The sequence below is a fragment of the Saccostrea cucullata genome, unplaced genomic scaffold (assembly GCF_032062105.1).
Source record: "Saccostrea cucullata isolate Sc308-1 unplaced genomic scaffold, CSIRO_AGI_Scuc_v1 ctg566, whole genome shotgun sequence".
Taxonomy (NCBI): domain Eukaryota; kingdom Metazoa; phylum Mollusca; class Bivalvia; order Ostreida; family Ostreidae; genus Saccostrea; species Saccostrea cuccullata.
In genome coordinates this window covers 1-144,179 of record NW_026930495.1, presented here as the reverse complement: position 1 = coordinate 144,179, position 144,179 = coordinate 1, and the positions used below count along the sequence as shown (strand labels likewise).

General features: G+C 33.9%; 11 protein-coding genes across 12 annotated transcripts; 3 read left to right on the top strand and 8 right to left on the bottom strand.

The window, feature by feature from the left end:
* Positions 1 to 5,725: 5,725 nt before the first annotated feature.
* On the bottom strand, positions 5,726 to 8,784 carry LOC134228799 (papilin-like). Its single transcript, XM_062710492.1, has 4 exons — positions 8,690 to 8,784; positions 8,158 to 8,385; positions 7,278 to 7,393; positions 5,726 to 6,444 (listed from the first exon to the last, which is right to left on the bottom strand). Exons 1-4 carry the CDS (start codon positions 8,769 to 8,771, stop codon positions 5,785 to 5,787), a joined length of 1,086 nt encoding a protein of 361 aa, XP_062566476.1. The 5' UTR covers positions 8,772 to 8,784; the 3' UTR covers positions 5,726 to 5,784.
* Positions 8,785 to 17,752: 8,968 nt separating this feature from the next.
* LOC134228813 (uncharacterized) lies at positions 17,753 to 40,875 on the top strand. 2 transcript variants are annotated; one of them, XM_062710507.1, is made up of 24 exons: positions 17,753 to 17,803; positions 20,441 to 20,547; positions 21,165 to 21,231; positions 21,806 to 22,108; positions 22,746 to 22,901; positions 23,688 to 23,804; positions 24,182 to 24,308; positions 24,698 to 24,832; positions 25,294 to 25,476; positions 25,764 to 25,871; positions 26,148 to 26,415; positions 27,875 to 27,940; positions 28,136 to 28,212; positions 28,466 to 28,540; positions 30,089 to 30,238; positions 30,340 to 30,380; positions 35,682 to 35,850; positions 36,449 to 36,520; positions 37,545 to 37,626; positions 39,071 to 39,132; positions 39,305 to 39,376; positions 39,711 to 39,750; positions 39,860 to 39,951; positions 40,426 to 40,875. In XM_062710507.1, the coding sequence occupies exons 1-24, from the start codon at positions 17,786 to 17,788 to the stop codon at positions 40,581 to 40,583; spliced, it is 2,745 nt and encodes a 914-aa protein (XP_062566491.1). In that variant the 5' UTR covers positions 17,753 to 17,785; the 3' UTR covers positions 40,584 to 40,875. The 2 variants fall into 2 exon arrangements, 1 of the variants encoding a protein (XP_062566491.1); XR_009984075.1 differs by lacking the exons at positions 39,711 to 39,750; positions 39,860 to 39,951; positions 40,426 to 40,875 and having other exon boundaries at positions 37,545 to 37,630.
* Positions 40,876 to 41,907: 1,032 nt separating this feature from the next.
* Positions 41,908 to 54,770, bottom strand: LOC134228812 (elongator complex protein 2-like). The gene is made up of 20 exons (XM_062710506.1): positions 54,629 to 54,770; positions 54,312 to 54,402; positions 53,659 to 53,751; positions 51,751 to 51,891; positions 51,319 to 51,399; positions 50,862 to 50,938; positions 50,478 to 50,547; positions 49,893 to 50,060; positions 49,418 to 49,614; positions 48,699 to 48,737; positions 48,533 to 48,607; positions 47,805 to 47,957; positions 47,198 to 47,389; positions 46,500 to 46,656; positions 46,145 to 46,275; positions 45,534 to 45,726; positions 44,836 to 44,957; positions 43,057 to 43,184; positions 42,556 to 42,657; positions 41,908 to 42,061 (listed from the first exon to the last, which is right to left on the bottom strand). Exons 1-20 carry the CDS (start codon positions 54,755 to 54,757, stop codon positions 41,929 to 41,931), a joined length of 2,472 nt encoding a protein of 823 aa, XP_062566490.1. The 5' UTR covers positions 54,758 to 54,770; the 3' UTR covers positions 41,908 to 41,928.
* A 275-nt stretch (positions 54,771 to 55,045) lies between these two features.
* On the top strand, positions 55,046 to 59,518 carry LOC134228798 (dnaJ homolog subfamily C member 28-like). The gene is made up of 6 exons (XM_062710491.1): positions 55,046 to 55,162; positions 55,406 to 55,664; positions 56,004 to 56,117; positions 56,512 to 56,678; positions 57,001 to 57,207; positions 58,927 to 59,518. Exons 2-6 carry the CDS (start codon positions 55,407 to 55,409, stop codon positions 59,369 to 59,371), a joined length of 1,191 nt encoding a protein of 396 aa, XP_062566475.1. The 5' UTR covers positions 55,046 to 55,162; position 55,406; the 3' UTR covers positions 59,372 to 59,518.
* Positions 59,519 to 62,240: 2,722 nt separating this feature from the next.
* Positions 62,241 to 63,828, bottom strand: LOC134228796 (galactosylceramide sulfotransferase-like). Its single transcript, XM_062710490.1, has 2 exons — positions 63,612 to 63,828; positions 62,241 to 63,430 (listed from the first exon to the last, which is right to left on the bottom strand). Exons 1-2 carry the CDS (start codon positions 63,629 to 63,631, stop codon positions 62,293 to 62,295), a joined length of 1,158 nt encoding a protein of 385 aa, XP_062566474.1. The 5' UTR covers positions 63,632 to 63,828; the 3' UTR covers positions 62,241 to 62,292.
* Positions 63,829 to 66,362: 2,534 nt separating this feature from the next.
* Positions 66,363 to 68,932, bottom strand: LOC134228806 (uncharacterized). Its single transcript, XM_062710499.1, has 3 exons — positions 68,842 to 68,932; positions 66,846 to 67,010; positions 66,363 to 66,610 (listed from the first exon to the last, which is right to left on the bottom strand). The coding sequence occupies exons 1-3, from the start codon at positions 68,930 to 68,932 to the stop codon at positions 66,363 to 66,365; spliced, it is 504 nt and encodes a 167-aa protein (XP_062566483.1).
* A 2,255-nt stretch (positions 68,933 to 71,187) lies between these two features.
* LOC134228795 (uncharacterized) lies at positions 71,188 to 74,676 on the bottom strand. The gene is made up of 3 exons (XM_062710489.1): positions 74,419 to 74,676; positions 73,605 to 73,769; positions 71,188 to 71,648 (listed from the first exon to the last, which is right to left on the bottom strand). The coding sequence occupies exons 1-3, from the start codon at positions 74,450 to 74,452 to the stop codon at positions 71,401 to 71,403; spliced, it is 447 nt and encodes a 148-aa protein (XP_062566473.1). The 5' UTR covers positions 74,453 to 74,676; the 3' UTR covers positions 71,188 to 71,400.
* A 2,991-nt stretch (positions 74,677 to 77,667) lies between these two features.
* On the top strand, positions 77,668 to 82,529 carry LOC134228811 (hydroxyacylglutathione hydrolase, mitochondrial-like). The gene is given in 10 exon segments (XM_062710505.1): positions 77,668 to 77,746; positions 78,392 to 78,570; positions 78,795 to 78,859; positions 78,992 to 79,049; positions 79,051 to 79,116; positions 79,959 to 80,064; positions 80,505 to 80,608; positions 80,993 to 81,094; positions 81,414 to 81,493; positions 81,961 to 82,529. Coding segments are annotated over 10 exon segments (909 nt in total). The 5' UTR covers positions 77,668 to 77,688; the 3' UTR covers positions 82,052 to 82,529.
* A 398-nt stretch (positions 82,530 to 82,927) lies between these two features.
* Positions 82,928 to 143,717, bottom strand: LOC134228821 (ATP-binding cassette sub-family B member 6-like; the record flags this gene model as incomplete). The annotated part of the gene is made up of 4 exons (XM_062710527.1): positions 82,928 to 84,963; positions 142,445 to 142,732; positions 143,190 to 143,353; positions 143,605 to 143,717. Coding segments are annotated over 3 exons (419 nt in total), but the record flags the coding sequence as incomplete, so codon positions are not given.
* Positions 85,048 to 109,512, bottom strand: LOC134228810 (ATP-binding cassette sub-family B member 6-like). The gene is made up of 9 exons (XM_062710504.1): positions 109,481 to 109,512; positions 92,163 to 92,226; positions 91,663 to 91,748; positions 91,274 to 91,331; positions 90,322 to 90,426; positions 89,947 to 90,121; positions 88,162 to 88,274; positions 85,633 to 85,796; positions 85,048 to 85,199 (listed from the first exon to the last, which is right to left on the bottom strand). The coding sequence occupies exons 1-9, from the start codon at positions 109,489 to 109,491 to the stop codon at positions 85,058 to 85,060; spliced, it is 918 nt and encodes a 305-aa protein (XP_062566488.1). The 5' UTR covers positions 109,492 to 109,512; the 3' UTR covers positions 85,048 to 85,057.
* On the bottom strand, positions 114,920 to 136,940 carry LOC134228805 (ATP-binding cassette sub-family B member 6-like). Its single transcript, XM_062710498.1, has 9 exons — positions 136,907 to 136,940; positions 125,262 to 125,325; positions 121,627 to 121,712; positions 121,243 to 121,300; positions 120,295 to 120,399; positions 119,929 to 120,103; positions 119,169 to 119,281; positions 115,439 to 115,602; positions 114,920 to 114,980 (listed from the first exon to the last, which is right to left on the bottom strand). Exons 2-9 carry the CDS (start codon positions 125,322 to 125,324, stop codon positions 114,920 to 114,922), a joined length of 825 nt encoding a protein of 274 aa, XP_062566482.1. The 5' UTR covers position 125,325; positions 136,907 to 136,940.
* Positions 143,718 to 144,179: the final 462 nt, after the last annotated feature.

Below are 144,179 nucleotides of genomic sequence, written 5' to 3'. Positions count from 1 at the left end.
GTGGAAAATCTTGATTTTCGTATGTTAGGAAATACATTGTTTACATTTTGTATTGCTCTGTTTTTCATTGCTATGGAGAAGAAAAACTTTAAGGTTAAGGGAATCTTTTGTCACCTTTGTAATCGGAAAACGTCCAATGAGCCCAAGGAGAGAAAAGAAGCATCATAAAGGATTGACGCCTTTTCCAGTCGCTAAAATTACAGTTAATATATGACTCTTTGAACAAGTATATTTTCAAAATTCGTTTTGTTTATTTCTATTTAAAATATAATTATTTATGTATTACAATATTGTATAGTATTATATAACAACAATCATGTCAATGAATCAACATTGTCTCATACTCCTGTCAAATTGTATCATATATAAAACTATTTTTGTGCTTTTCAATAATTTTTTTTATTAATCATACCGGTATATAAAACTATTTTTTGCTTTTTTCAATAATTTTTTTAATTAAATTCCATCACACATTTGCATAACGAAAAAAATTACTTCAAATACACAAACGACCAATATTTAACGGTAACGTAAGATTGATGCTTCATTTAAACATTGAATTCATATTTTTGGATGTCGTTGGTCTTATAACTGTTTAACATAAATAGCCGAGCCGACAAATTTGTCGGCACGGCCAGTGCTTATATTTACATTATCTAATTTCGTCATAATTGTTTAATTTGTTAATCTCTTATGTTCATTTAGCACCCTTCAAAACTGAGGTGCCTATTAGATGTCAGGACCGTTTTAGACGTTGCAAAGTTCAATGACGCAAAGATAAACGAACATTACGAGGGAAAAAAGTTACAAATTAATTTTAAATGCATATTTGTTGTATATTTAAGTTTTAGAGTTATAGCTTTTCATTGAATTGAAATAAAACATTGTACATTTTGGTGCTCCTAGAGTATTGAAAATACATATTATGTATTCTTACACGCGGTGAAAAGGTTTTGCGTCTATTATAGACAGTTGAATGTCGTGGGTTTGTAATAAATTTTATAAGGAAATTGACACTGTAAAAATTTAATCACATGTATATTTAGAAGCCCATTTAGGACCTATCAAAAAATATTTTTGAATTCGATATAACGAATTGTTGAATTTGTTATAATGAATTTAATTAGTTATAACAGTTTCTTTGAAATTGTTATAATGAATTAAATCTGTTATAACAAATTTATTGAATTCGTTCAAACAAATTCAAAAATTTGTTAATAATAATTAAACTTGTTTTAACGAATTCTAAAATTTGTTATAACGAATTGAATTCGTTTAAATGAATTCTTTAATTTGTTATAACAAATTAAATTCGTAAAACGAATTCGACAAATCGTTATATCGAATTCATATATATTTCTCTATAGACCTTGATTGTTGAATTTGATTAAACGAATTTAATTCGTTATAACAAATTTAAGAACTTGTTTAAACGAATTTAATTTGTTATAACAAACTTTAGAATTTGTTATCACGAACTTAATTTGTTTTAACAAATTTTTTAATTCGTAGAAACGAATTAACCACCAAATTTGTTATAACAGATTAAATTCATTATAACAAATTGAAAGAAACTGTTATAACGAATTAAATTCGTTATAACAAATTTACAATTCGTTATATCGAATTCAAAAAATATTTTTGATAGGTCCTACATGGTAAATGGGCTTCCGTAATACGTTTATTTTACCTGTGTAAACAAATGTCAAATATATATTTTTGTCCTTATTTTAAATTTTTTTTTTTTTTACTTATTTTATTATTATATAATTTAATTCGGTTGTAACGCTGTATTTGATTGGATAAAAAATTTACTTTATATCGTATAAAATGGGTTGCCTACGTCACAATGACTAGCGTCAAAAACGTATCAATCCGCCTGACGTTACATTCAAATTTTGTACAAATTGAAGTAATTTTGTTTGTACAATAATCGTTTTTTCTTACATTAAATGAATTAAAATTAAATTATAAGCATATATAATTATTTTATACTGTGTGTATAAACTGGGTCAAAAAGTTTACGCTTTTTTATAAACCGCTTCGCGGTTTATAAAACTTTTTAATAGTTTATACCTATAAAATGTTTGTTATTCCTTAAGTACTGAATCAAATATGTCTGTGTAAGTAACTGTGAATATTAACGTTGTTCATAATATGGATCGTAATTAAAATATATTTCGATAGAATGAATTTTTATTAAAATAATTTAAGGAAAGAATTTTTATGACATCTAACTGCCAAAAGCATTAAGCACGGTGAAATGATTCCGAAATGACAGTTTCTTAATATGACTAAATTAATGCTCTTCTTAGGAAAGAAGACTAGTAAATCTATTTTTATATAACTTTTGAAAAAAGAAAAATGTGATGGGTACTTTATTTCAAATTAATTTTCAAAACAAAATGAATGTTATCCTGATTCAAATTTTACTACACTTAAGTTCTTAGATTTTAAGTCTCGGTATTGACGAAAAACATCTATCAATCAAGAATGAGATCCGACAATATTTCCATTTCTATTTATTTCTCTGTGATAATTCTTTTGAAAGTTAGATTATTTGATTTCTTGATCATTCTTCTGGTATGTAAATTCCGTCAAGTGATACGTCAGGAGCATATAAATTCTTGTACATGTGCGTTTGTCTTTATGTCTGACGTCAGTGGGCGGGGACGATTGAAATGGGTGGCCTCGTGTAATTTTCATCTATTAGTGTACATTCTAATAATCTAAATCTACAATTTTATTTCATCATGAAATGGAAATATAATGAATCAAAGAACGGAAAGGATTTGCACATTCAGCAGTTTTTACTAGCTAGTGTTTAGCGCTTCCTTATTAAATTTTTCGATAATTGTTATGCGAGAATTGGAATAGTTTACGCACATCCCCTTGTACCTATTAGTAGTATACATGTATTGTGTATATTCAAGAGGAGAAAGTATTAACTCTGATGCAAGCGTTTCGGAGTTTATTTGCAGAGTTTATTAATTACTATAAATACATGTATAGATTTTCTTTCGTGGCCATAATTGCACAACTTAAAGTAGAAATTGTAAACTGTCTTTCAAATTTTTAAGGAAATCTACTTTTGATGAGGTGTGGGTGTGTGATAATATTTCCTTTTATGTTTCTCAAAAGTAATACAGATTAATGAATGCAACATTTTTTAGAAATAAAAAGCTTGAAGAGAATGTGAATTAGCTAGAATTTATAACAATGTATTAATGTAATAAATTCTAATATATAAATATAATTATATAAAATATTATTTTTAAATGGGAAAATAATTCTAGGCATCGAACTTTTAGTTGAAATGAGAACCGAACTGGGGGTATAAAAAAAAGTGGTAAAGCAATAGATGAGTATGAATAATGTATGTATCTATTATATTGAAAGTAAATGTAAAAAGAATGGAGGCGTACAAGGCGAGGACTATCCCCCGCTCTGAGAAAAGACATTTCGCAATCCAAAAAGTTCATGAAAGCATTTTTTTATTATATGATTTATATCATCTTTTACACATTTAATTCTGTATTTCATTGTTTTAATATTTTTATTGATAATTTATTTTTTCACTCATGTTTTTATGATATGTGAAAACAAAAAAAAAAAACAAAAAGCTTCACGTATGATTTGAACTCTCTCCATAGCGCAGGGTTTGGTCCAAAACTGACCGCTTTAACCACTACGCTACGAATTACATGCATTAATTACTATAATACAATATAATATGAGTACATGTATAGATTTTCTTTCATGGCCATAATTGCACAACTTAAAGTAGAAAATGTAAACTGTCTTTCAAATTTCTAAGAAAATCTATTTTTGACGAGTGTGGGTGTGTGATAATATCTCCTTTTATGTTTCTCAAAATTAATACAGTTTAATCAATTCGACATTTTTCAGAAAGAAAAAGAGAATATGAATAAGCTACAATTTATAACAAAGTATTAATGTATTAAATTCTAATATATAAATATATATAAAATATTATTTTAAATGGGAAAATAATTCTAGGCATCGAACTTTAACTTGAAACGAGCCGGGGGCATAAAAAAAGTTGTAATGCAATAGATGACTACGAGTAATGTATGTATCTATATTTTTAAAGTAAATGTAAAAATTTACGACTGAAAGCTACGGAAGCGTATTAGTGCCACTTGGACACTCTATTTTTTTATTTCTACACTTTAATCTGTAAATTTTACACTTAAATCTGTAAATTTCACACTTTAATCTGTAAATGTTACACTTAATTCTGTAAATGTGACACTTTAATCTGTAAAATTTACACTTTAATCTGTAAAATTTACACTTAAATCTGTAAAATTTACACTTTTATCTGTAAAATTTACACTTGAATCTGTAAAATTTATACTTTAATCTGTAAATTTTTCACTTTGATCTGTAAAATTTACACTTTAATCTGTAAAATGTATACTTTAATCTGTAAAATTTACACATTAGTCTGCAACCGCTAAATCAAGTACAACGCTAAATCTTGCACGTATACACATAAATAAGAAGATGAAAAAATGCGCTAAATCAAATCTACGCTAACTTATTCAAAAGTCAATTTCCGCCAAATATCGTACACGATAATACATTTACAGTATATGATAAATAAGGATAGGTGATTTCCACATGGGCCTCGTAATTTTTCCCAGCAAAATACCGGGTATCGTAAATATGCTTTCAATCCAGTATATTTCTTTAGTTGTACTATATAGTGTAACGACCAGTAAAAATATACATCTCAAAGATTTTTTTTTCTTTTTTGCAGTTCAGATTGATATTGCAAGTTTATGGGTCTATGAATATGATGATATAAAATATAACAATAAAATTACAGTGACCGTCATTTTTGAACGTGGCAATAAAGAAACGTCATTGAATCAAAGGATAAAAATTTCTTTACTGTTCCAAAATTAATATTTACTCATAAATATTAATATAAACTCATATACATTAATTATTTTTATATGTTTATGCTTTACTAATTAATATATTATTTGGTTATTTAAAAGAAATCAATTTAACAAGTAATTCAGTTCTTGCCGGTTATACATATGTAATACAATTAATGCTTTCTATAATTGGGCTGCTGAACTAGCGTATTTAACGACTTAGCGTATGATGATATCAATATTATATTCGTTGTGAATATATGCATGTGTGTTTGATTTGCTCTTCACTATTATTCTAAGAAAGTCTTACTTGTATCAGTCATACTAATTTGCTTATTATTTGCATTTATTGTTAAAATAAAAAAAACAGAATTAAATTTTGTCGTGCATGATTCATGGTTTGTTGGCTTTAAATATGTTACTTATGATTATGAAGCTGCAAAATTGACTATTTGAATTAATTAGATGTGTAAATTTTACTCTTAACGGTGTCAATTGTACTCTTGAATATGTAATTTTTTAATTTTACAATATAAAGTGTAAATTTTACGGATGAAAGTCTACATTTTACAGATTAATGTGTATATGTTACAGATGAATTTGTACAATTTCCTGATAATGTGCAAACGTTACAGATTAACATGTAAAATTTAAGATTAAAGTGTAAATTTTACATTTACATTTTTCTTCTGTAGAACGCATCATGTCAACGAACTCAAAGAACATTTTTTTAATGACTATGGTAATTTCTTTAAATAAACAATAAATCCCTCTATATTGAAAAGAGTATATCCGTAATTTTGAATTTCTTTGTACAGTCAAAATTCCTCTTTAAAATAATTTATTTTTAAAATTAAAATTTGGTTACTAACCACTATCGATTTACTCGTTTTCCCTTTTTGTACATATTTGTACCTTTTGGATTATTCTTTTCAAAAATGGCTTTAGTACATCTAAGTGCATCAAAACAAAGAAGTATTGCTGCAATTATACATAGTATTACAATTCCAATGAGACCAACGTTTTTAGCACTAGGCCTGAGATCTTCAGCACATGTTTTCTTTCTTACGGCAGAAGACAGAGTAGATGTCTCCAATCGTAATTTTGACACAATATTCTCAATTTTTTCTTCCAAAGTTAGATTTGTTTCAGTACACACACATACACAAGAAGAAAAGTTGTATACATATCCATTACTCATTGAAGTATTTGACTGAAGAGCATTTGTTGTTGTTTCTGATGTTAAGTCAGTTGTCTGTGCACCATCTTCTGTTGTTGATTCTGATGTTGAGTCGCTCGTCTGTTCACCATCTATTGTTGTTGATTCTGATGTTGAGTCACTTGTTTGTGCACCATTTTCTGTTGTTGTTTCTGATGTTGAGTCACTTGTCTGTGCACCATCTTCTGTTGTTGATTCTGATGTTGAGTCACTTGTCTGTGCACCATCTTCTGTTGTTGTTTCTGATGTTGAGTCACTTGTCTGTGCACCGTCTTCTGTTGTTTTCTCCGTTGTTGTTGGATTTATCGTTTCTGTCTACAAAAACACCATTCACTATGCTTTTTAAGCTCATCAAAAGAGTATTTATGTTAATGACTGACAGTACCGTTCGTGGTTTTTCCATTTTTAAATTCATTTCCAGACAGTCCACAAATATTATCAATTTTTTCTACAAAGCATCTTTTCAAGCAAGAAGATTTAATGCAATTAAATTCCTGTATTACAAATTGATTAGAAGATTACTTCCCCCTTCCAAAAATATTATAAAGAAAAAGGAGGGAAAAAGAGTCAAAGAAAAATAAAGATGAAGATAATTTACTGTGATCAATTTAAAACAATATACAAACAATATAAATCTTTGAGCAGGATATAAAACATGGACAACAAAAGTTCAAGCAAAAGGGATCAAGTTTCTTGAATGAGTAAGCATCCCAATGTTGACTGGCCACATCCGCTATGACCAAGAAGACTGAACATTCAAAGGCCTTTACAACTGATATATATGAAATACGTCAGCTAACAAAAAAGATCGGAAAGGAACAGGGTACAGTTTCAATACAAATAAAGCCCTGTATTTTTCAAAAATATGAAAGTGATATAAGAAATCAAAATTCATTCTTTCTGATTCATAGGAATTCCATGAAGTTAGAATACACAAATCGTTTGTCTCACAGGGCAAAACCAATATATTTTGAAATACCCAGTCAAAATTTATGGGCAAGGTTAAACTTTTTGTAGAAAATGGATAGACAGACGGATGAACAGGGCAAAAACAATATAACATCGATTACGGGGGCATAAAAACTCTTCTTCAATTAAAGAATAATTGGCCATATATTACAAATGTGATTTAGATTTTGTTAACTTACCGTTGTCTCCCCAGCAATGGTTGTAGTTATTATAGGTGAGCCAATAGGTAGGCTACACAACTCCTCCTCACTTAAACCTGGTATGAATCCGTAGTAATGGGAATGGTAAATATACTCTGAAATAGCATACCAAAGAAAAATTAACTTTCTTTCAGACTGTGATTCGTACATGATTATAACTAAAATATTGTAAAATTAATGTAATATGCATTATGACTTGCATTGTAGGCTTTAGAATATACGTAATTTGAATAATTTATTCCTGACTGAAAGTCCATGGTATGCCAGAAAAATAATTTTGCTTTTAATTGTCAAATAAAGATATCATACAGTTTGAAATATATGCCATCGAGAAATGATTTTGCTAATGACAATTGATCATATGAAGATATTCACAGATATATACACTTTTCGTTATATAAATACATGTTTCATATTGGGATATTAGTACTTTACTGGGGAAAATGTAGTTGTAATCTGACGACAAAGCATTTTGATATAGGTGATGACTTTCGCTTTTCTATCGTCAACTTCATTTGCTTAGATATATACACTTTTCTCCTACATATATAGTTTTGTCTCCAAGGGCATGCTCTACGTATGAAAATTTCTTTAAAGAGACAAGCTATAACAACAATTTCTCTTGAAGTCGTCATTTTGCAAGCTCTATGGTCTATACAATGACCTTGTTAGCAAATACAATCCGTCATTTAGTCGCCCGCGTGGCGCAATGGTTAGAGCGTCTGCTCCGGAGTGGAGAAGTAAGGAGCTGATCCTTACGTCGCGGATTTAAATGCCTGGAGACCGGTCCTTCGGATGAGACCCGTATGAACCGAGGTCCCGTGTCGCGGGATCAATTATTATTTGAACGTTTACTTACTTCGATGATATATGTAGGTTGAGTTAAAAATGCTGCCTGGTAAAATACTTGGCATATCGGTGTCGTATATCAACGTAGTACAAGATGTCTCCAACGAAATGTAAATTCCCGCGCAATCGTCTTCTGATAAACAGGAAGAGGCACAATCACTTGATGTTGCTGATTCAGCACTCTCATACCCCATACTCTGCAGGGGCACCGACATCTTTGTAAAACATGAATCGGACCCTATATAATGTTATACATGTATTTACTTTTTGAATTAAAATATAATAATTTACATTTAGGATATAAATTTATACAACCTGAAAGCCATGTAACTATAGATACTTATTCTGAATAATCAATCATACATGATATAAAATACTTTGTTTAGTGTATTCACTTGAAAACTTTTTTCGATATTAATTTAACATTTAAGTTAAAAATAACTACAAGGACATTAAATTACCTTCAATAAATGCATGTCTTTTTTATTTTGTGATCAAATAGGTACAAATTTTTCTTTAATCAGAGGGTAACATTATCTTACTGGCAGGGTGCTCGCACACAAATCCCATGGTGTTTACATCTGAACACTGAGTTAACTCGATGTCTTCCTCCGTTAAATCCATGTATCCACATCCTTGTGCCCCAGTATAAGAACTCAGGCTCTGAAATGTGTCAGTAGCGGAAGGGTCCGGCACGCAGTCTCCCCACTGATACTCAGGCACTAAGCCACTCTGTGATTCCATGCGTAAACCGACCCAGTATGACCTAAATATGTAAAATTACATTGTAAACCAACCTAGCATGACCTAAAAATGTAAAATTACATCGTAAACTAACCCAGTATGACCTAAATTGTGTAAAATTACATCGTAAACCACCTAGTATGACCTATATATGTACAATTACACCGTAAACCGACCCAGTATGTCCTAAATATGTAAATTACATCGTAAACCAAGCTAGTATGTCCTAAAAAAGTAAAATTGTAAAATTACATCGTAATCCAACCTAGTATCACCTATAAATGTAAAATTACATCGTAAACCGACCTAGTATCAGCTACATATGTAAAATAACATCGTAAGCCAACCTAGTATGACCTAAATATGTAAAATTACATCGTAAACCGACCTAATAAGACCTAACAAGATACCCATGGGCCACATCGCTCACCTGAGGAGCTTTTACCATGCTGTTCTTTACCAGATTTCCCCCTTGTAATACCTAATGTGACCCCACCCTACCCCAAGGGTCATAATTTGGACATTTTAAAATCTACACTACGATGCTTCCACATACGTTTCAGCTTTTCTGGTCCAGTGGTTCTTGAGAAGAAGATTTTCAAAGATTTTTCCTATATATTTCTATGTAAAACTTTGATTCCCTATTGTGACCCCGCCCTACGCCCTTTGAACAATTTAGAATCTACACTAAATCAGGATGCTTCCACATAATTTTCAGCTTTTCTGGCCCAGTGGTTCTTGAGAAGAAGATTTTTAAAGATTTTTCCTATATATTGCAATGTAAAACTTTGATTCCCTATTGTGGCCCTGCCCTACCCCCAGGGATGATCATTTTAACAATTTAAAATCTACACTACCCCAAGATGCTTCCAAATAAGGTTCAGCTTTTCTGGCCCAGTGGTTCTTGAGAAGAGGATTTTTGAAGATTTTTCCTATATATTTCTATGTAAAACTTTGATTCCCTATTGTGGCCCTGTCCTACCCCCTGGGGTCATGATTTGAACAATTTAGTATCTACACTACCCCAGGATGATTCCACATTAGTTTCAGCTTTTCTGGCCCAGTGGTTCTTGAGAAGAAAATATTTAAAGATTTTCTTATACACTGCATCTTTCTATGTAAAACTTGGATTCCCCATTGTGGCCCCGCCAACCCCCAGAGGTCATGATTTGAACAATTTAGAATCTACTCTATTCCTGGATGCTGTCACATAAGTTTCAGTTTTTCTGGCCCAGTGGTTCTTGAGAAGCAGATTTTTTAATGACCCCACCCTATTTTGTCTTTTCTTGATTATATCCTCTTCTGTAGGGACTTGGCCCTTTATTTTAACAATTTAAATTTCCCTTTACCTAAGAATGCTTTGTACCAAGTCTGATCAAAATTGGTCCAGTGGTTCTAAAAACATTCTGATTGTACACACAAGTACTTTGAAGTTGACATGAAAATGATGCTTGAATTTCTAATTGACAATATCTATCTTGTTTTTGGAGACAAGGTTTTCCAACAACCTGTTTGAATTTCCATGGGTACCAATAGTGCCCCGTTATTAGACCTTTTTGTATTCATATGAGGCAGCATATTTGCAAAATCTTATTCATGAAAAGAAGAAAATACTTGCTGTGGCCTTCAACTCGACATTTAGATACCGGTATATCGACGACGTATTGTCAATGGACAGTGGTAATTTCCATTTTTAAGTTTATACGATATATCCTGTTGAACTTGAAATAAAAGATACCAAGTCTAATATATATGTTTCATATTTGGATCTTTTAATTGAAAAGGGCATTAATGATAATATAACAACTAACAATCTATTAAAAAGGTGATGACTTTAACTTTTCTATCGTCAACTCCCCTTACTTATGCATTAATATACCTTCATTACCTGCATACGGAGTTTATATATCTCAGCTGATTTGATATGCAAGACCATACTCTACGTATGAACAATTTCTAAAACGAGGTAAATTATTGACAAATAAGTTGATGAAACAAGAATATCAGTAGTCTCGTTTAAAGTCATCATTTCGTAAGTTCTAAGGTCGATACAATGGCCTTGTCAGCAAGAACAATTTATCATTGAGTCAAATGCTGACTAACGTTTTTCATACTAATTGTTGTCCATTATTTATACACTAAATTAACGACGGATTTTTCCGTTGTTTCCCGACCATGACTATAGGAGCACACAGCGGGTATGACCTGTTGGCAGGTGATGCTTACTCCTCCATGCCACTTGATTCCACCTCTGATGTTTTGGAGGTCCGCGTTTGTTCTGTTCCTATTTTGTATTGTTTTATGGACTTCTGATTTTGAATACTGTTCGTTTTTTCCATATGTTTTATAATAATTTTAAACCAACCCAGTTTGACTTAGAATAATATCGTCAAATAATCCAGTTAGACCTAAAACGATATCGTAAACTAACCTAGTAAGACCTTAATTCAAAGGATATCTTTAATCAAACCATAAAGCCTGAAATGATATCTTAAACCAACCCTTTAAAATCTTAAATGAAGTATTGTTGCAAATACATGTATAACAATAATTTATAAGACAAATAATCAGTTAAGGAATAATACAATACATTTCACACACTTTATAAACAAACATTGATTTATCAGAATGGATTATTGCTTCACTGGAAAAAATATTGACTAAATCTCAATAGTTTGTCACTGAGGATCCAGATTTAATTATTGCATTTTTTAAGAGCTCAACCTATCCACTAGCAACCTATACTCAGTATACAGTAATATTTTTGAATTACACTTTTTTCAACGTTGAGACCAACTGTACATGCTGTAATTGTGCATGTACACGTATAAATCCAAAATATCGATTTGTTTTCCAAAAGCATGCATGCCATATGTGGTAACTTGATTTAAGGAATAACTGTCTTATCTTTCGATTTCATGAAGTGATCAATCGATTGGCTTGCGTGATAATTTGCATAAACGCCGAAGGCGTTTATGCATAAAATTATCACACAAGCCAATCGATTGATCATCGTCATGAAACTGAAAAATTTACAGGCTTTGATTCCGCCAATCCACATGCTCCAAGCCCTGCTTCTGTCTAGCTGTTTGTCCCACCCTGCACGTGTTTTTTTTGGAACCGCGCCAATACATTGATGGGGAAATAAAGTACATTTACAATTGGTAATTTTATCTCGGACAAAGACATTGGAAATGTAAATATTTAGGTATAAATATAAAACCTCACAAAGATTTGATTACTTGGAAGATCTATGAGGTCTATGCATTAACAAAATAACAAATAAATTGAAAGAAATATTTAAAAGAAATTGAAATTGGGATAAGAAATGGTCCAGTTGGAGAAATGAGAACCAAACACACTCTAAGGAGATAGCGATTGATTTCGATTAAAATAAATATTGGCTATTTTTGTAGATGAGTGTTTGTGAAAAAGCGTGAGAAAACGCCATATGTGTACAAGAAAAACAATTGTTTAAGCGGTTAAAAATGGACTTTGTCGGTTCATATTGTTTATCTTCACGAAATATCGCAAATTCTAGATTTGTTATTAGAGCATAAAAATTCTACAGAAAAATTTAGCATGATTAAGATTCTTAACATCATTTAAAATTAAGATTTGATGCAAAGATTACAAGCGAACCGCCCAACCAACCCCCAGACTATCATGACAAGTACTCCTCTGTCGAAGGAAGGGGAAAAAATAACTATATACCGGTATTTTCAACGATATTCTACTGCATATAAATTTACAGATATACATGTACCCTTGTGTTAGCTCGCTCATTTTATGAATGTTTGCAGCTCTTTCAACAAATGTGAACATCGATGATTCGTCTGTCTCATCAGCTAGACTCATCAGGGTGAGCCCACGCTGTTTACACGCCTGGTACGCCTTATCCCATGGGAGCTTGCTCGTATGAAGCTCAAACCGGCACGACTCTGCTACGACTGAAGAAAAAGAACATTCTCTTGTATTTAAAATAAAACAAGATGTGTTTGTGAAACACTGATGTCCCCGTATGGCAACATAGCAAAGATTAAAATTATATTGGTACCAAAAGTAGGGTATTCTTACTGGAAATACAATAATTTTGAAATATGAAAGTAGGCCAAGGTAGTTTTTTTCATAAGAACGGAAATCTTCAATGTCAAAGTCATCAATATCCAGTAAAAGGTCTTACCAGAGATAAAATACATATGTAAAGTATGGAAGCCCAAGCCCTTACTTTTCTGAAGTTATGGCCAAGGTTAAAAATTTTAAAAGGTAGGTCAAACTCCAAGGTCAAGGTTCAATGTCTTGCTATAATATGAAAGGTCTTGTCACAGGGATTAAATATGTAAAGTATGAAAGCATTAGCCCTATAATTTATAATATATACATTTGTGGTATCTCTGTTATATCACGTGACCGACCCACTTCAATTCCCATTGAAGTTTATAAACTTGTTATTTATTTCTTAATTGAAGTTATCAAATCGGCCATAGCTGATTTAAACGAAGTAGTTAAAATCTTTGTAGCATCAACTTATCTGTCAGTACTCTGCCTCATAAAAATTAAAGTGTCTTGTAGAGTACTCTTTTTATGTGATTAAATATGAATAAATAGCCATGGAAGAGGGATTTAGTCATAAGAAGGGATAAGGTCTATGTACATGTACTGGGAGGTTAGTACAGAAATTCACAGTTCATAAACTCATGAACGCGTTTATGTAGGAAAAATAACATTTTATGTCTAAAAATTAATTTCTGTAGACTTTTAAGCTATTAATATAAATCTCAGACACACTTCATGTGTGAAATGTCCCAGAATACATTTTAATATATGTACTACTGGTTCTAAATAACACTCTATTTAGTACTTACTTCCTAATATTTCACTATCCGCCGAATCTACCTTTCCAAAGAATATCGTTTGTAAAGTCATGAACGGTAAAATGAATAAGGAGAAATGTTTATAGCATCCAGAAAACATTACACTATATACTGAGAAAATTAATAACAATACTGAGATCTGCAAATTTGAGGCAATACTTTAGATAACTGTCCCAATACTTCTTGCCTTGAGTTTTTTATTGGAAAACGCTAGTATCCAAAGTCAAATTTATTTACTGGTGTTTAATGTTTGGCTGGTGTGCACAAAAACATATGCTGAAATTTAAATGAAGTTAAAAGAAAGTTTTGATCAAGAAACGCAAATTAAAACAGGAAAGATCAATTCCCCGCGGTGCTAACGCCTAATTAAACTAAGGTATACAGTTTTGTATTTATATAACCTGAATGCACCATTCGACTGAATTGAAATCATACAAATATCTTGACTTCGTTTTAACGTGTTTGTGGGACATTGTACAATCCCACCTCAGTAATATAAGAGGCTTTTGAATAATTAATATTATTTGGATTTGGATTTTTTAAATTATAAGTCAGAACTGAAGAAAAGAGTGCCAGTGCATGTGCATTCACTGTGCAACACTTACAGTACAATAAAATCGAACTAGTACTTTTACACTGAGTTACTTTTTGTACCCAGCTGAAATTGAGTGATATTAATTTCTGTCTAGATATCTACCTGTCTGTCTGTTCCTCTAACTGCTTAGTTGCATAGGCGTCGAAACCGAGGGTGGCTGGGGGGGGGGGGGGGATAACCCCGTTTTTTGTTGCAAAGATAGACATAATGTTAGGATTGAACATTTTCAATGACAACTCTCTAGCCTAATGAAGATTTCTATCGATTATGAGGATAAAAGGTCAAACGTCAAGGTCATAAGTTCATATATTGTGTGTGTGAAACATTCATTTCTAAGAAAGCCTATAGGATCAATCTAAAGAGAAAAAAATTTAAAAGGTGACAGGCGTTATAACGCGAACAAGCTAATTCAGAGAATTCGTGTCCCCCGCTTAGGGAAAAAGTCGGCTCCCCCTGACTGAATTTGTAGAATTATTAAATGTATACATGTATACTGAAGGAAATAAAATACATGTATGTCAATATGCATATAAAGATTTGATTGCTTATTCTTTATTATGTGTATAGAAGATTTTTTCATATGGAATATTTATCACACTGTAATGATGATTTTATAACCTCATAAATTTTTCATTTCACATGCTGAATACTATCATTTAGTAAAAAAAAAAGTATTTAAAAAAAAGAAAAAAAGAACGATCCAATCGAGATTCGATCCCGAGACCTCTCACATTTGAAGCGAGAGACATAACCACTAGACCACGGACTCTCTTTACATGGAGTGAAGTGTATGCAGAACTGAAGTCACATACATGTATATCTATATTCGTGTTTTCATGTTCGGTATTCTCAAAATTTTACACAATCCATGGTGTTTGATTTATTTAGCCTTTATTAAACAGTTCTAATAGATGTAATAAGAACATAAAGTCCGCCGAGAACCTGTTTTATACGCAATAACTCTCCTCATGCCCCTGCGCTAAAAATAGCGACATGTAATACTATAAATACTAATAAAACAAACGGGGCGGGGCACTTTGAGAGGGGCGAGAGACGTCCTAGGGAGTTTTGGTATAAAATTACATTGCATCAGCTCAAAATCTTCTTGAAATATCGCCCGGAAATGATAGTGTTACACACAGACAGAATGTATAAATTTACGACCTTGAACTTTGACCTTTTGACCTCAAGATCAATAGGGGTCTTCTTTAGGCCACAGGGAGTTGTTATTATAAAATTTCATTGCAATAGCTCAAATGGTTCTAGAGATATCGTGTGGAAACGAAAGTGTTTTAACAGACAGAATTTGCTTATTTATGACCTTGACCATTGACCTTTTGACCTCAAAATCTATAGGGGTCTTCTTTAGTCCATAGGGAGTTGCTATGCTAAATTTCATTGCAAAAGCTCAAAGGGTTCTCGAGATATCGTGTGGAAACGAAAGCGTTACAGACAGACAGAAAGACGGACGGACGGAAAGGGACGGACGGACGGACGGACAAACCCAAATTAATATCCCCCACTTTTCAAGCGGGGGACAAAAAATACATTATAACGCCTAATGAAAAGCCGTTATTACGCCTTTCTATTCCAAAAGGCGTTATTACACCTTTCTATTCCAAAAGGCGTATAACGCCTTTCTAAAAGTTGTCTAAAAGGCGTTATTACGCCTCTTAAAATGGCGTTTTTACACCTTTCTAGAAGGCGTTATTACGCCTTTTGAAAAGGATATTCCGATTTTTGAATATCAAGTATTCTGCATTTAACAGCCCCGTGCTTTTGATACCCCCCCCCCCCCTCTTCAACTGGCCAAACAAAGCAGGGACTTCTCGGTAAAACTTCATTTAACTTTATTTACTTAAATGCAATAATTTGCCACAGTTTTACCATACTGCAACAAATTGAACTAAGCAACCAATAGATTATTTATAATTTTTAAACTATAGCAAGATTTTGTTCCCAAAAAGCGTGTTTGGAGGGGGAGGGTTACCACATTCTCACTCGTAATACCGGCCTGTTTGAAAAGAAAAATGGAAATTATGATTAGGTGTTATTTTATGTTAATTAAAATATGAAAGATTGAATCAAAACCTTCTTTATTTATATGCAATTCTTTTTTTCTTTTAAAAAATATGCAAACTGCTTAAAATATTTTTTTTAAAAAAGGATGTACGAATTGCAAAAAAATATTTATGGGACAAAATTATACGAACTGTTGTTTTAGTAATTTGTATGTGGTCTTTTTCTTAATGAAAAAAAAAATATTTTTACACGCCGGCGGTAGGGACGGGGCTGTAAGTTTATGGTTCAGAGAGAGAGATAGAGAGAGAGAGAGAGAGAGAGAATTTTGAAAAAGTTTATTGAAAAGTCGGTTGCAATTGCCTGGAGCCACTCTACATTCACTTTTTATTGCAGTATAGTCAAATAAGGGTAGTGTACAAGTGTATGAATAAAATTTTGTACTGAAAGAAGTCCATGGACCATATCACTCACCTGAGTAACTTTGGAGATGCCGTTTATCACCAGAACCCCCCCCCCCCCCTTATAATATCCTTATAACCCACCCCCCACCCCCCCCCCCCCACACACACACACACACACACACACACACACACACACACAGCTGTCAGGGCTGTATATATCTATTTGATGTTCAATGTTAACTGTTTACAACTTGAATGTTCAACTGTTAAATTATCATTGTACTACCCGTGGAGTAAAAAGGTCTCGTCTTGAAAGAGAGAGAGAGAGTAAATCATGTAAATGAGGTTAAATGTGCTTAAGTATTATTTTTCAACTTTAATTATTCAATTTAACGAGATTGGATCTTGATATTTAAATTCATAGTTTTTTTTTCAAGTATATTCTTATTTTCGACACACAACGCTTAAAAAAATCTCAGCAAGAAATTGGGGGTCAGTATGCTTCTTTTTGCGATACAGTACCATTCTCTATCCATAGTTGTCGTTCCCGCATGTATGTGCAGTGAAACTGTCTATTTAATCCGTCATGCACTGGGAGACGAATTCTGCGTCGGAATAGAAAGTGTGCAGGATTGAAAAGTGTAAAATAACATCAAAATTAGTAAAATGGGAAAGAAATTTTATGTCGGAATTTAAAGTGTGATAGATAACACGGGTGCCGGATTAAAGAGTTTTCACTGTATTTCACTTCAAATGACAAATCCTATTTTTGTGAAAATTTGAATAAAAATTTAAAAACTACGCGGTGAAACTTATTCATTTTACTCATTAAAGCATGACCCAATTTTTTTTTCATTTTTTTTTTACAATAGTTTGTTTGTATCATCTGTCCTTAAAAAAATACAAACATAGCAGAATATTTAAAATACCTACGACTCGAACGTACACATGTACGAACTACCAAATTCTGTAAACCGGAAGTGACACACAAAAGCAAAAAAAATGGAAACACAAACACAGGTACCTTAGAACTTATGAACTTACTGTCCAGTTTGCAATTCTTTGACAACATACACACTTTATGTGTGAAAAAGAATAATGTTTGTTCAAATCACGCCGGGATTTTCATGAAATTGCAAGCACTTAGTCCTGGGAACGTGCTGTACGTAACAAGTCAGTTCGGTCCTGTTTGACAGATCGCTCCTCGCTGACTGGCTAAAACATTTTGTCATATCTGCCAAATTTTAAAAACATACTTAATATGTTTTACGGTGTGACCGTTGGGGCGAGCGCAGTTCATTTACTATCATAAACCTACACATGTACTGTCTATCATTCAAGAAAAAGAAAGCAAAAAGAATAAAACAATGCAATAAAAAGAAATCATTTCCCAAGCATCGGGATCGAGATTCCAAACTTCTCGGAAGTTTCCGACAAAATCGGAAATACCCGAACCGTTGAAATGACGAAAGTATGACGTCAGATAAAAAGTTCTGTTGACTTAGGACGCAAACGCTGGTTTTATGGAAAAGAGATTGCATTAAATCGTTCTTCTCAAGTAAGTTGTTGCTATGTTTTAGCCACCATGTTGCTATGCACCGCAACATGTTTTCCGAGTTTCACGGAAGGAACCGACATAACTTCGTCAAAATTCGTAAGTTTCGGGTGACGTCATTTGTATCATTTCGGAAGGGCAAGGTGAAGGCCGGTGTTGTGGCATGGGGTATTTTTTTGAATAAGGTAAGGCAAAATCATTTCGTTGAGATTTCGGTAAGAAACAATGTTCCTTTAATTTTTTTACTATTTTTGATTTATTCGCGCAAAGGACATTGGGTAGTGCAGGAATTCTGGGAATGTTGCACAGAGAAATTTGGCTGACGTATGTACAGATTTCAATCCGAATTTCCTCTGTTCATACACGTTAGTCTATTGAGCTCGCTTCGCGAGCGTCGCTTCGCGACGCTCGCTGCGCTCGCTATAAGTTCGAGACATATTAGTGAAAAACAAGAATTCTTAATTTTTTATTGAATGAATTTGCGTAGTCTTAGAGCCTCTAGAGGTGCCTTATCTGCTTATTCATATACATGAGGAGGTTATATTAAATTATAACATGTGGGTTGTATTTTAGACGTAAAAGCTCTAAATTTAAAAGTATTTAGGGACTTTGTACCCTAGACCTCGCCAACATTTGGCCATTGCTTGTCCCATTGGGGACCCAATGTCTCCAGGGCTTAATCCACCCTTTATTGGTACAGGGCAGTGCTCCAAGTTGCGACTAAAATGGTTGCATTTGCAACCAAAAAATTGATTTTGCAACTAAAAAGGAAAACACACTCGCATTTTTGCGACTGAGAAAATTTGGGCTGGAAACATCCATTTTTAAGATCGGGATCGAAATTTCATTTGTAAAGATTCTCTATCAGAAAATGTTTGATGACATATACTTAAATACACTTTACAAAGCGTCACATAGACTTGGATCTTGTAATGTTAAGGCAGCATGCTGTACAAAGTTTGATAGAACCAGAGACGTGTAAAAATAATGTTCCTGATAGAATGGCATCCAAACTTCGTAAACTTTCTAAGATCTGACCTTGTTATTGAAGCATTTGGTCAATTGCTTGCATATCACAATGAATCATGCTAATAAAGAGTGTTTTGGCGGCATTTATAATGACTGTGTAATGGGTTAGGTACGTAGTAGTAAGTAAACATGACAAACAGCAGGCAAAGTCCTGTCTCAACAGCTGTCAAGCTTGTATTTTCATTTGACAAAATTTTATTTCTGTAATCAGATTACTTGTCTTCTTCTGTACAACCATAAAGGTACATGTATTCAATAAAAATATTTCATTCAACCTAGCAAATTTTTATAGTAACAGTAATATGTAATCTTTGATATAATAAAGACTTAATACATATCCTTATTTGAATTATCAAGTTTTAATCACAAAATGAATTGTATATTTTTTTATGGCGAGTGAAATATTTGATTATGGCGACCAGAAATTCTGAAATGGCGACCAAAAAAATTTTAAGTCGCCATTTTGCGACCTAAGAGGAAGTGTGACTTGGAGCACTGCAGGGTCCTGTACCCTTTCAATTGGGAATAAATAATTAAAAAAAAAAAGATATCAGATAGCTCATATTAAATTTAAATGTTGAATGAAGAATTACTCTGAAGATTTATTCCTTATTCACATCTTCATTATTCATTAAAATTTCAAAATTCAATGTATTTTAATTTTTTACTTGTATATTTGGGGAAAAGGAGTAAATTTTCAATTGGGACAGGGTCCTTTACAGGACTTGGGTGCAAGTTATTTTATGTAAACCCTTATCTGACACAGAGAAATTAATGTATTTCATGTCCAGTACTTGGAAATCCCTAGTTCCACACCTGGTTTTAACTTAAGAAAACTTTTATTGTATAATACATTTGTAGAACTGCAACCACAGGCACTTGTTTCGGATATTTTTTAACCCATAATATAATAATAACACTTGTTATTATTATACTATGGATTAAAATATATTTTGGAAATAAGTGCCTGTGAATGTGATAATGCAACATAATAAACAAAGAAATGGAAAGAAGTTATGATGCATGAAACAACAGATAATAATTAAATTTTTTTTTTTGTTTTTTTTTTGTAGAGTGTTGATGACATGCTTGTTTGTCTAATGTCAATGGGATTCACTTTTGAAGACGGCCAGGCAGCGGTTCAGAACGGACACCTGTCAGTGGAGAGAGCGGTGGAGTGGTAAGATGATGAACAGATCTGTAGCCTGCATACATGCCAACTTTTGAGAATTCCCATGGGGGATTTAGCGTGTGATGACAATTTTCAAAGCTTTAAATTCGCGACATTTTGTCATGAAATTAAATGATTATATGAAATGATCTTTTTTAGATTTATAATATTGATATCAATTATCAATACAACTTAGGAATTAATTTAACACAAAAAATAATGTTTTCTTTTCAAAATTGAAATATTTTTGCTAAAATAGGTGCCTCTCTCACTAAAGAAGGGGTATTTAGTTACTTACGTAAACATTTTTTTTTCTACCAGGACACATAATTTAGTGAAAAATTGAAAATTGTACAAATTTTAAATCATTTTTTTTTCCAAAGGCTAAAAAAAATATATGAGGTTTTGATACTGTAAAGTCCTGTTTATGGAAACGTTTTGAGATTTTTTATTTATATTTCAATTAATTGAATGAAATCAACAAGTTTACTATTCATAATTTTCCCTTGTAAAAGGTACTTATAAAATCTGTGTCTAACCTGAATGTATATTTTTCAATCAAGGTTCAGTTTTGATCCTTAAGTAACAGAACCCAATCTACCAATCTAAGATAACTTTACTTTCAGGATCCTGGCTGGAAAACCTGGTCAGACAGTATCAAATTCAGGGCCAAGACTTCAGTTACGCCAATCGGTATGTTTGTGTAATCAGTATTTAAAGGAAGTCACAACTGGCAATGAGTTGAAAACGACTAGAAAATCTAATTTAAAATGAATACTCAAAGATGCATAAAAGATTCTTTAGGTGGAAAAATATCTCTTTATGTGATTGAAAATGCACTCATTGTTTGAGTGCTTTAGAGCCTAAAGTCTAGATGAGCTTTTCTGATCGCCATGCATCTGTTTTTGTGTCTGTCCATCTTTCTTTAAACTTATCACATTTTTATCTTACTAAATCAGTTATCAAGAGCAACTGGACCAATTTTAACTGAAATTAACACAAGCCTGTTTTGGGTAAAAGGAATTTTACTTGCAAATTTATGTAGTGAAGGGCAACCCTGCTTCCAAGGGGAGATAATTGAGAAAAGGCAAAATATGAAGGGTGGAATAAAAAGAATCTTATATGGAATCTTTCCTAATGAAGGATACTGACTATGTACTTTTCTTTTCTATTTAAGAAACACAATAGAACCATTTATATACATAATTACACTGTATGATAACAATTTTATAATGTACCTTTTCAAATTTATTTTTTTTCCTTTTAGTCAGAACGCCCAACCAATCCCTTTGTTAACCCAGCAGTTCCCAGACAAACAAGTCAACCTTCCACATCAACAAATCAAACTGCAGTAACAGACCAATCAAAATCCTCCAATCAAAACTCTGAGGAAAGCAGCCAATCAAAGCCTGTCAAAGCACACCCAGAATCAGAAGACAACCAATCAGAGACAGTCATTAGTAGGTTACATTTGAGTGATGACCAGAAGAGAGTGAGAGCTGATTTTGAAGCCAAGCAAAGAAAAGAGGCCAGAGAGGATGCTTGGAAGGAAAAACAGAGGCGTAAAAGAGTAAGTTTTCTATCATATGTAGATTGTTTGAGATACAGAGAGTAAAATGTTTTTGGGAGACAAGCTTACTTTATTACCATGTAGCTTGTGACACAAGCTTTGATTGGAAAAAAAGTCCGACTGGTTTAAATATCTGTGCACCTGACTTGAGCCTGGGGTAAATAAAACTGACGTCACAATGCACAGTTTCTCTATGATAAATAGCAAATAACATGATGTCACAAAATCTTAGCGTAAGTTTGATATACAGTTGATTTGTCTTATGTTTTTAAAAAAAATTATTTAAAAATAAATTGTTTTCTAGGTTCGATCAAGGGTGTACAGAGATTTACCCAAGGTTGTATTCCATACACCCTTCGGCCTCAGGGTGTATGGAATAAAATCCAGGTTATATCCCTGTACACCCTTGATACCCAGGATAACTAATAATAACAAGCATTCTGAGAGTAAAAAAGTGCGGAAAACGAAGTAGGACAGACAGTCGGACGGACAGACGTAGAGGAAACCTGTAGTCCTCTCCGGTTTCACAGATGTCACCATATACATTAATGAGCATAGATTATTTCTGGGTTATTTTTTGGTAACATTCATGGCTAAAACATGCCACTGACCTGTGTGTTTGTGCTTTTTGATTCAGGATCATGAGAGAGTGTTAAAGGAGATAGCAGAGGATAGAGAGAAGAAGAAAATGACCAGCCTCCACAGTAAGACTGAGGCAGCTAAAACAGGCACAAAGGAGGCACCCCCAGCCCCCTCCCCCTCCAAACCCGTGCCTGACAGGTGTCAGCTACAGGTAAGGACTAAGGAGGCACCCCCAGCCCCACTCACCTCCAAGCCCTCCCCAGATAGATGCCAACTCCAGGTAAAAATTCAAGTGATTGGTCCATACAATTGCATGATTAGAATGACAGTCAACATCTCCACTATGTTAATTACTGCTTTATGTTTGCATGGAAACACACATCGATTTCACAAAGCTTATCACATAAAAAATTACTGTATTTATTTATGTTTAATTTTTTATCCTTAAATTTTAATAGAGAATTATTCACTGTATACAGGGAAATTTTCTCCCCCATTTTATTTTCACCCTTTCGCCCTCTCCTCCTTTGGGCGAATTTAGAATAGGGCAGATTTAAAGAATACAGTATAAATTCTTAAACAGAACTATGACTGAGCGAATTTAAAACGGGACAAAATTGTTTTCAAGTGTGAAGGGGCGAAAATAACGGTGCAAAAATAACCCTGTATGCAGTATTCGTGTAATTTCTTTTTCCCCATATATAGCAACTTAGGTATTTGCCCAACTCTTAACAAACTGTATGGGAATTTACTTTAATGTGCATTCTTTTAATAATTTCACTCAAAAATCAATATTTTGTAAATTCTGTAATTTTTTAGTAAAGTTATGGATATTAATAGGACAATTTTCAAACAGATTTTTGACAACTGTTGGGAAATGTCCATGTTTGAAAAGTAGCCAGTATACATGTATAGGTGAAGCTTGATTCTCTCCAATGTGGATGGTGTAAGTTTATGATTTAATCTTAGCTAATGTCTACAAACCTTGTGTTTTCAGTTACGTTTGTTAGCGGGGGATGTGGTCAAACAAACCTACCCTGCTTCAGAATCCTTTCAGTCAGTGTGGAAGTTTGTCACCGAGAAATGTGGCTCCTCAGAAATTGTCTTAATTCAGGTATACTAGCTATAATACAGGTATCCATATTATCAATTTAATACACAAGTTTGGAGATTGTAACTCTCCTACAAAAGTGGTGCAAAAAGTATCCATATCAGCATGGAAATGGGACAGGTTGTTTGTTTATACAAACATCCAAAATTAAAACGATGTCTATGGCGTTTGAAATTCATTTAGAAAGTTAATAGTGTTAAGCAGTGATGCTTGTGATGATTTTATCAGGCTCAGCCATGCATATTTAAAGTATCAGTGTCTAGTTAGTGGAGTATGCCAGGTCATCAATGATATTTGGAAACATGGGATAATTTGCATAAAAAGGTGAAGCAATGTGATGTAAATGTTTGACATTGATAATGATGTTGTCAATCTTGTAGCCATTTCCTCACCGGGAATTCTCTGGTGCTGACGTCCAGTCCTCCTTACAAGATCTCCAGCTGACCCCCTCAGCCTCCCTAATGGTGAAGAGGAAAGACACCCAGAAACCTAACCCAGAACATACAGGTACGGCATCTCTTAGCGTATTGGGGGTTTTGTATTCATTGTCTTTCAATTTCAAATTTAGGTTTAAGGATTGAAGTTAATATGTGACTATATATATTTTGATAGAGTTCTACTTTAAAAAAAAGAAAAGAAAATTATAAATATTTCAAAAGAAATCTGAATATTTCTTGAAACTAATTTTGAAAAGTTAAGGATTGAGAACATTAAATATACCGTAATATGCACATGCAAGACTTTAAATTCAATTGAAGCTGAAGGATTCATGTATATACATGTATTATAGACTGAGACTTAATAAAAAAAAATTTGTGTAGATAAAAGAAGAAAGGGGGTAATTATAAAAATATCAACCAATAAAGGTTAAAAGGAATGTTTCATATTTTTTCCAGAGAGTAAGCAGATAGCTACAGATGAAGCATCAAGTTTGTCAGGTCAAGGTCAAAGTTCAGCAGGTCAAGGTAATCTAAGGTTCCAGGCACCGTGGATCATTAACCAGCAAGCTGGGGCTGAGGAGGAAAGGCAAGGTGAGGGTCATTGTCATTTCTGTCAGATTTACATACCCACATATTTCATCCAAAGGCTGATTAGTTATATTCAAGATACAAGGGGATTTAACTTTTATGTTATATTTGAGGTATGAAGTGACCACAAATCCAGGTCTTCTTTGAAAGATAAAAAATTCAAAACTATGAAAGATGGATATTTCAAACTAAAGTAATAATTTTCATCTTGAACTTTGAAAATCAAATCCTCAAAACCCAATATTTTTTTCTTACAACCACATAAATTTTACCCATTCAAAAAGTGATTTTGAGTATTTTAATATGGCATTGTTGTTTTATAACAATTGTATTTTATTAGCATATTTTTTATTTACGTTATCCATTGTGTATATAATTATATACATAATTTCATATTTATAAATATCTACAAAGCACTACACAAGGAGTTTTGAGATTAATTTAACCTTATTATACTGTTCTAGATGAGGAAGAGGAAATGGAGGAAAATGAGGAAGCTGATCAGGATGAGGTTGAGGATTATCCTGTCCACCATGGAATGCCCCCGGGGTTCCCTGCAGGATTTGGGGGACTGGGTGGTGGGGGGCCACTAGGTGGTGCAGGGCTAGGTGGTTTACCAATACTGCAAGGAATGGGCCTAGGTGGAGGTAAGGAATTAGATCTGTTAATGACATGTAAATGATGAGGGTGTGAGTGACACAGTTTGTCTCTCTATATTGTTCCATTAGACTAAGTGATGATTCCATGGAAGGGGGGGGGGGGGACTTGAATCACAAATGTTTAAAAACAGCATTTACATGTATGTCTATTATAAACTTAGCAAAATTAATGTATTCATGCAATCCTTATTCATTACATCATAGAGTTTATGCATACTGTAATTATATAATTAATTTAAAAGTAAGGTATTGTATACAGTTAACATGTGTTGTAGGTGGAGGCAATCAAGCAGCATTTGAAGGGGTAGGACAGAGATTGGTTCCCGTGGGATATCCCGGGGCAGAGGAGGAGCACCACAACATCCCAGCAGCTCGTCTAGCGGGTACGTACCACACAATACATTGACTCACCTATCAGGTAAGTGGCTGTTTTTTTTCAATTAAGAACTATTTGGACTTTTCTTTTTCCCAATTGTGTAAGCTGTAATAAAAAGTACAGTGGATATATTTTAACATTCATACTCTGAGAAAAAGCATATCTTTTTGTCCAGCACCAAGCTCCATATTTTCACATGTGAAAAATTAAAGTGATTATAATAGCTACAAATGTTTCTTTGGTATAGTATACTCAATCATGTACATTACTTCATAAATTTCAGCGGAGAAAGCCAGGGAAAGATATGCAAATCCACCCCGAGTAGCTCCGAATCAGCCCGAGGTTTCCATGCCCTCAGCCTTGACCTACGATGTCAGTCACTTGACACATTTATGCATGAACCATATCGCTCAACGCTTGACCCAGCATGACCCCCGTCACCCCCTGTTGTCATTATCAGGCGTGTCAGAAGAGGTCGCTCAGAATATCCTATCTTACCTGCTGAAGGAGAAACTGCTAAAGCCCAGAGTCCTCAATGCTTTTATTCCATGGTAAAATATATATAAAAATGAACATATTTAAATCATAGTTGCTTAGATGGTGTTTCTGAGTTTAAGTTACATAAATAAAGATTACAAATTAAGTTTTTCTGAAGGTAAATTTATTTAATTGCTTGTTGATATGAACACTTTGTATATTACATTTAATCAGTAGTTCAGATGGTAGATTAATATAGGATCTCCCAGGATTTGTAGTTGGATATGATTTTAATCCAGTGAGTTGGGTGTTTTTATCCCTGAACCTTGGCGACTTGTAGGCTAAAAATCATATCCAACCATAAATAATGGCTTTCATGGATTTGATTTAGTGTCATTTTCACATTTTCTCTTCTTCTCAATGTTGGCACAAAGTCTTGAAGGGATATCAAGTTTGTTCAAATGAAGTATGCCCTTTTCAAAGGGGAGATAATTATGAATTAGAGAAAAATTAATGGCATTTTTAAAAAATCTTCTTCTCAAGAACCACTGGGAAAGGTTATTTGGAATCATCCTCAGGTGTGTAGATTCAAGTTTGTTCAAATTATAACCCCTGGGGCAAGGGTGGGGCCAAAATGGCCGACCCAAGTTTTACATAGGAATATATAGGAAAAATCTTTAAAAATCTTCTTTCAGCCAAAAAGATGAAACTCATGTGGAATCATTCTCAGGTAGAATTCAAGTTTGTTCAGCCAAATATAATACGTTTACAGTAAGTTTTTCTGAAGGTAATATTTATTCAATTGCTTGTTAATATGAGCACTTTTTACATAGTATATTCTTTACATTTAATCAGGTAGTGTTGATTCAAGTTTGTTCAAATCATGACCCCAGGGGCAAGGGTGGGGCCAAAATGGCCGACACAAGTTTTTCATAGGAATATATAGGAAAAATCTTCTTCTCAAGAACCACTGGGCCAGGAAAGATGAAATTTATGTTGAATCATCCTCAGGTAGTGTTGATTCAAGTTTGTTCAAATCATGACCCAGGATTGGGGCCAAAATGTAGTTTTTCATAGGAATATATAGATTTTAATGGGCCAGGAAAGATGAAATTTATGTTGAATCATCCTCAGGTAGTTTTTTTGTTCATCCCCCTGAACCTTTTACATAGGGATATTGAGGGAAACCTTTTAAAATCTTCTTTTCAAACACTTCAAAGTTACATTAGTGTTATTTATATAGAATCCAAGGTAGTGTAGATTTTGTTCAATGGCTTTAAGGATTCTCAGGTGAGCGCTTGGCCCCTGTTTGTTTCTGTTTCTACATGTAACACAGCTATCTTTTATATGAATCTATTGTATTTGGCATAACTTTCACATGAAAACTACAGTGACTGTAAAATGCTGTAATGTCATTACTATTGATATTAAAGCAATATCCTAATCCCAATATCCAGTGTATAGGAATAAGTGTTAAAAAATGACTATATTGACCACTTTACATACCTCTGAAAGGTATTTTTAATTTTTCAGCTTTTTGAGAAAGATGATCCTAGATTGTTATCCCTATGCAACCAACGAACTGCTTCATGCTGTCAGGTGAATATAAACTTTATCATATATAATAATTTTGACTGAGGTTTCCATTCAATTAGTGTTGTGTTCGATTTATCAAAACATGGTCATATAATGTAAAAGATCTTAGATATCAAACTGCCCTGGACATTACCTTTCTTAATGTGAAAAAAACAGGTATCAAACAAGTTAAAAACTTTTTTGTTGTTATATTTTTAGATATCACTGCCAATTACAGACACTTAGTTTAAAATCGTGTCCATTGATTACGGACGCGGGACTGCTAGAACTCAACAGTAAGTGTTGGTTTGGACTTTGTGTGATTCATTTTACAGCTTCAGGTTAATGACAAAGATACTTTTATTTACATTATCAGTGGAAAATTATTGAAAACATACCAGACATCAAAAAATATTTGAACAAGCCCCTCAGAGAAAGAAGATAACCATATATATTTTAGGTCATGGTGAAGGGAGGGGATGGGGTTGCAGTTGATACATGTATTAGGGGTGAATAACTTTATTTACATGTACTTGATTCTTTTTTCAGCTTTAAAAAAACTGAAGCACTTGAACCTCAGTGGATGTAGACAGCTCACAGATAAATGTTTAGAAATAATTAAAGGTTTGTCAAATGTTTATTCCTTATAGTACACTGTAAAAGATTAAATTATATCTTTATATGCTTTCTTTGAAAATAAATGTTAGTTCAGTGTAAGTATTGTTATCCTAATAAATACAGTTGATTTTCGCTATCTCCAACGTCAAGATCTCAAATATTATGGATGTGATTTAAAAGTCCTGGCCTTGATATGACTTGCATTTTACTTTCATTGACAGATATGTCTTGTGTAGTACTATTTTGTTGGCCTAGATGTAACTTGTATTTTACTTTTCTTCCTTTATTGATAAATATTTCTTGTAAAGTACTAGTTTGTTTGCCTTGATTTGTCTCGTATTTCACTTTTTTCCTTTATTGACAGATATGCCATGCCTAATACTATTGTGATGGCCCTGGTATATTTGTGATTTCTTTTGACAGATATGCCTTGCCTAGTATTATTGTGATGGCCCTGGTGTATTTGTGATTTCTTTTGACAGACACGCCTAGTATTTCTTTGATGGCCTTGGTATATTTGTAATTTCTTACTTTTGACAGACATGCCTTGCCAATTAATAGTTTAATGGCCCTTGTGTATTAGTGATTTCTTTCTTTTGACAGATAATTGCCTTGTGAAGTATTATTGTGATGGTCCTGGTGTATTTGTGATTTCTTACTTTTTTAGCTCACCTGAGCTGAAGGCTCAAGTGAGCTTTTCTGATCACATTTTGTCCGTCGTCCATCCACTGGGCCAATTTTGACCAAACTTGGTACAAAGCATCCTTAGGTGAAGGCGAATTTAAATTGTTAAAATGTCCCCTCACAAGATTTCTTAAAAAATCTTCTTCTTAAGAACCACTCGGCCAGAAAAGCTGAAACTTTTATGAAAGCATCCTAGGGTAGTTTAGATTCTAAATTATTAAAATCATGATGGCCTTGGAATTTTATATAAAAATATATAGGAAAAATATTTAAAAATCTTCTTCTCAAGAACCACTTGGCCAGAAAACTGAAACTTATGTGGAAGCATCCTTGGGTAGTGTAGATTCTAAAATGTTCAAGTCATGACCTTGCCACAATGGGGAATCAAAGTTTTACATAGAAATATATGAAAATCTTTAAAAATCTTCTTCTCCCAGAAAAGCTGTGTATTAGTGATTTGTTAAAATCTTGACCCTTGGGGGTTGGGCAGGGCCACAATGGAGAATCAAAGTTTTACATAGAAATATAAAGGAAAAATCTTTGAAAATCTTCTTCTCAAGAACCACTTGTGAAACTATGTGGAAGCATCCTATAGTGTGATGTTCTAACCATGACCCCCGGGGTAAGGTGGCCACAATATTTTTTGGTAGACAATGTATTGCAAGGGGGAAATGTGGTAAAGAACGGAATGGTCAAAGCTTCTCAGGTGAGCGATGTGGCCCATGGGCCTCTTGTTACAGAGTAATAGTTTGATGGCCCTGGTGTATTAGTGATTTCTTATATTTGACAGATATGCCTGGCCTAGTACATGTAATAGTTTGATGGCCTTGGTGTATTTGTGACATGACTATTTCGTTCCTTTATTGACAGATATGCCTTGCCTACTCTCCCTTAACTTGGACGGTACAGGGGTCACTGAGCCGGGTTTAACAGGAATCATCCCTAGTCTTCCTACCTGTCTACAGGCCCTCAACCTTAACAGGACCAGCGTCACAGAAAAAATACTGCCTCATTTAAAAGGTATGCATAGAGACAGTTGTTAAATTTTTATCTTGTTTTTGACTTCTTAAATTATTGATATTATTTTTCAAATTTTTTTAAAATTGTATGTTTAATTTCAGAATTGGAAAATTTAAAAGTTTTGTCCCTAGAACATACCAAGGTAGGAAAGTGTTTTGAAATGGAACAAGATACAATATTAAATTATATTGTTTTATCAAGATTACTGGGGTAGTAACTCTTTCTTCATTAAAAAAAAAATTAAATCCCGATTCTGTTCATGAATGAATTTTTATGTGATCTTCTATGAAAAAAGCTAAATGATGTTAGTTTCATAGAGGATCATCATAAAAAAGACTGGTAAAAGAAATAGTAAAAGAATAGTGAAATATTTTATAGAGTTCCCTCCTCGGTTTGAAAAGTAAAGTTTGAACAATAACTCTTTATATGTGTGAGTAAGCACTTTGGTTTTGAACAGTAAAATCTGTATGAGTTACATCTCTTGTTTTCAACAGTAATCTTATGTATTGAGCATCCTGTCAGGTATCAGCATTCCTAACTGTTTCTGATATGTTTATCTTTAATTTGCTGAATGAACTGATCGTGAGAATCTGGCCACACAGACAGTTTCACAGGATGCATTTGTTTATGCAGCTGTACATTAAGCCCGCATGTTAATACTCATTATACTGTATATCACTGTAGCACTAGGGAAATTAATCAGTTGTAGTTTCGACCGTCACTGTAGACACATGCTTTAATAAATATATATATCAAAACGTGGAACTTCTTATTTATTATATTCAGTGGAAGAATATTACATTTGGCGACGAGGATAAACTTTTATATTTGCTATTAACTCTTTGAAATTGATAAGTGACTTTCACCATGCCTACTTACGGAAAATTAACCTCATATGATGACAGTGAAGACTGGATTCAATACATAGAGAGACTAGAAAGTTATTTTAATGCCAACGATATAACGGACGCAGGCAAACAAAGGGATATTTTACTTAGTGTTATGGGAAAAAATACTTACAAACTGGTAAGAGATTTATTAGCGCCAACCAAACCTAGTGAAAAGGGGTATTTGGACATAGTGAAAATGATCAAGGATCATAAACACCCTGACCCATCAGAAATTATTTCACGCTTTAAGTTCAATAGTCGTGTGAGGAAACAGGACGAGTCGGTCAGAGAATATGTAGCAGAACTCAGGAGCTTGTCCGAGCATTGTAAGTTCGGGGAAACACTGGAGACAATGCTGCGAGACAGACTGGTGGTTGGGATCAACGACGACAGGATCCAGAGGCGGCTGTTAAGCGAAACCAAGCTTAATTTCAAGGAAGCCCTGGAGATCGCCACAGCTATGGAAACGGCTGTTCGAAACGCCAAGGATATCCAAGCTAGTGCCCCTGCGTCAGCCATCAACAAAGTCGGAAAACATGCCCGGAAATTCCCTGTTCCGGAGAACAAGGACTGCTATCGTTGCGGCGAGAGCCATGCACCATCTCAGTGTAGATTTAAGGATTCCAAGTGTCATAAGTGCAAGAAAAAAGGCCACATTGCGAGAAAGTGTAGGTCACACAGTGATTCTGGGAGGAAATTCACAGCAAAACAAAAAAGCGGTAAGACACATTTCGTTGACCAGCAGGCCGAATCAAGCAGCGATTCCGACAGTGATTGCGCATATGACATGTTTCATATGGAAAACAAAACGAGTATCAAGCCGTACAGAGTGACTGTGAAAATTAATGGATGCACGACACACATGGAAATAGATACCGGAGCCTCGGTGTCTATCATAAGTGAGGAGACGTACAAAGCTATTGGGAAGCCAGATTTACAGGAATCGAAGGCGAAGCTGAAAACTTACACTGGAGATGAGATTCCGATATTAGGGACTTGCAAAGTTAAGGTAGAGTACAAGTCAAAATCAGTAAACATACCAATCACGGTAGTTAGAAACCGGGGACCGAGTCTTATGGGACGTGACTGGTTGGGAGAGTTTCAACTGGATTGGAGCGAGATATTTACTATATCGGAATTCAACAAAAACAAGGGACTCAAGAAAACACTAGACAAATTTGAGGATGTTTTCCGAGACGAATTAGGAGCAGTTAAAGGAATGAAGGCTAAAATCTACGTTGATCAAGCAGCACAGCCTAGATACTACAAAGCCAGACCGGTACCATACGCAATTAAGGAAAAAGTTGAGCAGGAACTGGACCGTTTACATAAGAGCGGCATAATAGAGCCAGTGAAATTTTCGGAATGGGCGGCTCCCATAGTTCCAGTAGTGAAGGGAGATGGTTCCATACGAATCTGTGGAGATTACAAAGTTACCGTTAATGCCGTGTCAAAACTGGATAACTATCCGATTCCAAAAACGGAGGATTTATATGCAACCTTAGGAGGTGGCGAGGAATTTACCAAGCTTGACATGAATCAAGCATATAATCAGCTTCTCCTGGAAGATGAATCTAAGAAATATGTGACAGTGAACACCCATAAAGGATTATATCAGTATAATCGCCTTCCATATGGAGTGTCATCAAGTCCAGGGATTTTCCAGCGGACACTGGAGAATCTGCTTCAAGGAATTCCGAATGTGTTGATACGTGTCGATGACATACTAGTCACAGGTCGCACAGCTAAGGAACATTTGGAAAATCTGGAGGAAGTTCTGAAACGAATTCAGGATGCAGGAGTTCGACTCAAGCGACGTAAGTGCGTATTCATGGCACCTGAAGTTGTGTATCTTGGGTACAAGATAAACAAGCAAGGAATCTACCCCGTTGCGGAGAAGGTGACAGCAATCAAGAATGCACCACATCCGACTAAAGTTACCGAGCTGAAAGCGTATCTCGGAATGCTCAACTACTACAATCGGTTTCTACCCGATTTAGCGACAACGTTGAATCCTTTGCACAAATTGTTGCAGAAAAATCAAAAGTGGATGTGGGGTAAGGAGCAAGAGGATGCATTTCAAAACTCAAAGGATTTACTGCAATCCGACAAAGTGTTAGTGCATTATGATCCATGCTAAAAATGATACTTGCATGAGATGCATCGCCATACGGAATAGGAGCAGTCCTATCACATCAAATGGAAGCGAGCGTCCCATTTCCTATGCGTCACGTACCTTGACAGTGGCAGAGAGAAATTATTCTCAATTGGAGAAGGAAAGTTTGTCAATCATATTTGGCATAAAGAAATTCCATCAGTATTTGTTTGGGCGACCGGTGACAATCGTGACAGATCACAAACCGCTCATTGGGTTGTTTAGTGAGGACAAGCAAATACCATCAATGGCTGCTTCAAGAATTCAACGCTGGGCTTTAACATTAGCAGCTTATGAATACCGTATTGTGTACAAAGAAGGACGAAATCATGGAAATGCCGATGGATTGAGCCGACTTCCCTTAAAAACCAAGGAAACAGACACCCCTATGCCGTTGGACACAAGCATGATCCTAAATCACATTGATGAGCTACCCGTGACGTGTAAGGACATAAGACTATGGACACGGAGGGACCATGTACTATCAAAGGTACTTCATTTCATTCTCAACGGCTGGCCTGATAAATGTCCGGAAGAAGAATGTAAACCTTATTTTGAACGTCGGACTGAATTGAGCAGCAACGACGGTTGCATATTATGGGGCAATAGAGTGGTCGTTCCGAGTCCAGGCAGAAAATGCATGATAGATGAATTACATGAGGGACATCCTGGAATTACCAGAATGAAAAGTTTGGCCAGGAGCTACTTGTGGTGGCCTAACATGGACAGTGAATTAGAACGCTGTGTTAGGGAATGTGAGGACTGTCAAGTCAACATGAAAAACCCCGCTCTAGCACCATTACATCCTTGGGAATATCCGAGTAAGCCTTGGTCAAGGCTACACATAGATTTTGCAGGACCATTTATGGATAATATGTATTTTGTTATAATGGATGCGTACTCAAAGTGGCTCGAGGTCATCGTGATGAAAAACATCACTACCCGCACAACAATAGACAAATTGCGGAGCGTATTTGCAACTCATGGATTACCCGAAGTTATCGTTTCCGACAACGGACCATCATTTACAAGTAAAGAATTTGAACAGTTCATTGCCAAAAATGGAATTCGGCACATTAAAACATCACCTTATCACCCCTCAAGCAATGGATGTGCAGAACGGGCAGTTCAGACCTTTAAGACCGCCATCAAGAAGATTACAGGAGGAACCATCCAGGAGAGAGTTCATAAATTTCTGTTTAACTACCGAATTACACCACAGTCAACGACAGGGCTAACACCATCCGAAATGCTTATGAACAGAAAATTACGATCGAGATTAAATTTAGTAATGCCAGACATAGCAAGCAAAGTTCAAGAAAAACAAATCAAGCAGAAAAACTATCATGATATGCATACCAAACAAAGAAAATTCGAGATCAATGAAAAAGTTTTTGTAAAAAACTTCCGCAAAGGCGATCCTTGGATACAGGGCAGCGTAGTTGAAATCACAGGACCGTTATCCTACAGAATCAAACTCAACAACGACTGTATTGTTCGGAGACACATAGATCATATCCGAAAAAGAGAAACTAAGGACATCTCTGAGACCGAGCTCGAGATATTCTTACCAAAAATCAAGGCACAGCCAGAGGTCACACCTGAAATTGGACCAAATGACACCCTACAAGCTAAAGAACGCGAGCCGAACGTAACTCAAAACGCAGAAATTCAAGAGCGCCGATATCCGATTAGATCCAGGAATAAACCTGCATATCTGAAAGACTTTCAGTGCTAATTGTGTTATAAGTGTAAAGAGGCATAATAATCCTCTAAAATTAAAAAGTATTGTACAATTGATGGTGACAATTTGATATTTTAGACATTATAATTAAAAAAAAAAAAAAAACAATATCTGCATTCAACAGTTCAGTTAAAAGTTCTGAGTAATGATAATAATTGTTCTTGATAGTTGTTTATCTAAGAGGGGAGGTGTCAGGTATCAGCATTCCTAACTGTTTCTGATATGTTTATCTTTAATTTGCTGAATGAACTGATCGTGAGAATCTGGCCACACAGACAGTTTCACAGGATGCATTTGTTTATGCAGCTGTACATTAAGCCCGCATGTTAATACTCATTATACTGTATATCACTGTAGCACTAGGGAAATTAATCAGTTGTAGTTTCGACCGTCACTGTAGACACATGCATTAATAAATTATATCAAAACGTGGAACTTCTTATTTATTATATTCAGTGGAAGAATATTACACATCCCTAGGTTTGAACAGTAAATCTTATGAGTTACACCCCTTGGTTTGAACAGCTAATTTTGTATGTATGAGTTACACCCCTTGGTTTGAACAGTTAATTCTGTATGTATGAGATACACCCCTTGGTTTGAACAGTTAATTCTGTATGAATGAATTACACCCCTTGGTTTGTTATTCCCTAGGTCTGTGGACTGTCTGGTGTAGATAAGCTACTGAAGCTAGAGGCTCTAGATGTGTCACAGACAGACATCGTGACGGAATCCTTACTGTGTCTGGGAGACAGTATCACGTGTCTGGGGATCTCTAACACGGAGAGAGTAAATGGGGACCAGGCTCTACAGTACATACAGAGTAAGTTAGAGGCATCACAATACACACAGAGTAAGTTATAGGCATCACAATACATGCATGTTCAAATAATGAATCCTTGGGCAATATATTTTAATAAAGTAATATGATAGGAATAATTGCTCATGAAGTGCAGCAGTGCCATTGAAACTCTGGCAAATATTATGACTCAGGCCTAAAATAAAATATTGTTTGTTTGCAGTTGCCGACCGACCTACTGAAAATGCACCCGACCCAAACTTTTTTTTAGCCATTTTGTAATATTATTTTTTTTCTCAAATTTTTCAGGATATTAAAACTGTTTCATTTTCAGTTTTTGTCTTCATCAATCATTAGTTTATACAAAGAGTGCAGCTTATTCATGTATAGTAGGCCTATGAAAAACTCTATTTTATGTTATCTATAAAAAATCTGGAACAATTTTTTTTTTCAAAAAAAAAAAAAAAAAAATTCCCTACCTACCTACCCAGACTAAAAATTATAGGTCGGCAACTGCAAACAAAGAATTATTTAAGCTTGGCCTCATGTGTCTCTTGATAAAACTTTTCCATAATTGAAAAAAATAGTTAAACTGATAAGTTCTTCTTTCTCCCTTTATAAGGGTTGGCCCTAAGGAGTTTAAGTTTACCTAGCCGATTAACCACAACAGATATTGGTCTACAGTTTATCAGTGGTAAGTACAGATTTATAAATTTTATGTTTTTAGCCGGGCTTATTGCTCAAAGAGCAATTGCCGGCTTATGTGATCCTGTTCAAGGCAGGATGTTGACCCCATAGTCGCCATTTTAAAGTTACGTGCAAAAATATAGTTCTTACTCTCAACCGCTTTTGAGATAATACGAACGCTAAATAAAGCAACAAAACTAAAACAAAGATTTATCTATATAAAATAAACATTAGCAGTAATGACTTTGAAAACTTCATAAGTCAAAGAACATAGTTCATTAGCGTAAGGATTTTTGATAATCAGTGTTACCGTAGTTCTCTACACATACACAGTAAAGCAGGAGAGGGAACCAGACTGGCCTGTTTGTTTACATTCAGCTGCGGTACCAGATTAATTCTGATTCTGACAAAAAACATTCTGATTCGGACCGTGGTATTAGGATTGAAAAACTCACTGTCAGTGTCTTATCATTTATATTGATAGTTTTAAAATAATTTTTTCATCAGAATATAAAAGTGATTCATGTAAGAAATCCATTCTACTCTGTAAATAAGCCCGGCTCTCTGTACTTCTGAGTACTTTGATTATATTCTGAATACTTGATTAATCTGAATGATTTGATTTGGAAAACAAGTGTCTGGCTTAACAAGGATTGAATGTACATGTGCAAATGTACTAGCCCATTCTTTCTTCTTCCTTATTATATTATTATGACAATTAAATGTTGCGTCCTTCTGTCCTTACTGAAACTATAGACAGGATGACAAAGTCTTTTCTGTGTGTAACTTCTTCCTTCTGTGTCTTCTGTTATCATTTAAAAGGTGAAGATCATGAACGGTGATTGATGATAAATCCAATATAAAATTATGTAAATCCTGAACAGTCATTTTTTAAAACCGTATGTGACTTAAAAAAACTTATTATCTCTAAACATACAGTTAACATAGTAAATGATGAAATCCTTTGACTGTGAAAAGGAGTAAGTTAGAAATGAATGGTCTTAAAGTAAGCTAATGATTGTACATTTCAGAGATGCCCTTAACAGAGTTGGACCTTACAAACTATATCAATGTGGGCGACGAAGGAATGGTTCACGTGGGCAAGATTAAAACGTAGGTATGATGAAAGATTGTAGTCAGAAAGATTAAATCGTAGGTATGATGAAAGATTGTAGTAAGACAGATTAAAACGTAGCTATGATGAAAGATTACAGTAAGACAGATTAAAACGTAGGTATGATGAAAGATTGTAGTGAGAAAGATTAAAACGTAGGTATGATGAAAGATTACAGTAAGACAGATTAAAACGTAGGTATGATGAAAGATTACAGTAAGACAGATTAAATCGTAGATATGATGAAAGATTACAGTAAGACATTAAAACGTAGGTATGATGAAAGATTGTAGTAAGAAAGATTAAAACGTAGGTATGATGAAAGATTGTAGTGTCGAGAGAAAGATTAAAACGTAGGTATGATGAAAGATTGTAGTGAGAAAGATTAAAACGTAGGTATGATGAAAGATTGTAGTGTCAAGAGAAAGATTAAAACGTAGGTATTGTGAAAGATTGTAGTGTCGAGAGAAAGATTAAAACGTAGGTATGATGAAAGATTGTAGTGTCGAGAGAAAGATTGTATTGAGAAAGATTAAAACGTAGGCATGATGAAAGATTGTAGTGTCGAGAGAAAGATTAAAACGTAGGTATTGTGAAAGATTGTAGTGTTGAGAGAAAGATTAAAACGTAGGTATGATGAAAGATTGTAGTGTCGAGAGAAAGATTAAAACGTAGGTATGATGAAAGATTGTAGTGTCGAGAGAAAGATTAAAACGTAGGTATGATGAAAGATTGTAGTGAGAAAGATTAAAACGTAGGTATGATGAAAGATTGTAATGAGAAAGATTAAAACGTAGGTATGATGAAAGATTACAGTAAGACAGATTAAAACGTAGGTATGATGAAAGATTGTAGTGAGAAAGATTAAAACGTAGGTATGATGAAAGATTGTAGTAAGAAAGATTGAAATGTAGGTATTGTGGAAAGACTACAGTAAGACATTATGTTCAAGGTAATACTTTAAATCACTTAATTTACACCAGTATCACAAAATGACTCAGGCATCAAATCTTGTAAATATATAACGGAGAGCTGGTGGTTGATCAGTAGAATTTAAATACAGTAAAATAACAGCAAACTGCCAGGGACTGCAATTTTGATTCATTGTATTAATATTATTAATGCATTAATATAAATTTAATTTGTTATATCTGTTAAGATAACAATAAGTTTTAAAACCACAAAGATTGAAAATCACTTTGCTATATGAGTGAGTTCCTTTATATAACCATGTTCGCAAGAACAGTGTTTTACAGTAGTTTTTAGCAACAAGTAAAAGCAAGTATCAGTAATTTTATTTTGCAAGTGGTGCTTATTGTGAAATTATGCAATAATTAATACCTGTTATACTAAAATGATGTATCAAGTTTACACTTTTTTTGCTTTATATTTTCTGTACAGTTAAAGTGTATAACACAGTTTTATTTTGTTTTTTTTCTGTAGATTGAAGAAACTCCTCCTCAGTAATACTAAAGTAACTGACCTGGGGATGGTCCATTTAAAAAGTATTAATTTTCTGTAAATTGGAAGCAGTTTGATTTATGCAAATAAAATACATTAAAAGATAATAAAATTTTCACAATTATCGCACTGAATTTGCATTCATTGAAAGAAATGGAACTTTTTAAAAGTAATGCCTGTATTGCTTATAAAATTGTTCTCTGGTTTTTTTTTCAGATTTGAAAGAACTACAGATATTATACTTGGACAGAACATTAGTTTCAGATGTGTGTTCAGAAGTTGTGAAGTGTATGTAAACATTCAAAAAATATTACTTATTTGTGGCAGTAAAGAACCTTTTCTATTAACAAAATTATTTGAAGGAGTGTTAGCTATATGTTAGCAGTAACAACATTCGATACCTACAAATGTACTTTGTATATAAAAATTCAGTGATTTAATATTGTGCCCATATTCAGAGCTCTTAACGAAATGATTGCATGAAATAGTTGTATTTCATTCAGCCTTTGATATTACTGTTCTGCTTCATTGTGTGCAGTCATAAAATACTTGAAATGTAAAGATAAAGGGCCTCTTCCATAGAAAATAATGGATTAAAACAGTACATCATCTCTCATTTCAGGCTTCCAAGGACTCGTAGAACTAAGTCTGGCAAGCACAAGGTAAAAAATTCTTATAAGATTAATGCAAATATATGTACTCGGAATGTATAGTGCTGAAAGTATAGAGTCGGTAGTTAATGTATACAGCAGTATTCCTCTTCTTTTACAGCATAACCAGCAGATTTCTGTGTAATGGTGCTCTGGGTGAATGTCAGGATTTGAGTAAACTTAACCTTTGTAGAACATCTGTGTCAAATAAAGGTAATTAGAACCCAGTATAAGTCTTCTAAAATTAATATTTTTGAGAGGGGAAAGGGGTTTTAAATTGATGGGACAACCGTAGATTGTAGTCAAAAGAACTGCACTCATTAATTTGGAAAGTTGAGTAGAGAACTATCTGCAAGTAACAAATACTGTATGTGTACTTAAAAAAGCCGGTTTCATACATGTATTTTAGCGGCATTGGCATGGACAAGGATGCACTCTTGAATACTGTTAAAATCTATTTATATATATATATACGGTGCAGAAATGTCATACTAATTGAATATGTTAAAACTATATATACACAGTGTTTGTGCTAAATTTTGAATACGCCATTTTATGTACACAAAAAGATATACAGTATTTGGCAGTCAGTCAGTATCTCATGAGCATTAATTAATTAAGTAAAGCTATATCTTGGATATGTGTACATTGCTTTGTTGAGGAAAACTGTAATCTGTTTTATTTCAGGTGTTTCCTGCTTAAAATCTGAGACCCTTTCCTTAATCAATTTAGATGGGACACGAGTGAAACCCAGCATCGTAGAAATTCTCCATCTTCAGTGTCCGAATATCAAAAGAGTGACAGTCGCAAATCTTAATCCCGCTAATTCTGATGAGGAAGATTAAAAGCACATCAGTTGTGAAAGACATTTATAGGATTTTGAAATTTTAAAGGATTAGATACACATAACACACATAAGTATTAATGGCTGGAAAGACTTTTGCAGTGACCAAAATGATGAATATATATTTAAAATTATTTCACATGAATAGAAAATATAAAAAAATAAAAATGATATTTTAAGATTTTCAAATAATCTTTAAAATGTCCCTTTATTCTGTATTAATGTGTATCTTAAAGCATGATAAGATGCATTCTTTTGCATAGAAAATGCACTTTTAAAGCTCTTCAACGAATTATTCAAATTTTATACACGTTAATTCATCTTTACTCTATTTTGTATGCTCAATGGTTTCTATAAATATAAATGTGAAAGTATGATGATTTTAATGTTAATTTATGTGCATGTATTACAAAAGTTTAAAAAAAAAAAAGATTTTTCAAAATTACCTGTTTTGTTTATGATTATACACTTCGTATGTTGTATTTTTCTACTTTATTAAATTCTAACAAGACATTTATGTCAAATCATTGAAAATATCAACCTAGATTCTTTTTATTTCAAAAAAAGAGAAAACCTATGTGACAAAGAAGAGATGAGAAAGGAGAGAAACAAAGATATTGTGCATCCAAAGATGCATCATACATGTACATGCAAGATAGGTCGAGGTACTTGTAGAGCTTATAAATCTGTATACAGAGTTATTTTTGCCCCCTGTTATTTTCGCCCTTCCACACTTGCAAACGATTTTGCCCCATTTAAATTTCGCCCAGTCACAGCTTAGTTAAAGGAATTATATTGTGCCCATCTGTGAGTAAGGTTTGCGGTGCGAAAATAAAACGGGCAAAAACCCTGTATACAGTAACTTGGAAATAAGACCAGTTCCCAAAACTTTAATACATTCCAGCATTCTTTAACTGAAAATACATCATCTAAAACCTGACAGATGACCAGGCAACAGGGAAATATACATGGCATAGATGTACATGAAAATGAATTTGCTTCAGAATAACAAGATTACCTCAGGGTATCAATGGCATTACTGAAAATGTGGCTTTCTCTGATTTTTATTTTATCTGAAGAACTAGAGAATATTATGACACACAGCTTATGCCCATTGTCAATGTAAAAATTTTATAAATGAAAGTCAAACTCCAAGGTTAAGAGGTCAAAAATGTTGGAAATGAAATCTTTTGCATCAGTCATTCACAAATTATGGTGAAGGTTTAAGTTTTAACTTTAATATGTTTTAATATAAATGTATGTCAACATTGTACCCATCTCTCTTTTATTTTGAAACAAGATTCAAGAATCTAATTCTTCTGCAGTGTGACCTTTACACTATTTATTTACAATTTAGTCCGGTCTATTCTGTATATTTTTACACAATGATCTAAACTGCAGCTAGCAAACTGCTGAATGTTATTGTCTTTCAGATCTGGAGAAAACTGTATCCTCTTCACTGTCAAATGGTGTGAAATTCTGTGAAAAAGAATTTTAGAAAAATTAATCCAAAAAAAATCTTTAAGAGACTTTTTGGTAAATAGATATTTCTCTTTTTATCTATTGGGGAATGAAAGAACAGAAAATTTTAAAATAAAAACATTTCTCTTTAAGAAAACACCTGACAAACATTTCTAAATTTCAACAAATTGGACAGCTAGGAGTACATGTAATGATTATGAGTCAAAATCTACTATGTTTAGAATTGTCTGAAATCATGCTTGCAGCATATGAAACATCTCTCTCATGTCAAACATTGATAATTTTTAAAAAATTGGACAGCTATAGGTTATTTAAAATACATGTTGTTCTAATTATGCTTATCTTTCTGCTTAATGTATTTCCCTGGTATCCATTCAGATTCAACAAACCCTTATGAATTACTGCATGTGTGCTTGTCACTGTGTTGCCTACATGCGTAAATTTTATGAAAGTATAATTATAATAAATTTATTAAGATTTAGGAGTCTTACGCTTGATCCAGTTCTGTGATGAGCTGCCAGCTGTCTGATGGAGCCTGTCTCCACATGTAAAGACAGATTCTACCATTATCCAGACCTGCTGCCAACAGATGTCTGAAAAGTATTGACGGTGGGGTAAAGATTTGTAAAAATTCCACACACTAAAATAATTTTAAAAGAAGTAAACTGAAAAAAAAACTTTCTTCACTTACAGCTGGTCATAATTCTACTGAATCATAATTTCTGATGAAGAAAACTACAATGATTATTTAAAATGCCATTCTATATACAGTGTACATGAATTCAATGCACTTAGGTATGCTAAGACAAATTGTCTAGAAAAATTTGAGACCACGTTCATGGCACTAATTAATTAAATATACAGAGAAATGTGTGTGAAAAGATTATGAAAATTGTCCTACAAACAAAATCACAGAACTGCTTTCTACCAAAAATACAGATATATGAAAATAAGTCGATCACAGAAATACTGGGAATTAATCAGACGTGTACCTATTATCAGACAGGGTATGTCTTGAGACATCTACTGCTGTGACTGAGTCCGACAAAGTGACCGAGTCCACAGGCTGAAGCGCAGAGCTGGGGTCCTCACAAAGGCCTGGATTCTGCCACACAATTATCTACAAAGCCATACAAATACAATGAAAGAAAAAGTGAGTAAGCTCACAAACCCCACACTCCCCCAAAACTCAAAGTGCTGGATTTCAAAAAATAAAGAATCTAATTTCCCGGTAATATGCATATAAAAAAATTGTGTCCTAAATATCTGCAAAGTTTGATGAAATTCTGTGCACCTTTAATAGGAGTTGCGCTGACAAACTGTTCACCACTATATTCAAGATATCAAATATCTAAGTTGTAAAGTGCCATTCTTTAAAAATAAAGGAATAATTTCCTGGTAAAATGCACATCTATGCATTGTGTCCTAAATATCTGCAAAGTCTGAAGAAATTATGTGCAGCGGTTTATGAGGGGTAAGTGACAAAATGTTCATCTGTATATTCAAGGTATGGCCAAAAATGTGTAGCTGAAAAGTGTGGAAATTCTAGAAAAAATAAAGAAATGTTTATTTATGGTAATATGCACATCTACACATTGTGTCCTAAATATCTGCAAAGTTTGACGAAATTCTGTGCAGTGGTTTATGAAGTTGCGCTGACAAACTATTTCTCTATATAAAAGGTATGACCAAAACCTTTAATGTTTTTGTAGCGGATGTCAAAAAAATTGTCAATCCTGAATTTCCTGGTAATATGCACATCTACATATTGTGTCCTAATATATCTGCAAAGTTTGATGAAATTCTACATTTTGCATTATTAAATATATATCTCTATATTCAAGGTATGGCCAATGCCAAAGTTATTGTAGAATAAAAAAATAAGTGGAAAATGCTCTACAAACTGTATATATATATTTTAAAGGTATTGCCAAATGCCTAAGTTAAAAATGTAATGTTTTTTTTTTTTTTTAGAAAAAATAAAAAGAATTTCCTGGTAATATGCACATCTACACATTGTGTCCTAAATACCTGCAAAGTTTGACGAAATTCTGTGCAGCGGTTTATGAATTTTTACCAAAACAAAGGACAATTGACTAAAGGTGAAATATTAAAAGCAATCTACTTTTTGCAAAAACATTATTTCCTCATGCAACTATTTTTAATGATATTTACATAAAGAAAAAGATGCATGGATTTCATGACTATTCTAACTTTATCTGCATATAAAAAATATTGATTGATAAATTCTGTCACCTTGCACCTTTAATACATTACAAAATTCCAGATTTTTTCAAAATCAATTTACTTGTTTTCCATGCTTTATAAAAATAATTGTCCCTAAGATTATCATGTGACCTTTTTATCTCAAGATGCTGTGAAGAAATGTGAATTGTATGATAAGTGATCTTTTTATTTCAGGATGCCAAGAAAAAATGTGTACTGAATAATTATGTGACCTTTTTTTCTCAATACATTGTGCAGAAATGTTTACTGTATTATAAGAGACCTTTTTATCTGAAGATGCCATGAAGAAGAGGTGGTGAAGAAATTTTACTGTATTAAAAGTGACCTTTTTATCTCGAGATGCTGTGAAGAAAAGTTTACTGTATTATGTGACCTTTTTATATCGAGATGCCGTGAAGAAATGCTTACAGTATCATAAGTGACCTTTTTATCTTGAGATGCCATGAAGAAATGATTACCGTACGATAAGTGACTTTTTTTATCTCAAGATGCCATGAGAAAATGTTTACTATATGATATGTGACCTTTTTATCTCGAGATGCTGTGAAGAAACGTTTACTGTCAGGACTCCAGGCACACGACCAGATAATCCTTGAATGTACCGCCGACTTCTTGTCTGTTCCTAACAACTTGGTGAAAAGAGGATCTGAAAAAATAAATTTAATCAGATCTTATATCAATAGGAAATTAAAAAATCACAATATATACAACTGAGAAATATATCTCTTTAAATGAAACCTGCTGTTCCAGTTGCTAAAATAGCAATGTTCTACTATGGAAAAGCCCAAAAACATGTATGTGTCAAATTGAAGAAATTTAAGTAGGTGGTCACAATGGTACTAACTAATGAAGTTTTTGAGCAAGTCTCTAATTTTATTCAGTGTTCTAGGAGAACTTGTGGAAAAAGATGAGTATACTGTAAAAGTAATACATTTAGCTGTATATTCTTTTTATTGCCCTTCATGGAAAGTAACTTCAGTCTGTTAATTCAAGTACAACACTAAATGTCTTGCACGTGTAGACATACTGTAAATAAAAACTTAAGGAAATGTGCTAAATCAAATCTTCGCTAACTTGCTCAAAAATCAATCTCCACTAAATGTTATAAATTTTCAGTAACCCCACGCATAATGGACATATTGATGAATGGAAATATACATAGACACCTTCATCACTACATACTCATATTTCTGCTTCTCAAGACAGATGGTTATAAACCTACCAGACTCGGGCTGATCATGTGACTTTTTGCTGTACACTGCCCAGGTTCTGTCCCTTGATACAGACAGCAGGAAGTTACCACAAGGTGAGAACGCCATCTGTGTGACAGTCAGGGTGTGACCACTCAGGGTACATAACTGTGTCCAGCTAGTCGTATCCCAAAGAATGATCCCTGCAAACTCTGCTTTGGCTGCCTATGATTTATCAGAAGCATATACATGAATTGACATGCATAATTGACATGCATAATAATATTGATAAGATACACTGAAGTAAAGGAGTACAGTTACCGTATCTACTTACCTATAAGTTGGTTTACCCGAAGTTAGTGTTATTTCTTTAATTTTGGAGGAAATTACCATTGATCTGCTTATATGTTGGTACATTTTTGGGGGTCAGAATATGTTCACAATTTTACATTTATATTCTTTTGACTTTTACCTGTGTTTCAAACTCGGGGTATAAAATCAACATTTGATCTCTTATAAAACAATGAGTAACTTTAAAGAAAACTATAACACAAGACTCTATGGATGAGCCCTACGGCATGATAACAGATTTTGCTGAACATTTTGGAGATTAAAGCATCTTTAGATGTATAAATGTACATACCTTACAGGAAGATGCTAAGATTTTACCGGCAGGATCGCTGGCGAGAGAGAAGATCTCATAACCGTGTCCATACAGTTTCTGAGTCTCGGGCCACAGTGTGTTCTGTAGAAGCTGTTCTTCTGTAGGAGGCTCTATAATTATAAAACATTCAAGTTAATCTCTCTCCATGAATATTCTGTGCATTTAATTTTTTTTCCCTATAAATATAAATTGCAATCAATTTCAAGGACTCAATTCCCGTCTCTTCTTCAACATGTTCAAGGGGGATAACTTTAACAGAAATCCCAAGAAAGCTGACACAGAAGCTCAAAACTCTGAGTTAATGAGTAACACCTGTACTGCCTCGTTTTGTCACCTGTGAGTGTCATGGGTGAGAAGTACACCTCTGGGTACTGATCATTAGGGTGGGGCTGCATCTCCCTGTCATCAGAAATCTTCTCCCCCCCAAATACGGCCTTATTGGACAGCCCCAGGGCAGGGACACTTGCTCCCTCCGGACGATTCTGAGCCTCCTGTGAAGGTCAAACACAGAGGGATAGTAAGCAGGGTTAAGAAAGACAAGGTACTTTTGAAATATATTGTACTGAAGCATAAAGCAATTATATCTACAAAGTCAATCTGATAAGAAATCAAGATCTTTGTTACATCCCAAAATTCTGGTGGTCACTATTTTGGAGCATAAGCATAACAAAGATCTGATATTTACGAGATTGCAAACAAAGTGCGTACATGTACTGGTATTTTTAATGGCACAATAAGACATCAATGAATGCTTGCTAATGTACTTTACCATTATTTCAACTTCAAAAAAGTTTTCACAAAAATCTGTTCTAAGGAATTGTAATCATAAATACAATATTTAAACACAAAATAATTCTCTGGCAAAAACCAAAAATTAGGTAATGCATGAAAGATCAATTCCTATTAAGCCTGCTTGTACAACTTCACTATAAAAATTTAATTGAAATAAACTTAATTATATTCATGCAGCTTTATTCTTAATGATCACATGTATTACTATGCAAGGACTCCACTGTATACATTTATATTTACCTCTTTCTGCAGTTCTTTTGTCAAGTCTTTACCACAGAGTGTACAGAAATTCTCAATAAAATTTCTCGGAGCTTCAAATGCCCGTATCACTTTTTCATCAGCACCCGAGGCAAACTTGTACCGATTGATGATAGCCAAGCATTGGAGGTCATAGCCATGGACTTGTGGACGTGCAATCTCATACCAAATCTCCTGAAAATAGAATGTATTCAATAAAAATTACATTAATAATTTCAATTTAAACTAAATTTTAACTGCATGCATTTGGTACAAAAAGACTGAAAAAATTAAATGTTATTTGTTCCTTTGAAATCGATTATTCTCTTCAACTTAAAATAGACAAAAGGTGAATTTCATTATTCATTTTTTTCTTTCATTTTTTCATACAACAAGCAATTTTCAAAAAAGAATGTGTAACTCTTCTAATCTTACATACTGATACATGTGGTCAAGTCAATGGAAAAGATTCCATACAATATGAACAGATTTCCCTTTGACAACTAGTATGTAGCCAATCAACTTTCTGTAACTCAGACATTTGTAGTCAGTAAAGACAAACCTTTCCTTGTTGGTAAATTGTTGGTGCGTGAAGTCAGTAAATACAAACCTTTCCTTGTTGGTAAATCGTTGGTGCGTGAAGTCTCGTGGTCTGGTCCTTGGACACGGTCATCACAAACTGACCCCCCGTGTCCCATCCCAGGTCCTCTACTTCATCAAAATGACCACTCCCTGTCACCACCGGGCGCCACTGGTTACTTGTCTGTGGGGAAAAACAGTAAGGTTTACTTGATAATAGATCTGGAGGAGTTTTCTTGCAATAAAGACCTCATATTTGGTATGCATACTTCACAAATCAAGTTCTTTCAAATCACACCAAGATCAATGACCTTGTGACCTTGACTGTGACCTTTATGCTAAAAAAAATTTTTTTTTAACTTTGTTGCCGCCGGGCGCATAGTGTTTCACAAACACATCTTGTTTCAAATGAAGGAACTTCTAACAGAAGTACTAATTTAGAATACCTGCTACATCTGTAAGCCTTTATTGTACGTAAATGCAGTTGCATTAATTTTTTTCTGTGATCACTTATGCAATGTAAAGAAGCAAAAAAACAAGTTTATTTATATTATACATGTAAGATATACTTCAGGTGATAGCTTTAGTTGATAGAAAAAGTAAATTTTGTAATTGTTAAATACAAATTCAAAACAATCCTTAAAGGAAATACATTGAACTGGTAAACATATAGAATAAAAGAATAGTGATATGCTTATATTACTGTTAACTGAAAATACATATACTATAACATACATGTATTTACAGTATTGCCCTCACCTCGTTATACGACCACTGATGGAAGGCCCCCTGGTAACCATGGGCGATGATGGACCTGCCAATTACAAACAGTGCCTACAGTACATATAACACACCCTATAATGTACCCTCCCACCTCACCCACTCGTACCTGTCAATTACAAACAGTGCCTACAGTACATATAACACACCCTATAATGTACCCTCCCACCTCTCCCACTCGTACCTGTCAATTACAAACAGTACCTACAGTACATAAAACACAACCGAAAATGTACCCTCCCACCTCTCCCACTCGTACCTAACAATTACAAACAGTGCCTACAGTACGTAAAACACACCCTAAAATGTACCCTTCCACCTCTCCCACTCGTACCTGTCAATTACAAACAGTGCCTACGGTACATAAAACACACCCTAAAATGTACCCTCCCACCTCTCCCACTCATACCTGTCAATTACTGATACAAACAATTCCTACAGTACATGTAACACACACACACCACCCCCCATACTAGTGTTCCTGCCCTCAACCCTCTTCTTTCAACCATCAAATATAACAAATTAGGGAGAGGGCTAAAATAGGCTTTGCCTGCTGCCCAATCCCATTCACTTTTGTGAATAAAATTTTGTATAAATAAAAAAAAAAATAAAAATAACAAGTCCTAAAATTCATGTATCATGATGCCATTATCAATTAAAATAGCATCACAGTATTACATGTACATGTATATACTGCATTGCAAAAATAATTTCAAATTAATTCAAAAATTGGGAACAAAACTTGAAATGCTACAAATGTATTAACATTATAAATGATGTTTGCAATACCCTATTTGAGCACAATTTTATTCACCTGTTCAACCCAGAATTTTAATCACCTGTTCAACTCAGAATTTTATTCACCTGTTCAATCCATACTCCTGATTCTGGGTCAGGCATCCAGATAATCATAGTCTTATCCATGGAAGCAGAGAGTAATTTCATTGGTTGGTGACTGGAGGTTTCCATGACTACAGGGGGCTGCCATCGAATGCTGTAAATCCAGTTCTCATGACCGCTTAACACAGATTCCAGACTCACTGCAAATGTCTGCTTCTTTTCTGTTTTAAAATAAAGAAATAAAATACTTTAGATATTGGTAAGAAATCAACATTTGAACCTGACTATATGTATGCATAGTTGCCTTATATAATAAAATGAGCAGTTTTAAAAAGACCTTCCACATGCTCTTGGGAGGTAGTGGTTCATTTGAATTTTTTTGGTCAAATTCACAAAAGCATGAATGATTCTGAATTGTGCAATAAAATTTTCCAGAAAACTTTTTTTCCCATCATTTAAATGAAAATGCTGCATACTTATTAACAAAGAAAATCTTTACTTTTATATGTAAATGAGAACGTATTTTCCCTCATTTTGATCTCGTCATCTATGGACAACTCTTGCACTGATTTGTTCACTTCATCACTGCCCGCATCTCGTCGAGATAATCTCCAGATTCTGATGAGATAATCCTGTCCAGCGCTCGCCAGCATTACATCTCCACTATCTGTCAAAAATTCATACATTTAGTCAGTTTTCTGGTGTTAGTCTCCAAAGAGAAGATAACTCTTACCATCTCTTTGACATAGAGCATTATTTATACCACTGTATGTGTGCTTTTAAAAGCAGCTGGCTTCATATTGTAGCAGTTTTGATGCAGATAACAATGTGTTAATACACAATTATTGTAAATAAATTGTAACTGAATATGTGTGCTTTTAAAAGCAGCTGGCTTCATATTGTAGCAGTTTTGATGCAGATAACAATGTGTTAATACACAATTATTGTAAATAAATTGTAACTGAATACAATGCAGGGCACAAAAATCTGTAGTGCTAACTTATGGCTACAGCAAGCCATAACACTGAATTTTGAGTTAACATTTATTTATGTACAAATATGTCAGGTGTTTTATTTTCCCTACCCTCCACACAGAAGTCCACAGCTCTCACCCAGTCTTCATGTCCTTGGAGGGAAATCACCTTGTTAAAAAGCTTAAATAAATATAGGAATATTGTGTTACATTATGTATTAATTCTTGAGCATTTTAAAAATGTCTATACAAGTTCATTTGTTATTATATTTCTAGTACATGTTCACAATGTTATGTTTGTCTTGACAATTTTATAAGGTATCTACCTGGTATTGCTTTTTACAATAGAAGAAAAAAAATTACATGTAATCTCTTTTCAGGTTTACATTTATTTAAATTCTTGTGTATAAATTTTAAGTATTGTCTAATCCAGCTAATATCCGTAGAACCATTGGTGTCTAGAATGATCAAGTTTGTCTGTACTACATGTAGTACCTGGAATAATTTACAGTCGTCCTGTAAGCTGTATAAATGAATTTTATGGTCATCACATCCACACGCCAAGAGAGGAACTACAGAATAATACCAGTACATGTACAGAAATTATACATTAATTACAAATTTGTTGAACATGTTGGAATGCAAACCAAATATATCATGATCACAAAAAAAAATGTTTTATTTCATTTTTAATTTCTTTTTTTTTCATAAAATTTTTGAGTTATTTCAACACATTTTTTATTTTTATCAATTAAAGGAAAATTTCTTCATAGAATTTTTAAATTATTTCTGCATAAGCTGATTGGATTTCGTTTCCTCAATATGATGAAAATTTGTTTTATAGAAAAAAAATAGCAGGTTACATATGTACATGCATGAAAGAGAAAATGGTCATCTTGATTTTATATAAAATCTCTGTAAGTCTTGCTGAGTTACTAATTTATATACTTACTCCCTGTAGTTGGTAGACAGATGAGAGAGACATCTAGAACGAAACCTGTCCCAAAACTGAGGCTCTGTAACGGAGTGAAATCTAAGGGGGAGAAAAAGAGATTGTTATTTTATGTCACTTCTTACAACTGACACTTGGACATAAAAAAAAAAACCTGACTGTGGAAATTTTGATAATGTGATGACAATGGTATGAGAGAGAAAAAAAATACAAGTATGTTATCAGAGTTGGAGATAATATTTCACTTACTGTTTCAAAAGAAAAACAAACATACTTTAATTGAAAAGTCTTAGTTATACCAGGGTAATTTAATTATCTTATGAATATTTTATTTTTACAGTTCACTTTAAATGTTTTAAAAATGCAAACATTTCATTATTAATTCACAGCATGTACAGAATCTTCTATATATATATATACACATGTACTTACCATTTGATCCTGAATCTTTCCATATCATAAGCTGAGAATCTGTTGAACCTGTGACGATGTATGTCTCATTTTGATTGGTTGTTTCTATACCATTCACTGTTGTGATTGTAAAAAAATACAGGTATTTTATCAGAGTTGTTACTTTGCAAATATTTCACTTTGATATTTTTGTTGCAGTGCAGTTAAGGTTACAAAACAAACATACTTTAATTGAAAACTTGACTATGACATCATACACAATATATTTAATTTCTTTGAATATTTTATTTTTTAACAGTTCACTTTAAATGTTAAAAACTTTCAAACATGTTGTTTTGTCGTTAGTTAATTCACATAACAAGTTATAAACAATTCACTGATCGCAATACATATATATACACATTTCTTACCATTTGTATGCAGTGAGAGACAGATCAAGTAATATTTTCTCAACAAAATATGTGTTCTCTAATTAAATAAAATATTATTTAAAGATTTTCTATGGACCAATAACTTGAATTTAATGTCTTCTTCACTATTTTATTAACATATTTTTTGTACATTACGTATTTAATTGACACTGCCGTATATTTGTATGCAAGTACATCGGAGGGTAATGTGGGGTGTCTTAATAAATCGATCTAGTGCAAGGGCATACACTGTATGGATCAAAGTAAGTTTTTACATTTCAACTATAGAACTATTAAGGTATCTGAAAAGTGCTGCGATCCTGAGAATGAAATCTTAAAAACAATTTAATTATATCAATATTTCATGCCGCTGACCAGCAAAATATATAGCATTCGGTCATACACAATTTGCAAACAGAGAGAAAAAGTCTTTTTATTTATGTACTAAACTTGGAAATTTAACTTGGTTATGCCCTTGCACTAGTGATATTTATATGTAACATCAATTTTTCAAGTCAATGTGCGAAAATCGCGTGACTGCCGCATCACGTGACTAGTCTAAATATAAAATATAATCGCCCTCGATATGTAGTTATTAATCATAATTACAATTATCCGATATAAATAATGTACTAAAAATAATCGCCATCCCGATTACGAATACGTTTTTAAATACAAAATTTAGTCGATATTTCCATTGCGCACATTAACTGTACTGCGTGGTTACCCATGGGTGATCTTGTCTTTTACTTAAATAAAATGCAAAATTTGATAAGGATTTATGTCAGGAGGAAACCTAATACAGAAAATTAAGTGTAATCTGAGATTCTAAAATGATGCTCTAAAATGTAAAGAAATGTACTTCTAACATGTAAAATGATAATTTTTTCACCAGGCAGTCTTGGGAATAATCTGTGTGTAGAATCTACACAATGTGTTGTGTAATATAATATTTTTATGCGCCCGAATTTTTTCGGGGGGCATATTGTTTTTGTCCTGTCTGTTTGTTTGTCTGTCTGTTTGTCTGTTTATCTGTTTGTCTGTTTGTCTATCTGTTGTCAACTTGAACTTTCGCCATAACTTTTGAACTGTAAGAGGTAGAGACTTCATATTTGGTATGCATACTCCACTAATTAAACACTTTCAACTGACACCAAGGTCAATGACCTTGTGACCTTGACTGTGACCTTTATGCTAAAAATACCTTTTTTGAACTTTCCCCATAACTTTTGAACAGTGAGAGATAGAGACTTCATATTTGGTATGCATACTCCACTAATTAAACACTTTCAACTGACACCAAGGTCAATGACCTTGTGAGAGACCTTTATGCTAAAAATACCTTTTTTGACTTTCATATTTGGTATGCATATGCCACTAATTAAGCACTTTCAACTGACAAAGAGGACAACATGCGACCTTGCCTGAGACCCATTTGCTAAAAATAGCTTTTTGGAACTTTATTGCCACCTGGCGCATAGTGTTTCACAAACACATCTTGTTTTTTAATAAGATAGACAAAAGCACCCTACCTGATCCACACCAGATTTTTTCCAGACAATTGCTGTTTTATCAACAGAGCCTGACACAAAACGTTCATCTGATGCTTGGGCTATGGTAAAAAAAAATATCAGGACTTTATCAGCAGTTACATAGTTAGAAAAAAATAATAATAAAGTTGTATATTGTAGATCACTCAATTTTCATGACATTTTATTTTCGCGAGAAAGTCATTGACTCTTGATAAGCCAGACAAAATTTTCACAAATTGTGGTTAATGATCTATATAATCTTAAGTAATATGTGAGAATTAAATTTCCAAGGCATAAATAGACCCATGAATGTACACCCACCATGAAATTTAAAATTCCATAAGCATTACATGTACTACTCAAAATTTTTCAACCATGAAATCAAGTCCCAACAAACCAATATTTTTTCCTAAAACCTCGAAAATTTGACCCCACAAAAAAATGTGATTTTAGGAAATGTTTTTGTAATATTTCAGAGCATATTGAACCTGAACCAATATTCCCCAAAAATATCTTGATGCATATTGTGTAGAATGAAATTGGGATGCACCAGTTAACCGATAATATCGCACTGCACTACTGTTGAAGGGGGGGGGGTTTACACCATCCATTCATCAGTTGCCTGAGTTCTTATTCTCACCCTTTGTATTCCGAATCCATTTAACACAGTTCACTCGACCAGTATGTTTGACCAGGGTATGAGAGATAGAACCATGTCCATTTGCATATCCCTAAAATAAAATTCTTTCCTTTAAAAATTATTAAATGAAGATGTATACATGTGTTAAGTGGAATAAAAAATAATGCAAGTTTTATATTTAAAAAAATAAACAGTTTTTTTTAATTCCATTGAAGGCAATTTAAAACTTAAAGAATATATTGCACAACACATGCAAAGAACTGTTTAAATAATTTTTATAGTGAATAACGATTAAAATGGATGGACTTTTTCCTTACTTCTGGGTGATAAATCGCCACAGCATGACAGGCCCCATAGCAGACAGTCCCTGACGTTGACCAATCTACACACTGGGGAGTCCTGTTACACCCACAGCTGATATAAATAGGCTTCACATCTCCCATCATCAGTCAATATTTTGTCATGCTGGTAATTTTCAATACTGGATGTAAGCACAAGCAAAGTAAAGACAAAGTAAACAGTAACGGATTTCCGGATTAATACATGCTTGTATGAAAACAAAAACTCTAGTATGCATGTACATTTAATAAATTAAATCATGTTGAAAATAAATATAGAAATACATGCAATGCAATATTTTACATGATAAAAATCAATGTGTTTTCAGTTTGAGAACGTCTTTGTAATTATTCGGGGAAAAGAATGTCGCACATAAAAAACTTGAAGTCTACACAGTTCCCACCTACTTCTTGTGTGTGTTTTCGGTTTATGAAACTCAATCAAATATTTCATGTGATCGTTTTTAAACTGTTATCTGTTGGTAACTGAGGGTTGTTGAAAATGTAGAAAAGGTAATCAATGAAACAATACAGTGTACACGCTAAGTCAGTAAAAAATCTTATCTAAGAATGTACGAGGATAAGTTATAAAAATAAAAATAAAACAGCATATGATGCCAGATGTGTAAGACATTTTACATGTAGCTTTGATCCCTAAGTACTTAATAGAAAACTGGCTGTAGTTTTGATGCAAAATTAATAATTGATAATTTAGTAGACACTTAAGCAGTGTATATGATCTTGTTAATTTTTTAGGATGATTCCCAGGTCTCAGAGTGCCCTTCTCCTCTCCTGGCACCGATTCCAGAATTTAAGCCATCGATTGATTGGTTACCAGCTGAGGAGCAATATACGAGACTGCTACAGTGTTCTGAATGTGACTAACGACAGTTCTGATGATGAAGTGAAGGAAGCGTACCTCAGACTGGCCAAGATCTATCACCCTGATTCCGGGACTTCTTCGGCCGACCCTCGCAAATTTAATCAGATTAAAGAGGCATACGTAGCTATTAAGGTATAAAAATACTTGGTTAAATATTGCCTCTTTCATGTCACTTTGAGCAAGGAAATTTTATCATTCTTGAGTTGTTTTGAAAAATGAAATGTTTTAATTGCAAGAAATCGAATTAAATCTGTCAAGAAAACATCTATAGAATTTCTGAATCATTGATTTTAATGATGATTTTCAGTTTGTTAGTTATTTGAAAAAGAAGAAAATGCCTACATAAATAAAAATATTACCTGACTTTAATAGAGTACATTAAACAAGTATTTTTTTAAATGATGGTCTTGGGTTCATTACATCTTAAATTAACTGTGAATATTAACACATTTTTTTTACTTTAATGTTTAGAGTCATAGAAGTGAGCGAAGTACCCATACAGACACAGACCATTCCATAGAAGATGACCTTGACTTTGATATAAAACACACGGTTCCTCAGCATCGGCAGTATCTCAGCTATGATGTATGTAGTACACATCATTTCTGTTGGCTTCAAAGCAACACATCATTGTAAGAATGTTCATTATCATGGTTTTGAAATTCAGTAAACCTTTGGTCCATTTCTTAGGAGGAAAATATCTGAGTTTGCTGTCTTAATTTAAGAGATTTTATTTGTGTTACCATTAGAATTTTAATTCTTCCATGACATCTATATATTTTTTTAAAATTGATTAAATCTTTAGGAGGTATTTTCTACATACATGTAATGCCCTGTTCACAGCCTTGTACTGTATGTAGTGTTTATGAGATCAATCACTGTTCATTATCTTCATTTTTTCCATTCACACCATGATCATGAATGTAAAATAATTTTTTCCTATAGATTTCATATGGACTAATTTTTATCACATCTACAGGGCGTGGGATTTGGCACTCCACAACAGAGACAAAAACAATATGCCCAACACAGAGTAAGAAAAGTCTCAGAGGATTTATTTGAGCACAAGAAGGCTAGATGGATGAAGCCATCAGAGACGGCTTTGGTGAATAAAACCAAGTCAATCGCTCGCAGAAACAAAATGAGGTATAATTTTTCATAATCTAATGCAAATTGTAAGTTATACCTGCTGGGATTTTTAAAAAGAAAGCTTGGGTTATCCATATCCAACAATCTACCTATTCCTACACATTTCCTTTTAAGTTTTTAATTTTTTGTATGATACATGTAGTGTTTTTTGTTTTACATACAATTCAAAACTATGCTATATTTTAAATGCATTAAAGCCTTTTGCATGCATGTACAATGAACCGTTGCATGTTGATATACATGTGTAAGTAAATATTTTGCTATCTCATGCTGTAGTTTAACAAAATGCCCTTAAAGCAGTGATTGCTCTCATTTCCAGTAAAACCATTGACCGCGTGGTTGAGGATTTGATTCAAGAGTCCATGCAGAGGGGGGACTTTGACAACCTTGCGGGTTACGGTAAACCTATCCAGTACAAAGACAGGGACAGGAACCCGCTAGTAGACGCCACCACGTATAAAATTAACCAGATGCTGAAAGAAGAAGGATTTGCTCCGGACTGGATCATGCTAGAGAAAGACATAAGGTACATTGCAAACCAGTCAATAAAAGAGTAATTCATTAATCCCCCAACTACTCTTGCAACTCTTAACATTGGCTGTTTCTGTTTCACCACTATTGAATGAGGACTTTTTACTTGTGATGTACGCATAGCATTGACATCGTGGTTTAACAATTGTTATGTTGGACTGGTCAATAATGAAACTGTTAGACCAATGCAAAAACTATTTAATTGATGGACATTTTACAGGTAATAAATATATAAAGAAATATATAAGGGTATTACAAATTTTTATAATTGTAATTTGTTGCAAATTTTCTGATATCTGCATTTATATGTTGAATTCATACTAAGAACGATCTTTTATTATTCTTTATTCTCACATTTTCGACTTCTCAAGAACCACTGGGCCAATTTTGACCAAACTTGGTACAAAGCATCCTTGGGTAAAGGGGAATTTAAATTGTTAAAATGAAGGGACATATCCCCTCGCAAGGGGAGATAATCAAGAAAAGACAAAAATAGGGTTGGGTCATTAAAAAATCGTCTTCTCAAGAACCACTGGGCTCTAAAGCTGAAAAGATGTGGAAGCATCCTGGGGTGTGTAAAAGTTCAAATTGTTCAACATTTCCCTGATCAATGACAATGTCAAGAAATTTTATATAGTCCCTATATAGGAAAAATCTCAAAATCTTACAGCTACGACACTGGGAACTAGAGAAATTTATGTGACAAGCACACAGAGTAGTGTAGACTGCTGTTCCTTCATGACGGGGGAAGCTTGGCATCAGAGGCGATAAAGTTTTATATAGAAATATATAAAAAAATCATTATAATGGCTCCTTTAGGAATCACTGGGCAGAAAAGCTGAAATTTATGATAAGTGATCTGTGGTATAATGTAGAAACAAATCACATCATGTTTTCCTGGAAAAAATCAAACACTTCTTGATGGGTATATCGAAATTTGCATTAATTTAAATTTCTGATTGATAAATAATTTATCTCAAATTAGTTTTTTTTTAATAATAACTTTTGATTGATTGTGTATTAAAGTTTTAAGATAACATATCTGTGATAATATTGATTTTGTTGACCATGTTATGTCTTTGATAATGTTAAATACATGCATGTATTTGTTAAAGTACTGATTGCAGTAAATTGTTTTAAAAAATATGTTACAGCAAGTAATTTAAAATGTTCAAATAAGAAACTTGGATGTAAAGGCTTTTCACTTGGGGAATACCATTGTATATAGAAATATATAGGTACATTTATTGTCTGTATGGACACTGGGCCATGTTGTTGACATGGCTGCTATGGCCTATAATTAATCAAAATGGATTTCCAAGTTAGTGTGGTTCAAAATTTTACATAGAAATATATACAAAAATCTTTATTTAAATCCTTTCATGGCACCACTGTTTCCATGCATTTTTTTCCCATGGAAGGACTGGGGTAAATATTGTGTATCAAAATGTCTAAATTATGATTTTGATGCAGATGTCAAAACCAAAAAGCTAATTCAGAACAGAAAGGTCAAAGCTTCTCATGTGAGCGATGTGGCCCATGGGCCTCTTGTTATAATTGTAATTTGTTGCAAATTTTCTGATATCTGCATTTATATGTTGAATTCATACTAAGAACGATCTTTTATTATTCTTTATTCTACTACAGTTATTGTCGAGCTAATGAAATGCTGCATTCATTATTCTCCAGTAACATCGAAGTTTTCTCTGTGTAGGGATGGTATATCTGAATCCAGACATAACCTTGCCAGAGTACTAGAAAGAATAGGACATCCCCCATTTCCATCCTCTCATCTGGAAAAGATTTGGAAGTATGAATGTGAAAAGTTCAAAGCCAACATTTCCCTGATCAATGACAATGTCAAGAAATTCAACCTGATTGTCCCTGTAATGAAGAAGCAGCTCATACCTTACAGCTACGACAGGGAACTAGAGAAAGTCGTGACAAGCCACACAGAGTACCTAACTGCTGCTCCTTCTAAAAGCTTGGCATCAGAGGCGTATAGTATTTTAGGAGATAGAGATAAAATAAATCATTATGATGGCTCCTTTAGGAATCAAGACTCAGACTCTAATTCTTATGATAACGTGATTCTGTGGGGAGAAGTATGGAAACAAATCAAACTGATGTTTTCCTGGAAAAAATCTAAATCTTCATGACGGGTATATGAAAAACTACCTTAATTTTAATTCCTGATTGATAAATAATTTATCTCAAATTGTTGTTTTTTTAATAATAACTTTTGATTGATTGTGTATTAAAGTTTTAAGATAACATATCTGTGATAATATTGATTTTGTTGACCATGTTATGTCTTTGATAATGTTAAATACATGCATGTATTTGTTAAAGTACTGATTGCAGTAAATTGTTTTAAAAAATATGTTACAGCAAGTAATTTAAAATAAAACAGAAACTTGGATGTAAAGGCTTTTCACTTGAGCACATACCATTGTGTATGAAAATAATATTTGTACGTTTATTGTCTGTATGGACATTCACATGTTGTTGACATGGCTGCTATGGCCTATAATTAATCAAAATGGATTTCCAAGTTAGTGTGGTTCTAAAATTTAGATGAGAATATACACAAATGAAGTATTCCTTTATTTATGAATCCTTTCATGGCACCTGTTTCATGCATTTTTTTCACAAAGAAAACTCTAAATATTGTGTATCACTTGTAAGCTACTGATTTTGATGCAGATGTCAAAACCAAAAAGTGAGGTTATGGTAATTTTAATCATACAAATAAAACTTGTTCAACTAACTTTGTCAGACAATAGATTAGAGTTGCAATTACAAGTACTGTATATGAGTGCAGCAGATACCTATACATGCAGACTTTTAAAACATTTAAATAAACTGTATTTTTAGCTCTTCTGAGCCAAAGGCTCAAAGAGCTAATGCTATGGCCATTTGTGCGGTGTGCGTCGTGCGGTGTGCGTTAACTTTATAGAATATTGGCCATAACTCAAGAACCCCTTGGCCAATTATTGTCAAATTTGTCACAGGGTGTCCTTGGCCCAAGGGCTACCATTTATACTAAAACTAGGGATGGGACCCTAAAACAAGGGGAGATAATCACAAAAATAAAACCAAAAGTACTGGTTGCTAAAAAATCTTCTTCTCCAGAACCACCAGGCAGATTTTCACCAAACTTACATACAAGGGTTGGAATATGTTGAAGATTAAAAATTGTTCAAGGCATGACCCTGGGGCAAAGGGTGTGGTCTCAAGGTCACTTCAAAGTTGACCAAAATTTACACTTATTAAAAACATTGATATTTTGCTTACTATAAAGACTAGGATCATCAAATCTTGTAAGTTGATGCATCTCAGGACTTGACATCATGTTAATACAAAAGTAGGTCACGGTGACCTACTTTTTAAATTTTACGGGCTTTTGTTTTCAAATTGATTTTGAGGCATATTTTGGACACTTTAAGGCCTATGATCATGAAACTTTGTCAGTTGGTGCATCTTGGGTCCACAAACAACATCAATGTAAAAGTAGGTCATCGTGACCTACTTTTTGAATTTGATACCTAATCTTTTCTAAAACATTTAATCCCATTATTTCAGACACCGAGAGGTTTAGAATCACCAAATCTTGTAAGTTGATGCATCTTGGGGCCTTAAAACATATTTATTAAAAAGTAGGTCACTGTGACCTACTTTTTAAACTTTGCTGGCATTTGTTTTCAAATTGTTTAAAAGGCATATTTTGAATACTATTAGACCTATGATCATCAAATTTTGTCAGTTGATGCATCTCTGGTCTTCAGAAAATGTCGACCAAAAAGTAGGTCACTGTGACCTACTTTCGACATTATATGGCTAGATTTAAGTATCTCGGGTACTTATTGGCTTAGAATCATCAAAATTTGTGAGTTGATGCATCTTGGGTTTTTGGAGATTAACGACCAAAAAGTAGGTCACGGTGACCTACTTTTGACATTTTATGGCTATATTTAAGTATCTCAGATACTTATTGGCGTAGAATCATCAAATTTTGTCAGTAGATGCATCTTGGGTTTTCGGAGAATGTCAACCAAAAAGTAGGTCACAGTGACCTACTTTTGACATTTTATGGAAATTTTTATGTATCTCAGTTACTATTTGGTATTTAGAATCATCAAACTTTGTCATCTGATGCATCATTGGTTTCCGGAGCATGTTGACCAGAAAGTTGGTCACTGTGACTTACTTTTGACATTTTATGGAAATTTTTATGTATCTCAGTTACTATTTGGTTTAGAGTCATCAAACTTTGTCATCTGATGCATATTGGGTTTTCGGAGAATGTCAACCAAAAAGTAGGTCACAGTGACCTACTTTTGACATTTTATGGAAATTTTTATGTATCTCAGTTACTATTTGGTTTAGAATCATTTTGTCATCTGATGCTATATTTAAAAAAGTTGGTCACTGTGACTTACTTTTGAATATCTCGGGTACTGATTGACTTAGAATCATCAAACTTTGTCAGTAGATGCATCTTGGGTTTTCGGAAAATGTCGACCAAAAAGTAGGTCACTGTACATGTGACCTATTTCTGACATTTTATGGCTATATTTAAGTATTCTAGGGTACTTATTGGCTTAGAATTGTCAAACTTTGTCAGTTGATGCACCTTGGGTTTTCGGAGAATGTTGACCAATAAGTAGGTCACTGTGACCCACTTTTGAATATCTCAAGTACTTATTGGCTTAAAATCATCAATCTTTGTCAATTAATGCATCTTGTGTTCTAAGAAAATTTCAAAAAGTAGGTCACCATGACCTACTTATAGTATTTTATAGTTACATTTGAATATCTTCAGCCCTAACTGGCTAAGAATCATCAAACTTTGTCAGCTGTTGTATCTTAGGTCTTAGGATAGATTGTATAATTTATCAGAAGAGCAATTCAAGGCCCTTGGGCCTCTTGTTAATACCATTTTTAAAAACTCAGAAACCATTCTTTTGGAAAAAAGGAAAAGAAAATGAAAAGAAATTGACTCTCTCTTTAATATCATAACATGCTTTAATTTTTCATTCAAAGAAAGAGGTAAAATGTTATTTAAAACAATTTTGGCTTAATTGATTTCACTGGGTAAAACTCCATATTGTTGGTACCGTATTTCCTTAACAAAGTATGACTCTCTTAATATCATCTGGGAGCACATCAGCGAATCCACAACAAATCTGTCGTTCCACACTGATGCCTTAACAGTTAGAGTCACGTTCCTATACGGCCTGCTTTGCTTCAAGCAAAACTCCTCAACTTTCTTCCGAATGAACTTGAAATACGCAACTTCATCGTGGAAGTCTGCGTTTTGGCTTTGAATTTGGCGTTCTAGTTTTTCGACAGCAAATTTATATAAAATGTAGTCCAGAGTTGCCCATTTTTCAAACTTTTGTTTTGCACCTTTTTGGAGGTAAAATTTTTCTTTGAGCTTTGACTTTGTCTTATTGTCTAACTCCTCGAATTTATTTTTAGGTAGATAAAGAACGTCTTGTAGTTCCCAATGTAAAAGTCTTCTAAGTAAAACAATGGACTCCTCTAATCTTTCTACGACTAAAATTAAATCCATTTCTTTATCCAGCTTTTTTAGATACACGTTAATTCCAGTCAGGTTTTTTGAATGGAACAAATGAAGTGGGAAGCCTAACTCAAATGCCATTCTGTTATTCGTCAAAGAATTTTTCACCTCCGGTTCATATTTTCCTGGGTTTGTTAAGTACATAGATATTGGATCTGATGCATTAGTATTGAATATATATGGTGGGCGAAAATAATGCAGTGTTGATATGAAAACAGTAAAGGGTTCTCGAACAGATGCCAAATAGATTGTATCACGTGGCATTATGGCGCGAAAAGAATCGCGATTATATATCACATGACTACACAAAATGTCGAATGTTCTGTTTTTTGGAGGGGGCTCTATGTTGTAATTTGTGATAGACTCTGTAATACTGATGACGTTGGGGTACATGTTAGCATTACGGCCAAGGACAAAGGTCAAATTCCTCAGGTACCCGTATCTCAATAGAATATTTTGAATAGTTGAGCTTGCAGCCTTATGAACTTTGATATAGGCAATGTGGTGTCGAGGAGTGTTCGAATTGAGGGTGAAATGCGTTTCTTTAGGAATGCAGAATATGTTTGTTGTAAGAAGAAATACTAGGGTTAAGGGCAGTATCAGATACAGCAAGCGTCTATATTTCCAGTATCTGCAAAATATAAAAAAATATCATTGTGATGTTTTACTTGTCAGAAGATGTCAGAGCTAGAGCTCTACATGTATAATGTAGTAAATGTACATGTACGAGTTCTTAAAATGTTTTTTTTTTTAAATACATGTATACATTTTTTTTAGTAATAACTATACTTTAAATATTTTCATTCACTTACCTGATTCGAAAGTATGCCATTTCCTTCACAAACTATGACAAATGTCATCAGCTTGAAATTAGTTTCTTACTTAACTGATGATTATGCAAATCATTTAATGAAATTTTTCTTCCTGCATATCTCAATATTTAATCTGGAGAAATAATTTCCAACAAAAGTTTGTTTTGGAAAACAAACCGCAATTACCATGTCAAGGTACGCTCTCTATAAGGAATACACATAAAACGATAGGTAAAATGATGTACAGAGGAAGAATCAAAGTGTATGGATTAATGGAGTATCGGGTCCCTGTATTCATGATTATAACAATAGGGCTATTAAATTTGGAAACATATGGACAGCATCTCGTGGTCGATAGAAAGATGAGACCTTGAATAAGAGGATAAAGGCATGCTACATATACAGTATTCGGTCGAATTTTTTTTTTCTACATGAAGATAAAAAAAAATATTTTCAATTTTACGCCTTTATGCTTAACAAAACACGAGAGAGAGAGAGAGAGAGATGTGGATTTTATATTAGCGATCTATAACAAAATTCTTTGAATTGACATTTTAATTGTCGAAATCGGCATATGTAACATTAAGAGATTTAAATTTTGCAACCTTATTATTAAAAATCTTTATTCAGACTTCCGTCTTTTGTCATCTCATGTTATGTGGTGTTTTGTAAAAGTGCCGTTTTGTAGATCAAGAACAGATAATAAAATCTTTCAAAAATTATTTAAATAACAAATTAAATTATGTCTTTATATAAGTCAAATGCAATGAATACATGTTTACCTGCAAAGATTTTGTTTTTAATTCAGATTTTTTTTATACTCCATATTTTAAAAAAATATTATTGGCGTCATTAACAACCAATCAATTTTTTTCTATAATATACTCGTATACATTACACCAATCCATACATTCATATCCGGGGGAGGGGGGGGGGTCGTCTGTTCTTAAACGAATGTGTGCGACTTGGCTGCCTCTTCTTTAAAAAGCCGAGAAATTGGATAATTCAGACAGGGATTATCTTGTCCTTAAAAAAGGAAGAAAAAAAGAAAACTTCAACTTAAATTTATTAAGAACATTTATTTATCTATTTATTCATATAAATTAATACAAAACTTGTTCCTTCTGTAAAAAAACAAAGAAATATTTATTTATATTTATGGTCATTAAAAAAACTAGGGAAAAAATTCCAAAAACACAAAGAAAAGTCAGAATACATTTATTTAACAAAATACAAATGACAAAGACATTGTTGAACATTCACGAAGTATTAAGAGTAATCGATGTAAATTACCACGGTGTGTTCGTTCTCCTTCTTGACAAATATGTACTAGCTTCACTTAATTTAAGATTAGAAAATAAAGTAGTAAATACATAAAAATACAGAACTTTCAGAAATTTAAAATCATCACATTTTTCCAGTCAAAATATTTTCTCTACACTTTATGCGTAAACAACCATTCTTTGCATCAAATTAAAATCAAGGCTTCTTTGTGATATCAAAGACAAATGCCATTCCAATAAAAAAGGAAAGTGTGAAGTTTTCTTATCTTGTCGTTATTCAAAAAAACTTTGTTAAAATTCACTCTGATTTTACACAAAGCTACCCTAAAGCTGATATTAAGCTTCGGAGACCAACTCTTCTAACATGATAGAATTTCAATGGACACTAATTGTGCTCCTTTATTATATGACATGTTTTTAAATTCATATGCAGCAGAATGTTTTTAAAAAACTTCTACACGACGAGAAGAAAACATTTTCTGTTGCATTCGATTTGAAAGATACAATGACGATGTTTTATCAATAAAGAATTAGGCTCAGTTACTATGTCGACTCCATATTCTTGTAAAGTTGAAATAAAAGGCCACAGAATCTGTTACATCTGTTTTATATTTGGATGTTTGGATAACACCATTAGACGATAAGTGCTAACAACTTCATTATATGACAGACGAGATGAGTTTAACATGTCCATCAATTTTCCTTATATATGAAGTAATATTCCGCTATCGCCTTGCATGTACACGTAGTGCTTTTGTCTTCGAACTAAGTTGCATAGTCATGTTAATGCTCTAGAAACGGTCATTTTTTTTTAAACTAAGCTACTGACAGATAAGTTGACGTTATAGGATACCAACAAACTCAATTTAAGCCAGCCTTTTATAAATTCTATATGGTCGTTATATTGATTTGGTAAACAAATACATCCAGTGTGACATATGTTGACAAGGATATTTCGTCCTCCATGGCACCTGATCCCACCTTTGATGTTTTAGAGATCCGTGTCTGCTCGGCTCCCGATTAGTGTGTTTCTTCATATATATTTCTTATTCTATCATACGACTGTATTAAGGCTGCGTTGCTTCACACCAATTGTTAGGCCTTTGTTTTAAAATATATTTTCTTTTTACCTAATCAGCATAATTATTTAATTCACCCTCTCTAATACTAAAATTTCTTAATTATTTAGTATCTGAGAGGGGGGATTTTTTTGTATGAATAAGTTTTTATAGGCTATATCTTGAATTTTAAGTTGTACAATTCTTTGTGAATGTGTCATAGAAAAAAACTTTTTTTTTTAACCTGTCAAAGAACCCCTTGGGGTACGGAGCACGGGGGGGGGGGGGTGTTCCAAGCACATGTACATGTACCCAAAGGGCGTGGTTTATGCATAAACAGTATCTGAATAACATCCCTTTTTATAATCAAATATCTCAACCAAACAGTCTGAATTTATTATATAAACAACTCAAACTATATCGTACGCGCAAAATATTGGTCTCGCCAAGTTCCCATTGTTGATTGCAATCTTGTGACCTTTGGGATAAAAACTAAGACGGTCGCCGTACTGTAGTTTACTGAGATCTGTGTTAGTTGTCCACTGCATGCTGTGTTCCATTGCCTTGCCGTCATCCAGTACCCAGTGAGTGCCGTTCCAGCGACCTTGGATGTATGCTTTGTTTGCATTCGACTTATTGTCATCGTCAAATAAAGAACCTGGAATGAAATTATAATTTTTAACTTTTTATGAAAAGGATATTGGATGTTTGATGTTTTGTCTGAGTGATTGTACATTTGTAGTAAGAATCTCATTTAACCGTTGACCCAATTTAACATTAAAAATGACTTTTTTCTTGCATGATTTTGATAAAACTTATTATAGGTTGACTTTACTAAAGGATAAAGGTTAACATTAGCCTTCACCATCATCAACATTATCACTAAACATTACACATTAGCGTTTCCAGAAGGTCCTCCTCTACATCTGACCTAATGTTGATGAGCTCGGAGTTTAGTTGTGAACATTCTTTATGGCCGTCAAACACACTGTAAATACCAGTAAAGTAGACACAAACTTTTATCGACCTGGCATCGCTGAATCCACTTTGACATCTACCTATTTCAGAAATCAATATATTTTTTTAACTAAATGCACATATTCATCATGTTCATAATACTTTATATTATTCATGTTCATGCAATTATGATAACTTCATTCTGGGTTTAAGATTAAAAGACTTCATTGTAATAATTTCAAAATTTTGTCACGAATTTAAAGATATCATCAATTTGTAAAAATAAGAAAAAACATCATTATGTAACTACAAAAGTGAAATATTTCCAAATGTAAAGTAGGCACGGTAACATCTTTTATGATATTTTTTTTCTTCAATAAAATATATTTTAAAATTGTTTCATTTGATAAAATGAAGGAACCATATCGATCTTTAACATTCTTAAATTCATATTTATCTTTTTGACATGAGGATACAGAAGGTATTTTATATACTAGTATATAGTTATGATACAAAAAATCCCTTAATCGATGTCCTTCAATTTAAATATTTGATAAAAGTTTGGAATATTTCTAACCTCCAGTCCGAATAAAGTAATTCCATCCCGGCACGCTTACAGCTTTTAATGTGCTGTAATGTATTGTTCTGAACAAGACGCATTCGTTTGTGTTAGATGCATGTTGTAAGGAGAGACAGGCCTTTGTAATTTCACACTGAACTGCACAATCTTCTAAACTACCAGAGGAAGATTCCAAAGTTAGTTCATTATCAAACTTATAATTTGAAAGATTGTCAATTCTCACAAATTGCAGTTGTTGGTCGCAAAGAATAAGTGTAACCAGAAAGAGAATTATGTTTCCCACGACGTGCACAGAGATTCTAAAGTCCATGTCTGATTCTGACCGCTACATGCCCTGTAGATTATAAATGGGGTATACAATTTCTGTGAAACAATATATGGCGTTTAGATAAATATATTTTTTGAAATCTTACACACGACCTTACTAACTTAAAGTAAACAAATGCATGTTAGTTTTCCCAGAAAGGCAATTAGCTTTTAAGCATTAAAATGTTATAACACTTAAACCGAGTAAAATGGACACTGGAACATTGCACTCGGTAAAAACATGGTGTATTTCAAAGTGACCATAAAATCATTACAAGTTCATTAACCCACTTGTGTGTATTTAAACAATAAAATGCTTTCTTTGTTTGTTATAACTGGAATTAACGGAAGCAGCTGTTGCAGAAAAAATACATAACCTGCATAAGCAGGTTAGGTAATTTTTTTCTGCAATAGCTGCGACCGTTAATTCCATTAATAACAAACAAAGAAAGACATTTTATTGTTTATATTTATATTTGTTTAAATAATCATTTAAAGTAGGATTAAAAAGATTTATTATTGTATTAATAATGCGAACGTTTTTATACGTTTCATTGATGGAACAGCCACTGATCAAGAAATCTGTACAGGCGACATGCCAATTGTAGTTCATGCAGTGATTAACGCAATGGGTTTTCTTAAGAAATAAAGCAGAAAATATTCAGCGGATGTAAATATATTCCTGTAAAAGCAGAATTCATTTTTTTTTAATTTGGATAGTGAAAAGATAAGGAAAGATGACTTACTAATCGACATTGAGACATAAACCTACTGACAATGTTTTATCCATTGGCAAGAATTACTTCCGTTCTCATGTCGACTTGGTATGTCCCAGGAAACTGTAATAAAAGGCACCACAAGGTCTGCCACATCTGTACTAAAAGGTGGATATTTACCGACAAAAATTAAAGACGATATAAAGGACAAACTTACTGTAAATTGTATGGCAAATGAGATGAATGAAGCATGGTGATAATAAACAGTATTCAAACTCAAAACCGTCGATGAAACAATACAAAATACTGAAATAGGAGTAGAGCAAATACGGGCCTCTAAAACGTCAGAGGTGGGATCAGATGCCATGGAAGAGTGATCGTCCCCTGTTGACTGGTCACACCACCGTGCGTTCTCTGCCATGATCGGGAAAAAACGGAAAAATCCGTCGTCAATTTAGTGTTAATAATGGACTAACAATAAGTATGAAAAACGTCAGTCATCATTTGACTCAATGATAAATTGTATTTGCTGACAAGGTCATTGTATCGAGCATAGAACTTACGAAATGATTACTTTAAACGAGACTCCTGGTATTCTTGTTTCATCAACTTGTTTGTCAATAATTTACCTCGTTTTAGAAATTGTTAATACGTGGAGCATGCTCTTGTGTATCGAATCAACTGAGAGATATAAACTTAGTATATGCAGGTGATATAACTTTATCATCGTTGGATTTTAAATCCAAGTATAGTCGAGAGAGAGAGAGAGAGAGAGTTACGTTTTCACTTATATATTTATAAAAAAAAAAATTCCTCATTTGTACTTTTTAATCTCCATTCCTTTAATCTCCATTCCTTTAATTTAACCTTCAGATATTTTTTCATAAGTAAAAGGTATAGATAATATATAAAAAACAGTTACCGATCTAAAAAAAAAATCCATAAATAATACAATATCTACAATGATGTTTTTTAAACATGTGCATCTGTCTTTTTCGAATGGACATTTCAAATTAAGGTGGGTCACCTAGTACGATTACTCTGATGACTATTTAAGAATTGGACAATTTTACACTTTTTAAATGTGCACTTTTGAGTGGAATATTGAAAAATAAATAATATGATTAAGCTACTCATACTTGAATATATAATTCTAACAAGAGGCCCATGGGCCACATCGCTCACCTGAGCACTTTGGTCGGCCATTGTGGCCCCGCCCTACCCCCGGGGGTCATGATTTGAACAAACTTGAATCTACACTACCTGAGGATGCTTCCATATAAATATGATCAATAATGGCCTTGCTATTCTTGAGAAGAAGATTTATAAAGAATTTTCCTATATTTCTATGTTAAACTTTGGTCGGCCATTTTACCCCCGGGGGTCATGATTTGAACAAATTTGAATCTACACTACCTGAAGATGTTTCCCCATAAGTTTCCTATATATTTCAATGTAAAACTTTGGTCGGCCATTGTGGCCCTGCCCTACCCCCAGGGGTCATGATTTGAACAAACTTGAATCTACACTACCTGGGGATGCTTCCATATAAATATGATCAATTATGGCTAGGCTATTCTTGAGAAGAAGATTTTTAAAGAATTTTCCTATATTTCTATGTTAAACTTTGGTCGGCCATTGTGGCCCCGCCCTACCCCCGGGGGTCATGATTTGAACAAATTTGAATCTACACTACCTGAAGATGTTTCCCCATAAGTTTCATCTTTCCTGGCACAGTGGTTCTTGAGAAGAAGATTTTTAAAACATACCACCAAATTTTCATTAATTCCCAATTATCTCCCCTTGAATGAGGGCGTGGCCCTTCATTTGAACAAACTTGAATCCCCTTCACCAAAGGATGCTTTGTGGCAAGTTTGGTTGAAACTGGCCCAGGGGTTCTTGAGAAGAAGTCGAAAATGTGAAAAGTTTACAGACAGACGGACAGACGGACAGATAGACGGACGGACAGCTAGACGGACGCCGGACAAAATGTGATCAGAAAAGCTCACTTGAGCCTTCGGCTCAGGTGAGCTAAAAAGCGGATATTGATGAAACATGAAATCATGATCTTATACCCCAAGTGTTTTAAAAGCAGAGTAAACAAATCTTTTTTGTATTCTATTTCAAGATAAAAGCCTTTAATGAAAGTTCTCTCTAAAATGATTGAAAAAAAATATGTGGGTGTTATTTAATGTTAAAAAACGCTTAGAGGTTTTTGTTTTGTGGGCCTGTATTGTTCAGTACTTCCATATTTTTAACTTCCGGACCATTTAGTGTTAAGAGATAAGTCTAGCTCGTAATTGCACTTGCCTTCATCTTTTTTCAATGTTTTAAGTATAGATTTTTCTTTAATATAAAATTCATTTTTTTTGTAGAAAGTGTCAAAAATAAGGTACAAATCAGGAGCAGGGCAAATAAGAACCTCTAAAACACCGGAGTCGGATCAGGTGCGATAGAGGAGTTAACATGCTTTGTCGACCGGTTACAACCGCCGTGTGTTTCTTTTCATGATGACCCGCAGACAATCTTAATAATGCTTAATTTTTATTGGACTAACAATTAGTATAAGAAAAGTCATCATTCGACTAAATGAGAGTTAAATTGGCATACTACATTACAATCAAGCAATCTTGTTTTAAATTTCAGTGATGTTTATTTTCCTCTCAAGCTTCCTTACCAAATTACACGTCATTAATAGAGCCTTTCTGAGTAAAATCTTTTTTCTCTTCGTCAAATCAATTTTTTTTACCATTATAAATCCACAATAGTCAATAGATCTAAGTTAATTAACATAGGAAACGTACTTTTTAAATCACAATCACTACAAAACAATATACTATTAATTAAATATAAAATGTAAACTCCTGCTTCGATGTTTTCAAAATAAAGTCATACAATGTCATACGCACAAAATATTGGTCTTGAAAGTACACCACTGCAAAATCCAATCTTGTCACGTGATGGAAAATATCGCAGGTTATCGTTATACATCACGTGACTGAGATCTGTTCTCGGTATCCATTGTATAGTGTATTCTAGTGGTTTACCATCATCTAGAACCCAGTCTGACCCATTCCAGTGTCCTTGGATGTAAGGTTTATTCTGAGGTGACTTCGAACTGCTTTCAAACAAAGAAACTGAAAAAATAATTGACATATTTCTTTAAAATATACATACAACTGTACATACAATATGAAGCAATATGAAATTTTCATCATGATTGAAAAGATCTTTTGCAGAATAAGTCAATCACATAGAAGGGTCATACACGACGAATGTAACTATTTGGGTCAATTTTAAATGTTTTTTCCCCGCATCGAAAAAAATTTAGATTTTTAAAGATTATATATGAAAATCACTGCATAAAGACATACACTCGCATGCCATGTAAATTGCAAGTTTTATACTTCTTATACTGACTATGGTATACTTGTTCAACATATATAGTAAAAAGAGGCAAAAAAAGTATAAGTTATATTTACAGTACTTTCTTTCGTTTGTAAGGAATTTATTGTACAGAGAGGCGTGGCAGTCGAAGCGTCTCTGTATAATAAATTCCTTATAAACGAAAGAAAGTGTCTGTAAATGCCTTGTGTCATGGTCATTTGCATAGCCACTCCCTCGACATCAAACTGCACGCGACATTACGTCACGGGCCTAGGTCCATCGTAGACGGGTCAAACAAATCAGAAAGTACGAAGGAGATGGCTGCATTGGAAAGTCAAGCGATGTTAAAAGAGTGTGCAATTGTATTTGATGGATTAATTTAAGCAGTATGAATATTTCAAAAAACCATAAGGTACTGGAAACCTGGATCCGTCCGCAAAATGATCCGCTTCATTACTGTTACTACGGATATGGTTGCATGTCCGGAGGAAATCCGAATGGAGTACGGTAGCCACAGGTGTCAAAATTATGGAATGCATTGTAAAAAAGTCCGAATGCATACTTGTATATTATACGAACATGTATCAGTGTGCATGTAACTCAGTTAAGGAACCCAGGAAACAGGTACTTAAGAAAAATATCGAACTGCGCGTGTTTTCAATATTGTCAGATTTAAATTATCTTGTTTTTATTGAATATACGTTTTTTTCTTGAAATTCTGTGTATTGTTTTTATTTTTTGTTTAAAGCAGTTAACTGATGAGTTTACATGTATTTCTCTTGAAAATGGTTTTCACGTAATTCAGGGATGGAGTCGATTACATTAAAAAGTAATTAATCAAATTACAATTACTTTGACTTTCTCTTCAATTAAATTACAGCTAGGGTTTATAAATCATGTAATTGCTTTATAATTACTTTACAAAAACTGTAATTAATTAATTACAGTCAAGTATAGTTACTTTTTTGTTCAATTACCCCATCCCTGTCACGTATGCATTTATAGAGTGAAGGGGGGGGGGTTAGATTCTGTGAGATTTCTCATGTTTCCTCTAGAAATTGTGTATAAGCTTACATAAATTGACAAAAAATATTCAAAAACCATCGAATTCTGTCGGAAGTTATTGTACGGCTAAGCTCCGCCCCCTTGAAGTTATAGTACGTTGGAATTCAGCCAAAGGTTTTCTATCTGATTTAAAGTATGGCCAATATCAAAAGAAAAAGTACCGCACCATGACACAATAATCGTTATTTTGCCTGTAAAGTTAATTTTAAAACGAAAGAAGGAGTGCGTTAAAATTATATCATATATGAATGTAAAACCTAGTGGACTTCTCAAAAATCATCGAAATAAAAATTACAAATGAAATTACAACCTGCTACTTTCTTATTTTTCACTTGTCTAACATTATGTTATTTTATTTTTTTAAACAACTAGGTAGTAACAAATTGCCTGAGACGGACGATTTTGTATCGTTATAAGCGTTATATTCGTTATATCCGTTAAGTTTTTAAAAATCGTAAATTAAACAAAATTTTTCATTAAAGTCGATGGGAATGAAACCAACTTCTTTGTAACCTTACATTCATTATAAGCGTGTTCGCTATAAACGTGTTTCACTGTATTTCCTTTTAAAATTCATTTTCCTTAACAATGAAGAATATGAATAAATATACACTGTACATGTATTCAAAAATCGGTCTTACACATCAGTCTTTCCAGCAGGTCCCTTTCCTCGTCTGAGCGGATAGCTATAATACTGGATTTCCTACTGGAACACTCTTTACGCCCCTTTAATAAGTTGTGATAACCGACAAATCTAAAGCAAATATCCACAGTCCTGGCATCACTAAATCCTTCTCGACATCTACCTTTCAAAAAATAAAGGGCAATTTCAATTTGCTTTCTTAACACTTTCACGTAGGTTTGCAACTATGCTTCTATGGGAAAGAAAATTTGGACAGATGCCAGAAGGTCTTTACCATTGTAAAATCCTTACTTTTTACATCGAAGCTTTTTGTCTTATAATTTATATATTAGTACCATGATGACGGAAACCATACTTATATAAAAAAAAATTATATAAAAAAATAAGTTTTTTCTCGGTTTAGCGTCCACCCAAAAAACCTAGCTTTGTCAAAAAAATAAAACACATATTTCATAGTAATAAGAATTAATTCAAAAGATATGATTTCATACACATATAAAAGAACGTTATTTTCTTCAGTAAAATCAAGGTATTAAATACTGAAATTATTCCAATATTGAAATATTATACTCCAGTACAAATATATATAGATATTGCCGGAAATCACAAAATTTGACCTTAATAATTAATTTTTGGACTCCTGATTCTGTTTGTTTTTTCTGACATGGGTGTCAAAAACCAGGGCGCACGCGGACGCTAAACATAGAAAAAACTTGGAATGGCCTTATATGACAAACCCGGCAATGTATTTTGATGGCAGAGAGATCTAATCTAAATGGACTTATCTTCTATGATTTTCAGAAACCTCCTACCTCCAGTCCTAACAAAGTAATTCCATCCAGCCATTTAAACAGCTTTCAAGCTACTGAAATGTACAGTTTTAAACAGCACACATTCATTTGTGCTGGAAATACTTTGTAAGGAGAGACAAGTGCTTGTACTTTCACATTGCACAGCACACTCTTCTAGATCGCCGGGCAAGGATTCGAGCGTAATGTTAATCATATCAAACTGAAGATTCGAAAGGTTATTCTTCCTCACAAAAAGAAGTTGCTGGTTGCATATTCCCAGGGTCACTGCGAGGAGGCTTTGGACTGTGAACACAGAAATACGAAGCAGCATATTGAACTCTTGAGCAAACGTATTTTATTTTCACATTGACTGCACTATAATTTTGTGTTCCATAAGTAAACTGCATCTGGTTTTATACCATACTAAAATTATCTGTTCATCAATAATTGCAGGCAGGATCCTGCAGCTCAATTCTATATATTTTTTTTTAATATGTAGTTTTATTCGCACTTTCTATACAAAGTTCGGATTAATTGATGCCAGTCTGGGTTTTATTAACCAGGCTTTTCCTATAATTGTTGTTATTCCTTTAAAGAATTATTCAGCAATCCAGAATATTAAAAATTATTTATTACGGGTGTGCAACAAGGTTTTCATTTTTATCCTGGCATGGTGACCAAAATGGACCTACAAAATCCTGGTTCCCAACACTCCTCTAACAGTTTAGAAAGAAAGCCTTTTTTCAAGTTAACTGGTGGTGCCCTGAAAATGTTGTGTAAATAAATGTGCTTTTGTTTTTCTCCAAAATCCATACGCTGGGTTGTAATTGGGTGTCAATAAATGACTTTTTTTTCTACAGAAACATTATTACAAGACCTCCTCTGGCATTTAAGACAGGAGCCAAATCATCTAATGGAGGTTAGCTTTTATGGGTGATCACATTTTTTCATGTAAATACATGTATATAGGAAAATCTCTGCTAATGAAGAAGAGCCAGTTACTCAGGTGAGTATTGTGGCCCATGGGCCTCGCTTTATTTTATCCAGACTGATTTTCAATGTCATTGAGAAAAAAGAACAAAAAACTGAAATTTAAAAAAAAAAAAGATCAAAATGGTGAAAAGATATTCATATATACCTATCTTTAAAATTCTTTGTGGGGATATTGGATTTACAAAGACAATTAACTGCATAATGATGTCGGGAAGGAAACAAATGGCAGGAAAACACTATTAGTAAAAACTCATGAATTTTTCGAAACCCTGCGTACGGCAAAAAAAGCAGATTATCCAGAAAAAGGGTCAACACCATCACGGGGTCACACATCAAATTTTCCACCATTGTGAAACAGAGTCAGTAGCGGGTAAAACCCCCTCAGTTGGCCAGACAAACTCGGATTCGACATACTCCTAATGAGATTTGGAGAAGGTTATTCCATTCCTGTTGCAGTGAAGTGATGCAGCAAGTTCTTGGACACTGGCATTATGTTGAACATTGATGTTGGCGTGCCGGTGTCCAAACATCCAGGGCATGCATCCCAGGCATGCTCGATGAGGAGTGATCCGGGCTGAGTGCGCGCCATGTTAATAAATATGGTGATATTCTGTTGTTGGAGATAATCTTCATTCTGTAACAATCCTGGCCTTATGATATCTGGCATTGTCATCTTGAAAAATGAAACGCTGGCCATCATGGCATATATCGACACGCAAACGGCACAGCATGGGGCGCAAAGATGTTCCGATAGTACTACCCTGTGACATGTCCAGCAACGGTATGCAAGTCTGTTATGCTGGCAAGTCTTTTTCAACAGTCAATTTTAACAGTTCCTGAACCGACAGTCCGAGAAAGCATTCGAACTGTTGGACTTTATTATATATAGGGACTTTTTAGTAGAGGTACCGGGTATATAGGCATTGAAAATTGGAATTTACCTTTTTTTGTTGTTTAGCCCCCCCCCCCCCCCACTTTCGATTAGCCCCCCCTCCCTCCTTTCAGTTTGCTTCCGACTCCCATGTAGCAAGTCCACAGAGAACCTCGACTCATCTAAGGACATTACGTGGTTCAATCGGCGATTACTAGCATCCCAACATTGATGGTGAAGACACCATCAGAGTTGGGTCCTGATGTGACGATATATATCTCCCTAAACAGGGAATGACACGATGCAGTCGATACCTGATGGTATAGCCACTTACTACCAAGCCAGTATCCCTTTGATGTTAAGATCTAATTTGCTGTTAACAGACGATTGAATATGCAGGTGATGAGGTTATACATTGCTACATAACGGTAAGAGAAGGTGGCGATAGAAAAATTGAATTAAAATGTCACCACATTCAGAATTATACTCCAGTATCACAATTAAAATTTTGTTGCAAGGTCACCATGAACGTGTTTTTCGAGCAAAATATTCGAATAAGAAACAGATTGCTACACAGTAAAAGTATATAAAGAGGTCTACTTGTCAATCAGAAACTTTTTAGTATCAGCATACTATTATATAACATCTTGTCATTTTTATACCTTAAAAATGTGTCCTATATAATTCTATACCAAAAAAGTTTAACAATTCTAATGTTTTTGAGCGGGCATAGACAATCGTTGTTTGACCGCATAGTGAGATGTTGGATCTGTCGATGAGATGTTGGACCTCTTACGTCACAGAATGGGCGGAGTCAGCTATATCAGTGGAGTTCGACTGAACTGTTGTGCAGGTAAATGGAATTAAGTAAAAGGTACATTTGTATAACAACCAAACTGTTTGGCAGACCCAGAAAAAATTAAACTTACATGAAAAATAAGTGGTCTATGGGAGTGCATGTTCCAAATTCTTTAAGTACCAATTTTTTGACTCAAAAACTACATTACCCTTAACCTCATTTGACAATGCTGCAACCAAAAGTGGGGGCCATGCAAACGGCTTTCAATGAACATTTTCTTTAAAAAGAAATTTTGTCTGGAGAGAACCCCCCTCCCCGATACTACGTAGGGGTCTATATATGGCAAGTATATTTAAATAGATAAATATATAGAATACAATAGAAAACAAAGCTACTTAGCTATATGCTTATATGTACCCTAAATAAATGCCCTCCCTCCCCTCCCACCACCAAATTGTCTTCCTACGGGCCTGGCAAAAGTTGTAAAAAAAATCAAGAAGAGCATTTGGTGCAAATTTTATCGCTCATATCATGCACTTCTAAACTTCCAATAATTATGAAAACTAACATATTTTAAGTACGTTGCTAGTTCTTCGCGAATAAACTATGTTTGACTTACTTTTCATAAATGTTTGCGCGAATTTCCTCTAACTTCGCATTTATTGCGAAGGCTACATTTTCTCGAGGTAATTTAGCTGTCATGCACTTAAATTGATTTAATCTTGCAAAAATTAACTTCTGATAATGATTTCTATAAGTAAATTTATAATTCAGAGGTTAATTAGGCGTAAATTAACGTTGAAGGGACAGATAATCTCGGTTGAGTTTCGGCTTGGCTTTTTGGACTGCTACGCTGAGATTCGGCTTGGCTGGATATTAATTTGGACTGAAATCTTTACCAATGAAGGGGTTAGTCTGAGCTGAATACTAACCGAGAATTATAAGGGACATACTGATTTCTTCTGCGTATTCTACCGATATACACAACTCATCAACAGATCAATATTAGCAGATAGATAACTATTAACAGAATTTTTCATTAAGCATGATCAGCAATCCTCCCGTCTTTATATAGGCTAGAAAGGTGTATTTGTTACCATTTAGATATTACAACTTACTTAATAAGAGTTAAATCTGACACATTGAATAGATTTTTGTGTAAATATTTTCACTATGGGTTATATAATCTAGTAAAAAGACTTTGTTCTGAATTCTGAACTTTCCTTTTAAAGAATACAAATGATCAAGGTAAAACAGTAAAAATAAGTGAATTTAAAACTCGAATTAAATTTTAAACACAATACATTTAATTATTTACTGTTTGCTAACAGCTGGTTCAGTGGCATTATTGACTTCAACATCAAAGCAGTTTCATTCCAAACCAATCACTGTGTCCCAGCCAGACATGAAGATCAGGCTAGTCCCTGCGTTGGAGGATAATTATATGTACCTCCTGGTGGATGAAGAGACACGACAGTGTGCTGCAGTAGACCCGGTGGAACCAGAGAAGGTTGTTGTTTATTGGGGGGGGGGGGCACAGAGGGACCTTTGTTTGTCTGTCCACCTGTAATCTGCTGGATGACTATTGCATGCTACAAACAAGTGGTGGTAAATAACTGTTGAAAAAAGCACATTTTTATGCAAAGGAACATTTACGCAAAGATAAAATAGAGTATGCATTTACCATCTTTACTTGAAGATATTGTTCAAAATCCATTTAATTTACTTTTACAGATAATAGAAGCTGTTAAAGAAGAGAAGTGTACCCTAACAACAATTCTAACAACGCATCATCACTGGTAACTGCATAAACAAATCAGAGCACAAATTTTAAAACAATATCACTCCAATATGTATTAAATATATTGTAATTTTTTTAAGTAATGTGTAGCTTTGCAGTATTTGAAAATGGAAAAATGGAATTTTTTCAGGGATCATGCCAATGGAAATGATAAATTAGTGAAACTAGTTCCCGGACCAAAAGATCACCGTCTGTGGAGGTGATGAGAGAGTGCCGGCTCTAAATAAAAAAGTGGGGCACGGAGACCAGTTTAAGGTAAAGTTCTTAATTGTTCATGCACATGAAAGAAAATGACTACTATCTATGGGGTGCCATTTTGGTATTTACAGCCAAAAAGTGATATCACCTACTCAAATTATTTATGAAATAACAACAGCTCCCAAGACTATAGGTCCGTAAATCTTATTTACTTTCACTTTCGTTTTATAACTCATCATTCTAGGAGACAATAGATTACATTTAATCAACCCCAATAGAAATTTTAGTTTGTTTTGCTCACAAATTAATTTATTTCACTTATCTATCATGTAAACTTTAAGAAAAATTGGAAAAACGCATGAAAACTGGGTAGTCCGAATTTTCTTGATTCCAGTGGTAATCTGTATATTATAGGGAGCATTCATTATTTAATGTTATAAGAAATTTAAATAGGTGATATCACCAACTCAAATTGATTAGGTGATATCACCTATTCAAATAGGTGATATATCACTTATTCGAATAGGTGATATCACCTTTTCAGCATGAATAGGTGATATCACTTATTCGAATAGTGATATCACCTATTCATTTCCAATAGGTGACATCACCAATTCGAATAGGTGATATCACATTTTGCCAGTAAATACCATAACGGCACCTCATACTTCTATCTATAAAAACTTTGTAAACAAAATCATGATTTGTAGATGTTTATCTTATACATAGGGCCCTTTAATTACTCAATCATACCCATTATCTTAAAGAATGTAACTTAAAGGTAATGTAGAAAGACAAAAAATCGGTCATGAAATGTATTAGAGATGACTAATTTTAAATACTATTCATTTTAAGGACCATCAGAGTAATTGTACATGTAAGATAATATTTTTCTCTAGGTAGGAAATCTGGATGTGAAGTGTTTGTTTACTCCCTGTCACACAACAGGTCATATCTGTTACTTTGTTACCAGCCCCACAGGAGAGCAGCCAGTAGTGTTTACAGGTAAGATTCACAAAAAAAATGTTTACAGATATAAAGTTCACAGAGGGACATCAGTGTTTACAGGTAAGGTTCACAGAAACATCAATGTTTACAAGTAAGGTTCACAGAAAAATTGATGTTTACAAGTAAGGTTCACAGAGACATCAATGTTTATAAGGTTCACAGAGATATCAATGTTTACAGGTAAGGTTCACAGAGATATCAATATTTACAGGTAAGGTTCACAGAGACATTAATGTTTACAGGTAAGGTTTACAGAGATATCAATGTTTCTAGGTAAGGTATGCAAAAACATCAATGCTACAGACACCTTATTTTAATGTACAGTTTTTTGTTTCAGAGGTCACCTTTGTTTTAGTATACATGAATATAAATATATCTTTTATCTTTTACTTGTTTTAGAAGAAACCTTGTTGTAGTTTGTATTTTCTGTGTTTAAGGGGACACCTTATTTGTGGGAGGTTGTGGAAAGTTTTTTGAGGGAACGGCAGACATGATGTATTCAGCCCTGGTCACAATTTTATCCAAGCTGCCTGGAAATACAGTTTAGTATTAAATTGTAAACGTATATGTATGAACATAAAGTTATTAGAATGTTATTTCACTATTTTAATATGAAGTTCATATGAGATTGAAAATGAAATATTAAACTCAACATTTACATATAATACATGTACATACATTTATTTTTCACATTGTCCAGAATTACTTTTGTCATAAGTGTATAGTGGGGCTTTAAAGGGAACGCTTCTCAGTTCATGGTGGCATTTTATCATTTGATGAAAACTGAACTTTTTCTATGAGCATAGATATAAATATTGGTAATGAGTAATTGAAAGGTATTTTGGAATATGATAAACTTGTTAATTAACACCAAAATTTTCAAACCGTCTTACAACTTGTCATATTTTTTTTGCTCTCAATATAGCGTGTGTTTTGTGGACATGAGTACACAGTGAACAATCTAAAATATGCCCTCCATGTGGAACCAGAGAATCAAACTATAAAGGAGAAATTTGCCTGGGCCAAGGTAAATGTTACTATGACACACATCTGTATTCCTCATGTGTTGCCTTATATTTTTCATTGTTAAGTTTGTTCTACGAATCAATTAATTATTTCTTTAATGTACCATTTGATACAAAATTTCAATGAATGAAAGTTGATCATATAAATTGAAAATACATCCAACTTATGCCAACATACCATTTGCTAAAACGATGCATATGTTTGACTTTTCTTTATTACAGGTATCAGGGCACTACCCTCACATCAACACAAGGGATTCTATATATGTAGTATATGTGTCTGACTTTTATGACTAAATTTTACAAGTTATGTCTTTGCAGGACCAGAGAGCTAAGAATTGTCCAACAATCCCATCAACAATTGAAGAAGAACTCAAATTCAACCCATTTATGAGAGTTGAGTAAGTAGGAAACTTGTTACACATTTAATTATATGACTGTGTTATTTGCAGCTTAAAGGTGCATTGTCCCCTCTGATGTGGGCGATAACTCATTGACAAGTTAAAAAGGTGATTTTTGTGGAAATCTGCAATCCAAAGTATGCTGATATTGTATGCATTTCAGTTGTAATCAAGGTTTTTTTTTATAAATTAATTGCTGAGGAAAGAAATTCAACCTAATATTTAGAATTAAATCGATTTCTCCTGCAAAAATCTTTGATAGTTCAGCAAATTCTGGATGTAGAAAAATGCTCTTGAACAAATTCAAAAAATACCTTTTGTAATATTTTATATTTATGCAAATTGTCATATTTCTTTAAAGTAAAAATTTGATAAATATAATGTGATTGTAAATTTTATTGCAGGATAAATAAAACTGATACACTTAATTCACGTAAATGGAATCAATACTATTGCTCATTTTTCAGAGATGCTCATGTGCAGAAACACTGTGGGAAGAGTGACCCTGTATCGACCATGGGATTCTTACGAGATGAGAAGAACAACTTCCGAGGCTAGATAAAAACCTTTTTATGTTTGAGGAGATGATAAGAAATTAGAATGCAGAATTAGGTATAGAGACTCTTTTGGGATGATTGAAGATGAAGAATCCAGGAAGGGAAACATGATGCAATATATTCAGGATTTAATGAAGAAATTGACTTTAATTTCTCCACATGCATAAATATACATTTGCTCAAATTATTTCAAAAGGGGAAAAAATAAAATATGTGATCTTTGTTACATTAATACATGTAAGAAGAGTGCAAGATGACTTCACTATTAACAAATGTTTGTTAGCAGATCGAGTTTGGGTCACTTATCTTTATCATATATGCATATATATCAACTGTGTTTACTTCTTACAATATCAGTGCTTGACTGTTAATCACCACTTAAATAATTGAAAAATAAAGAGGTGCATGGAGAGAATTAACAAACAAATCTTGCTATACAGTTAAGAAATCTTTATTGCAAAATAAATTAATAACAAAGATTTACTACTGGTAAATTTAATACATATAACAGATTAGATATATTCAATGTGTACATGAATGTGGACATACAGTCATGTAAATAAAATGTAACTTATTGTAAAGCTTAAATACATAATTATGCTACACTTCTGGTTTGGTAATAATATTTTTAGTTATCATTTCTGATCAAATTTTTTATTCCATTGGAAATTAGTAAATAAGTGAATGAATAGTTACATCTTAAGGCCATGCAAAGTTAATTCCTTGGTGCTCAGGCCTTTCATTTTCCAAGAAATATGATGAGAGAGGCATCTTTTAAAAAAACTTTTTCATTGCCTCCATAACATGATGAGGCAGCTTTTTACATTGTACAAAACCTCAATAAATAATAATAATAATAATAATCACCTCAATTAGATTTTTTGTTTTTATTTCACTAATAGCAATAAGAAGGGTCAATGAGACACCCTTGGAAGAGATGAGGGAGGGCCTGAGAACCAAGAAATTAGTTTTTTTATGGCCCTATAGAAATATTTTATTACATAAGCACCAAGTAATATAGCTCATTGACACCTTTTCAGAAAAGTGAGACAAAGTTTAGTGATACAGTTTCTTAAAAGATATTGTGATTTTTACACAAATTTTTACACAAACAAAAAGACTGTAAATAATTTTAAGAAGAAGCCAAAACAGGTAAATTTAAAATAAAATTAAAAATTACAGTAAAATGTATATCCCTTTTGCTTTTATTGGTAAACTTTCATTAATTAAAGGCTTAAAATATATGCATGCACCTTGATGCATGTGGGCAAATTTACAATATGGGGTGAGAAGATATTCTTTTTTAAATCATCTGTGCTAGCCTGAGTAAACTTACAAAGGGAGCAAAACCTCACATATATGCAAGTGTGATGGGGAAAAAGTGAGCAAAAATACCCAAACTCTGTATAATACTTATACATGTACTACAGTAAATAAAACTTTAAACAACCTATCACAGACAACTATTATGAATTTTGTAGTTTATTTTAAAAAAATATGTTGATAACAAGGTGAAGTGTGAAAGAAAATGCCATAGTTTAAATAATTAAAAATTTTCTACATGAATTTAAAGCACTAATATTTAATTGTAGAGTTTTAAGTTGACAGATCTCTCTGATCATTCAAGGTTTACAATATCATACATGTATGGCACATTTTAAAATGCTAGTATAATATCTACGTTTCTGACCGTTTTCTCCCTGACAACTCTTTGAAAATTCAGTGCTAATATCTATTTCACAACTGGATATGGATTTCATCAATCTAAAGATTTAATGTCTACTGTGCACATCAATATCCCGGACGATCGTGTTAGTATTACAGCTGGGACTATAGAAATATAAATATAGAATACCTTGTGTATTTCAATCCCATTCAACAGCACTTTTATTGCTATTCTTTACATTTTTTATAGCACACATATTATAAATGTAAACACTGTAATGTACTTTTTCAACACAGTAATAATTCTATGGAATCACTGTTTAATGCAAGGTTAGAAAATTATGGCTTCAAGGTACATAGAGTAAATTATATTTCCAAAGAAAAATTGTGACTATGTACATAGTGTTAATTTATCCAATATATGATAGGGAAAAAAGTACATCATCCCTGTGTCATTTGCTGGGTACATCCAGGAACTTGTTTTAAATGCTAGCATATTGCCCAACAAACTACACACTGATCTCTAATCTTCACAATACATGTATATGTATTATTTACACTACTAACAAGTAACTAAAGGAGAACTCAGCATCCCTGGGACATGAAAATCTACAGATAAATAGCTAATATTTAAAATTTAAGATAAGAAATGCATCAGTTTTCTATCATGTGTTATGTGACAGTGGACATAATGGAATCCCAATAATTAGAACTATAATAGTGGTGAAGAGATAAATGTATGGCATCAGAAATCATCACAGACTACCACTTTTAATATTAATAAACCTCTTTTTACAATAGGCTTAGAGACAGACACTTTAATTAAATTGAAATTTTTACCCTAATATCTAAATGAAACTTGAAATGTTATTTATTATGCATACTTCACCAAAACTATAATTAAGCACATTTTATAGCTTTCCGGGTCCCGATCTTTCTACTCTTTTGAGGTTTAAATGAGACAACACATTAAGGAGTAAATGAAATAGTTCAAAGCCAAAGATTATGTGAGAAGTTGTGCAGATATATAAACAAGATTTAAATGGTAAAGCTATATATATGGCTTACAAAACATGCAAATTTGAATAGAGGTATAAACATGTACATGTAATTCAGTATCCCTAAAATCAGATCCTTTGTATGATTAAAAAAATGGCAAAAAATGAGCTTTGAATAAGACAAGTGATTATCACAAAATATTTCATAAACAAATAGTGCCATAAACAAGATACAAGTATTACCAAACACCTGGTATAGAATTGAAATATTCCTTCTAACATGAAGTAACATTTTTTCAGTTAAAATCTGACCCTGAAAGACAGAATAAATCCCCACTCCTGGATTAGGAGGCGTCAGCGTCATTATTTATACTTCCTGCGTCCTCTGTTCCATTGTGTTTATCATTGCCGGCTTCCTCTTTCTTCGTGAGCTGTTGATGCCACATGTCCGCATAGAAACCATTCACTTGTAGAAGTTGGTCATGACTGGAAAGAGAAATGTTTGATAAAGGCAAGGTTTATAGGAGTGTACAGCACTAATAGGTTAAAACTTGTTTTACATGCTATTTTTTTCACCAGAATACAACAATTTGTACATATAGTGAAGTGTAACATATCCCTGATTTAATCAACCTGCTGAAAATCACAGTTTCTTTTTTTAAAACAAAAATCTGTCATAGCAAAAGTTAGAAAGTTTGAAAATAACCATTTATGCATTAAATTGATCCCTTTTTCTAAACACTTAATTATGTTCCCCTTTTGACAACAATCCTTTCTTTAATTCATGTTCTATAATCTGTGAGCTTGTGCATGATAACATGATAATCCTTCCTCTTTCTACATATACTTATGTTCCTTTCTCTACAATGACGCCCTCTTTCATCACCAGTATCTGATGAGCGTGTATGCTTATACTTACGTTCCCCTTTCTACAATGACGCCCTCTTTCATCACCAGTATCTGATGAGCGTGTATGATGGTAGAGAGTCGGTGGGCCACTATGATGGTAGTTCTGTTCTCACACACTCTCTCTAGAGAGGTCTGTATGTTACGTTCAGTCTTAGTGTCCAACGCGGAGGTTGCCTACAAAACCAAATAAAAACAAAGATCGCACAGAAACATTAACAAATTTTCTTTTCCATTAGTAGCCATGATGGTGGCTTCAATTTGTGAAAACAAAATTTCCTATGTCAGCTTAAGGTTCACATGCTGGTTTGTTTGGTAAAATCCACCTGTGACATCATTCTTTTGTTTGAGTGCTCCATTACTTTTAAGGAGTGGAGAGTTGCAAATTTCATTGAAAACGGAATTTCTTATGGTCTTATTCTCCTTTACATGCCTCTACCAAGGAAAGAACTTTAAGAACATTTTAGAGAAAAGTTTTAGAAAATGTTAGAGTTGATTTTCACATTATGAAAATTTTATTGCTCATGGTAAGAAACGAACCCGGTACTCTCTGCATTGTAGTCGGGTACTCATTTCACTGAGCTATCGAAACTGTTCAGAAACATTGGATTAGAATAACTTTAGTACACTTTTTTTTGCCTTACTTTCTATAGTATACAAAAAATAAATACTATTAATATATAAGGTCTATTTACAGAGTATCATATAAATATTCTTTTTTTAATAATAAAAAACAATTATAATAAAAGCATAAACAAGAGGCCCATGGGCCACATCGCTCACCTAAGCACTGTGGCTAGGCAAAGTATAAATTGGTTTATTATTGAAAAGGTAAAATCCAAAAGTAATCCCATGAACAATCATGGATTTTCTATCTTAGAAAAGAAGATTTTAAAAGAATTTTCCTATATATTTCTATGTAAAACTTTGGTCGGCCATTTTGGCCCCGCCCTACCCCCGGGGGTCATGATTTGAACAAACTTGAATCTACACTACCTGAGGATGCTTCCATATAAATATGATGAATTATGGCTTGGTCATTCTTGAGAAGAAGATTTTTAAAGAATTTTCCTATATATTTCTATGTAAAACTTTGGATGGCCATTTTGGCCCCGCCCTACCCCCGGGGGTCATGATTTGAACAAACTTGAATCTACACTACCTGAGGATGCTTCCATATAAATATGATGAATTATGGCTTGGTCATTCTTGAGAAGAAGATTTTTAAAGAATTTTCCTACATATTTCTATGTAAAACTTTGGATGGCCATTTTGGCCCCGCCCTACCCCCGGGGGTCATGATTTGAACAAACTTGAATCTACACTACCTGAGGATGCTTCCATATAAATATGATGAATTATGGCTTGGTCATTCTTGAGAAGAAGATTTTTAAAGAATTTTCCTATATATTTCTATGTAAAACTTTGGATGGCCATTTTGGCCCCGCCCTACCCCCGGGGGTCATGATTTGAACAAACTTGAATCTACACTACCTGAGGATGCTTCCATATAAATATGATGAATTATGGCTTGGTCATTCTTGAGAAGAAGATTTTTAAAGAATTTTCCTACATATTTCTATGTAAAACTTTGGATGGCCATTTTGGCCCCGCCCTACCCCCGGGGGTCATGATTTGAACAAACTTGAATCTACACTACCTGAGGATGCTTCCATATAAATATGATGAATTATGGCTTGGTCATTCTTGAGAAGATTTTTAAAGAATTTTCCTACATATTTCTATGTAAAACTTTGGTCGGCCATCTTGGCCCCGCCCTACCCCCGGGGGTCATGATTTGAACAAACTTGAATCTACACTACCCGAGGATGCTTCCATATAAATATGATGAATTATGGCTTGGTCATTCTTAAGAAGAAGATTTTTAAAGAATTTTCCTATATATTTCTATGTAAAACTTTGGATGGCCATTTTGGCCCCGCCCTACCCCCGGGGGTCATGATTTGAACAAACTTGAATCTACACTACCTGAGGATGATTCCCCATAATTTTCATCTTTCCTGGCACAGTGGTTCTTGAGAAGAAGATTTTTAAAACATGCCACCAAATTTTCATTAATTGCCAATTATCTCCCCTTGAATGAGGGCGTGGTCCTTCATTTGAACAAACTTGAATCCCCTTCACCCAAGGATGCTTTGTGGCAAGTTTGGTTGAAATTGCCCAGCGGTTCTTGAGAAGAAGTTGAAAATGTGAAAAGTTTACAGAAAGACAGACGGACAGCTAGACGGACAGACGGACGCCGGACAAAATGTGATCAGAAAAGCTCACTTGAGCCTTCGGCTCAGGGGAGCTAAAAAGGCAGATTTTACGCTGGTTAATATACTCGTAGCGCTACATTCCGTAAAAGTAATGGGCCTCGGCCCATTCGGTGCATTGGCTCCATTACTTTTAAGGAATGGAGCACTACTTGTACATTAACCCTTACGTAATTTTTGTGTTATACAATGTAAAGATAGGTCTCCAATATTTCTTCACCAACAAAAGAGTCCATTTAGGAAAATCAGACAAAAATAATACTGACCTCATCTAACAGTACAATCTGAGGGTTCTTCAGTATAGTCCTGGCTATGGCCACCCTCTGTTTCTCTCCCCCACTCAGTTTCAGTCCTCGTTCCCCCACCACTGTGTTGTAGCCTGTAGAAAAGGTGAAGAATAATATAGGCAGCCTCACAATTTATATCACTTTGGCTTAAAAATCTTATTAAATTCTGTTTGAAATGAAACTGACTAAGAGAGCATAATACATGTACATTCCACAGGGGCCTGTAACATACTGTATTTGATTTTACGTACCGATAATCACTATATGTATACAAAAGTCCTTTTTAGCTCACCTGAGCTGAAGGCTCAAGTGAGCTTTTCTGATCACATTTTGTCCGGCGTCCGTCTGTCTGTCCGTCTGTCTGTAAACTTTTCACATTTTCAATTTCTTCTCAAGAACCGCTGGGCCAATTTCAACCAAACTTGCCACAAAGCATCCTTGGGTGAAGGGGATTCAAGTTTGTTCAAATGAAGGGCGACGCCTTCATTCAAGGGGAGATAATTAGTGAAAATTTGGTGGTATGTTTTAAAAATCTTCTTCTCAAGAACCACTGTGCCAGGAAAGATGAAACTTATGGAGAAACATCCTCAGGTAGTGTAGATTTAAGTTTGAACAAATCATGTCCCCCGGGGGAAGGGCGGGGCCACAATGGCCGACCAAAGTTTTATATAGAAATTTATAGGAAAATTCTTTAAAAATCTTCTTCTCAAGAACAACAAACCCATAATTGCTCAAATTACTACAGAAGCATCCCCAGGTAGTGTAGATTCAAGTTTGTTCAAATCATGACCCCCGGGGGTAGGGCGGGGCCACAATGGCCGACCAAAGTTTTATATAGAAATTTATAGGAAAATTCTTTAAAAATCTTCTTCTCAAGAACAACAAACCCATAATTGCTCATATTTATATAGAAGCATCCCCAGGTAGTGTAGATTCAAATTTGTTCAAATCATGTCCCCAGGGGGTTGGGCGTGGCCACAATGGCCGACCAAACTTTTATATAGAAATATATAGGAAAATTCTTTAAAAATCTTCTTCTCAAGAACAACAAACCCATAATTGCTCATATTTATATGGATGCATCCTCAGGTAGTATATATTCAAGTTTGTTCAAATCATGACCCCAGGGGGTATGGCGGGGCAAACTTTTGGATTTAAACTTTTCAATAGTAAACCAATTTCTACTTTTTCCTAGCCACAATGCTCGGGTGAGCGATGTGGCCCATGGGCCTCTTGTTTGTATATATATATATATATAGTGATTACGTTAAATCAAATACAGTATGTTACTGGCCCCTGTGGTACATTCTTGGTAATTTTGGCAGGGAGCTGAGGTAGGTGTTAAAGACTTGCATATTCATCAAGATGTTTCAGGTAATGTATAATGGCTATTATGCATGTATTTATCATAATTTAACTTATTTTTCATGTATTTTAAATGCTGAAAAACTAAGTTTGAAACCAATAATATACACATCACTAATCAAAATGAGAGGGTAGGATAATGTTAATTTAAACTGAAACATACGGAGCATTAATGTACATATATATATACATTAAGAAATAAAGGTTTAGTGATATAGGACGTACATAAGAAATATTTATTGCTGCAGAGCACTTGCTATGAGGAAACCCATAAGCCCCCCTATTGTCTTATAAGAATATCCCAAAAGTGTATTCAGCATATTGGTGAATTACTTCAATACACCGATACATTGTCAGGTTGTTCTTGCAATAATCTTAATGTCTGGAATCAATTCTCACCATCAGGAAAAGACAGAATTCTCTCGTGTATATCCGCGTTATCTGCCGCTTCCTCCACCTGCTTGACATCCGCATCCACATTTCCATATCGGATGTTATAGCGGATATCAGCGTTAAACAACACAGTATCCTGGGGCACAACACCAATTTGCTGTCGGAGAGATTCTTGCTTGACCTTCAATATCAAAATACACATGTTTAAACTTCTACTGAAATCTTGTCAAATTTCTATAGAAGTCTTGGTCCTAATGAGAGAAAGTAAAGTTTGATTGTTTTAAATTTAATTGTGTTTAAAACTGTTCTAATGTGAAGCAGAAAATAAATCAACAAATTAAACAAACAACAGAATAATTTGACATTTCAGTTAAAACATACCAATGAAATGTCCTGTCCATCTATAAGAATCCTCCCTGACACAACATCATAGAACCGGAACAGGAGCCTGATAATGGTGCTCTTCCCACTACCCGAGTGACCCACCTACAGAGAGAAAGTGAAAGTGAAAGTAGAACCCATATCACTTTACTGAGTGACCACCTACAAGAAAAATCCAAAGTACAGTGAAACTTGTCTTATCTGGCACCACTGGTTCTAGACAAAAAGGGATGGATAAGACAGGGAAACTGACAGTAAAGTAAAACATGACTTGACTAATATGGACACCAGTTGTTCCAAAGATATTGGCTAGATAACGTACACTACAACTTGGATTAGACATTTTGAATAATTTAATTTACTCAGGGGGACTAAAATTTTTTCATGGTTAAAGATAAAATTTTAAAGTAGACAACATTTCAAACGGTTGAATTTATTTTACTCAAAGGGACTTAGAGGTATAGTCATAATAGACAAAATTTCAGATTACATGCCATACGGATTAGACAGGTTATACTGTATTTGAGAAAGTAATTTTTATAAATCCAGTTATAATAAATATTAATGAGAGTACCAATATGTATCTACAGAGATCTTATTTCATGAATTTACAAAGAATATCTCTGAGATATACCTTGTAACAGGTTTGGCTGAAAACAATTCATTTGTTCTGGACTGGAAGTTATTTTGAGCAATTAATGACAAGAAAATGGCTATACTGTAGAAGCACAAATTTTCCTGGGGTTAAAATTTCGTTGATATGTCATCACAAATAATTTCATGGGCATTTAATTTTGTAGTTTTGAAACTAACCCTATTAATCAATATGTAGTCATATAAAATTTCATGTGGGATTTAGTTTCGCAGATAATTGTTAGCAACGAAATTTTATCCCCTACGAACATTTGTGCTTTTACAGTATATAACTCATGAAGAAGCCAAATGTACATACCAGTGCAAAAGTCTGTCCGGCTGGAACCACAAAGGAAACATCCTTAAGAATCTTTTTACTGGCAAAAGAAAAAAAATAAAAGGCTTTTATGGCATCGAACATGAAAAACAATTTCTAAAGATCTTTTTGAAATTGATATATTAATAGGTCAACTCAGTGACTCAGAAACTAATAAAGATTGTAGTTTTTAACAAAATGTCACAATTACAGCCTGGGGTCTTACACCATGGACCGAATAAAGCAGGGTTCAAATTGACCAGACACAGTCAAACAATCACTCTTTTTCAGTCTGTTGAAGAACTATCATGAAGGATTAATTATACTTAATCTATTGTGTAATGATATCGAAAACATAGCTGCCCAATAATAGTTTAGTGTAATATATTTACCTTTCTTCATAATGGAAGTTGACATTTCTGAATTCTATTTTACCATTGGTAACAGCAATATTCTTAGCATCAGGGATATCTCTAATCTGCATTATGAAGAAAATAAATTTAATATCATCAAATCTGATATTGCATCTCTGCAAGCCAAGCGTCTGACTATTATACTGTGACAGTGTCAACATGTTGAATAATTCACTTAGTTGTCAGAGCCGATAAATCTAAGGAAGAAGTGTCAAGAGCAGCAAAGATTTTGGTGAACCATCAAGGGCAAGGGAGGTATCTGCATATTGGGAGATTCTGATTTCTTTTTCAATTACTAGTATACCTGTTATAATTCTGTATTGTTTGATAAGAATAGCCAGGATTAATAGCAAATAAGAGAAATAACTAGGGAGCAACAGGATCTCCTCGTCTACTACCTCTCTGAATAAGAAATTGTTCTGATAAAAAAAACCACATTGTAAAACTGAAACTGAAGCTGAAAAAAGTTTTTAAATTACCTCTTGACTTTCATCCAACAGTTCAAACATGTTCTCCATATCAATGAAAGACTGCTGTATCATTCTGAAATACAGACATAAAATATACATCAGGTTCTGAATGTCAGCATAATGGAAAAATATTTCTATGGCACGCCAAATTCACAAAAATGAGCTAATCATAGTTTCACAATTGATAAACTAGGTTTATCGGTTGTAAACTATAGTTTACGGACTGTAAACTATAGTTAACAATGTTAATCTATATTTCACATCTGTAAACCATAGCTAACGTGATAATATATGTTTCACAACCGTAAACTATACTTAACACCGAAAACAATCATTTGCGATTGCAAAACATAGATTATCTGATAAATACAGTTTCACGATTTGTAAACTATCGTTTACAACTCTTAACTATAGTTAACGATCTTAAACTATAGTTTACAGACGTGAATCTATGTTTATCAACAAAATCTATTGTTAATGTTTTATTACAGACAGATAAACTTAGATTAGCATTCGTAAACTATAGGTAACAACCGTTAAATATAGTTTTACAGATGAAGTTTACAGTCAATAAACCTAGTTTATCAATTGTGAAACTAGGTTTAGCTCATTTTTGTGAATTTGGCATGCCATATATTTCAAATATCAAAGTGTTTTCACAGTGTATCATGTGAGTTATTTAAATGTCATCTAGGGGGTGTTGCTAAAAGGTGGAATGGAAAGCTGAACGAATGGAAAATTATTATTATTGTTAAAGTATATCATTGAAGAAGTTAGCAAGATACCAGTTCACCGCGTCTAGGACTATTACTATTACTGCGCCTCGGGAAATAGTTCTGGCATTGGGGAACTGGAATCTTGATAATTTTTAACTCCCTTAATGATATACTTTTTAACTGTTTTATTATACTGATACAATGGTAGAAAAAATGAGATAATTACAGATAATTGAGAATTAGCTTTCGGAGTGGGGATTAGCTCACTTGACTAATACACGGATTAGTCCATTAACATACAATACAGACATAAAAGAAAAATCTAAAGGATTATGGATGAATGGGAATTAAAATACACATAATCTATCATAAAGGATACATACATATCTTATACAATCACATATTCAATTGCCCACTATTAAATACCCCAGTACAAGTTGACGTAGGCATGTTCAGTTTTTTACTCTCAAAAATTGCTGTCAGTGACGAAGTTCTAATTGAATTTGAAAGGGGGGATTTAAACTTACCTGAAAAACATTTGACGGATGAGAAAGAAAAGACAATTGCTTATTCGCAAGGTGGATAAGTTTCAACTCCAACACCTTTCAGTACTATTTTTTACTCTAACTTACTATTATATTACATTCACTAAGAATGGGGGGGGGGGTGGTTCAATGAACATTTCTATAGTATATGTCACAGGGTGAATAAATTATTATTATAATAAATACTATATAATTTATTCATTAATAATTTGTGACATAATATATTAATAATTTCATTACCATCATCCTCATTTTCATCTATTATACAGCATAGTGAATTACAGTACTCTGGAATTTACTATGTGTTCAGTCATTCATAAAGTCATTCATTGATATTCATGGGGTTGAATGCTCATTGGTTAGTTTGAGAGTGTGAAAGGTCAAAGGTGTCTGTGTCAGAATGGGTGAGGTTTGAAGGTGTATGATTGGTTGATATTTCAGTGTGAGAAGTGCGTGAGTGGTTTTACTAGTTTGGTACCCAATACGCATGCTTGGCGCCAAACACCCTTAATAACTCACTCCACCCTAAGACAACCAGGAGAAAGGAAGAGTTTATCTCCTCTCCAGATTCATAGTCATTTCATTTAATAATGATGACAAATTAAACCTGTCTATTCGGTAAGAATTAATTTACCACCGTTGCTCTGAATATATTAAATATCTTATCAATTAATTATCTAATTCAAGATTATTGAATCGGAACAGTTAAAGTATTCTAAAATAATTAAATGTGTGAGTGTTAGAGTATGAGTGTATTCATTTATTTTACAGGTCACCTTGTTAATTGTGATTATTATATCATCAAGAAAGTAATTGAAATATAGATAAAGAAAAGAACCCACAACAGCTGTTTTGTTATTTATGGAGTAACATTTACAAATATAGTGCGACTGTGACATATAGTTAAACTTTATGTCTAGAAAGAAGTTGGGGGGGGGGGCAATTAATCAAATATATTTGATATCTTAGATGAACTATGGTAAGAGAAATTAGATGTAAAAAAAATCCCTACTGTGGGATAAACACCTCTAATGTAACGCTGGTTGTTTAAATTTTAAACAAATTAGAATCACCTCCTATTATATAAAAATTCTGGATGGATTATAAAATTGTAAATTTTTTGTGGTAAATTTAAGGTAGTACCTTTACATTCAATGAACTTTCTTTTTAGAAAAAATAATTTGTCGGAAACGTTCATATGGATACTCAGGATTTGAGTTTAATTAATATGTATTTTATAGACCATCGCAAGTACACTTAATTGCCAGTTCTGAGGGTGTGCATGCATGCATAATTCATGAAAATATAGTTTATGATAAATTTTTATTAGATGTGGCTTTTATATCAAGAAGATTGCTTTTATATCTGACTTATAATTCGTACACAAGTTATCTGCTTGACATAAATTTTCCATTTTGCATTCCAAATGTCTAGCAACACCCTGTGAGTACCGGTAATTATACATCATGAACTTATTAAAGAATAAGTGGGTGGGGATTTCCAAATTACTTTGATATATCCATGAGCTTCAATGTTTATCTATTGCTAGAAAATACACTCCTTTTGATTACCATAGCCTGTCCTATTGACCACCTTGAAACACAGTTATGTAATAGTATGAACTATGTCTTAGATGTGTTTTTACATGTAACACATACATGTAAGCTTTTGCCTGTGTTCATGGCTCAAGTGCAATTAGATATCTAATATTCAATACAAATATCAAACAAAGATACATGTATTATTGAATTCATACAGTCATGCACATGCATTTATTTTATTCATAAACTGAAAATTACAAAAGGGATTTTCCACTTCTATTTATAGTCTGTGAACTGGAAGTACAATAGAAATTTTCCACTTCTAATTATAATTTATAGTCTTCATAGTGACAGGAACTTTAATACATGTATTAAAATGTCTTCCTACAAATGGCTGTAAGTAAAAAAAATTAACTTTTATCTTTATTTAATCAATACAGAATTCTTCAAATGTTTAAAAATCATTATAGAATTATGTATTTATTGAGGTGTTGTACATGCAATAAAAACAATGACCTGCAAGATTTAGACCTAATATACATCACTTAACTCAATATAACTTGGATTTAAAGTGTCAAACTTAAACATTTAAAAATTATAAAATGAATTTTTACACAATACACACACTTATATTTTGTCCAGGGACCTGGGTATACAGCATCTGTCAGAGTCTGTGTTTGTGAAACTGTGTCACATGGGGTCCTCAGAGACAGTAATCATGAGGAGAGAGATGATGGACTTCAAGGAAATGATAAGGAATCAAGTAATAAAATTAGGAAAAGAAGATATGTTCATGGACAGTGGGAGTCACAGAGAAGGATTCAGACTACAGGGGTCAGATGTGGACAAAATGATTTGGCCAATTGACCACATCGTTATATGGGACTTAGATCAGGCCCAGAATTATGACTTAAGTAGAAAAACACTGATTCTCTGTGATTGTTCTGATAGCCCACCAGGATTTGTTTTACTTGAACTACTGACACCAACACACGAGGAAAATGTAATGAATGCATGTATGAGATTAAATGACAGACTCTATATATTCAGTTCCAAATACAGACAGATAACTTGTTCAGCTGTTGAGCCATTAAATGCTACTGAACATGGTCCGTGTTTTAGTGGTGTTTTCCAGGGAAGAGAGTATGACTGTGCCCAATGTTTTGCCTGTGATTTCTGGCCTCCTCCTGCCTCCAAATGGATAGACAGATGCCACTCATGGCCCCTGTCTTATGTTGTTGATGACATAGTCAGAAATGGATGCCACTTTGTAGCAATAGGGAACAAACTAGGAAAGCACACAGACAAAGAATGGAGAATTTCCTTCTCTTTGGCAGAACAAAAACTTGTCTACTCAATGAACCATTGCCAATTATTAACCTATGGTCTGCTTAAATTGTTCTTAAAAGAGTCTATTAATCATGGATTAATCGATGAGGATAAATTACTGTGTTCCTATCAAATGAAGACGGCAGTTTTTTGTGTGATTCAACAAAATACAATACCTCATTGGTGTCCTCAAAATCTCCTGGAATGTTTCTGGGTCTGTTATAAGCTTATCCTTAAATGGGTATATGAGGGGGTATGTCCAAACTTTTTTATTCCAGAAAACAACATGTTTCTGAGTAATATCCATGGTAAAGCACAAAAGGATTTATTCATTAGGCTTCATGAATTGTATAAGAAGGGTTTAGTATCAGTACTGCTTCACATTCCAAGTATCAGGTCCAGTATTACAAGTGTCCTTCAAGATCCAAGACAATCTGTTGATACAGATAAACACATGCTGTTCTTCAGGATTGTTTTTGAATTAGATCTATTCTATGAGTTGTATTCAAATAATACACAGATACCAGACCTACAACGATGTATGAGGTTCTTCAATGCAGCAGAAAAATTGATAATTTTACCCCTGACCCAGTACCAGGTTCTTGTGTTACGGAGTTTTACAGCATGTGCACTCCAGAGCACTGCTTTTATGTCATACAACCTTTTAACACTTTTTGCGCCACTCAAGGTTAATACTACCTCAGTTGAAAACAAACAAGTGTATCTGGCTAACAAAGCATCCAGTTATATGCTGAAATTAGCATCCAAATTTGGGTGTATTTCTGATATGTTGTTTATTGTAATGTTTTACTACAAGACACTTAGATATAAAGAAGCTATATCAGTTATAGAGATGACAAAGGCCATATTAGCACAGCCGCATGTACCACTGTATATCAACGATATGGCTAAAGTTGTAGATTGGTACATGTACATGTTGATGGAGTCCTTAGGGGGACAGTTCTGGTCTACAAAGATGAGACATGCTGTGGATATTATTCTTCTAATTACATTTTGTTACATTAATGAATTAGTGCCAGAACAACAGTCTGGGTTACAGAGTGAATTCCCTGAATCATCTATCCCATTCTATGTTCTGTTACACATGTTAGAGGTCTTGTGTTACAGACACATAGACCCAGTGAGAGCACAAACAGCTCTTAATGACCTACAGGACCTGGTCCACCAGGGGGTGTACATTCGTCCACATCAAAGAGAAATATCATGGCAGATTCTGGGGATCTGTCAACAGGTGACAAGGAACCTCCAGTCTGCTCTGTACTCCTACATACAATCTCTCAGACAAGAAAAACATCACAATATTCAAACTGCAACATTGATGAGAATACAAGAAATCATGGGACTCATGCACAGAAATCAATAAGATATATTACAATTGTCACCTGTCATAGTTAAGTATGCACTTCAGAACTTTTCTTTGAGAGGAGTAAGAAAGACCCCCGCCCTTTCACTTATTACCATTGTATTTTTTTATTTTATTTTTCGTATGATATGAAATTGTGGTATTGTTTATTATCAAAAGAAATGGGAATTTATTTTTGTTTCTATGACAACCCACTATGAACATATAAAGAAGTTTTTTTTGCAAATTAAGTTTGTTGTTAATAAATAAAGTTTGTGATGCAATGATTTATTGAGTAAATATGGGATCTCACATGATATGTATAGTTGGTTTTGAGTTTTATCCAACGAGTTAATCTTACTTGAACTGTACAGTAGTTTATGATCAATTGAGGCTTCATTTTATAAAAAGCATGAGCTTCTAATCTTTATCCCATCATCTTGCAAATGCAGTCCTCTAGTTACATAAACAACCAGTGCTGTGTCCCCATTGGTTGGTTGAAACTAGGGGTGTATCCAATGAGGAAAGCCAGTCAAGATTTGTGCACGTTTTCCACACCAGTTCAAAATTACAAATTGTGAAGATGTTTGTGATGGTATGGAATAATATAGATTTATCCATACAGTGAAGAAGTTAAATATGCTTTGGGAAATACAATTATCTGTCATCACCACATTGGATTGGTTGTGAACATTACTTAGTAACAGTGTAGCTGAATTAATTCCATGAGATGGGATAATTATTTTAAAAATCAGTTTAAATGTATCATGCATGCGTGCAGCAACAATGGAATTGGGTGATAGGAAAAATTTTAAAAGATTTGTTGGCACTAAAGTAACTAGAACTGTCCAAACGGGACAAAATATCCCCCGCTGGGTTTTTCAGAAGTAAGTTTTTCCATAATAAAGATATGTTTCAAACAGGAATTAAGAAATTTTTCTCCTAGTGACCTTGAACTTCCCCAAATGACCTTGGGTCAAGGTCATGACACACCCTTAGGTCATGGGCAATCTTTGTGTGAAATGAGAACCTACCAAGTTTATCCATCAGAAAGATATGGACCAGACACGAATTATGAATTTTTTCTTCCAGTGACCTTGAAGTTGCCCAAATGACCTTGGTTCAAGGTCATGACACACCCTTAGGTCATGTGCAATCTTTGTGTGAAATGAGAACCTACCAAGTTTATCCATAAGAAAGATATGGACCGGACACAAATTATGAAATTTTTCTTCCAGTGACCTTGAACTTCCTCAAATGACCTTGGGTCAAGGTCATTGCACACCCTTAGGTCATGGGCAATTTTTGTGTGGAGTAGTAGATTCTAATGCCCCTCTGTAAGAAAGATATGGACTGGAAACGATTGCACAGAGAGACGGACAGCTAGACAGACAGATGAACAGACGGACAAGGTGATTCCTATATACCCCCCAAACTTCGTTTGCAGGGGGTATAATAATAATGCTTCAGAAAATATGGTAAGTGCATGGGCTTGTGATATATATGAACATGTAATACATCCCCTCTCATTTTGGATAACTATAATTATAAAAGATATAATCTGTATGTATTTTATTTATTTGTTCTATATAAATTCAAAATATTTGCAGATAAAAGCTACTGATAGAGGGATCTGTAGATTAGTCCACTGTATCAACAAAGCTCTAAAGTTGCCACTCATTTATGCAAGAAAATGGACTTGATGAAAGGACTTATTTACAATTCATACCTGATCTATATCTCACTACTAAGTTAAATTCCCATCAGTGATGTTATTTTTTCAATAAATCATTGCATTTTTGTATTCATATATGGGTGGTGTTATCTTCTTATAAGTAGACAAGAATAGTGCTTATATTGCATCTTTTTACCAGTTTTTAAGCAGTTAATAAATTTTTCTATTTATATGTATGTGAAGTCATTTCCATATAAGTACAGCAAAGGAAAAAACCTTTAGCAGTTGTTTAGCAGTTTTTAAGCAGATGTCCTTAACCATCCTATTGACTGCTAAGATACTGCTAAGCAACTGCTAAGTTACTGCTAATGAACTGGCTAGGTACTGCTTAAATTGTGGACTGCTAAGAAAAACTGCCTAATGATCAGTATGACAAAAACCTTCTGCCACCAACAGAGGAGAAGGCTAGTAAACTGTCTAAGAACTGCTAAAGCACTGAACTGTTAAGGTTAAAAAACTGCCAAAGAACTTCCTTCCACTTTGACTTGGTTAGGCCTTTAGAGAACCCCCTGATGTAACTGTGGATTCCAAAATGGTGACTGAAACCAAACTATAACTTCACATTGCTTTACATTAATGCTTAATTTTAGAATTTTAAAAGTTAAAAATCTTATATGAATGTGTCCATTTACTTTCTGTTAAAGATTAACTTTATCAGTTACAATCCATGCTTGTTTTTAATTAAGATTTTCATAATAATGTACAATATTCAATTGTAATTTAATCTAGTAGCTAAGTTTGCACAATCTGAGAAAGAATTTAGTTTTAATAAATCTTTCACTAGATAGCACAGTGATGTCACATAAAATATATACTATAAAGGATTAGTGAAAGTCCAACTTAAGTCATTCAAATAAACCTAAACTATTTCATCATGTTCATTGTCAATATTGCAATACAGGAAGATCATGAAAATGTTAAGATTTATTCTAGATCACACTTACCGCATTTAGTTCAAAAGTGAAGAAATTATCCCAGACTGACATAAATACAATTCCAAATGACATCTATTAGTTTAATATCCTTTAACTAGAGCAAAAAGACACATTCTTAGCTCATGACCATGGATCTCCCCAATTTAATATTCAAATAAAGGAAGTTATGATTGACCATGCTCAGTAAAAAGCCATGAGATATAAATACTAGTAAATAGTTTTAATAAAAACCCACCCGTGTTAAAAACTGTCTCCCTGGGACACGGATTCCGTACCTCCACATGGGTTTCTGTGAGTAAGGATTCCTCACTTTCAGACACGGAAGCCGTGTCCGTGTCTTGGACATGCAGAACCCATGTGGCTTTTTAAAAACCCGTGCGTATTCCGTGTCTTAGCCGTGCCCAAGCCGTGCCTATTCCGCCTCGAACTTTCGTACAGGCTACATCCCCAAGCCATTCTGTTCTTTAACAGATTTCCCTTTTTTGTAATACCCATTGGGACCCATGTTCAATGAACATTTCTATAGTATATGAAATGTTATGTCTGGAAAAGGGGGGGGGGGGAGACAAATATATTTCATATCTTAGATTTACTATGGTTAGGTCTTAGAGAAATAAAATATAAAAAAAATTCTTATTGATAAGATTACAATTATAGAAAACCTTTCTGGCAATTCTATACAAAATAAAGTTGCTTCCTACCCATATATTAAGATTCTAAAACTGATGGATAAAGTTGTAAAACTTTTCTGTTGTATATTTAATGCAGCATCTTTACATTCAATGAAGTCTAAGTTTGTTTATATGTGGTACGTGTGGTGTGTGTGTGTGGGTAGGGGGGTGGGGGGGGGGGGGGAAGGGAAGATGAATCACCCCGTAAACATTTTCCGCCCCTCCCCTTACGTACATAAAATTTAATTGATCAATTTTCGGTGAAGCTTTGTTCCCCTACCCCAACTCCAAATTACCACTCCCTTCCTACATTCGCCACTGCTTACATAATCTTAATGTCATAACTAGTTATTTTTATCTTTACAAATATATGTAATTAATATATACATATACTTTAAGTCTTGTTATTCTTCTGCCTATTTCAAGACATATTTTTTTATGAATGAACTTTCTTTTTAAAAAAAATAATATGTACGAAACATTAAAAAATTCATATGGATACTCAGGATTAGAGTTAAGTTAGTATGTGTTTTATAGACCATCGCATGTAGTCACACTTGCCAGTTCTGAGGGTGTGCATGATTCATGAAAATGTAGTTTATGATAAATTTTTATTAGATGTGGCTTTTATATCAAGATTATTAGTTTTATATCTGATTTATAATTCGTACACAAGTTACTTGCTTGACATAAATTTTATGTTTTCCATTCCGCATTCTAGCAACACCCTGTGAGTACCGGTAATATACATGTACTTATTAAAGAATAAGTGGGTGAGGATTTCCAAATTACTTTGATATATCCATGAGCTTCAATGTTTATCTATTGCTAAAAATACATTCCTTTTGATTACCATAGCCAATGTCCTCTTGACCACCTTGAAACACAGTTGTGTAATAGTATGAACTATGTCTTAGATGTGTTCTTACATATAACACATACATGTACATGTAAGCTTTTGCCTGTGTTCATGGCTTAAACATCATACAAGTGCAATTAGATATATCTAATATTCAAAACAAATTTCAAACAAAGATACATGTATTATTGAATTCATACAGTCGTGCACATTTATTTTATTCATAAACTAAATATTACAAAAGGGATTTTCCACTTCTAATTATAGTTTGTGAACTAGATCGAAGTTTAATAGGAATTTTCCACTTCTACTTATATAGTCTTCATATGACAGGAACTATTATATTTAAATGTCTTCCTACAAATGGCTGTAAGTAAAAAGTCAAACTTCTGTTTTTATTTAATCAATACAGATATCTTCAAATCTTAAAAATCATTATAGAATTATGTATTTATTGAGGTGTTGTACAATAAAAACAATGACCTGCAAGATTTTGACCTAATTGAGATTATATGTACATCACTTGATAAACTCAATATAACTTGGATTTAAAAAGCGAAACTTAAACAGTTAAAAAAGGTTAAATAACATTGCAATATCTTTAATCATTCAAAATGTAATACATGTATAATATTACATTTTTTGCTCATGTTAATGCCCATGTCAAATATTTTTACACAATACACACACAATTATTTTGTTCAGGGACTTGGTTATATACGGCATCTGTCAGAGTCAGTGTTTGTGGAACTCTGTGTCATAGTGGGATCCTCACAGACAGTAATTATGAGGAGAGAGCTGACAGACTTCAAGGAGATGATAATGAATCAAGTAATAGGAGCAGACATGTTCATGGACAGTGGGAGTCGCAGAGAAGGATTCAGGCTAGAGGGCTCAGATTTGGACACAATGATTTGGCCAAATGACCACATCGTTATATGGGACTTAGAACAAGTTCAGAATTATATTGACTTAAGTAGGAAAACACTGATTCTCTGTGATTGTTCTAATAGCCCACCAGGATTTGCTTTACTTGAACTACTGACACCAACACGCATGAAAAGTGTAAAATATGCATGTTTGAGAATAAATGACAGACTCTATATTTCCAGTTCCAAAAACAGACAAATCACATGTTCATTTGTTATACCCAATTCCACTGAACATGGTCCGTGTGGTAGTGGTGTTTTGGGGGGAGAAGAGTATGACTTTGCCAAATGTTTTGCCTGTGATTTCTGGCCTCCTCCTGCCTCCAAATGGATAGATAGATGTCAGTTGTGGCCCCCACCTTATATTGCTGATGACATAGTCAGAAGTGGATGCCACTTTGTAGCAATAGGACACAAACTAGGCAAGCATACAGACAACGAATGGAGAATCTCCTTCTCTTTGGCAGAACAAAAACTTGTATACTCAATGAACCATTGCCAATTCTTGACCTATGGTCTGCTTAAATTGTTCTTAAAAGAGTCTATTAATCATGGATTAAGAGATGAGGATAAATTACTGTGTTCCTACCACATTAAGACAGCAGTTTTCTGGGTGATTCAACAAAACACAATACCTCATTGGTGTCCTCAAAATCTCCTGGAGTGTTTCTGGGTCTGTTTTAAGCTTATCCTTAAATGGGTGTATGAGGGGGTCTGTCCTAACTTTTTTATTCCAGAAAACAACATGTTTCTGAGTAAAATTCATGGTGAAGCACAAAAGGATTTATTCCTTAGGCTTCATGAATTGTATGAGAAGCGTTTAGTATCAGTACTGCTTCACATTCCAAGTATCAGGTCCAGTATTACAAGTGTCCTTCAAAATCCAAGACAATCTGTTGATACAGATCAACACATGCTGCTCTCCAGGTTTTCTTTTGAATTAAATCTGTTCTGTGAGTTGTATTCAGCTTATACACCATCATCATATCTATACTCATGTATGAGTTTCTTCAATAAAGCAGAAAAATTGATAATTTTACCCCTGACTCAGTACCAGGTTCTCATGCTTAAGAGGCTTACAGCAAATGTACTCCAGACCACTGCTTTTATGATATACAACCTTTTAACACTTTTTGCACCACTCATTGACAAGGTAAATACTACCTCAGTTGAAAACAAACAGGTGTATCTGGCTAACAAAGCATCCAGTTATATGCTGAAATTAGCCTCCAAGTTTGGTGGTATTTCTGATATGTTGTTTATTGCAATGTTTTACTACAAGACGCTTAGATATAAAGAAGCTATATCAGTTATAGAGATTGCAAAGGTCATGTTAGCACAGCCGTATGTAATGTATATGAACGATTTAGCTAAAGGTGCAGTATGGTACATGTTGAGGGAGTTCATAGGGGGACAGTCCTGGTCTACAAGGATGAGACATGCTGTGAATATTTTTCTTGAAGATACAGTCTGTTACATTAATGAATTAGTGCCAGAACAACAGTCTGGGTTACAGAGTAAATCCCCTGCATTATCTATCCCATTCTACGTTTTCTTGCACATGTTAGAGGTCTTGTGTTATAGACATGTAGACCAACTGAGAGCACAAACAGCTCTAAAAGATCTACAGAACCTGGTCCATCATGATCAGGGGATGTACATTCGTCCACAACAAAAAGGAATATCGTGGCAGATTCTAGGGATCTGTCAACAGGTGACAGTGAACCTCCAGGCTGCTCTATACTCATACCAGCAATCTCTCAGACAAGAACCATTCCACAGAATACAAACAGCTACAGAAATGAGAATACAAGAAATCATGGGACTCATACACACAAATCAATAGAAATATTTATCATAGTTAAACACTTCAGAACTAATCTCTGAGAGGAGTAAGAAAGACCCCCGCCCTTTTAATTATTACCATTGTATTTCTTTTTTATTTTATTTTTCGCATGATATGAAATTGTGGTATTGTTTATTAAATTATCAAAAGAAATCGGTATTTTTTTTTGTTGCTATGACAACCCACTTTGAACATATAATAGAGTTGTTTGTAAATAAAGTTTAATGTTATTTGTAAATAAAGTTTGCGATGCAATGATTTACTGAAGTGTTTGAGTAAATATAGGATCTCCCATGATATGTAGTTGAATATGATTTTTATCCAATGAGATGTGTGGTTTACATCCCCGAGCCTTGGCGAGGGAATATAAACACACAACTAGTTGGATAAAAATCATATTCAACTACAAATCATGTGAGATTCTTTTTATCCCATGTTTTACATCTTGTTTCATAAACCACAATCGGCAATGTTTTACAATAGCTGTTTTTATATAGGACTCCACTTTATTTTTCATCATTACGCTAACGCAAAAAATATTAAAAAATTATGAGGTATAATAATATTTCATATCCCACTGTTGTGAGATCACAGTGGTTTTTGTGTACATGTGATGAAGTATTAAATAAGGAGAATTAATTCATACATAAAACAGTTTAAAATGTTGACAAGTTTGTGTTAAAGATTTGATAAAAAGAATCTCCTATGATTTTTGTTTAAATATGCCATTGTGTGGTTTTTCTCTTCACCAAGGCCCTGGGATAAAACAAGAGGCCCATGGGCCACATCGCTCACCTCAGTAACTTTGGCCATTCTGTTCTATAACAGATTTCCCTTTTTTGTAATACCCATTGGGGCCAATGTTCAATGAACATGACCAATGTTCAATGAACATTTCTATAATAAAAAGTATTGTCTGGAAAAAAGTGGGGGGGGGCAAATATATTTTATATCTTAGATTTACTATGGTAAGGCCTTAGAGAAATAAAATATAAAAAAAATTCTTCTTAATAAGATTACAATTAGAGAAAACCTTTCTGGCATGCTCAGGTAAACACCTATAATGTACCACTGGTTCTTAAAATTTTATACGAAATAGAGTGGCTTCTAATATATTAAAATTCTGGATAGATAAAGTTGTAAAACTTTTCTGTGGTATATTTAATGTAGCATCTTTACATTCACTGAAGTTTAAGGTTTGTTAATTAAATATGTGGTTCATGTATGTGTGTGATGGGGGGGGGATGAATGACTCGTAAAACATTTTAGTTCCTTTTTCTGCCCCTCCCCTTTTGTGTCCAAATATGTACATAAAATTTAATTGATCCAATTTTTGGAGAAGCTTTGTTCCCCTACCCCACTCCAAACTGCCATCCCCCTACCGGGATTCACCACTGCTTACATAATCTGAATGTCATAACTAGTTATTTTTGTGTTTACAAATAAATGTTTTTACATATACTTTTAGTCTTGTTATCCTTCTGCCTATTTCAAGACAATATCTTTTCTATGAATGAACTTTCTTTTTAAAAAATGATTTTTAAGAAACGTTAAAAAATTCATATGGATAATCAGGATTTGAGTCTAGTTAGTATGTATTTTATAGACCATCGCATGTATACTTGCCAGTTCTTAGGGTGTGCATGATTCATGAAAATATAGTTTATGATAAATTTTTATTAGATGTGGCTTTTATATCAAGAATATTGGTTTTATAGCGAGCAATGCCAGCTTCGCAAAGGACCATCATGAAGTGAGCTCAATCGACTAACGTGTAGTAATGAAGAAAATTCGGAATGAAATCTGTACATGCGTCAGGCATATTTTTGTGTGAAACCTTCCTAGAATTCCTTTGCTACCAGGATTCCATGCGATTATGGCGAATAAATAATTAAATACAATGTTAAATAAAACTTCTGCTTGTAAAAATCTTAAAGGCAACAAAAATATACTCTACAAAGACTTTCGTCAAAAATTGCACAAGGTCTAAGTTTCAAATAGATGCTCAGCTGTCTCCTAAGCCCCTATGAGCTCCATTACGTCATATGACGTCACAGCTAGTCGAATGTTTAGTGTGACTTGATGTTTAAGTAGCTGATCAATGTTTCAAGTCTGTTTTTGAGTATAACTGCGCCCCAACTGTCACATCATAAATCATATTATCTGATTTATATTGTACCAAGGTTATTTGCTTGACATAAATTTTTCGTTTTTCTGTTCCGTTCTGTTTTCCGTTCTGCATTTTAGCAACACTCCAAACTAAGAACTTGTTTTATTGTAAAATTAACTCATCTTTCCTGTTTTTCATTATTATTGCTTCAGTCTTTACTTTTAAATCTAGTATGAAAGCACAGAGTATATATATCTCCTAAACTCTGTTGAGATTCTGCTGGGCTAGATATTTGGACTGACGCCGTCGCAGATAAATGAGTCAAACGTCTGACTATAGTTTCTTATACTAGTAAGGTAAGTTCACTGAGCAGTGAGCTTATAAGTACCTTAATAAATTGCAGATAATGAGATTTGACTGTACTACTGTAAAAGCACAAATATTCGTAGGGGATTAAATTTCGTTTATTTCGTTGTTAACAATATACAACGAAATTAAATCCCACACGAAATTTTATATGATTATATATATATTGAATAGGGTTTCTTTCAAAACAACGAAATTATATGCCCACAAAACTTTTTTTCATGACAAAACAACGAAATTTTATGCCCACGAAAATTTGTTATTCTACAGTATTAAGTTACTGAGCTCCTACTGTAAAACCACATATTTTCGAGGGGTCAAATTTTCTTGGTTTGAAGAAAAAAAATGAGATTTAATTTCGTAGATGAAGAATCATTGAGTAGTAAAATCTGTGAAAAAATACATTTCATGGGGGACATAAATTTGTAGGTCTCTTCATACCATGAAAACCACAAAAATTAAACCCCAAGAAAATTAGTGATTTTACAGTACATGTATTTACCTGTAATACGTCCCTAGCCAGTTGAGTGGTCCCTGACTGAGCTCCCATTTACCTGAAATACGTCCCTAGCCAGTTGAGTGGTCCCTGACTGAGCTCCTATTTACCTGTAATACATCCCTAGCCAGTTGAGTGGTCCCTGACTAACTCCTATTTACCGGTAATACGACCCTAGCCAGTTGAGTGGTCCCTGACTGAGCTCCTATTTACCTGTTAATACGTCCCTAACCAGTTGAGTGGTCCCTGACTGAGCTCCTATTTACCTGTAATACGTCCCTAGCCAGTTGAGTGGTCCCTGACTGAGCTCCTATTTACCTGTAATACGTCCCTAGCCAGTTGAGTGGTCCCTGACTGAGCTCCTATTTACCTGTAATACGTCCCTAGCCAGTTGAGTGGTCCCTGTCTGAGCTCCTATTTACCTGTAATACGTCCCTAACCAGTTGAGTAGTCCCTGACTGAGCTCCTATTTACCTGTAATACGTCCCTAGCTAATTGAGTAGTCCCTGACTGAGCTCCTATTTACCTGTAATACGTCCCTAGCCAGTTGAGTGGTCCCTGACTGAGCTCCTATTTACCTGTAATACGTCCCTAGCCAGTTGAGTGGTCCCTGACTAACTCCTATTTACCGGTAATACGACCCTAGCCAGTTGAGTGGCCCCTGACTGAGCTCCTACTTACCTGTAATACATCCCTAGCCAGTTGAGTGGTCCCTGACTGAGCTCCTATTTACCTGTAATACGTCCCTAGCCAGTTGAGTGGTCCCTGACTAACTCTTATTTACCTATAATACGTCCCTAGCCAGTTGAGTGGTCCCTGACTGAGCTCCTATTTACCTGTTAATACGTCCCTAGCCAGTTGAGTGGTCCCTGACTAACTCCTATTTACCTGTAATACGTCCCTAGCCAGTTGAGTGGTCCCTGGTTGAGCTCCTATTTACCTGTTAATACGTCCCTAACCAGTTGAGTGGTCCCTGACTGAGCTCCTACTTACCTGTAATACGTCCCTAACAAGTTGAGTGGTCCCTGACTGAGCTCCTATTTACCTTTAATACGTCCCTAACCAGTTGAGTGGTCCCTGTCTGAGCTCCTATTTACCTGTAATACATCCCTAACCAGTTGAGTGGTCCCTGACTGAGCTCCTATTTACCTGTAATACGTCCCTAACCAGTTGAGTGGTCCCTGTCTGAGCTCCTATTTACCTGTAATACATCCCTAACCAGTTGAGTGGTCCCTGACTGAGCTCCTATTTACCTGTAATACGTCCCTAACCAGTTGAGTGGTCCCTGTCTGAGCTCCTATTTACCTGTAATACGTCCCTAACCAGTTGAGTGGTCCCTGTATGAGCTCCTATTTACCTGTAATACATCCCTAGCCAGTTGAGTGGTCCCTGACTGAGCTCCTATTTACCTGTAATACGTCCCTAGCCAGTTGAGTAGTCCCTGACTGAGCTCCTATTTACCTGTAATACGTCCCTAGCCAGTTGAGTGGACCCTGACTAACTCCTATTTACCTGTAATACGTCCCTAACCAGTTGAGTGGTCCCTGTCTGAGCTCCTATTTACCTGTAATACGTCCCTAACCAGTTGAGTGGTCCCTGTCTGAGCTCCTATTTACCTGTAATACATCCCTAGCCAGTTGAGTGGTCCCTGACTGAGCTCCTATTTACCTGTAATACGACCCTAGCCAGTTGAGTAGTCCCTGACTGAGCTCCTATTTACCTGTAATACGTCCCTAGCCAGTTGAGTGGACCCTGACTAACTCCTATTTACCTGTAATACGTCCCTAACCAGTTGAGTGGTCCCTGACTGAGCTCCTATTTACCTGTAATACATCCCTACTTACCTGTGATACGTACCTATTTACCTGTAATACGTCCCTACTTACCTGTAATACATCCCTTACCAGTTAAGTGGTCCCTGACTGAGGTACTATTTACCTGTAATACATCCCTACTTACCTGTAATACGTCCCTAGTTACCTGAATACGTCCCTACTGATCTGTAATACGTCCCTAACCAGTTGAGTGGTCCCTTACTGAGGTACTATTTACCTGTAATACGTCCCTAACCAGTTGAGTGGTCCCTGACATACGTCCCTACTTACCTGTAATACGTCCCTACTTACCTGTAATACGTCCCTAACCAGTTGAGTGGTCCCTTACTTAGGTACTATTTACCTGTAAAACGTCCGTACTTACCTGTAATACATCCCTACTTACCTGTAATACTGACCCTATCCAGTTGAGTAGTCCCTGACTGAGCTCCTATTTACCTGTAATACGTCCCTAGTTACCTGTAATACGTCCCTATTTACCTGTAATACGTCCCTACGTACCTGTAATACATCCCTAACCAGTTGAGTGGTCCCTTACTGAGGTACTATTTACCTGTAATACATCCCTACTTACCTGTAATACGTCCCTACTCACCTGTTATACGTGACCCTATCCAGTTGAGTGGTCCCTGACTGAGCTCCTATTTACCTGTAATACGTCCCTAGTTACCTGTGATACGTCCCTATTTACCTGTAATACGTTCTTACTTACCTGTAATACGTCCCTAACCAGTTGAGTGGTCCCTGAGGCCTAAAATGAAATTAAGTTTGTTTGCAGTTGCCGACCGTCCCATTGAAAATGCAACCGACCCAAACTTTTTGTAGCCATTTGGAAATTTGATTTTTTTTTCAATTTTTTAGAATATTGAAACAATTTCGTTTTCTAATTTTGACTCTGTTTTAATCATTCCGTAGTTTATAACAAGAGGTGAGCTTATTCATGTCTAGTAAGTGTATGAAAACCTCTTTTAATTGTTATCTAAGAAAAATCTGAATTTTTTTTATTTAAAAAAAGAATACCTACCTACCGACTCAGTCTAAAAGTTATAGGTCGGCAACTGCAACCAAAGAATTTTTTAAGCTTGGCCTGACAGAGGTACTATTTACCTGTAATACATCCCTATTTACCTGTAATACGTCCCTACTTATCTGTAATACATGACCCTAACCAGTTGAGTGATCCCTGACTGAGCTCCTTTTTACCTGTAATATGTCCCTAGTTACCTGTAATACGTCCCTAACCAGTTGAGTGGTCCCTGACTGAAGTACTATTTACCTGTAATACATCCCTACTTACCTGTATTACAGTAATACGTCCCGAGTTGCCTGTGATACGTCCCAATTAACCTGTAATACATCCCTACTTACTTGTAATACGTCCCTAGTTACCTGTAATGCATACCTACTTACCTGTAATACGTGACCCTAACCAGTTGAGTGGTCCCTTACTGAGGTACTATTTACCTGTAATACGTCCCTATTTACCTTTTATACGTCCCTACTTATCTGTAATACATGACCCTAACCAGTTGAGTGGTCCCTTACTGAGGTACTATTTACCTGTAATACGTCCCTAACCAGTTGAGTAGTCCCTGACATACGTCCCTACTTACCTGTAATACGTCCCTAACCAGTTGAGTGGTCCCTGACTGAGCTCTTATTTACCTGTAATACGTCCCTAGTTACCTGTGATACATCCCTACTTACCTTTAATACGTCCATACTTACCTGTAATACGTCCCTAACCAGTTGAGTGGTCCCTGAGCTTCTATTTACCTGTAATACATCCCTTTTTACCTGTAATACGTCCCTATTTACCTGTAATACGTCCCTAACCAGTAGAGCGGTCCCTGACATACGTCCTTAGTTACCTGTAATACATCCCTAGTTACCTGTAATACGTCCCTAGCCAGTTGAGTGGTCCCTGACTGAGCTCAGTTCAAATCAAGAAGTTTATCTAATATTCTAATGCAATTGTTTTTTTTGTTGGGCTAATGCACTGATATTTGAATCAGTAAAACGAGCATTAACGAGCGTGATAGCTTTTTCATTGTGACCTCAGTATAGAGCGACGCAAAATCACAATGCTCCGTGACGTATTTTCTTGAAACAAAATTCATCAAAATAAGGCTTAAACAAAAAAAATGCATGGATTGCATTAGAATGGGAATAACTAATCTTCTAATTTGGTATTTGCGCTTGTAACGCGTCGCCGGTAAAACTTGTTTGCGACCGTTAAATCAGCATTAACGGTCGCAAATTCCAAATTAGAAGATATTTATTCCCTAATTTAAAATTTAATCCCTTTCTCCTGCCAAAATCTTTTATAGTTCTGCAAATTCTGGATGATAAAAAATGGTCTCGAACAATATCTTTTGTAATATTCATGCAAATTGTCATGTATATTTCTTGTACAAATTTACTTTAATGAACATATTAATGTAATTGTAAATGTTATATTGCAAGATAAATAAACTAATACTCTTAATTCATGTAAATCGATTTAATTGTTTCTTTTTTAAGAGGTGCTCATGTGATGTTTGAAAATGAAGATTCCAAGAAGAGAAACACATGATGTACTATATATTCAGGATAAAGGAAGACATTGACGCATACTTACACATTTCCTCAAATTATTTCAAATGGGAAAAAATAAAATATGTTATCTTTGTTAACTTTCATTAATACATGTAAGTTGAGTGCAATATATATTTTACTTTTAACACTACTGACAAATGTTTGTTAGTTGATCGAGTTTGGGTCATTTATCTTTAACATATGCATGTATCAACTGTGTTAACTTCTTATAATAATCATTGCTTGAACACTTTCACCTCTGAATTAAATAAAGAGAATTAACAATTAACAAATCTTGCTATATATAATACTTTTAAGATATCTTTATCGCAAAATAAATGCACTAACAAAGATTTACTACACTGGTAAATTTAACACATAGAACAAATTACATATATTCAATGTGTAAATGAATGTGATGAACATTCAATCTTGTAAATAAAATATAAATTATTGTAAAGCTTAAATACATAATTAAGCTACACTTCTAATTTTGTAATAATTTTCTTTTAGTTATCTATTTGGCTAACAATTTTTATTCCATTGGAAATGAGTTAATAAAGTTAATGAAATAAACAAGCTAATGCAATATAGAAGTCTTCTGTAGAGTTGATATTACTGAAACTACATACATCTATGTTGAAGAATTTTCTGTCAATCTTTCAAAAAAATGCATCTCTATAAAGATATTTTATTACATAAGCACCAAGTAATATATAGCTTATTGACACCTATCAGAAAAGTGAGACATAGTTTATTGATACTGTTTTCGTAATATATATTGTGATTTTTACACAAATATATGGCAAAAAGGCTGTGTGATAATTTTATGAAAAAAACCAAAAAAGTAAAAAAGTAAAAATTACAGTAAAATGTATATCCCTTGCTACTTTATTACCAAACGTTTCATTAATTGAAATTGAAATATATTCGTGCAGGAAAAGTCTTGCTTATTTTTCAAAATTTTATTTGTGAATGCCCTTGATGTTTGTGGGATATTTAAATGCCCTTGATGTATGAGTGAAAATTACAAAGTGTGATGGGAAAAAAGAACTGAAATACCAAACTCTGTATAATGTATAATACTTATACTACAGTAAATAAAACTTTAAACAACATATCACAGACAACAATTTTTGTAGTTTATTTTAAAAAACAAACTTTGTTGACAGCAAGCTGTAGTGTGATTAGAAATTCCATAGAGTAAATAATTAAAAATAATTTTCTACATGAATTTAAAGCACAAGCATTCACTATTGTAGAGTTTTTTTAGAAGATTGCAATGCTTACAGATCTCTCTGATTAAGGACAGATGAAACAAAAAAATGGATGCCTGGAATGGTATATATTTTTTGGCATAATTTAATTGCAAATGACCCAAACAATAAATTTCTAGAATAAAAAGAAATTATAAACCCTCTGTGATGTTCAAAAGTCTGCTCTTCTGAAACCATCCTTATTAATCTATGGAAATATTTTTTTTACTTCAAATTCCATTTTTGTGCAAATTTGAATTAAGAAGTATGTGGTGAAAGTTATTAATTTTACTCATTTAAACATGACCCAAGTTGTTATTGTCATATTCTATGATTAAAGTTTGTATCATCAGTCCTTAATATCCAACATTTACAATATCATCTTATATGGCATACTACAAAATATATACATTTCTGACTGTTCTTGATAACTCTTTGAGAGTTAAATATTAATATTTAAAATTACATGTATTTCAGTCAGAACTGAATGTGGATTTCATCAATAAAAAGATTTAATGTCTACTGTGCACATCAATATCCCAGACTATCATCATGGTAGTATTACAAAAGGGACCATAGAAATATAAATATTGAATACAGTGTGTATTTTCATCCAGCACTTTTATTGATAGCTAGTATTTACATTTATATTGCACATATAAATCTTTTTCCGTATTATTAATAAATCTAAGGAATCACAAGTATTTATAATGTTTAATTGTTTAAAACGGGGGTAGAAAATAATGGTACTTAAATTTCCAAAGAAAAAATTGTGAATACATGTATGTTACATCTGTTTATGTATCTATTTTGTAGAGTCTGTTGAGTGACTGTGGACATATAATGGAATCCCAATAATTAGAACTGGTAGTGAAGAGATCAATGTATGGCATCAAAAATCATCACAGACTACATTTACCACTTTTAAAATAATATTTTTATCCTAATACCTATCTACATGATCTAACTATACCCCAATTTATATCATGAACCATATCTATATGAAATATGAAATGTTATTTATTATGCATACCTCACCAAAACAAAAATTATTAAAGACTTTTATAGATTTCTCTTCCAAAGATTTTTTTTTACTTTTTAATCTTTTGAGATGTTAAATGACACACCATAAGGAGCAAATGAAATAGTTCACACCCTAGAATTACTTGAGAAGTTGTGGAGATAATCAAGATTAAAATGGTAAAGCTAGGGCTGACAGAAGTGACAAATTCAAATAGAGGTATAATTCAATATCCCTAAACTCAGATCCGGTGTTTGATTAAAAAAAATGACCAAAAAAATTAGCTCTTTGATTAAAACAAGTGAATATCACAAAAAACATAAACAAATAATTATAGTGCCATAAACAAGATACATATATTACCAAACACCTGGTATAAAAATTGTAATATTTGACTATTATATTATTCCTTCTAATATGAAGAAACATTTTTTCAGTTAAAATCTGACCCTGAAAGACAGAATAAATCCCCACTCCTGGATTAGGAAGCGTCGGCATTGTTATTTATACTTAGTGTAATTAGGAAGCGTCAGCGTCATTATTTATACTTCCTTTAATTAGGAAGCGTCGGCGTCATTATTTATACTTCCTGCGTCCTCTGTTCCATTGTGTTTATCGTTGCCGGCTTCCTCTTTCTTAGTCAGCTGTTGATGCCACATGTCCATAGAAACCATTCACTTGTAGAAGCTGGTCATGACTGTAAAGGCAAAATGCTTTATAATCAAAACAAGGTTTATAGAAGTGCGAAGTAAAAGCACTGTTTTATTTGTTAAATATTTTTATAGAAATGCAAAGTACAAATACTGTTTTATTTGTTAAATATTTTTTCAGAATTTTTTTTCTCCAGTAAATATTGTACAATTGGTAAAGACTGATTTAACCTACCTGCTGATAAACATAGATTCCTTATATAAATTGCTAATTTTTCTAAAACTTTATTTCAACAATTAAACCTTCATTCCTTAATAAAATCTGATGAGCATGTACATATTACATAATTTGAACCCCCTCTTTATACATGTACTTATTTTTCCAATTTGATAAGTAGTTTTATTGTGTGTGTGTGGCTGATCATGTAGGCCCTTAACTACCTGACCCTAATCCCCCACCCCCCCTTTCGAGATTTCTGAATCTGCCACTAAATCGTGTACTTACGTCCCCCTTTCGACAATGACCCCCTCCTTCATCACCAGTATCTGGTGTGCGTGTATGATGGTGGAGAGCCGGTGAGCTACTATGATGGTTGTTCTGTTCTCACAGACTCGCTCTAGAGACGTCTGTATGTTACGTTCAGTCTTAGTGTCCAACGCAGAGGTTGCCTACAAAACCAAATAAAACTAGTGCTAATTGTAACGGGGACCGTTACAGATGTTCCCCAAACGCTCCCCATGTCCCTTATCGTGCCTTATTCCTCTAAGACCTTTTATAAATATGCTAAGTATCCCACGATTTCATTTAAGAATATAAAAGTTACAATGATATCAACTATCAACGATATATTGTTTAACGTTTTGCATGCGCGCACACGTACATGTACATGCATATGCAAGATGATTATGGCATGTTGATTAAGCGATTAACATATCTTTCTATCCCACGAATCAAAGAAAAAAAAACATATATAAATTTACCATTTTTCAAGCATATGTCATATTTTTAATATATCGATTCACATTTTATTTCTCTACTTATTTTAACCTCGGGCTCAAAGCTGGTTTTATTCCGATGACAAGGCAGGGTTAAAGTCGACTAAGGGTATCACGCCAATACCTAACCAATCAAAATGAACTTATTCAATAGTAGTTCCATACATGGAAAAGGGATTTTCCTTTCTGTTCAGAATTTTTTAAATATTTCCTCTCAGGCCATTCTGACAACTCTGATACCTGTGCTTGGTAAATTTTATATACTTTGTAAATAAATATATAAAGGTTTCTTGACCGGAACTATTCATTTTCTCCAATGCATAGGGGGCTACTCTCTGGGTTTTACAAGAGATGTTTAAAAAGACATTCGTGTCAGCTAATGTGACCTATATTATTTAACACCTTCTTATTAATATTTTTTTCATGAATGCAAATATCTGATTATTTTACGAAGGAGCGTACATGTATATTGATTTTTAATATACCGAAAATCGCTATTTCTGGGGATTACGGAATTCTAAAAAAAATTCAAATAAATTTCAAAGGTAAATTAAACAAAGGATGCTTGGTATTAAAATATTATTTCAAATCAGTAGAATCGAATGCTGTTAACGACATCTGAATAAATGGCTATAAAAGGCTTATATGCGAACTTTGGTCATCTGCACTTTAATTTTAAACACGACAGGATTTGTAATTTTTCTGTATAAATTAATAATTTCTATATACTTTGGAAACTCAAATGAAATATTTTAATACACTTTCCTCGAGCTCTTTTCTGCAGTTTTCCTGAAATTTTATGTGGGTCCGAGGTGTTATTTGAGTTTAACAGTGATTCTCTACGTTGCCATTAATTTGATTTGTTTGTGTGTGTGTGTGTGTGTGGGGGGGGGGGGGGGTTATTTTTATTCTTAACCTATTTAACGTTGGAGTTGAATCTTGTATCTTATTCCAAGAACTTAAGATTGATTGTGACATTTGGATGAAAGGTCAAGGTCATTAAAAACCATCACCTCTTTAACTTCTAACCTGTGAACCGAAATAAACTCTGAAAGGTGTTTCTAGATACATGTACATGTACTTCATGTTTCTTTTTACCCTTGGGTCAAGGACAAAGGTTAAGGTCGATTTCAAGTTCATAGGTCAAGGTGATTTTGGTAAATAGTTAATATCAACATTTTACTCAGGTTACCAGTGACCTTGACCTAAGTTTCAAGGTCAAGGGTAAAAAGATCTGCATGCTTCAGTATGTTACATGTCTTGACATTTAGAAGTTCTTAATTCTGCATGAACATCAAACACTTTTTTTTAATTTTTGTCTTTTAATACATTGTGTGCGGTCGCATGTGCATGCACGTCCATGTATTTACTTTTGATAGTAGCATAATGTAGGCAATCATTATATCTATTCATATTTGAAATTTCACCCTGTATTATTGAGAACCAAGAAAGTTGTAGGCATTTAAAGTTTTAGCCAATCAGATTGCAGCACACGTGGATGTGCGTGCGTTCATGATTATTCTTATATATCATGCTGTAGATCTTCATAATGTAAGACGATGTTCAAAATTTCAAAGGATTTTGTCAGAAAACAAAATAGATATTTAGACTTTAAGTTTCAGCCAATCGCAGCGAAGGGCACCTGCATGCGCGTGAGATCTTGCTATTTTGACCATGTCATCATGTCTATACTACTATTATATCCTTATATTATGAGTTTCAAAGCATTTCATCCAATATTTAAAAAGTTACGGCAAAATCTATTATATTGGTCATTTCACGTGTTACACGTGCGCGCACCTGCACGCACGTGTGCGCAAAATGACCATCGTTCCACACATCTACATAACATACCTAGTGACCCTAAAAAGGTTTCACCTAGATCGGATGAGTAGTTTACGAGAACACTCGCGGACAAAAAAGTACCGGAGAACAAAGAAAAAATTCAGAAAAAGTAAAAACAATATGTTCCCAAACTTCGTTTGGGGAACATAATTAGAGTGCAATACTAGTATAAGGAGATATGGAACAGTATTCAATCTCAAAGTCCATTAAACAGTACAAATTTGGAGCAGAGCAAACACAATCCTCCAAAACATCAGAGGTGGGATCAGGTGCCCTTGAGGAGTGAGCATCCCCTCTCGACCATTCACACCTGTTTTTTAGGTCCTTGTCATGATTGGGAAATACTACAGGGGGAAAATAACTGGCGGTGTTAATATTCGCTATATTCACGGTATTAATAAATCCGTGAATTCAAGAAACAGTCACTGTGAATAAATTTTAAATAGTCTCCATGTTTTATCTGAAAATTTGAGAATAAACTATGATACATGTACTAGGTTTATATATTTCGTACATGCACATGCAATACATGGTCATTTCAGTAATTACGAGTGGTAATTATCATTCAATTATTTTAATGATCACACTTTACTCTAATTCAAATTTTCTATAAATAACCTGTATTTGTTAAAAAAGCTGTTTTAATAGCCAGCGGTATATATTTTATCAATCAAAATACGTGGCCCAAGGGTTTTGATTTCCTGTGCGTAACTAATTTGTTACCACGTGTATGTGTTACATGGTGTAGCTACATCATCATGCATATTAAATTTTACATTTATCACCTTACTGAAGATGTGGATATTTTTTCTTTGACCTACATTTAACACATTTAATACCGTCCAGTGGTTTTTCGCGGCATTGTATTAACGATCTTGGGGTTTACATGCACTCATCGTAATAGCATATAGGGAAGTCATTTGACGCTTATTTAATCGTCAATTATTAATTAAATCTAACAATTTTATATTAACCTACCCTGTTGTTCGTGAGATAAAGCTGATTAATGTCGTTTACATGTAGCTATGGTATGGTTTAAATGGATATAAACAAGGGAGGTAACTTTTTTATATACCAATTCCGCGAATTCAAGAAACCGTGATCGTGTCAGATGAGAGAAAAACGTGAAAATTAAAAGCCGTGAAATTAATTCCCTATACAGTAATAGAACAATCCATCAAAACACTAACAACTACTAAAATATTTCCTTTTCCATTTATAGCCATGATGGCAACTGTAATTTGTAAAAAAGAAAATTCCCTATGTCAGCTTAAGGTAAAAAGGTTTGTTTGGTAATCTTTGTGTTACATGTAAGCATAGGTCTCCACTATTTCTACACAAACAGAAGAGTTGGTCAGCTATTTAGAGAAATGTCAGACAAAACTAATACTGACCTCATCCAGCAGTACTATCTGGGGATTCTTCAGTATGGTCCTGGCTATGGCCACCCTCTGTTTCTCTCCCCCACTCAGCTTCAGTCCTCGCTCCCCCACCACTGTATTGTAGCCTGTAGAAGAGAGTGAAGAAGATACAGTGAAAACTGTCTAATCCAACACATGTGTATTCCAACACACTGTGAATTCCATATGTGTTTTAATGTAGGCAGCTTCAAAATATCACTGTGATGTAAGATCTTATTATAGCTTGAAATGAAACTGACTAAGAGGGTACAGTGCAATTTTGGTAATTTTGGCTAGGTATTTGAAGTAGGGGTTAGAGAGATTTGCATATTCACCAGGATGTTTCTGAAAATGTATAATACATTGTAATTATTATTCTACTCATTTTCATGTAATGTATTTAAAATGCTGTAAAACTTAGTTTCAAAGCAATACACATCACTAATTAAAATGACAGCGTATGATGATGTAAATTTAGTAAATGGAGAAAAAATTGTACATATATATCCTTAAGAGATACAGGTTTAGTGATATGGAACAGACATAAGAAATATTTATCGCTGCAGAGCACTTGCAATGTGGGAACCCATAAGCCCCCTTTAGTCTTGTAAGAATATCCCCACAATGTATTCAGCATATTGTTGAATTGCTTCAATACACAAGTACATGGTCATGCTGTTCTTACAATCTAAATACACAGTTTCATTGTCAAGTTCTTTTAACAATGATCTTAATGCCTGGTATAAAGTCTCACCATCAGGGAAAGACAGAATCCGCTCGTGTATATCCGCGTTATCTGCCGCCTCCTCCACCTGCTTGTCATCAGCGTCCACATTTCCATACCGGATGTTATAGCGGATATCAGCGTTAAACAACACAGTATCCTGGGGCACAACACCAATTTGCTGCCTGAGAGATTCTTGTTTGACCTTCAAAATCAAAATACGCATGTTCAAATTCCTTGAGAAGTCTTGTCAAATGTCTATAGAAGTCTCGGTCCTAATGAGAGAAAGTAAAGTTTGATTGTTTTATATTTAATTGTTTAAGACTGTTTTCACATGAGGCACAAAATAAGCTGACAAATTATCAACAAACAACAGAATAATTTGACATTAATTACCAGTGAAATGTCCTGTCCATCTATAAGAATCTTCCCTGACACGACATCATAGAACCGGAACAGCAGTCTGATAATGGTGCTCTTACCACTGCCCGAGTGACCAACCTACAGAGAGAAAGTGAAAGTAGAACTTGTCAGGACATAATGTCACTTTACAGAGTGTCCTACAGGAAAAATCCAATGTACAATTTAACTTGTCTACCCAAAAACCACTGGTTCTAAAGAAAAGGGATGGATAAGAGAGGAAAACTGACAGTATACAGTAAAACCTGACTAATATCGACATTGGTCATTTTAAAGATATTGGCCGAAATACAAAACCATCTGCATTAGACAACATTTTAGACATTTAATTTAGTCAGAGGGACTAACAGTTATTATGATTAAAGACAAGATTTTGTAGTAGACAACATCTTTCAGATGGTTTAATTTACTCAAATGGACTTAGAGTTATCGTTATAAAAGACAACAGTTCAGATAACATGACATCTGGATTAGACAGGTTTTACTGTATTTGAAAGTAATTTTTATAAATCCAATTATAATAAATATTTATGACAGTACCAAATGTATCTATAAAGAGAAAGATTATTCATGAATTTACAAAGAAAATCTCCATGATATACTTTGTAACAGGTTTGGTTGAGAATGGTTCATTTGTTCCCAACTGGAAGTTATGTTAAGCAATTAATGACAAGAAAATGGCTATACTGTAGAAGCACAAATTTTCTTGGGGATAAAATTTTGTTGACTTGTCATCTTCACAAATAGTTTCATGGGCATTTAATTTTGTAGTTTTGAAAATATTAACCCATTCAATTTTATAGTCATATAAAATTTCATGTGGAATTTAATTTCATTGCTAATTGTTAAACAAAGAAATTTAATTCCCCAAGAACATTTGTGCTTTTACAGTATATAATTTAAGAAAAAGCCAAGTGTACATACTAGAGCAAAAGTCTGTCCTGCTGGTACCACAAAGGAGACATCCTTCAAAATCTTTTTACTGGCAAAAGAAAAAAATATAAGGCTTTAACATGAAAAATAATTCCTTAAGATCTTTTTGAATTTGATATAGCAATAGGTCAACTTAGTGACTCAGAAAATCAATAAAGATTGTAGTTTTTAACAAAATGTCACAATTACAGCCTAGGATCTTATGCCATGGACCGAATAAAGCAGAGTTCAAATTGACTAGACACAGTCAAACAATCACTCTTTTTCAGTCTGTTGAAGAACTATGATCATGAAGGATTTATACTTAATCAATTGTGTAATGATATCAAAAACATAGCTGCCCAATAATAATTTAGTGTAAATTAAAATATATACCTTTCTTCATAATAGAAGTTGACATTTCTGAATTCTATTTTGCCATTGGTAACTGCAATATTCTTAGCATCAGGGATATCTCTAATCTGCATTATGAAAAAAATTAATTTAATATCATCAAATCTGTATTGCATCTCTGCAAGTCAAATGTCTGACTATTATACTGTGACAGTGTCAACATGTTGAATAATTCATTTAGTTGTAAGAGCAAATAAATCTCAAGAAATATCAAGAGCAACAAACATTCTGGTGAACCATCAAGGGCAAGCAATAAAGGTATCATCTGCATATTGGGAGATTCTGATTTCTTTTTTTCATTCACTATTACATCTGTTATATCTCTGTTTTGTTTGATAAGAATAGCCAGGATTTCAGCACATAAGAGAAACAAATAGTGAGCAACAGGATCTCCTTGTCTACCACTCCTCTGAATAGGAAATTATTCTGATAACAAGAGGCCCACGGGCCTTATAGGTCACCTGAGTACGCAGCACTGTTAAGGCTTACTATGAGCAATCAACGGAAAATAGAAGTGCAAAAACGGGTTTTGTTTTTAAAACTGAATTTATTTTTATTCAGCTGTTCTATTATCACAAAAAGTAAATACTTATGGAAATAGCATATTATAACCTACTCTGTACTGTATGGAGTTTGGTCCCATCGATGGACAGTCACGTGATGAATGCATAGTAGGTACACGGAATGTGGGTCAATTACAAATTTCAATATCGCAAGGGCATACCCTAGTTGAAATTGAAAATTTAAACTATTAATTGTTTCTGCATACTTGGTACTTTCTGGAAAGTGCTGCTGCTTTGAATAGAATTCGCGTTTTGATAGTTACAATTTCAAGTAAATAGCCTGATGTCGAAATATGTTTGACTTTTACCAAATATTTTGTGTACTAATGAAGTCATGCTCTCGATTTAAAGAAAGCAGCAGCACTTTTCAAGTTAAGGAACATAATTATAATTTATTTATATTCAAAAAATGGTAAAGATTTATTTTGTGTATGCCCTTGCGAAAAAGCGATTTTATGAGGCACCTCGATGTAAAATATACCTAACCTGAACATTACAACACGACAGAATTATTTAAATACATTCTCTCGATAGTTGATGAATAATCGCACTTAACAAAGGATATACATTGGTATTATTTGCCTATTAAAAACCTGTAAATAATATTCTGTTTTATAATAAAACGCAGGTTTCATTGTTAAAAAATTCCGAAATCTGCCTTTCACAGTACATAAAATACGTCATTTTTACCAAAATGACGTAATGATTGACAAGTTCATCGAGATCAGTGATTTGTTTAAAACCAGCTGTATGGGATTAAACTAGCGACATTTGTTTATGCATTGGTAAGTTTTATTGTTGTTTATTATGCTAATACAGTTTAAAGTTGCATAATATTTCATTTTCGGGTAATATGATGAATGCATAAAAGTCATATTTTTGTGTGACGTCACAGTAAACTTTTCCCGTATAAATTAGGCCCCGCCCCCATTTTCTAGCCTTAACAGTGCTGCGTATCATGTAACAACTTTCCAGCGATTGTATTTGGTTTGTGTTTTAATCCAAAAGCCATGAAATTCACAAATATTGAAAAAGGCACCATTGCTTATCAAAGGGCAGATTTCAAAGCATTAATTTATTTTTAGTCAAAGTACCCCCCTGGTACTCCTGACACAGCGGCCCTGAAATTATCTATTTTGAAAGAGGCCCCTTTCTTCATTATAAGGCCAGCATTTTTTTTATTTTTAGGTTTAGTTATGAACATGAGAATAAAAAAGTCCCGAGGGAGAAGGAAATAAATTTTTTTTTTGATAAATCAATTATTAACATTTGTACATTCTTTTTTTATGCTACCCTAATAGGCTCCTTACCACTGGACACATAATGCTTACATATCGGAAAGTAGAACATTTAATTGCTAATTTCATCATCTGTCAGTTTGGGCCAGTTACATAAATTTTGTGATGTTGATCAAAATATATTTTAAAAAATCAATTCTTTAAAAGTCTTTCAATATATCTTCATTTTTTTAATATGTGTTAGGTGAATGTGTAGACATTGTTCTAAAATTTACTTTATGCCTAAAATTATAATTCCTATCATAAAACAGACAGGGAGTATTGGGGAGTACGGTGAACAATTTTTCAATTAAGTGTGAAATAATTTTTCTGACTGATACAAATGATACTACACGCCTGTATATATTTGTATATTCTTGCTTTTTAATAGTTGAATTTTTTTAAATTTCTTCAGGTTATTGTTTATTTCTTCCTCAAATGGACTTAACTTCTCCCATATTCATTACATCTGATGCATAAGCAACCCTTTTCTGAAGAATGATGCTTAGACTGTAAGCTATAACAGAGACCTAAACAATGTCGCTGGCAATATGCAATAGCTACCACGGGCAGTTTAAAACCTGGGGGAGGAAAATAATTTACAGACAGATACTTTTGAAACGAATGCATAATTATCTCACCAGCATGTCGTTGTGCAACAAAGTCGTCAGTATTTTATTTGTCCTTTGAACGGGTGAAACGTTTTGAACGGCATTCTTATCAATGAATTTTACACTAAACCAAGCTATCTTCTCAGATCTAGCTTTATTTACCCTCCGTTTCATCGTAAAACCGGAAGTGCGAGTTCCTAAATTTGAAATCTCGATCCCGACTCAAATTTGACATCGGAAAGAATTTTTAAATTTTTTTTTCTTGAAAATTCAAAACCTTGAGCGGAGGGTTTGTAAAACTGAAAATAAAATAAATCCTGGCCTTAAAAATGTAATTAGATCATTAGCATATTAACCAGGAGCAAAGGATAAGATGTTCAAAGAATTTATGCATTTCACTATATAATCATTACAGCCCCACCCTAACACCAGAACCCCTGACCCTGGGGCCATAAAATTCACAATTTTGGTAGAGGCACTCTTGCTCATCAGAACTATGTACTTAGTTAGTTTATTTAATACCCAGGAGCAGAGAAGATTTTCAAAGAATTCATGTATTTTCACTATATAATCCATAGAGCCCCGCCGTAACACTAGAACCCCTGACCCTGAGGCCATAAAATTCACAAATTTGGTAGAGGCACTCTTCCTCATCATAACTATGTACTGAGTTGTTTTATTTAATACCCAGAAGCAGAGAATAAGATTTTCAAAGAAATAATGCATTTTCACTACCTACTTATTTAGCCCCGCCCTAGCACTAGAACCCCTGACCCCAGGGCCATGAATTTCACAATTTTGGTAGAGGACTCATTGCTGATTACAATCATGCAAACAGTTTGACTGCTTGATGTCCAGGAGTAAAGAAGAATATTTTAAAGATTGCATTAATTTTAGTGGTTTTGGCCCCACCCCTCAAGCCCCAGGGGGGCAGGGACCATGATATTCACAATTTTTGTTTCCCTTCACCCACAGATGCTGTATACAAAATTTGGTTGAAATTGGTTTGCGGTTTCAGAAGCTGAAAATGTTCAAATGTTAACACATGACGGACGACGAACGAACGACAGACGACGGACGCCGACGGACAAACACGGATGGCAATAGGTCACCTGAGTGACTCAGGTGACCTAAAAATACACATTGTAAAACTGAAGAAAGTTTACCTCTTGACTTTCATCCAACAGTTCAAACATGTTCTCCATATCAATGAAAGACTGCTGTATCATTCTGAAATACAAACATAAAATATACATCTGTTTGTCAGCATATTAATGGGAAATATATCAAATATCAAAGTATTTTAACATTGTATCATTATGTGAGTTTTTAATGTCATCTAGCTAGGTGGTGTTGCTAAAAGGTGGAATGGAAAACGGAGCAGAATGGAAATTGATTATTATACAGTTAAGTGTATCATTGAAGGAGTAATAGCAAGATACCAGCTCACAGTTCCCCTCGTCCAGGTCTATTACTATTACTATTACTGCGCCTCGGGAAATAAGTTGTCATTGGGGAACTAGAATTTTGATAATTTTTTACTCCCTTTATGATATATCAGGTTACTTTTTAACTGTTTTATTATACTGATACAATGGTAGAATAAAACTAGAGCAAAGCTCGTTGCAAAGCAACGAGTAGGTCTTCCGTCCTGTTTTGACCGGAAGTAACGTCAACAAAAAAAAGCAATGAGCTTAGTCGTCTCTAGTCACTTTATAATTTCGATTTTGCATCAAAACTTTAAAAAATAAACTATTTTTGGCTACTTCCGGTTTGATCGGAAGTGATGTTGATGGACAGAAAATTAAGTTTTATGCTTCCAGTGACATATGTTACCCAAAAACTTGTCAAGAACGGCAAAAATATGTATTTTCTGACTTCTTCCGGTTTGACCGGAAGTGACGTCGCCGGACGCATTTTGACGACTTCAATAGATTAAGCTTGACATTTTGAACAACTTTGCTTCTTGGATGTATTACAAATTCTCAATACTTTTTGAGATATCTGGAAAAAAATTTTGGCCCCTCTAGATCCCTTAATTTAGGGGTCAGCCCTTTTTTCGAGATATCATTTGAAAGATCTTGTGATTTTGTACAAATTTTGTTCTATATGTTTTAACAAAATATTTTTAGTTTAGAAGATAAAAAGCAAAATATGTGTAAATTTTGCCTCTTTTAGGCGTTCTAATTTTTGACCCCTATATTGCACCATTTTGAATAGAGAAATCGAAAAACAAAAACCGCCATGCACAACTTCAATCCTTTTATTATCTAAAATCAGTAAAATTTCTGCTCCAGCTTTAGCCGTCTCTGAGCCTTTGTCTGGAAACGAAAGCCTATAAATTTTCGTTTAAAGGGAAATAACTCAAAACCGGAAGTGACTTTTTGAAATTTTAGATAGCATTCTGATAGAATTTAGTAACGTCTATAAACTCTGAAAATTTGAGCAAAATCCAATGAGAAATGAGTGAAATATGAGGCCTCAAAGTTGGCGTCTAGGAAAAGGAAAAAAAAAAGAATAATAAGAATAATCTTAATCATCAGAATCAGTAGAAGGTCTTCCGTTGGAAACGGAAGACCTTAATAAGATTATTGTGACACGATAGCGGTGTTTTTCTTTGAAGTTTACTGTTCTGTATTAGCAATACAGTACAGGAGTATAGTGGGCGGAGCTATCTTCTATACTGTATTAGCCTACCAACCGTTCTGTAACTGAAATACAGAACGATCTAAAAATAAACAAAGAAAGTCAATTTTAAGCATTCAGTATTTTAATTGCTCATTAGTTTTCAAAATAAAATAAATCGTTTTTTTCCTTTTTGGAATCAAATAAAATTATTTCCTTAAAAAAATAGTAAAATTGTCGCTCTTATGTAATCAATATAATAATTATTCAAATCACATTTGGTCAGTCACTTTTATCCAAACGAAAGGTATTAGAAAAATAAAAACACACATTCCAATACAGTGAACAACACTTCTCTCTGGACTTCTTTTTTTTAATTTTCAATGCAATACTACACGCACTAAATCACACATAGTCATTTAATTTGATCCAAATGAAAAGTTGGAATGGCAATTTTGGAACACAGATGCCGTGTTTGTTAAATCCCACAGAGCACGATTACTTTCACTGCACAATTTTTTTGCGTCACCTTCGGAACGATTTGAGGTACATGGAGTCAGCGCTCTTTTACCCCCAGTGGTCTGTTCGGAAGACGGTTCCTGCGATTCCTGTTTCATGGGTGGATCCAAGATCTTAGAAATGCTTTTCTTCATTTCCACGTTGCTTTTCATGTACTTTCTTACTCCTTGTTCTGACCTATGACCAGTAACATTCATGATTTCTGCCTCGGGTACACCTCCTATATACAACTGAGTGGCGCAGGTTTTCTTCCCGCTGTGATTCGTATAATTCCCTTCCAGTCCTCCTTTTTTCGAAATTGACTTCATGAAAGTTTTCAGTTTGTTTATATTCCTACGAATTGTGTCCCGTAACGCACAGGCTTTTCCGAGGTTCCGGGGAGCGGACGCCTATAAAATGGCCCCGCGCCATCTAACGCATCAAGATAGATCTGGAAATACTCTGCTAAGCACCGATCACCTGTAAAATAATTAATTATGAGTAATTAGATTATCGCCGCTAACATCTACATGTAGTATTTTAAAATATATAAATTCTAGTAAATATTTTCTATCTTCTAAATGCTACATTAATACTTAAATATTTACTTCAAATATTAGGCTTACACAACAATGACCCCGCCACCCCCCACCCCCACATTCCGCTAAACTAAATTAAAGTCTAGTGTCTTAAGGTAACATTATACAATATATATGAATTTTACTTACCAGGCTCACAGTAATGCTTCAGGTTCTTTGTCTGTAAATTCATCTGCCCCAATCCGCCCTTGTAGGTTTTTGATGCTCTACCAACAAATTGAATAAACTGTCCATGGATATCGTTTCCAATTGAAAATTGTTCGCATTGCAATTTGTGGTGCTCATCACAGGCCCTCAAACCGAACAATTTACATGAATAAAAAACCATCGTGTGTTGTAATTGTTCACTGTTTTCTTTCCCAAAAACATTTTCTTGCCACAATTTCTCCTCATCCTCGGGCCATATGGGGTCAGCTTGCCGGATCTCGCACCCCAGACCTCTATCAACGAGTGATTTCATCTTTGCGTCTAAAACTTTTCTTAGTCCGACAAAAGCTATTTCTTTCTCGTCTAGAAAATTTTTATCGTAGACACCTTTTTGTCTTAAATGCCTCAGAAGTCCACATAAAAGGAGATACAGCGTTTTTGGAGGGTATTCGCTCCCGTCTTTCTTCCGCGCTTCCACAATAAAACGCTCTAGCCAATGGTTCATCGACTTCGTATCCATTAAGTGAAGCTCGATAATGTCCCCCGCTCTCTGCTCGCGCCAACTTTCGAAAACTTTAACGGCCCATTTTGTATTACTTTTAGTATTTTTGTTTTCCTGATTTTCAACGAGGCATTTCAATTCATCATCATTGACGACTGGCCCAAACCTGGTGCTCTCTTTCAGTTCTTTCTTAACTTCACATTTGGTTTCCATTAAAGAAGATGAATCCCCGATATCGAACTCAATTAAATTTGAACCGCTTTCTCCAAGGCCTTCATTTTCATCGAAATTAAAGTTTTCAGAAAAACTTAGATTTTGGATGCCTTCAAACACATGGTATTCCGTTTCCATATCTGCACAGATCTGTGATAAAGTAACGTCGTCAACTTCATCAATTAAAAAATCAAGCGTTTTTTCACAATTTTCTAAGTCTACGTCCATCTTGCTACTCGTCCTTTCCAAAACTAATGTGACAAAATGACTCTAGAAATTTCTAGAAATCTCACGCTGTCTACGGATACAGTGAAATTTACATCGAATCCTAATTGGTATGGGAATTCATTTTTTAAAGATTTACCAGAGATTCAGAAAGAAATGAAATATACATCAACATCTTGTTGACATAGTGGGCGGAGTTAATTTTGATTGAGCTGATTTTGATTGGATCGTGTCACAAATCATTTAGAGAACTCGACAGGTTCTGTATCGTAGATACAAATTTGGGGGCGGAGACTCATGCTTTCGCACTCGTCTGCCCCCAAATTTGTATCTATACAGAACCTGTCTCGTTCTCTAAATAATACTTACAGATAACTGATAATTAGCTTTCAAAGTTGGGATTAGCTCTCTTGACTAATACACAGGGATTAGTCCATTAACATACAATACAGATATAAAAGCAAAATCTAAAGGATTATGGATGAATGGGAATTAAAATACACAAAATCTATCATAAAGGATACATTTTATGCAATCACAAATTCAATTGCCCATTATCAAATATCCCTAGTACATGTTGATTTAGTCATGTAAATTGTTCAGTCTTTATTCTCAAAAACTGCTGTCAGTGACGAAGTTCTAACTGAATTTGAAAGGGGGGATTTAAACTTACCTGAAAAACAATTGACAAGTGCATGAGAAAGAAGAGACAATTGTTTATTCGCAAGGTGGATAAGTTTCAACTCCAACATCTTTCAGTACTATTTTTTACTCTAACTTACTATTATATCACATTCACAAAAAATGGGGTGGTGGGATGTGGTGGTTAATGAAAATTTCTATAGTATAAAGTTAAACTTTATGCCTAGAAAGAAGTTAGGTGGGCAAATATATCTGATATCTTAGATGAACTACGGTAAGAGAAATTAAATGTAAAAAAAAAATTCTTACTGTGATTATGATAGAGCAAACCTTTCCGACAAGCTGGGATAAACAGCTCTAATGTAACGCTGGTTGTTTAAATTTCAAACAGAAATTAGAATCGCCTCCTATTATATTAAAAATCTGGATGGATAAAGTTGTAAAATTTTTTGTAGTAAATTTATAATAGCACGTACTTTGACATTCAATGAACTTTTGAATTCTTTATAGAAAAAAATGATTTGTGCGAAACATTCATATGGATCGATATTCAGGATTTGAATTTAGTTAATATGTATTTTAATACATGTATTTAGACCTTTGCATGTACACTTGCCAGTTCTGAGGGTGTGCAGAATTCATGAAAATATAGTTTATGATAAATTTTTATTAGATGTGGCTTTTATATCAAGAAGATTGCTTTTATATTTGATCTATAAATTTGTACACAAATTATTTGCTTGACATAAATTTTCTGTTTTCCATTCTGCATTCTAGCAACACCCTGTGAGTACCGGTAATATACATGTACTTATTAATGAATATTAGTGGGTGGGGATATCGATTTCCAAATTACTTTGATATATATATCCATGAGCTTCAATTTGTTTATCTATTGCTAAAAAATACATTCCTTAATTTTGATTAACATAGCCTGTCCTATTGACGACCTTGAGACAAAGTTAAATTATGTAATAGTATGTCAATGAACTTCATGTCTTATTAATAATAGATGTGTTAAAGTAACACATACATGTAACCTTTTGCGCCTGTGTTCATGGCTTAAAGATCATACAAGTGCACACATTAATTAGATATCTAAATATTCAATACAAATATCAAACAAAAATACATGTATTATTGAATTCATACAGTCATGCACATTTATTTTATTCATAAACTGAAAATATTACAAAAGGGATTTTCCACTTCTAATTATAGTTTGTGAAACTAGAAGTACATGTACAGTAGGAAATATCCACTTCTTATTATAGTCTTCAAAGTGACAGGAACTATAATATTCAAATGGCTGTAAGTAAAAACAAGTCAAACTTCTATTTTCTTTAAATTTAAAAAATCATTATTGAGGTGTTGTACAATAAAAACAATGACCTGCAAGATTTTGACCTATATACATCACTTAACTCAATATAACTTGGATTTAAAGTGAAACTTAAACATTAAAAAAAGGTTAAATAACCGATTGCAATATTTTTAATCATTCAAAATGTAATATAATATTACATTTTTTGCTCATGTAAATGCCCATGTAAAATATTTTTTACACAATACACACCCTAATATTTCTTTTCAGGGACTTGGTTATGTACGGCATCTGTCAGAGTCAGTGTTTGTGGGTCTGTGTCATAAAGTGGGGTCCTCACAGACAGTGATTATGAGGAGAGAGGTGGTGGACTTTAAGGATATGATAATGAGTCATGTAATAAAAATGAGAGAAGACATTTCAATGACCAGTGGGAGTTATAGGGAAGGATTCAGGCTACAAGGTTCAGATATAGATGCAATGTTTTGGCTAACTGACCACATCGTTATATGGGACTTGGAACAGGCTCAGAATTATTGTGAATTAAGTAGTAAAACATTGATTCTCTGTGATTGTTCTGATAGCCCACCAGGATTTGCTTTACTTGAACTACTGACACCAACACACATGGAAAATGTTATGAATGCATGCATGAGATTAAATGACAGACTCTATATATTCAGTTCCAAATACAGACAGATCACATGTTCAGCTGTTGAGCCATTAAATGCTTCTGAACATGGTCCGTGTTTTAGTGGTGTTTTAGGGGGAGGAGAGTATGACCTTGCCAAATGTTTTGCCTGTGATTTCTGGCCTCCTCCTGCCTCCAAATGGATAGAGAGATGTCAGTTGTGGCCCCCACCTTATGTTGTTGATGACATAGTCAGAAATGGATGCCACTTTGTAGCAATAGGGAGCAAACTAGGAAAACACAAAGACAAAGAATGGAGAATTTCCTTCTCTTTGGCAGAACAAAAACTTGTATATTCAATGAACCATTGCCAATTCTTAACCTATGGTCTGCTTAAATTGTTCTTAAAAGAGTCTATCAATCATGGATTTAGTGGCGAGGATAAATTACTGTGTTCCTATCACATGAAGACGGCAGTTTTCTGGGTGATTCAACAAAAAAAAATACCTCACTGGTGTCCACAAAATCTCCTGGAGGGTTTCTGGGTCTGTTTTAAACTTATTCTCAAATGGGTGTATGAGGGGGTCTGTCCTAACTTTTTTATTCCAGAAAACAACATGTTTCTGGGTAAAATTCATGGTGAAGCACAAAAGGATTTATTCCTTAGGCTTCATGAATTGTATGAGAAGGGTTTAGTATCAGTACTGCTTCACATTCCAAGTATCAGGTCCAGTATTTCAAGTGTACTTCAAAATCCAAGACAATATGTTGATAATTATATACACATGCTGCTCTCCAAGGTTTCTTTTGAATTAAATCTATTCCATGAGTTGTATTCAATTTATCCAAGTACACCAGATTTACACTGTTGTATGAAGTCCTTCAATGTAGCAGAAAATTTGATACTTTTACCCTTGACCCAGAACCAAGTTCTCGTGTTACAGAGGTTTACAGCATGTATACTCCAGAACACTGCTTTTATGTTATACAACCTTTTTGCACCACTCCAGGAAAATACTACCTCAGTTGAAAACAAACAGGTGTATCTGGCTAACAAAGCATCCAGTTATATGCTGAAATTAGCCTCCAAATTTGGTGCTATTTCTGATTTGTTGTTTATTGCAATGTTTTACTACAAGACACTTAGATATAAAGAAGCTATTTCAGTTATTGAGATTGCAAAGGTCATGTTAGCACAGCCGTATGTAATCTATATCAATGATTTAGCTAAAGGTGCAGTATGGTACATATTGAGAGAGTTAATAGGGGGACAGTCCTGGTCTACAAAGATGAGACTTGCTTTGGATTTTTTTCTTGAAGATAGAGTCTGTTACATTAATGAATTAGTGCCAGAACAACGGTCTGGGTTTAGGAGTGAATACCCTGCATTATGTATCCCACTCTATGTTGTTTTACACATGTTAGAGGTCTTGTGTTATAGACATATAGACCGACTGAGAGCACAAACAGCTCTAGAAGATCTACAGAACCTGGTCCATCATGATCAGGGGATGTACATTCGTCCATATCAAAGAGACATATCATGGCAGATTCTGGGGATCTGTCAACAGGTGACAGGGAACCTCCAGGCTGCTCTGTACTCATACCAACAATCTCTCAGACAAGAACTATTACACAACATACAAACAGCTACAATTATCAGAATTATTATTTTGGTGTACAGACTTTATTTCAGTTAATTGTTGTTTGTGAACATAGTTTTATGAATAATATATATTGTGGCAGATTCTGGGGATCTGTCAACAGGTGACAGGGAACCTCCAGTCTCCGCTGCTCTGTACTCCTACATACAACCTCTCGACAAGAAAAACATCACAATATTCAAACTGCAACATTGATGAGAATACAAGAAATCATGGGACTCATGCACGTAAATCAATAAAAATATATTACAATTGTCATCTGTCATAGTTAAGCATGTACTTCAGAACTTTTCTTTGAGAGGAGTAAGAAAGACCCCACCCTTTCACTTATTACCATATTGTATTTCTTTTTATTTTATTTTTTGTATGATATGAAAATGTGGTATTGTTTATCATCAACAGAAATGGGAATTTATTTTTGTTTCTATGACAACCCACTATGAACATATAAATAAGTTTTTTTTGCAAATTAGGTTTGTTATTTGTAAATTAAGTTTGTGATGCAATGATTTATTTGAGTAATTATGGGATTTCACATGATATGCATAGTTGGTTTTGATTTTCATCTAACAAGTCGTGTGGTTTACATCCCTGAGCCTTGGCAAGGGGATAAAACACAACGAGTTGGATAAAAAATCATATCCAACTACAAATCATGTGAGATTCTTTTTATTCCATGTTTTACATCTTGTTTTATACACCACAATTGGCAATGTTTTACACTGTTCTTATACAGGACTCCACTTTCTTTTACTTCATTACGCTAACTCAAAATAATTATTATGAGGTATACAATATACAATATTTCATATCCCACTGTAGTGAGATCACAGTGGTTTTTATGTACAAGTGATGTAGTAAAATAATAAGGATTCATAAATAAAACAGTTTAAAAATGTTGACAAGTTTGTGTTAAAAGATTTGATAAAAAGAATTTCCTATGATTTTTGGTTAAATATGACATTGTGTGGATTTTCTCTTCACCAAGGCCATGGGATAAAACAAGAGGCCCATGGGCCACATCGCTCACCTCAGTAACTTTGGCCATTCTGTTCTTTAAAGGCAGAGATTTTTTACCGGGTGGTAAATTCCAGGTGAGGGAGGGGCTTATTTTGTAAAGGTGTGAATGCCTTGGGGGCTAGCAGTCTTCCTGTGGTCATCTGTCTCCTAAACCCTATACACAGGAAGTGATTTAATACACAGTGAAATACTCAGGTGTAAAACTTTACTTGGGTTGGGAATTTTGAGACAATTTTTTAAAATTATATAGTAGTAAAAACATTTTTCAAATTACAGTATATATTGATTTATTTTGACGGTTTGAAAACACCCCTACCCATTTAAAAAAAATTATTATAATATCATACTACAAATTCAAATACTAAAGCAAAGATTGTGCTAGATATTAGTGTATGTGGTAATTAAAAAGAATCTTTGTAACAACTGAATTTCAACTAATTCATTCATCCCAAGGATCCCATCTATTATGAAACATGTTTAAAAAATTGCTTGTAAATTCTTCTCTGAATAAAAAAGGGAATATGTGACCCATGATTAGAAACATTATTTTAAATTCTATCACTTCACTCAGTTCCGATCTGAAATTTACCAATAACATTTCCACCTTGGGTTTACCATTAAGCATATCAAAATTAATATAGAAAATTCATTTGAAAAAAAGAAAGTTTTATGTAGAGGTTATTTTTTTAATTCACATTATATTATAATCCTTTCAAAGACTAAAGGCATATATAATTCATATATAATCAATCTAACAAATTGAATGGTACACAGTTTCTGTGTACCATTTCAGTAAACATCAAAGGATCAAAAGTTAATTCGAAGGTCACCATGAGTCTCAAACAAGGTGTATAGGGTATACACAGGGACCAGTAAGTAAGTGTCAATCAAGTTCCAGCATCCAATGATGGACCTTACACACTTGATTGACAGGGCTACACAGACCAGGTATTTTTGAAGGCGGTGCTAAAAATCTCTGCCTTTAAAAGATTTCCCTTTTTGTAACACCCATTGGGACCAATGTTCAATGAATATTTCTATAGTATATAAAATGTTATGTCTGGAAAAAAGTTGGGGTGGGGGGGGGCAAATATATTTCATATCTTAGATTTACTATGGTAAGGTCTTAGAGAAATAAAATTAAAAAAAATTCTTATTGATATTAAGATTACAATTAGAGAAAACCTTTCTGGCAAGCTCAAATAAACACCCCTAATGTACCACTGGTTCTTAAAATTTTATACAAATTAGAGTCGCTTCCAATATATTAAAATTCTGGATGGATCAAGTTGTAAAACTTTTCTGTGGTAAATTTAATGTAGCATCTTTTCATTCACTGAAGTTTAAGGTTTGTTAATTCATATGTGTTACATGTGTGTGTGTGTGGGGGGGGGATGAATGACCCCGTAAAACATTTTAGTTCATTTTTCCAGCCCTCCCCTTTTGTGTCCAAAATATACATAAAATTCAATTGATCAATTTTTGGAGAAGCTTTGTTCCCCTACCCCAATTCCAATCTGCCACCCCCCTTCCTGCATTCGCCACTGCTTACATAGTCTGAATGTCATAAATAGTTATTTTTGTGTTTACAAATAAATCTTTTTACATATACTTTTAGTCTTGTTATCCTTCTGCCTATTTCAAGAGGATATCTTTTTTATGAATGAACTTTCTTTTTAAAAAGAATCATTTGTAAGAAACGTTTAGAAATTCAGATGGATACTCAGGATTTGAGTCTAGTTAGTATGTATTCTATAGACCATCGCATGTATGTGGTATACTTTCCAGGTTTGAGGGTGTGCTTAATTCACAAAAATATAGTTTATGATAAATTTTTATTAGATGTGGCTTTTATATCAAGAATATTGGTTTTATAGCGAGCACAGCCAGCTTTGCAAAGCGACCATCGTGAAGTGAGCTCAATAGACTAACGTGTAGTAGCGAAGAAAATTTGGAATGAAATCTGTACATACGTCAGGCATATTTTAAATATGCCTGACGTATATAAATAATTTTTGTGCGAAACCTTCCCGGAATTCCTTTGCTACCAGGATTCCATGCGATTATGGCGAATAAATAATTAAATACAATGTTAAATAAAACTTCTGCTTGTAAAAATCTTAAAGGCAACAAAAAAATACTCTACAAAGACTTTCGTCAAAAATTGCACTAGGTCTAAGTTTCAAATAGATGCTCGGCTGTCTCCTTAAGCCCCTACGAGCGCCATTACGTCATATGACGTCACAGCTAGTCGAATGTCTCGTGTGACTCGATGTTTAAGTAGCTGATCAATGTTTCAAGTCTGTTTTTGAGTATAACTGTGCTCACCCCAACTGTCACTGACTATAGTTTCTTTTACTAGTAAGGTAAGTTCACAGAGCAGTGAGCTTATAACTACCCGTAATAAGTTACAGATAATGAGATTAGACTGTAGGATTAAGTTACTGAGCTCCTACTTACCTGTAATACGTCCCTAACCAGTTGAGTGGACCCTGACTGAGCTCCTATTTACCTGTTAATACGTCCCTAACAAGTTGAGTGGTCCCTGACTGAGCTCCTATTTACCTGTAATACGTCCCTAACCAGTTGAGTGGTCCCTGACTGAGCTCCTATTTACCTGTAATACTTCCCTAACCAGTTGAGTGGTCCCTGACTGAGCTCCTATTTACCTTTAATACGTCCCTAGCCAGTTGAGTGGTCCCTGACTGAGCTCCTATTTACCTGTAATACGTCCCTAGCCAGTTGAGTGGTCCCTGACTGAGCTCCTTTTTACCTGTAATACGTCCCTAGCCAGTTGAGTGGTCCCTGACTGAGCTCCTATTTACCTGTAATACGTCCCTAACCAATTGAGTGGTCCCTGACTGAGCTCTTATTTACCTGTAATACGTCCCTAGTTACCTGTGATACGTACCTATTTACCTGTAATACGTCCCTACTTATCTGTAATACATCTATTACCAGTTAAGTGGTCCCTGACTGAGGTACTATTTACCTGTAATACATCCCTACTTACCTGTAATACGTCCCTAGTTACCTGTAATACGTCAATAGTTACCTGAATACGTCCCTACTGATCTGTAATACGTCCCTAACCAGTTGAGTGGTCCCTTACTGAGGTACTATTTACCTGTAATACGTCCCTAACCAGTTGAGTAGTCCCTGACATACGTCCCTACTTACCTGTAATACGTCCCTACTTACCTGTAATACGTCCCTAACCAGTTGAGTGGTCCCTTACTTAGGTACTATTTACCTGTAATACGTCCGTACTTACCTGTAATACGTCCCTACTTACCTGTAATACTGACCCTATCCAGTTGAGTAGTCCCTGACTGAGCTCCTATTTACCTGTAATACGTCCCTAGTTACCTTTAATACGTCCCTATTTACCTGTAATACGTCCCTACGTACCTGTAATACATCCCTAACCAGTTGAGTGGTCCCTTACTGAGGTACTATTTACCTGTAATAATTCCCTACTTACCTGTAATACGTCCCTACTCACCTGTAATACGTGACCCTATCCAGTTGAGTGGTCCCTGACTGAGCTCCTATTTACCTGTAATACGTCCCTAGTTACCTGTGATACGTCCCTACTTATCTGTAATACATGACCCTAACCAGTTGAGTGGTCCCTTACTGAGGTACTATTTACCTGTAATACGTCCCTAACCAGTTGAGTGGTCCCTGACTGAGGTACTAGTTACCTGTAATACGTCCCTACTTACCTGTATTACAGTAATACGTCCCGAGTTGCCTGTGATACGTCCCTATTAACCTGTAATACATCCCTACTTACTTGTAATACGTCCCTAGTTACCTGTAATGCATACCTACTTACCTGTAATACATCCCTTACCAGTTGAGTGGTCCCTGACTGAGCTCCTATTTACCTGTAATACGTCCCTAGTTACCTGTGATACATCCCTACTTACCTTTAATACGTCCATACTTACCTGTAATACGTCCCTAACCAGTTGAGTGGTCCCTGAGCTTCTATTTACCTGTAATACATCCCTTTTTACCTGTAATACGTCCCTATTTACCTGTAATACGTCCCTAACCAGTAGAGCGGTCCCTGACATACGTCCTTAGTTACCTGTAATACATCCCTAGTTACCTGTAATACGTCCCTAGCCAGTTGAGTGGTCCCTGACTGAGCTCAGTTCAAATCAAGAAGTTTATCTAATATTCTAATGCAATTGTTTTTTTGTTGGGCTAATGCACTGATATTTGAATCAGTAAAACGAGCATTAACGAGCGTGATAGCTTTTTCATTGTGACCTCAGTATAGAGCGACGCAAAATCACAATGCTCCGTGACGTATTTTCTTGAAACAAAATTCATCAAAATAAGGCTTAAACAAAAAAAATGCATGGATTGCATTAGAATGGGAATAACTAATCTTCTAATTTGGTATTTGCGCTTGTAACGCGTCGCCGGTAAAACTTGTTTGCGACCGTTAAATCAGCATTAACGGTCGCAAATTCCAAATTAGAAGATATTTATTCCCTAATTTAAAATTTAATCCCTTTCTCCTGCCAAAATCTTTTATAGTTCTGCAAATTCTGGATGATAAAAAATGGTCTCGAACAATATCTTTTGTGATATTCATGCAAATTGTCATGTATATTTCTTGTACAAATTTACTTTAATGAACATATTAATGTAATTGTAAATGTTATATTGCAAGATAAATAAACTAATACTCTTAATTCATGTAAATCGATTTAATTGTTTCTTTTTTAAGAGGTGCTCATGTGATGTTTGAAAATGAAGATTCCAAGAAGAGAAACACATGATGTACTATATATTCAGGATAAAGGAAGACACTGACGCATACTTACACATTTCCTCAAATTATTTCAAATGGGAAAAAATAAAAAATGTTATCTTTGTTAACTTTCATTAATGCATGTAAGTTGAGTGCAATATATATTTTACTTTTAACACTACTGACAATGTTTGTTAGTTGATCGAGTTTGGGTCATTCATCTTTAACATATGCATGTATCAACTGTGTTAACTTCTTATAATAATCATTGCTTGAACAGTTTCACCTCTGAATTAAATAGAGAATTAACAATTAACAAATCTTGCTATACTTTTAAGATATCTTTATTGCAAAATAAATGCACTAACAAAGATTTACTACACTGGTAAATTTAACACATAGAACAAATTAAATATATTCAATGTGTAAATGAATGTGATGAACAGACAATCTTGTAAATAAAATATAAATTATTGTAAAGCTTATATACATAATTAAGCTACACTTCTAATTTTGTAATAATTTTCTTTTAGTTATCTATTTGCCTTAAAATTTTATTCCATTGGAAATGATTTAATAATTAAAAGTTAATGAAATAAACAAGCTAATACAATATAGAAGTCTTTTGTAGAGTTGTTATTTCTGAAACTACATACATCTATGTTGAAGAATTTTCTGTCAATCTTTCAAAAAAATGCATTTCTATAAAAATATTTTATTACATAAGCACCAAGTAATATATATCTTATTGACACCTATCAGAAAAGTGAGACATAGTTTATTGATACTGTTTCTTAATAGATATTGTGATTTTTACACAAATATATGGCAAAAAGGCTGTGTGATAATTTTATAAAAAACCAAAAAAGTAAAAAATTAAAAATTACAGTAAAATGTAGTGTTGGCAACGAGTACCCGGTTAACCGGTTCACCGTCGAAGGATGCGAGTATCGGTTAGTAAAACTAGTTGCTATTCGGTTACTCGGATAAAATAAAGTTTACATAGTAAAGGCATAGAAAATGAATGTTTTGTAATTTAAATGTATACTAACTTACACATTTCCTTAATTTGGGGTACCGTTAGACTTGATCTAGTGCATGGTTGTAGTGGATCAAATTATTTTGATTAGTTTTCACAGTTTACCGGTACATATAATTGATAGCTGTGATTGCTTGGGTAAACAAATTTTGAAGGCCTGAGTTATAATTACCTCATTTGATAATTTAACGAAATGCCGCCGCAAACATAATTAGCTTGGAGTTGTAACAAAAAAACAGCTGATTCAAAATCTGTTAAATCACCTAAGCTTAAAATAATCAGCGATTTATTGGACAATCCACACATTACATAAGTAACTATTAATTATGGAGCATGTAAATAATTATGCTACTTGATTGCGACATATTTCAGGGTCTGAAAAGGAAAGTGTAAAATGTTGATTGACGATGACGTATTTATTTGTCTTCTTTGTGTGTCGAATTCCCTATATTAATTTTCTTTATTTAAAAATCGTAAATATATGGCGATATCGTATGTGTATTGTAAATATAATGTCCCTATACAGTGTATTTGTGCATTACTACAGCGATAAGTATAGAATAAGATATATAAAAGATATTGATACTTTTACCAAAAATCATCCGAGTAACCGGGTACTCGATCGGAAGATGAAGCGAGTAACCGGTTACTAAAAATCGTCCGATTTGCCAACACTAGTAAAATGTATATCCCTTGCTACTTTATTACCAAACCTTTCATTAATTGAAATTGAAATATATTCGTGCTGGAAAAGTCTTGCCAATTTTTCAAAATTTTATTTGTGAATGCCCTTGATGTTTGTGGGATATTTAAATGCCCTTGATGTATGAGTGAAAATTACAAAGTGTGATGGAAAAAAAAAGAACTGAAATACCAAACTCTGTATAATACTTATACTACAGTAAATAAAACTTTAAACAACATATCACAGACAACTATGTTGATAACAAGCTGTAGTGTGAATAGAAATTCCATAGAGTAAATAATTAAAAATAATTTTCTACATGAATTTAAAGCACAAGCATTCACTATTGTAGAGTTTTTTTAGAAGACTGCAATGCTTACAGATCTCTCTGATTAAGGACAGATGATACCCCAAAAAATTGATGCTAGGAATGGTATATATTTTTTGGCATAATTTAATTGCATATGACCCAAATAATAAATTTCTAGAATAAAAAGAAATTGTAAACCTTCTGTGATGTTCAAAAGTCTGCTCTTCTGAAACCATCCTTATTAATCTATGGAAATATTTTTTTACTTCAAATTCCATTTTTGTGCAAATTTGAATTAAGAAGTATGTGGTGAAAGTTATTTATTTTACTCATTTAAACATGACCCAAGTTGTTATTGTCATATTCTATGATTAAAGTTTGTATCATCAGTCCTTAATATCCAACATTTACAATATCATCTTATATGGCATACTACAAAATATGTACATTTCTGACTGTTCTTGATAACTCTTTGAGAGTTAAATATTAATATTTAAAATTACATGTATTTCAGTCAGAACTGAATGTGGATTTCATCAATAAAAAGATTTAATGTCTACTGTGCACATCAATATCCCAGACTATCATCATGGTAGTATTACAAAAGGGACCATAGAAATATAAATATTGAATACAGTGTGTATTTTCATCCAGCACTTTTATTGATAGCTAGTATTTACATTTATATTGCACATATAAATCTTTTTCCGTATTATTAATAAATCTAAGGAATCACAAGTATTTATAATGTTTAATTGTTTAAAACGGGGGTAGAAAATAATGGTACTTAAATTTCCAAAGAAAAAAATGTGAATACATGTTTGTTACATCTGTTAATGCATCTATTTTGTAGAGTCTGTTGAGTGACTGTGGACATATAATGGAATCCCAATAATTAGAACTGGTAGTGAAGAGATCAATGTATGGCATCAAAAATCATCACAGACTACATGTACCACTTTTAAAATAATATTTTTATCCTAATACCTATCTACATGATCTAAATAAAACTTGAAACTATACCCCAATTTATATCATGAACCATATCTATATGAAACATGAAATGTTATTATTTTGTTTATTATGCATACCTCACCAAAACAATAAAGACTTTTTATAGACTTCTCTTCTAAAGATTTTATTCTCTTTTTAATCTTTTGAGATGTTAAATGACACACCATAAGGAGCAAATGAAATAGTTCACACCCTAGAATTACTTGAGAAGTCGTGGAGATAATCAAGATTAAAATGGTAAAGCTATGGCTGGCAGAAGTGACAAATTCAAATAGAGGTATAATTCAATATCCCTAAACTCAGATCCGTTGTTTGATTAAAAAAATGACAAAAAATGAGCTCTTAGATTAAAACAAGTGAATATCACCCCAAAAAAAAAAAAAATCATAAACAAATAATTGTAGTGCCAAAAACAAGATACATGTATTACCAAACACCTGGTATAAAAATTATAATATTTGACTATTATAGTATTCCTTCTAATATGAAGAAAATTCTTTAGTTAAAATCTGACCCTGAAAGACAGAAAAAACCCCACTCTGTAATTAGGAAGCATCGGTGTCGTTATCAATACTTCCTGTAATTAGGAAGCGTCGGCGTCGTTATTTATACTTCCTGCGTCCTCTGTTCCGTTGTGTTTATCGTTGCCGGCTTCCTCTTTCTTAGTCAGTTGTTGATGCCACATGTCGGCATAGAAACCATTCACTTGTAGAAGCTGATCATGGCTGTAAAGAGAAATGTTTGATAACGGCAAGGTTTATAGGAGTGTGCAGCACCACCTAATAGGTTAAAACATGTTTTACATGCTATTTTTTTCACCAGAATACAACAATTTGTACATATTGTGAAGTGTAACATATCCCTGATTTAACCAACCTGCTGAAAATCACAGCTTCTGTTTTTAAAACATAAATCTGCTATTATAATGGACAAATTTGAAATGGGCAAAAGTTAGAAAGTTTCAAAATAATCATTTATGCATTAAATTGATCCCTTTTTCTTAACAATTATATTCCCCTTTTGACAACAATCCTTTCTTTAATTCGTGTTCTATAATCTGTGAGCTTGTGCATATATTAACATGATAATCCTTCCTCTTTCTACATATACTTACGTCCCTTTCTCTACAATGAAGCTCTCTATCATCACAATTATCTGATGAGCGTGTATGTTTATACTTACGTCCCCCTTTCAACAATGACGCCCTCCTTCATCACCAGTATCTGATGAGCATGTATGATGGTAGAGAGTCGGTGAGCCACTATGATGGTGGTTCTGTTCTCACACACTCTCTCCAGAGAGGTCTGTATGTTGCGTTCAGTCTTAGTGTCCAACGCCGAGGTTGCCTACAAAACCAAATAAAAATAGAGATCGCACAGAAATATTAACAACTTTTCTTTTCTTTCCATTAGTAGCAGTGATGGTGGTTTCAATTTGTGAAAACATAATTCCCTATGTCAGCTTAAGGTTCACAGGTTTGTTTGGTAATTTTTGTGTTTTGCTATGTAATCATAGGTCTCCAATATTTCTTCAACAACATATCTAGAAGAGTCTGTGAGCCATTTAGAGAAATGTCAGATAAAAACTATATACTGACCTCATCTAACAGTACAATCTGGGGGTTCTTCAGTATGGTCCTGGCAATGGCCACCCTCTGTTTCTCTCCCCCACTCAGCTTCAGTCCTCGCTCACCCACCACTGTGTTATAACCTGTACAACAGGGTGGAGAATAATGTAGGCAGCCTCACAATTTATATCACTGTGACTTGAAAATCTTATTAAAACATTATTTGAAATGAAACTGACTAAGAAGGCATAATGCATTCTCGGTAATTTTGGCAAGGAGCTGAAGTAGGTGTTAGTGATTTGCATATTCACAAAGATGATTCTATAATAATTAATACAACCATGTAAAAAATATCTTTTTACTCCTTTTTTCATGTATTTAAAATGCTGAAAAAACTTAGTTTAAAAGCAATATACACAAACTAACTATATAAATATGAGAGGGTATGATGATGATAATTAAATGGAATCAAATGGAAAAAAAATATACAGCGGAACATATATTCAATTATATAATTTTATTAAGAGATAGAGATTAAGTATTATGGGACAGACACAAGAAATATTTATTTCTGCAGAGCACTTGCCATATGGGAACCCATAAGC

Excerpts from the sequence above, each read along its gene's own strand:
- LOC134228810 (XM_062710504.1), bottom strand. Across the intron at positions 85,797-88,161 it reads AGATTGTACTGTTAGATGAG|GCAACCTCCGCGTTGGACAC; the intron begins GTCAGTATTATT and ends TTGGTTTTGTAG. Across the intron at positions 85,200-85,632 it reads GTCATTGTAGAAAGGGGAAC|TCATGACCAACTTCTACAAG; the intron begins GTAAGTATAAGC and ends TTCTCTTTCCAG.
- LOC134228799 (XM_062710492.1), bottom strand. The coding sequence starts at position 8,771 with ATGGATTTAACGGAGGAAGACATCGAGTTAACTCAGTGTTCAGATGTA. Across the intron at positions 7,394-8,157 it reads AACCTACATATATCATCGAA|AGTATATTTACCATTCCCAT; the intron begins GTAAGTAAACGT and ends ATGCTATTTCAG. Across the intron at positions 6,445-7,277 it reads CCATTGCTGGGGAGACAACG|ACAGAAACGATAAATCCAAC; the intron begins GTAAGTTAACAA and ends GTGTTTTTGTAG.
- LOC134228798 (XM_062710491.1), top strand. The coding sequence starts at position 55,407 with ATGATTCCCAGGTCTCAGAGTGCCCTTCTCCTCTCCTGGCACCGATTC. Across the intron at positions 55,665-56,003 it reads AGGCATACGTAGCTATTAAG|AGTCATAGAAGTGAGCGAAG; the intron begins GTATAAAAATAC and ends TTTAATGTTTAG. Across the intron at positions 57,208-58,926 it reads ATGCTAGAGAAAGACATAAG|GGATGGTATATCTGAATCCA; the intron begins GTACATTGCAAA and ends TTCTCTGTGTAG.
- LOC134228812 (XM_062710506.1), bottom strand. The coding sequence starts at position 54,757 with ATGATGGGAGATGTGAAGCCTATTTATATCAGCTGTGGGTGTAACAGG. Across the intron at positions 51,892-53,658 it reads GGATCAGGTAGGGTGCTTTT|TAACAACTCTGATAAAATAC; the intron begins GTCTATCTTATT and ends ATATTTGCAAAG. Across the intron at positions 48,738-49,417 it reads CAGGAGTATGGATTGAACAG|GTACGAGTGGGAGAGGTGGG; the intron begins GTGAATAAAATT and ends TGTAATTGACAG.
- LOC134228795 (XM_062710489.1), bottom strand. The coding sequence starts at position 74,452 with ATGGCTGGATGGAATTACTTTGTTAGGACTGGAG. Across the intron at positions 73,770-74,418 it reads TTACTTTGTTAGGACTGGAG|GTAGATGTCGAGAAGGATTT; the intron begins GTAGGAGGTTTC and ends ATTTTTTGAAAG. Across the intron at positions 71,649-73,604 it reads CCTGCTGGAAAGACTGATGT|TTTCTTTGTTTGAAAGCAGT; the intron begins GTAAGACCGATT and ends TTATTTTTTCAG.
- LOC134228805 (XM_062710498.1), bottom strand. The coding sequence starts at position 125,324 with ATGATACAGCAGTCTTTCATTGATATGGAGAACATGTTTGAACTGTTG. Across the intron at positions 121,301-121,626 it reads AACTTCTATTATGAAGAAAG|TAAAAAGATTTTGAAGGATG; the intron begins GTATATATTTTA and ends TTCTTTTGCCAG. Across the intron at positions 120,104-120,294 it reads ATGGACAGGACATTTCACTG|GTCAAACAAGAATCTCTCAG; the intron begins GTAATTAATGTC and ends TTGATTTTGAAG.
- LOC134228813 (XM_062710507.1), top strand. Across the intron at positions 21,232-21,805 it reads GACTTCAGTTACGCCAATCG|TCAGAACGCCCAACCAATCC; the intron begins GTATGTTTGTGT and ends TTTTCCTTTTAG. Across the intron at positions 28,541-30,088 it reads ATGTTTAGAAATAATTAAAG|ATATGCCTTGCCTACTCTCC; the intron begins GTTTGTCAAATG and ends CTTTATTGACAG.
- LOC134228806 (XM_062710499.1), bottom strand. The coding sequence starts at position 68,932 with ATGGCAGAGAACGCACGGTGGTGTGACCAGTCAACAGGGGACGATCAC. Across the intron at positions 67,011-68,841 it reads CTCTGACGTTTTAGAGGCCC|GTAGATGTCAAAGTGGATTC; the intron begins GTATTTGCTCTA and ends TTTCTGAAATAG. Across the intron at positions 66,611-66,845 it reads CCTTCTGGAAACGCTAATGT|GTTCTTTATTTGACGATGAC; the intron begins GTAATGTTTAGT and ends ATTTCATTCCAG.
- LOC134228796 (XM_062710490.1), bottom strand. The coding sequence starts at position 63,631 with ATGGCATACTTTCGAATCAG. Across the intron at positions 63,431-63,611 it reads ATGGCATACTTTCGAATCAG|ATACTGGAAATATAGACGCT; the intron begins GTAAGTGAATGA and ends TATATTTTGCAG.